Genomic DNA, 144179 nt, shown 5'->3' with positions numbered 1-144179 from the left:
AAAAAAATGTGGATTTTGTTTTTAATATTTAATATTTTTAATATATAAGCTGATTTCTATTTGAATATATTGTAAAATGTAATATATTCGTTTGATCAAAGCTGAATTTTCGGCATGATTACTCCAGTCTTCAGGGTCACACGATCCTTCAGAAATCATTCTAATATGATGATTTGCTGCTCAAGAAAAAAAAAATCTTATTAAACCGCAATACATTAAATTCTTTGATGAATAGGACGTTTAAAAGAACAGCATTTTTTCTTGTAAAATTATCAATTCTTTACTGTTTTTTTTTTTTTTAATCAATTTAAGGATAAAATAATTGAAAAAACATAGTAAAAGATGGGGAAAACATGCTTCTAATTTTACTTGATACATTACAAATGCTGCTTTATCAGTAACATTTCTTCGAATGGCTTTTCCTAGCAGGCGCAGAAAGCATTATTATCAACAGACAAAAAAAGGATCCTTTCAAATATGGCATTTAAAAAAAAATCAGACCACAGATTAAAGCATTTAGAGCATAAGAACAGACACTTTTTTGTGTCAAGCCACCATGTGCCAAAGGTTGTTCTTCCTATAGAGCAGCCCTGAATCATGTGACAGGAGCAAACAAAGGGCGAATTCAATCGGATGCCTGTCAGACAATCCCAGTCCATGATGTAATAGAGTGAAAACTGTCTACTTTTTCAATAGCCTTGGCTCCATATGTGTTTTCCCATTCATTTTCTCCATGGGAATAACAACAAATGCTTAAAAAAACCTAATATATATGCAGACTGAGGAGCTTTATGGGAGTGGACAATTACTGCTACTCTATGCTCTTTTGCCAAAACACAAGCCACAAGTTTCATTACTCCAACAAAAGAATACTGCCCATTTCCAAATATGCATTCTTAAACAGTCTTGTTACATCATCATCAACCGACAACGTTCAATTCCAATCATCAAACAGAGGATGCATGAAATTACCCAGATGTGTTCTTGATACTGAGGAATAAGGATGCATTGGATGCTGTGTCCGAAATCTCTCCCTGTCCCCTACATACAGTGTACTAGGCTATAGGGTGTTGGCAATTTTGTAATGGTGTCCGAATTGTGACTGAACAACTTTGTGCCCTAAAATTGTTCATTCATACATACTTGCTGAAGCACTCGGAAATATTGTATATATGAGTTAAATGCACATGAACGCCAGCACAAAGTCTCAGGCCTAACTCTTTCCCTGCCAGCGTTTTTTATTTATTTATTTTTTTAGCTACACTGTGTCATTTTTTAAGTTGATTCTTAGCAAAAAACACTTTGTTCTTTCAAAATGATATGTGCTCATTAATGTGTAATTACTTCTACCAACTAATCAAGTATTCTCGTAAGCGTAGAATCTGCCATTTATAATACATACGAGCGAGTCGTTCGAATGGCGGCAGCCATGTTGCGCCTCCATCTTGAAAATACATTAGCCAAAGAGGGACATACCTGGAAATTCAAGCTTCGCCTTTCGCGTTTTTACACTCAGTGGCACCGTGACGAATGCGAGCGGGAGATTACTCGCGACTGCCGGCAGATTTGAAATAATACGGCCACTGTAGGAGTTAAAACGCCCTCGGAATGGGAGGGGCTCGAAAGTAATATTCAGTTGGTAGTCATAAACAATTTCACGGCTAGATGGGAGAAAATCCTACACAGTGGAGCTTTAAAGTCGCCAGCCACCACCAGCATTTTTGAATTTTCACAAAAATGTAATGGCCGCCAGAATATTTTATTGTAGGCTATGAATATCTGAACATGCAATAGCCTAAAAGATAGAACAGAGCCTCTGCTTTAAAAGAAAAGTTTTATTCAAACTTTGTGCATTTTTTTTTAATCAGCACTTGACTGTGGGTAAGTTTATTAAAAAAAGCAACATTCTGAACAAAAATCTGAGAAAATTGCGCTACAATGTGCATCAGCAATGCTTTTATCGCTTGTTTCTGCTCTCTTTTTGTGCCTGCCTTCTGATCTAGAGATTCAGAAGATAACAGCGCCCCCCCATATAACAGTAAAAACATGGAAAGCATGAAAATTCCATCAATGGAAGCCAGGGAAAGACTTAATTGGGACTAGGAAAATCTGGATTTTCTTTGAGCTTAGGTGTGTGTCAGTGAGAAACATGGCGGAATACCACAATACTTACAGGTATTTAGCAGTGACATTGTCAGGCTGTTTTATTTCAAACAAAATAAGATAATAGCCTGCACAAAAAAAAAAACATGATAGCATTGTAATATGACAATTTAATATGTAGCCTAACGATTAAGTTTGTAGTGGCTTCATAAATGATTTTTTTTATTAAAAAAAAGCAAAACACACCTGATGATGTAGCCTGGGTTTCCCCATGCTGCCTTGCACGCAGCGTGATTTTATTTACGCTGCTAGGCAGCCCGGACACCATGGACCAGATTTTCCCCTCAAAAAGGGAACCAATCACAGAACGGGGAGGGAGCAGCAAGACGATGACGACGTCTATGCGACACACCGAAGCAGTTTGTTTATATCTATGGATCCAACATGGCATCAGACGTGAAGTTACCTTTCGATGCAGCCTTAGATAGTGTTCTAAGTAGTTTAGAACGCAAGTTTATTTCGTCTTTTTCCTCGTCGAATTTCAGTCGTTCTACATACGTCATCTGGTATAATTGAAACGATTGGCTATGAGCTATGTACAGGCGCATTTGATAGACATTCGTAGCGCCCGATAAACGGCTCTGAGCATTCGTAAACCACGCCTCAAATACGAGAAAATGAACATGTGGTTCCCAGACCACGGCTGAGTCCCAATTCGCCTACTTATACTACGACCTAAAAGTATGTACTTTTTCTGTGAGGAAAAAGAACATACTTTTGAGTGTGTAGCAAGAGTATGCACGTTCTGGGACATACTTCGATGACGTCATGCAACGTGAACGAGAACGTGGTTGCCTAGTTACGCACACCGCGACTGTTAACAAAACATTTTACATTTCATTCATTCTTACATGTCCAATATAATTTTATTTACTATTCCCATCTTTTTTTCCTCATTGTTTTTTCCACAATACATTTACAATGTGTTCTACCAAATTGAGGAGTGAAGCAGGGCGTCGTCGTAGATCAACCAAACGCAGGTCGTTTGTGAGGCGGCTGGTTCTGACGTTCAGGTGCAATGTGTGTAACGAAAGCTACTTATTTTCTGAGTTAAAATATTTAAAGTTTATAGTATAACTATTGTTTAACGTATTTTATACTTATGTATAATACTCAAAAATACCCAGATGAAAATGAACCGTGCTTTTACTATAGTAAAAGTGTAGTAACCATGTTTCTTTGGTTGGACTAATAAAGTTAACATTTGTACAGCCACAGTATTACTACAAATAAGTCAGTGTGGTTAAACTATGGTTAGTGTAGTAAAAGGTGTTTATTTTCATAAGAGTTTATAGTAAGGTATAATGCCGCATTCCAGGCAACCTGTAACCCGTGTTTTTCCAACTCGTAACTGGGAGTACATCGATCTAGTACAAGTTCACGGGTAGGAAGTTACGGGTTTTACTGCCGTTCCAATGCACTTTCACGGGTATAAGGTTGGAAAAACACGGGTTACAGGTTGCCTAGAACGATGTACTCCCAGTTACGAGTTGGAAAAACACGGGTTACAGGTTGCCTGGAACGCAGCATGACATCACCACCATCACCACAAAGCTCCTCCCTCCCGCACGCAATGGGTTGTGGGCAATATTAGCCGTTAGAGTGTGCATTGATCTGCACTTCGAATTCTAACCGGAAATAGTAGGCCATCCGGGTATCTTTGGAATACTCATTTCAACATACTACGATTTGGGACATACTAATTCTAGTTTCGCATACTATTTAGGACGGATAGTATGCGAATTGGGACTCAGCCGACGAGGTCTGACGTTAGCCAGGCTACTGATGATGCGCATTCTTTGTTCTTCATATTCTAGAAGTTTCGGGAGGCTAGCCTAGCAATAGCGAGCTAGCTTTGAAAGCATGAGATACCACCCTCCCTTCAGAACGTCTCTAAAGCCACGCCTCCTTCAAAACACAAGAGACGGCGTTAATCTACCTCATGTCTCAAAGCACATACCATTACAATATATTATATATATATATATAATATATATATATATATATACATAATAAACATAAAGAACTTAAAGAGCACTGACCTGTACCACCTGACAGCTACAGATTCATTTCAGCGTTGAGTGTTGCCATTGAAACGCATAAATTCGAGTCATTAACCGCTCCGAGTATAACGTCACGGTTTTCCATCTCTTCCAAATGACGGTAGTTATGGTGTGAACAGCATGAGCTGGTTGTTTTGGCTCAGGAGGAACTGTAAAAGGCGGCTGCTGTAAAAGTGACTCTGTGACTGCACGTCTGTCTAACTCTGTACAGCATGAAAATATTTCATTTATAAATGCAGGATTTTTGAAAAACCCTCCATCCTTTCCTCATTTTATTAATTAATTTAAAGGTTTTGCTGCTTCTCTTTGTACCCTTTCAAATGAAAAACGAGCTAAGCTCCTTACCCCTTGCAATAACTTTCTATAAATGTTGTTCTTTCAATTTTTTTTTATATTATTATTATTGAATTAATTAACTAATTTTTATTTTTGTATTCCTTGCCCTTTATGATTGTATATTTGATTTGAGGATCGCCGTTACTTAATTTGCAACTATAAGAATTGTAAATAGTTAATATCGTTTGTTCAATGCCTATTATGTTTGTAAATTTGTTTATTTTTCAATAAAATAAATAAATAAAAAACATGCTGAAGACGGGTGATCCGGACCAAATGCAATGATTGGAAGAACATTGTGTGGTCATATGCCTTCCCCAGACGATATAGGCTACATATAAATACATTTAGGCCTAGACCACTTAAGTTAGTGATTGCTATCAGGATGTGACGAGCGTTTCAACCAGCATAACAAAAAAATATATATATATTTATATAATTTATATATTATATTAGCTATATAAAAAATCAGCTACCCTTCCTTAAAAACAAACAAACAAATAAAAAAGAAAGTGATTTGACCGTAACTGACTCGTAATTGCGACTTCCCAACTCGTAAATACGAACTTCCCTTCTCATTATACTTCCTTATATTAGTTAAAATATAAACCACTTGAAGGAGTTGATGAAAACCAGTGAGTGAATTTGGACAGTGACTTTTATGCCTGTAATACCGTGATCTACAAATATTTACTACTCATATTTTTGTTGATTGGTCATGTTCAATTTAAATAATTAAATCACAAATAAATGTATTATAAGAGGACTATCTATGCATATTCGATGCAATTAATTTTTATAGAGGACACATTAATTAGCCTATTCATTTTAATTTGATATATTTTGATAATATAATCTTTAAAAGAGTATATTCTGTGAACAGTTCTTAAAGTTACCTCTTTCATTTTATTTGTTACATGACATGTATTTCACACGTGTTTCCATTAATAAACAGGCCACGGTAGGCTTTATTTTCTGTTTATTCCAATAAATGACACTAGGGGGAGTAGTACGATCCCGAGACTCCTGGATTCATCTCATTATATGACTCTTCACAGAAACTATTTATTCCTTAATGAGTAAAACTTTAACACCAAAACTACTGAATGCACCTTTAATGCACAAATAAATGCAGAGTTTGCATTTGTACTCTGCATCAAATAGTAATCAACATTTGAAGTGGATCAAAACCTTTCATCAAAGTTATACATGAATTTTGAACAATACTGTTCTTGTCTTAGGACAACTTTGATTAACTTTTTTGATCCACTTCAAATGTTGACATATACATATATATATAGAGAGGGAGAGAGATGGTCTCAGAGATAGTCCTCTTATAATACATTCATTTGTGATCAATTATTTAAATTTATCATGACCAATCAACATATATGAGTATTAAATATGCTAAGATCATATATGGTATTATATCAGCAAACTTGTATACAACCTATTTCACAAAAGAAAAAAAGCTGCAGTCTTTGTTGAATGCCATTCTTTATTGCAGTATCAACATCAGTAAACTGGCTTTCTCAATATCGCACACACAGGTTCAACACTGCATGAGAGGTGAGCACTTTCCATGAAAAGGGCACAAAAACAGGCGTAAAGTTTCCTTTTCAGCAAAGATTTATCAGACGAAGCGCTAAACCTTCAGAAAAACCTCAAGATGTCAAACTGTATACATTATTTAAACTATAGAATAATTATAATTCTTTTTTAAATCACAATTTCAAGGGTGCTGTCGAGATATTCAGTGGGATTAAAGGTACTCGAGTGGTGATTTCATGGCAGTTAACAATTTATATAAAATATAATTTCCCACTCCAACATGACTTCTGCCCTTACTGCTATACAAAAATTAACAGGATCCCAATTTGCACCCTATTCGTGGAAAATTCTGATTAGTGTTCACAAACCTTTGCCCATGATTTTTTTTTTTTTACAGTATAAAATTAATATAATGTTCACAGTTACAACACCCAAATCTTTTAAATGTGCACGTGCCACACAATGTAAAGTAAAAAACTGAGTTAAGATGATTTTAAGTGATACCAGGTTTTCTGAAATAATAATAATAATAATAATAATAAATCTTTATTTTCTGAAATAAAAATCAAATGATGACAAAAACGTAGTAGAAAACAAGTAAAATGTAACTTAATTTGATCTTCATGCACTGTTTTAGCCTAGGGCTTGATTTCCTAGAGTGCTTGATTTCCATTTGTCAAGTTTCAGCAGAACACTAGATAATGACCATGTCGAATATACAGATTCTTGGAGTTCATGATCGTCCACATAAAATCCCCCACACTCATCAATCAGCTGGTTTGATAAGATGGCCAATATTGTATTGAAATTCAGCGTGTCAAGATCAGTTTCAAGTCATACTCGGCTTCTGGAAAGTTTCTGTAATGTATGAATCATTCTAAGGTTTTTATATATATATAAACCCCGACAGGACAGCCCATCATACGATATTATGCTAAGTAATCACAAGTCTTTTTTTCCTCTGATCATAAAGTCAGTAAATTAAACACCCAGTTTTATGAGTGAACAGCCGTTCTGTCTTAAACATTGGCCTAAATGTAAAATAATAAACCCATCTACAGCTACATTTCACTGAAATGAAACTGATTAAACATTATCCCTGGACCCAAACACCTACTAATAATCTACAAGTTTCCACCGGACTGATATTAGAGGAATGTTCAGCTGAAATCAACATCACAGAACATGCTCTGCCCATATACATCAATATCAATATTTGAGCCTATACTGTACATAATAACATCTCTCTTCCGACCAGTCAGGTACAGCTCTCTAGTTTTCCATTACTCTTGTTTTGCCATATTCTGTGATGACCTAATTGAATACAAGCCATACAGAATGCATTATGTGAAACTAGAAGTAATGAATATTAACTTTGTTTTTTTAATTTCAATCATGAATGGTATACCTGATTGATCTATTTAAATTCTACTTGACTATTGTAATACTTTAAACGTAGTGTTTGATCAGTATTCTGGCCATTTGATCTTACAGGTCAGATCGGTAAGTGCACCCTTGGTGTGGAGAAACAACACCTGGTGTTAGCTCTGGCAGGCACTGGTGAATGCTGTGTTTCAATGCAAGCTGTCTCTCGAGTGTCCAGACTCACGGCTCAGTGAGCACGCTCAGGCTGGCCGACGTCCACGGTGACGTTGATGAAGAGTGGGGCTCGCTCGATAGACAGGACCTTGTAAGAACAGGAATTCAAACCATCCTTCTTCCACATCTGGGGAGTACGGCGTAACAGCTGCATCCTGTGATGGGCGAAGCGAAAGCAAAGCGTTAAATGCCACACTGAATCTGCATCTCTTCAGTAGCTGTTTACATCCAAAGTTGCAAACTTGTGTGAAAAATTGGAATATGGCATCAAATATTTGCGATTCCATGTGTTCAAGAGAAGAAAAAGTGTCACTTCCTGTGAAATTGGCACAAAATATCTGTAATAAAAATGGAAGTTGCTGCAATAGAGCACTGTGGCTCTTTCCTCCTCCATCATAAATGACTCAGAGCGCGCAGACGAAACGCAATAAACGCTGTCATGTTGTCTTGCGTTCGGATGCCTGGTGTTTGAGAACGCAATCATGAGAGGCCGTTCTGGGAGGGAATTAAATCAAATTATTCTGCTGACAGACTTTGGCTCAGGCATTTCAGAATGACCAAACCAACATTTGAGATGCTCTGCGGTTTAATCCAGTTATCCAATCAATCACATCCTCTGTTGAGGTAAAGTCACATGAGTTTTCTGTTGCGCATTGAGTTTATTCGGTAAATGTTTCCATCATAGTTTATGCGCATGTCTTCTTATCAGATAAAAGCCCAATGTCCTATAGTTATGATAAGCAAATACATTGATATCAGGGTTTGAAATACACCCACTATCCCACCAAATGTGGGTGAAACCCAACGGTGGCAGGTAAATATCAACTCACAAGCCAATTTGGTGGGCTAAGATTGATAAACTCACTTGCGATATCATGGCTACCCGCTTGCCTCCAACATTTGCTAAACAAAGCATAACAGTACACTTGCACGGAGACAAGAGGCCGATTTTCAACCTGTTCTTGATACCTAGGCATCTGAGAACAGGGTATCCGCGGGTTTTTAAAATCTAATTTAAGGCTTTTAGGGTGTGTTCACACTTTCGGGCTGGTTCGTTTGGTCTAGACCAAAAAAACGCACTCCTGGTCCGCTTAGCGTTCACATTGGCATTTTAACACCGAACCTAAAAGCATAGGGATATGTTCACAACCTGATTGGTCGGCTTTTATGACATATTGCCTATTTTGACACGGAATTTACCGAACATCCAAACAATGCTGTGTTGTGGGATAAATGCGCTCGTATGTGCGTAGCTACATATGATATTATTTTGACCAGCTGAGAACTCGTGTTTTGGCTAGTAGAACTTCTGGATGACTGGTATCTTAAATTCAGTCGCCACATCTGCTGATGAGTGAAAAAGTTAACTTAGCAACACACAACTCAGTGCTCAAACAGGTGTCACAGATTTCCTTTAGGCGGTTTTCACATTTTTAGCATTTAAAAATATTTTTTTTCGTGGACAGGAAATATAATTGAACTGCTGTAATAGCTTATAACTTGTACAGTACATATTTTATCTAAACCATAATGTTTTAGTATGATGATTATGTAAGACAATCTCATTTCCTTGTTGTAATGTAACAAATGAAAGCTCTCAAAAAGGTTCCTTACTTTAGCTGTGGTCTCTTGTGAGACCAGAGTAACACTAATATTGCAACATTTATTTCTCATTCACACTTGGCCTGACCTGTCTTTATTGACTTGATTGCCGCTGTCTCTCTTGTGAAAGACCATGGTGTAGCGCGCCACTTCACGAGACGGCCGCAGTATCTTCATTTTCTGAAGTTCCACCCTGAAAAACATGGTTCTATTAAAATCATCAACAATGAGAAGTATACAGCAATGTTCAGAGATCGTATCACCGGCAATGAACTTTTCCCTTTACTCAACTCTCAAGTACAAATTGGCTTTGCATTTTTCATGTCTTTTTTAGGGGGTTTTGATTTTGATGATTAAAAAACATATTTTTTCTGCACGCTCTTTGGCCAAACGAGAGATGAGAAATGAGAGAACACACTTCAAAACTGCTACATGCATCTATATTTTAGATTCTTTTCAAAATGTTAACCTGATGTCAACCTGAACTGAAAAGCAACATTTTGTCTACATTGGAAGAAAATAAATAGTAGTCAGTGGGTTTTAATCAGCGTGTAGTACTTGTGCACATCCTAAACGGTGTCCTTCTAAGTTCATCTTACCTTATCCTCAGGTCATCGTCCTCTCCACCCCAGCCCCAGTAGGTGTTTGGGAAGCCATTCACCATGTGGAACTGCTCCGTCGTCATGGCCGAAACCCCCCCAAAGTAACCTTTGTATCGGAGTCTGGGAAGTCAGTGGCAAAAAGTGATGAATGTCTTTTAAATTTTAAACAAGAACTATAGCATGTTATTTCACAAAATAACTCAGTGATAAAGAAATGATTTGGGGTACATTATATTTGATGTAGCTGAATACTAATGGAGAACAGAGAATATCAAGCGTTTAACAACCATATTTAGAAAAACAGGGGAAAGCATCTCTGAGATGCTTAATACAATACAACCTACCTCAATCTCCTATAAAACTGAGTGAGCTGGAGAAATAAATGAATGAGAAATAAATGACCTGAGGCCGGTTGGATAAACTGCTAAGACTAGTCTTACAAGTTAGTCAACATTTTTTTTCTTTAAGACTGTTCATAACTTTTTTTTGTTAATTGATTGCTAGGTTAAAAACAAATGCCAATCCCTCCAAGATTTAGTGATTTTTGACATCGCAGAATTTAATGCAAAAATCAAGGAAGCGACGCAATTTTTCCGCAAAGAATGTTAACCTAAGTGGAGGACAAGCAATATTAGCTTATCAAAATTCATAATTCTGAACCCAAACAAATGAATGTGTTCAACTGTCCTGCCTCTGATTTACAGAACATTTTATCTATTAAAGCAAGCAGATTTAAGTGCCTTAAAGGAAAGAAAAATTCCATCATTTTGGGTTTCAAAAATCCGTAAAAATCACAATGAAATCACTGAAATCCAGGTGGCAACACACGCCAAAGACTTTTGCACAGACCTTTAGACAAAATCTGTATAATGTGTACAGAACTAAACTGAACAAATACTGTTGATGCAAAGATGTCACACTTTCGGACACTGACGGCTCATCACAAAAACAGATGTATGTGTCTTGACCCATTCAGAAATGTTGACACTGGTCTGTCTCTCCGTGTAGTTTTTTTCCCACCAGCCCTGTGGTCCGTAATCTATATCTATAAAAATGTTGTTAAACTAGTATTGTTACAACTTGTCACTTCTGTTGCTTTAACTGATTACAGTGTTGTATTTCTAACCCAAATGTTGTAGGGTCAAAGCCCAGAATGGTCTGTAATGTGTTTGTTAAATGAAGACAATAATACTCACTTGTAGCCAGTGGAATTCCTCCCCACTACTAAGTGCTTAGGCTGTTCCCCACACATGTATAAGTTATGATCATTCTCAGGAACCAGATCAACATCGTGGAAGATGAAACAGTCCCAGCTCAGGTCTTTCAGGGCCTCGAGGTAGCCAACATTTAATAACTTTGCCCTGTTAAATGTAGCATCTCCAGCCTATAGGACAAACAGACACATTTACACACACACACACACACAGTTTTTAGACGTGGGGCAAATCTTGTGTTGTGACTTCCTTTATATTCCTCTGTTAAAGAGAATCACGCTCAGACTTGGTTTTCTCACACTCACACTAAAGTATAATAAAGGCTTAACACAAGGAACTTTTTAACATTTGGAAAATTACCAAAATGTTTTGTTTGGAATGTGGAATGACAGGAGATGAACTGCTTGCTCCATTTTTAGTGAAATGACAGAAGGAAGAATATATGCGTAAAAACTATTATCACATATACACAAACTAATGCAAAATGGGTTTGTCCGCAGTGCATCATATGAGAAAATGGATATTTTAGGTGAGTGTTTGATTATTACCTCCAGTGTTTAATATTACAAAAAGGTGATGCAGTGTTTTGTCACACTGGCAAGTAATCTTGTTTTGAACAACTGAACTACTTATCATTACTGAAAAATGTAGTTCAACTAGTGGTGTTACTACTTTTAGGGCCTCAATACTTTAGTATGCAAGTATATACTTCAGCATTTTAGAGAGACAGAACTGTAAAATGGGTTTGATCAGATGGCCTTAAAAAGGGTTACATGACAGTGATCAATTTAAATACATTACTGATGCAAAATAGTATAATACTGACAATGATTATAATAATATATTACTGTTATATAGTTTTAAAAAACACCAGTGAGAATGGAAAGCGGACAAAGTAAGACAAATGTTTCAACATTAGTAAATACTGTGTTACAGTACGGAAATTATTATTTATGTGATTCTACCCCCGTGAAATGTTTACCAAGGACGATAACTTTAAAGGGTAACTAAACCAACTTTTTTTAGTGAATGATCTGTAAGAATGGGGCTTTATTAGTGCTGTTCATTGAATCAAGTAATTTTTTTGACATTTGTGTTTAAAGTATTTTAATTTTACTAAATATGGTGTAAAAACGTCTGAGTGCTGCCCTCTTCAGGTTGAACAGTGGCTACTGCAGTTGAATTTTCCTATTGGAAGTTGTGGTACACTCTGATGTCAGAGGGTACCAGATAACCACGCCCTTGCCTGCAGAGAGATACGTCTCAGATGCACGCCCCCTCTCCACTGGGCTCTGCCTACTTTTCCAGCATTTTTCAAATATTGCCAGTGGGTGGAGTCAGGCTCTGACCAGGGGTTTAGTTACTCTTTAACAATATAGTTCTAAAAATCGTTCTAAAATATAAAAGGAATAGCAGAGTCCAAACCACAACTATAACGATAACAGCACAGACGAAACAATATAGTTGGAATCACTTTCAGAACAATTGTTTTCCAGCTGGTGAACGATAAAAACAATGATGAAATCATGCTTTAAAGAGCTCAAGTATTTAAGTAGTTATATAAGTAGTTACAGTTGTTGTTCTTGGAGTGAATGGGCCTTTAAAGAGTTGTTATTTTTAAGCAAGAATAGAATTATTGTTGTAAGAGCTTAACAGAATTACTGACAGAGCTTTTGGCAAAAAAAAAAAGAAGAATGACATGAGGATGTGTGTCTTTCAAAAGACCTTGAGCTTCAGCGTCTAGCATTTTTACTTCACCTAACCTTACATTTCCTCAATGAAAATTGTACAATGCAATATATTTGTTTTTACCAGCATCAGCTGGTGGTACGTTTCTCTGCTGTTGTTAAAGGGATACTCCGCTTTAAAATGAAAATTCTGTCATCATATACTCACCCTCATGTTGTTTCAATCCTTTATGAATTTCTTTCTTCTGCTGAACAGAAAGGAAGATATTTAGAAGAATATCAGTAACCAGACAGTTTCTGGTCTCATTGACTTCCATAGTATATTTTTTTCCTACTATGGAAGTCAATGAGACCAGAAACTGTCTGGTTACTGATATTCTTCTAAATATCTTCCTTTCTGTTCAGCAGAAGAAATTCATACAGGTTTGAAACACCATGAGGGTGAGTATATGATGACAGAATTTTCATTTTAAAGCGGAGTATCCCTTTAAAAGTGTCATATCAAGATGTGGAAAGTTGATTTTAATACGAAAACATTTCAGAACTCAAAACTCCCTCTTCAGTCCAAAAGACCATATGTTGACATTAAGCTGCAAAAACAGACGGTTATAAAATGTGTGACTATCAGACTTAACACATTATCACATAACTGCCCACATTTACAAGTCAAAAATGGTAATTCAATAGCTAGAAACTTGGCTTCCTCAGTCCCAGTGTAATAATGCGGAGAAGACAACAATACCATCATTCCAGTTTTTGTATAACTAAAGAACACAAAGAGTATCATCCAAATGGACTTTTATTCTTAAACAGTTAGTGTGTTTGGTGAATGTGTGTAACAAACGACTTTGCAAACAGACTTATTTAAGGATGGGCCAGTGCAAACTATAATGGACCACAGCAAAGCCATTAGTAAACACTGTTACACATTTCACATATGAAGAGGGCGTTTATGGTAACCCTATTTAAAGCAAATAAATGGTTCCGTTTAAAGTCAGAGAGAAGGTAGGAAATGGTCATAAAAAACTAAATTATGTTTTTTGGTCCAAGAAACCTTTACTAGCACCTGAACCCATTAAAAATGGCACCAAGAAAGTCATTCTGGAAGCTTCATTGGCAATATGACTACAAAAACTCTCAACTTCCGCCAGAGCTAATGGGAGTTTCGCCTACCTGGTGAATGACATAGATGGCGTAGTGAAGCTGCTGTCTCTGTAAGAAAGGGTGAAGGTGGTAGAGGAGGTAGAGCAGGTGCTTCTCCCGGTTTCGGTGAGGGATGAGGATGGCCACGCTCTGTCTGGCCGTACAGTCAGAGGGGTTATATTGACCCTCCACGACCTCCCCGTTTTCACTCTCTACCTGCTCCATCGTCAGCGAGGGCTCAAATGACAGCTTTAAAGAACCTCCTGTGGAGCAGAAAATAAATAAACCGCAAGTAAGTGAAAGGCCCACAACCCAGGTGCAGTCTTTAAATACAGCACCAGCTGGGGCCCACATTAATTACAGGGCCCCATCTTTGGAAACAAGCCCAAATTAGCAAGCAGCTGCGGAACGAAAAAGAAAACAACTAAAAAAAAACAGTAATGTGTAAACATTGACATTCACATAGAGGTGGTTGTGAGATTCTCACACATTTCTCTCAGAGTTGCAGTTTCATGGTTTCTCATCTTTACTCAGTATTATCAGCTCATTTTGCACAGACCTAAGATTTCCAAATGTTTAGAAGATATGTTAAAAAATATATATATATCCACATGTAACTCCACTTCGGTATAATTTATTTTTTCCATGAAACACAAAATGAGATGCAATGGACTGCAACAAACGCGCTTCTACTTCGTTACTGTACGTCCGCAAGTAAAAAATTTCAAGCATCTTTACTTTATCAGAGATTTTCATTTTGGGAAACTTTTACTTTTACTTTACCACAGTCCAAAGAGTAATATCATACTTCATAAAAACACTTTCTTATTATATAAAACTGAAGAAAGTGACACCATTGAAATTGACACTTTTCAATGAAACTGTTGAATCGGTTCGCGAATCGCACTGAATGATTCATTGGTGAATTGGACTGGTCCGACTGCAGCTGTTCTCGCTCCAGTCAAAGAGAGTAAACAATTCGCCAAATTGTTCATCCCATAATCCTCAGAGCTGGAGTGTGTGCGCGACAGATGGTGTGAAAAATAACTTACTAAAGCCAAATCACTGTAAATGGAAATCATATTTAGGTCTTGACTATCAGTTCTTTGTAAACTAAATCTGCTGCAAAATGATGAGCTGTTTAAGCCCGCTGTATAAAACGCTTGAATGTGGACATTGCATCCACTGAACTGTGATGGGCAACATCGCCAATATGACGAGAAAAAAACAGGTCCTTTATAGGGTCACGTCTTGTGACATCACGTCCTGTTTTTGGTTCGTTTAGATGTCGTTGGTCAATGTTGTGTTCTTTTTAAAGGGTGTGTTCACACTTGGCATGTTTGGTTGGATTAAAACGAACCCTGGAGCGATTGCTCGGTTGGTGCGGTTCATCTGAATAAGTGTGAACGCTGCCATCTGAACCCTGGTGCCCCAAATAAGTGGACCGAGACACTGAAAAGATGAGTCTTGCTCCACTTCCAAACGAACTCTGGTGCGGTTCGAATGAAAAATGAACACAACACGGACCAAAGACATGTAAGCGAACCAAAAATAGGACATGATGTCTCAAGATGCGACCCTATAAAAGGACAGAATGCTCAAGCATGCCTGTTTTTTCTCATCATAATGGCGATGTTGCTCATCGCAGATCTGTGTGTGTGTGTGTGTGACGGAGGGATTCCTGCCGCTGTTTTGACTCCTTTACACATTTTATGATCTCTTCACGAGTTCTCAGCTGCTCAAAACACCATCATAGTTTCGGCTATGCACACACAACGAGCGCATTTACCCCAGAGCACAGCATTGTTTGGATTTTTGGTCCGGACCAAACTAACCAAGCGAACAGAACTACAAGTGTGAACACACCCTCAGTCAAGATTAACCCACAAAAACGTATTAAAGATAAAATGAGAGCACACTCACGGAGTAAGGGCGAATGCTCTGGACAGCTCTGTTTGGAAGACTGCTCCTCTAAACGCTCCTCTGCAGGCTCCTCCACACGGTCCTCTACAGGCTCCTCCGCACGCTCCACCACACGCTCCTCTACGCTCTGCATCATCTCTGACTCCAGCTCCAGCTGACGAAAGCCCCCGACAATCTTAACGTCGCCAGGTTGATTTGATCCGTCCTGGGCAGTTTTAACTGCGTCATCATTTGAGAATGCTGCTATCCATGCTACAACGCAAAGGCACAACAGTACAAGAAACAGAATCTTCCCCTTCCTCATGATCTTGGACATGGAGGGAAAGATTCCCATGACTGAAGTTTAGTTTGGGGTGAAATCCAGAGAACGGCAAACAAGAGACATCTGAGCATCTGCTCGAAGTTCAACAATCACTCTTAAAGTTGACAAGAGTTCCTCCAAAAGTCTCTTTCATCTGTTTTTTTGTTCATTTTTTCATCTGAGGAGGACAGGTTTCAACTGTTGTGACAGGTCTGTAAAAAAAACAATTGTATTAGAATGGTTGATATGACTTTTTCTTGACCATGTATTAACCAATGCCCGGTTTACACCTGGTATTAACACGCGTTTTGGTCGATCGGATCACAAGTAGCCGAGGGAGACACATTCCCGTTTACACCTGGTGTTTTAATCCGTCTCTTTTGTCCACTTTCAACCACTTCTGTCCTGATTTCTTCGAGGTGAGGGTCTATGGGCGGTAAATCTATGTTTTGTTTTGTTTTTCAGATCTTTCGATCTAATGGACAAAATAAGCTCACGCAATTTACATATGAACACGACCAGAGAAAACAGAAAAACATACGGAGAGCATCAGTTTTCGTTTCGGCTCTGACAGCCACAAGATCACGCCGAACACCGTGAGTGTGTGTTAGAAATCAGGAATGCTGAGAGAACACTGTGATTGGTACGTTTTTCGTCTTTAAACCAAACTTGGGTCTCCAGTTGAGAAAGTCAGTAGGTGGACAGTAGACGGTCTTCTGTGGCTGTTTGAACACATTGGACCACATGACCAATGTGGTTTACACTATGAAAGCAATCCGGTCGAATGCGTTTTCGACTACATCTGGAAGCTGTCGAAAGTGGACAAGCTCAAAACGTCAACATCGTCAACTTGTGATCCGATTGACGAAAATGCATCTTAATGCCATGTGTAAACAGGGCCTGAGAGAATACATGAATTACTGATACTTTTATAAATGCATGTCATCACACAGCAGTAATATTAAAGTGAGCCGCAAAAAAGCCAAACAGTTGTTCAAAACAGTGAGAATGAACAAAATGTAATCTTAGCACATAGACTAGTCATAGCACTGTGAAGAATATTACAAATGTAGTGAGCAAACTGTAAAATAAATCAAACTATCTTTAGATTTTATCATACTTACTTTGTCTAGATTACAGCTCTGCACAATACTTCTATTCACTCAACCAACTTCAGGCGCACCTGGGATGCTTGGTAACAAGAATACAGGCCATATGTTAGAATATTAAAAATGCATTTACACACAAAATCAAATTAACTCACTGGCAAGTGTTACCGGTTAGTCTGTCTCAGGTTTATCCACCCTGAATAATACTGTTCGGTTTCCTTATCACACAGCTTCTGTCACCTCCACCCTCCTCTCTCTATACTTCTCATGTTTCGTGTTGACATACTTCAGTGGTTTAGGTCTGCTGTGTGCATTTCGTCATCTGTTTCTCCTGTAACAGGACCTTGTCTTGTCCTTGCCACGTCAAACAATTCATAAAGTGTATTGTGTATGAATGTATTGTCCTCTATTCTAAATATGTTCAATCTGTTTGTTTTACATTTTGACTTAGTCGAAAGAAATAACATTGAATATCATTGCTGGGTGGGGGTCTAACTGCACTATAAGATTATCAATGTGGTATTACTGGGATAACTATATATTATGCCTTATCGACTTAAATAATTTGACGTCGGTTCATCATTCCTTAAAATTAGCAAGTGACAGTTGACATTAGAAACATCTGTAACGTTATATTTCAAGTGAACAGAAATTTGGGAAAAGGGATTTATGGCTAACCGAAATGGAGTTACTTTTTATTTATTTGACATATATTCGCTTCTGAAACACGTTCACAAAGACGACCGTATTTTTTTTTTTTATTAGTAATGTTACAGCTTGTTATGGGACAACGTTATTTGACAGCGTGATTTGGGATGGTCGCACATTCGACAAAACAAAATAGCGATTCGCATGCTAGTTTGCTATCTAGGTTAGCACAACTATTTTTAGACTAGGGCACAAACATATAGGAAAAGTAGAAACTACATAAAGGTTTAAAATACTTACGAAGCAGCAGCACCCTCAGCTCAAGACCATCTGTACTGAAGTATTTCCGCAAATACAGCCTCTGAAGGGACGTCATTGGCTGGAGTCACACTGACACACATAGAGAGGCTGTTTAACATCGCAACACCTGCTGGAAGATGCCGAAACTACAACCAAACACTTCAGGGACTGTCTGTCTATATATAATATCATTATATTCTGCAGGCAAACAGCTATAGCTAGAGGAAGAGAAACACATGGCTTATTGTTGCAAGCAACATATAGGGTAGGATGTTTGCTTTCCCATCTTTAATTTCCCTCTTGACCATAGAAGTCGATAAATATCATTTCATTAAACGTGACTTTTCACCGGAACCTCAGCATTTGTGAGATTCATTCCATCTGAAGCGATTTTAAATTAAATGGGAAAAATCCAGTTGATACAAGGAGGCTACATAGGCTAGACTTATATTAATTAATATTAATTTTATATAATTTTTCTGTTACTGTTTAATCTTGTTATGTGCTGTGTTTGTCTTCTCAAGTTAAAGTCACCATGAAATCAAAATTATTTCATTTGACAGTTATTATTTTTTATGGAATATTGCAGTATTTATTATAAATTATTTATCCATGCACATTGTTATTTAAAAAAAACAATGTATGTGCCCTCCTAATCATTAATCAAAATTCCGTCCCCTCCCTCTTTTCTTCTGCTTGAGGGCGAGGCAACCTGTCACTCACATGAGATCAATAGCAAACCACAATCATACAAACATCCACTTAATTCCCCGTGGGCAAAATCAAGTCCCGCCCTACATTTTTCTTGTTTGAGAAGCTGTTTTTTTTTTTTTTTTTTACAGTCTATGGTTTCACTCGGATAGCCTACATGAAAATTGGGGAGAAAATACTATTGCAACTTCTGTTTCATGCCGGCTTTAATAACAAGTAGCCTATGTAGATAATGGGTGGTCTCAAGGTTTTTCTATTCACGGGATGATGTTGTTGAGTAGTAGGCTAATTTTACATTGCTTGTGCTTCGGTAAAAATGAATTTGAGAAAGTATCGAGAAAGTTATCTGCTCATTTAACCATCACTTCGTTTCCTCCAGGCTTGCAACAAAACTAGCCCAACGGCCAATCAAAAAGAGCCCAAAGACCACATCCCAAATACCAAAACTCAAAACTCAAAAAATGCAATTCCCATACCTAAAATACATATTTTACACTGTTATGCATATTGAAAACCACTATATCGTAGTGATTTTTAACAAAACTCAAAGGCTCCCTAACAGTGGCCCTCCTTCACAAAACAACATCTAGCACAGTTTTAATATTGATAGAATATATAACATTTCAATAAAAGCATATCAAATATAATTTATGCAATATGTCACAGTCAAACCTTTAACCCACGAAAAAGGAAAAGAAAAATCAACCCACGCACGGCAACCGTTTAAAAGTAGCCCAATTTCGTTGGAAAACCCCGGACCTGGGAACCCTGGTTTCCTCATTCCTCTGCCTCCTGGGCTCAAAGAAGAATTTGGTAACACATTATTGACATAGTTAAATTACTTACCATAGCCTAGTAGTAACAGTAAATTATGCATAAATACAAATAACTAAGTCTATACCAAACCCTAACCCCATAGTAACTACATGTAGTTAATTAATATTACTCAGCACTTATTTGTGTAATTATACGATAACATCACCTTAAAATAAAGCATAACCAAGATGCTACTAGTATTTGGATATCAATCAAGACCAACATTATGACGACAGTCCCTTAAGGCTGAATCATCTCTCAATATGTTACAATTTAATAACAATGAACTGTTACTAAATTGTACTGTATAAACTCTATTTGTTTGTTGTCATTTGGGATGTAAATGTACCTTGAAAAAAGGCACATGTTTTGTTAAAAATCTATTAAAATCAATAATTGAGCGAAAATATAGAAAAAGTCAGTGTTCAAAAATCTCTCCTTGCCTTAATGATTTAGTTTGAGCTGTCGAGTCTGATTTTATGGGAAATGTCATGTGGTTGCATCACGTCAGCAACCGGTGAGAAGTTCCAGCTATGCAGCGTGTGTGTTGTGCAGTGGGAGATGTGTTAGTTCAGCTTATAGCCATAACTAATAATGAGTAACATTATCAAAACAATCATTCAAAAAGGCAACTATCTGAGGTGTCAACAAGGAAACCTCATTCTGAGAAAAGCTTACAAGCAAAAAAGGAATGTGTAGAGACGATAAACCAACAGGTACGTTACCTGTCGAGCTTGAAAAAGGCCATCACTTGCCAGTTTTAAATGCTTTGAAGTCAAATTCTCTGAAAAGCATTTCTGAAAAGCAGTCAGATGTACATACTGTAGATATGAGCTGTATTACAGGATCTGTTACTTTCCCATTTTGCCTCTAAGCTCTTCTAAGAATAAGGTTTCCTTGTATTAAAAACCGGTGAAGCATGATGGCATGCCTTTTTGAATGATCCATTGTGGTTTAAGAACACACACTTGAGCTGATCAACTCCCAATTTACAATTCTCTCCCATCCCCATCTCGTCTCTCTCTCATGCTGAGATCACCTGAAATTCACCCAAAAATCTATATGGTTTAATTGGTCACTTCAGGTCTTACATTGCTATGAATAATTTATAAAACATCTGTATGCACAAACAAAGCTTCCTAAATGCATCCCTTTTTAAATAAATCCCTGTTCATCTTAAATTCAAGCACAATCAACTTCACCTACAGAATGGCAACAAATATCTCTTAATGGTTCAGAAGTCGTCATCAATGGGCAAGCAAATCCAGTGTGTGTGCAGCATGTGCATATGAGCACCAAAAATTGTTCATATGTTCTTCAGATAGCATACGCATAAGAACATTTTCATGTCAGTTTCTACCTTTATAAATCCAGATTTGTTTCTCACTTTTGACGTAGGATCAAATCTATGGAATTTAGTATCAAATCCGATCCTATGTGCATTGTATAAATGAGGCCCCTGGTTCATGCACATTTATATAACTTTAAACTATCTGTAAAAATAGTGCACTTCTAAATAGGATGAAACCTTCAGGACAAAGATTTCGATTAGCATATTAATGTACACAGGAGACATAGTACAACTATTATCAAGGGACTAGAAAATCACATTAGACATAAATCAGGTGTTTTTGTTTTATTTATCTGCTTCTGTGTTACATTTAAGACATATATCAGATGCCTTAAAAAGAGTGACGTAAAAAGTGCCAATGAAAGACTGTGGCTGTGGTCAACAAATGGCTTGCACGAAAATGAGTCTTTTGTGTCAGTGAGTTCTGGCAGGTCTAAGCAATGTTGACAGAGATTAGCCTGTGCCTGAAGACTGGGAGGTGTTCTGGCTGTTTTCACAGTTAGTGGAGGTTGACTCTAGAAAAGGACTTTGGAGAAAGGGACATTTGGAGACTGATACGACTGTTGATTACCATATTCTTTATCCAAAAGTTCTTGTTAATCACTTTACAGAGTTCTTTCTAGCTTCTTCAAAGCTAAAGGAGAGACTGACTGTTCCACTTCCAAAGCTCACCCTTGGTTTCTGACTGTGTCTGCGTGTAGAGGGGGACTCTGTTTCGTTCCCATTGGTCTTCATGCTGATCGATGAAGAGGGCGAGGAGGCAGAGGAGCCACCCACACTGCCTGATCGCTTTCTGGAGGCAGAGCTGTGTCGTAGTGTTGCCCTCGCTGCTGCTTTGAAAGAATGAGCTGCTGTGCTACAGCGAACCTCCTCAGTTGTGTTCCTGGATGGTTTTAAGAGAATGATGTACACCTTGTTGAAAAAGATACAGGCTAGCAAACTGAAGCTGGAAGCCAGAATGGCAATGACCTCAACCGCTGAGACGAACTTGCCGTACGTGCTGAAGTACGCAGGGATGAAGGAGATCCAAACGATGAAAAAAATGAGCATACTAAATGTGATGAACTTGGCCTCCGTGAAGTTTTCGGGAAGTTTCCGAGACTTGAACGCAAAGAAGAAACAGATGGCAGCCAGCAGGCATGTATAGCCAATGAGGAATCCCAACGCCATCATGGAGCCCTCATTACAGGTGATGAAGATGATTTCATCAATGTCATAGTTTTTGTAACTCCCTGGTGGAGCATTGTACAACCAAACCACGCAGATCATCACTTGGACAAATGTGAACAGGAACACTAGTAAGAACTGCAGGTTCAGTCCCCACCATTTACGGTGGAGACTGGTGGGGATTTTGGCTTCAAACACTAGTAGGACACGATTGGTTTTAACAAGAATGCAAGAGATGCATAACACAAAGCTGATTCCAAAGGCTGGTTGACGTACACGGCATGTCCAGTCCTGTGGTTCGCCTATGAATATAAGAGAGCTAGAGAAACAACAGATAAGCGAGAAAAGCAAAAGAAATGAGAGCTCTCGGTTGGATGCTTTCACAACTGGAGTATCACGGAATTGCACAAAAACACCCAACACAAAAGCTGTTAACAGAACCCCAAGCACCGCAAATAAGGTCAAAGCGATCCCAAAAGGTTCGGTCCAGGACAGAAACTCAATCTCCTTCAGGAAGCAAGAAGTGTGATTGCCGTTAGACCAGGAGTTGTTTGGGCATTTAGAGCAAACGCTGGCATCTGTGGAGAAAATAAAATACAAAAAGACTGTAAAAAAAATACAATATTCCGATAATTACGTTAACACTTTACAATAAGGTCTCAATTCTGAACATTAGTTAATGCTTCAGTTAACAATTAAGAATACAGCCTTTACATTTAATAATCTTTGTTAATGCTGGTTAATAAAATGCAGCTTGTTCATGTCAGTTCAAAGTGCATACAACTTTTGATATTAAAAATGTTAGTCAAATATTTGACTTAACTATAACTACGATTAATAAATGCTGTAGAACAGGGGTAGCCAACTCTGCCCCTGGAGAGCTACCATCCTGCAGACGTTGGTCCCAGCCCTGCTCCAACATGCCTGTCATTTTCAAGTAAATCTGAACACCTTGATTAGCTGGTTCAGGTGTGTTTGATTAGGGTTGGGACTGAACTCTGCAGGATGGTAACCCTCCAGTGCTAGAAACACTTATCGAGTGCACTCATTCAATCCCACAATGCACCGCAGTAATGAGTGAACAACCGATGTACGCTCAATGGCTAGAGAATACCCATAATGCACTGTGACGTGACAGTCACGCCAAATTAATTCCCACGTCTCGCCAGAAGATTTCGCCCGCAGCTGAATCATCCATCCATCCATTTTCCAAACCGCTGGTCCAATGTGGCTACAGCGTAATATCATACAGGAATAAATTCCTTTTTACTTGATTATTAAATTGCTTAATTAAGGTTTATACATGCAGAGTACAAGATAAATCTTTTCATCTTACTACTGGAGCAGCCAGTTTGCCAAGTTCAAATGATTATTAAACAGCATGCACAAACTATGCCAAAGTGGCAGCCCTTCCGGCACAAATCGAAGTACAACGCAATCTCATTGTATTCCACCGAATGAGCCATTGAGCATGTCCAGATGACTTATTGAATCAAAGATCCAATTCAAAATGAACGAACCCTCAGAAAACGTTGACAGAACCGACTTGTTTGCTTCTTTTTGAGTAGGTTATTTTTGATTTGTTAATTTCAAACTGGTTCTTTGGGTCAATAAACTTTCTGGACAAGCTCATTGGCTCATTTGGTGCTTACGTCATCAACCCTGAACTAAAGTTTGATTCAGTCCAATTCTGTGAACTGACTCGACCGGTTTCGACTTGGATCACGTGTGCCTTATTAACCAATTACATTAAAGGCCTTGACAGCATTGAACTGCAGTCAAATTTGTATGACAGGATACCATATTAATGAATAAGAAGCTGATGCTAAATCATATCCGTCACAAAATTCACTATTCCCTACATTAGTCCACTAATATAGTCCACTTGAAAGAATGAATGTAGACAGGAGAGTGAATTCGGACACTAGTGTCCGAATTCACTCTCCTGTCTGCATTCACTCTTTCAAGTGGACTATATTAGTGGACTAAAGTAGGGAATAGTGAATGAAGGTATATGGGGTGATTTCGAACACAGTCGAGAAGTTTAGCTCCAACTCACCTGCCAGAACATTTTTAGTAGTGATGTTCATTTCTGAATTAATTAATCATTCTTTAAGCCCGTAACCGGTCGAGTCAGTTCCCAGAATTGGACTGAATCAAACTTTAGTTCTGGGTTGATGACATAAGCACAGAATGAGCCAATGAGCTTGTCTAGACAGTTTATTGAACCAAAGAACCAGTTTGAAATTAACAAATCAAAAATAACCTACTCAAAAAGAAGTCGGTTCTAACGGTCAAAGTTTTCTGAGAGTTCGTTCATTTTGAATTGGATCTTTGATTCAGTAAGTCATCTGGACATGCTCATTGGCTCATTCGGTGGAATACAATGAGATTGCGTTGTACTTCGATATGTGCTTGAGTCATCAACCCAGAACTAAAGTTCAATTCCGTTCGGTTCAGTGAACTGACTCGACCAGTTACCAGCTTAAAAGAACAATTCATTTAAGAATCAAACATCACTAGTTTCTAGAGATCCTAAATCGGATGCTGTCTCGTTTAGAAGGCTGCGCTTTCTGGAGGCCTCGTTCGTCATTTAGGCTGCTTCATTTCACTAAATTTTTTCTGAAATGAGACAAGCTTGATGACGTATGTGGCTGACTAATGTGACCTCTGGAAGGCACAACCTTCAAGATGAGACACAGTTAAAAACTCTCATATATGGAAAGATATCAACCTTTGTGGCTCTACCATTGGAGACAGCGTAACTGTCAACTTGGATCACGTGTGCCTTATTAACCAATTTAGGCAATTGGCCAAAATAAAGCCATTTCTTTCAAGGCAGCACTTTGAGACAGTAATCCACACCTTTGTCACCACTAGGTTGGATTACTGTAATGCTCTGTATGTGGGGATCAGTGGGTCCTCTATTGCTCGTCTCCAGTTGGTGCAAAACGCTGCTGCACGTCTTTTAACTGGAACACGTAAATACGAGCACATTTCCCCCATTTTATCCTCACTCCATTGGCTGCCTATATATCAAAGGATCCATTTTAAGATTATTTTATTTGCTTTTAAATGCCAAAATGGTCTTGCCCCTCCCTACATCCCTGAGCTGCTACACCCCTATAGACCCACCCGTTCTCTCAGGTCAGCCGATCAACTGCTCCTAAGTGTGCCAAAAACAAAGCGCAAGCAAAAAGGGGACCGCGCTTTTGCTGTAGCAGCTCCTAAATTGTGGAACGATTTACCTCTGCACATTAGACAGGCATCTTCATTGTCTGTTTTTAAGTCTCTTCTTAAAACCCACCTCTATTCTTTGGCCTTTGATAACTGAAATTTACAATTCATGTTTGGTTATTGATGGTATTGGTTCAATGTATGGTTTGTTATTGTTTTTATGGGTTGTGTGAGCTTTGTATTTAGGGCTTTTATGTATTAATTTATTGTTTTACTGTACAGCACTTTGTGTCCACTTTGGATTTTAAAGTGCTCTATAAATAAATTTTGATTGATTGATTGATTGAACCAATTACATTAAAGGCCTTGACAGCATTGAACTGCAGTCAAATTTGTATGACAGGATACCATATAAATGAATACGAAGCTGATGCTGAATCATACCTGTCACAAAATTCTCTTATAAAACAGCAAAAAATTGCAAATCAATAATAAATTTATGTTTTATGGAAAATATGTTGAACTAGATTAGCAGACAGGCTGTCAATTCATTAAGTGATGGGCTGTTTTCTCATAAAAACAGTTTATTCAGCATACTGAAGCCTCACCTCCATTGACATCAATTTAAAAAACCTCCTCCAGTGTCCTTTTTTTTTGGCTAACCCTCAAGGCTCTGTGATTTGGAGGGGCTCTGTCTGAAGACCTTGATTAGCTGGTTTAGGTGTTTAATTAATTAAGGGCTAGAAGTCCTTCAAGAGCAGGATTGAACACCCCTGCTTTAAGTCTTGACTCATGTTTGTATACTTTGATACGGTCTCTTTCCACCATTGCTGCTTCCACCAGCAAAAGAAAATGACTGTTCTAATAGATATTAAGTTGCTGAATTATTCATTTGCTAACCTTTATGATCACTGTACTCCCCATCTGAGCACTCTGTACACTCGAAGCAGCATGTGGGTTTGCCATCAATAATTCCTTTTCTGGTTCCAGGTTCACACTCGTCGCTACAGTTGGAAAATGGTACCTGGCAGAGAAAAGAGAAACACTGAATTGGCTCATGTAATAAAACAAGTCTCATTTGCTGCTGTAAATGCCTGGACAAGGATCCTTTGGGTTCGCCATTTGGTAAAGGGTTAGTTCACCCAAAAATTCACATAAACATTGATCAGCTAACATAAATGAAGCACATCAAACATGGTAAACGGAAGCTCAACCGTACTTGCTTGACATGTGAGAACAAACCTCATTGTTTCTTGAGGAAGCTCAAATGTGTTGGCGTGACACAAGAATGTAAAGCTTGAGCTTCCGTTTATTAAATTTGAGTGATCTACAACAGTCAACATTTGAAGTGGATCAAAACCTTTTATCAAAGTTATACATGAATTTTGAACAATTCCCGTTCTTGTCTTAGGACAACTTTGATGAACTTTTTTGATCCACTTCAAATGTTGACTACTGTATGTGCTCTGCTAGTTAAATCTGTTCATCATATAGAGCGATTGTTGAAGACTTTAAATTAAACTACTCGATACATATGGATTTCTTTAATTATCTCTTTATGAACATTGAGGCATCAGAGTTTCCTGTGAATAGACTTTCAGTGGACGGTCATATTTAATTTACATTAGCTCCATTTGTGTTTTTTTTAAGATGACCGGAAGTCTAATGGGTTTGAAACGACATAGTAGTGAGTGAGTAATTGATAACAAACAAGGCTGTGTTGTTCCAAAGTGCCGGACGAGCAGAAAATGACAATATAATGGAGACATGTTTGTAAACCGACGGAGACGACATCACGGAAAAAAGCTGTGCATACAAGCCTATGGTTTACAATTACATTCATTCATTTAGCAGATGCTTTTATCCAAAGCGACTTACAAATGAGAACAATAGAAGCAGTTAAAATAACAATATGTAAGTGCTATGACCCTTCCCAGTTGAATCTAACGCAGTGTACTTATTTTATTTTATAAATAGATATAGAATAGAATAGAGGAGAAAGTGTTAGTAATTAATGGATCAAGTGTTGCCGAAAAAGATGCGTCTTCAGTTGTTCAACAGTCAAGGTAAAGGTCCGAGAAAGAGATTTTGTGCCTCTTTGAGATGGCACCACAAGACGGCGTTCACTTGCAGAGCGCAAGTTTCTAGATGGCACGTAAGTCTGAAGTCACGAGTTTAGGTAAAAGGGAGCAGAGCCAGATCTGGTTCTGAAGACAGTAGACTAGCGAGGCGGCTACACATTGTCATGATGTAAAATTTAAATAAGACAACATCTCTATTGCAAACCCCTCCATGTTGCGGTTGTTGTTGTATTTGGCGTATTCCTACCAACTTCCTTCTTGCCATAGAAACCAATGCAGATATTCTGGAAAACGAAAGAGCTGCGTGGACACACAAATCGGATCTGAACAGTTGCGACACACAGTGTGGACATCAATAATTTTAGATAAATTCCAATCGGATACACAAATAATCGGATTTGGACTGACAGTGTGACCTAAGTGCCAAGAAATTCGGGAACTGTTGCTTACCTCAGTAAGATGGCCGTTCCACAGTATTTTTGTCTTGTCAATGGAAAGTTTGGCCCCGTTCTTGTTATGTATGCTGTAATAACCAACTTCCTTAAATACAACAGACCCATCCTCAGGTGATCGATGCCAGTTTATGATGGTATAATTTGCTGAGAGCTCACTGCCGTTGTCGAAACGCACCCGCTCCCCCATGCTGTTTATGAAGTTGAGGTGTCTCAGCTGTTTCAGAACCTTTTAGAATAAAGAAAAAAGAGAGGCATATGAATATCATTACATTTGTATGAAACTTTCCTAGAATTGAGAAGAGGGGAACCTATGTTGTATGGTAAGTAACTCGCCTGCCAAGCTTCAACTTTCCTAATGTCTGCACAAGAGCCATTAGCAAACAATCCTTTTCCAGGTGTGCAGGTGAGTATGTCCTGAAGTGCCTGTGCTATGGCATAAACAGCCACGTACACATTGTAAGAAATCCTTAGGTGCGTGTAGTCCAGGTACGGAGTCTCAACACTTGCAATGTCCTCTTCACCAGTGCACAGAGGTCTGAAACTTGTACTGCCATTTTCACTGTCCTCATTCCTTGGACTATCTTCTAGGTAACAGTTAAAAGTCTCCTCCCAAAATTCCCTCACAAATTCATTATGGCTGGACTTCTTTGGATGGACTTGCTGTAAGAACTCTTTAAAGCCGGGTATGTGCCCAGCCCTCAGTGCAAAGCCAATCGTTCCTCCCATGACATCTATGTACTCTGGCTTGGCAACCAGGCTAGAGCTGGCCCATGCCTCGCTCGCCAACCAGACCCGGTCTGTGACGTTTCGCCTCACCATCTCTTTAATAAGTGGCTCGACATCTGGTCCGCTAGCAAACACAGCAATGACCTTGGCGGTTGAGTTTTCGATGCGGTCTGCCAGACGGCGAATCTCAGCTTCATCAATGTATTGTGAAATTAAAACATTGAGATCGATGCAGATGTCCCTATGAAACATTTCATTCTCAAACTTTTCAATCCCCGGACGGCCATATTCATCATCAGAGGCGATAGCAATCACCCAGTTCCACTGGAAGTGGTCAATGATGGCAGCCATAGCAATAGCCTGATACTCATCTGTGGGGATAGTTCTCATGAAGGATTTGTACTGATTCTTGTTGCTCAAAAGGCGACTGGATGAAGCATAGCTGATCTGAAAGACAGTAGAGGAGAGGGACAGTTTAAAAAAAAAATATATATATATATTTTTTTTTTTTCAGTGTAATATTTTATGCAGCTTTTTCATAAAATGACAATTAATAGTGACCATATTTGTCAAGCTCCAAAAAGGACAAAAAAAAAAAAAAGTATGGATGTGTCATGCTATATTCCAAGTCCTCCAAAGCCATAGGTTGTTTTGTTTTTCATTTTTTACAAGCATTGAGGAAACGACTTAAATAAAAAATTTTACCCTTACCCTCTTCTTTAGCTTTCAATTGAAATATGGCACTTTCTGAAGCTTAATGTGAGGTTTGATATGACAGTGTCAAGAGACGGGTGAGCAACAATGAGGTTTGATGTCATTGATGTTCATTTAACACATAAGGTGCATCAGTTATCGTTATGGGTTATAATAATTTCAGTCTGTTCATCACACTCGGCTATTGGCTTCAGAATACTTATGCCTTCTATGGTGCACGAGTTGCATGGACTACTTTAACATCTCAGACATTCGCAGCCACTATACAGGTACTTTCTTCTCCCTTTGAGTTCCACATAAAAAACGGATATAGATTTGGAATTACATAATAGTGAGTAAATGACAGAATTTTTATTTTTAAGTGAACTACTCCTTTAAAGCAAGACACTACAGACAAAACCTTTGTTTTTTCATGAATTGTTCAATTTTGAGATTGAGCTTATTTTCTTCCATAACAAGTAGAAAGAAAAAAAGCATCCAAAGTACACATTTAAGTGCTTATTTTCTTACACTTTATCCATTTGCATTGTTAAATTTTCTCAAAATTAGCCAGAAATCTCCACTTTAGCAGCACTTACATACTCTTTCCATACAACTTTACTGTTTTACTCCTATCTATATTCTGAAAGTTTTTACTGAGGGGGTTCGGTCATATATCATTCACCTGATTTATAAAACAATTTATTCCTAAACACATTGTGAAAAAGGTTTTTTTTTTTTTTTTTCTGGCTGTTGACATTTTTTTCTGATTTATGAAATGATAAAAAAGAGATATCCAAAATGTGTCAATAAAATGAAAAAATAATTTTGAACCCGGCTTTATCCAATGTTCAGAAAAGTATGCAAATTAGTGTGTATTTAATGACGCATCATTGACACATAACATTCCATAGAACTTGTAATACAAAACAATTGTCCCTAATACAGCGATTAATCAACTAAGGAAGAACTAGTGATATCTATTAGTTAAACGTTTTACCCAATTCACCTGTGGTGTCTTGCCTTAAACAAGCATTTCTTTAAGGTAATCCAGTAATGCAACTGTTGTCTTTAAAATCTTCTTCCAAAATTAGCTGATTCATAATACATTTACCAAGCTCATTTCTTACTTTTAATTTCCCACAGAAACTACTCTAATTGATGTTAAAATGCAAAAGAACCTGAGGGATGTAGAAGAGGCCCACTAGGTCAGCCACTGCTGTAGACACTGCAGATCCAGACGCCCCAACCACTGCAATGGTTGATGGGATGTTCCCTGTGCAGTTACAGAACTCATCCAAGTTGAGTGAATCAATCTTATTCTGTGCAACAAAGCTTAGCGACGCCTCCAGAGCCTTCGAGACAGTGTTGCATGTGTCAAATATACGATAGCCAAGCGTGATGTTTGGGAGAAGAGTAGAGCTGTTGTTGATCTCCTCTATAGCAAAGATCATAGACTGCAGCCAGCGGAATCCACGAAAGTTATACCTGGAAAAAGAAAGTGTAGTTTGGGTCATATTTGTCATTTACAGTAGTCAAGTTAAACAATAAGGAATGGATCTAGAATTGACTAAACATGTTTAATTTGACACAAAAGAAAGACATAAAATATGTTCATTAGATTGTACTGATGTGTATACTTGGTATATTTAAGCTAACAAACACTAGCTAAGTAGCTAACTAAGTTAGTCTTACAGCCGTGTTTTCATTTACCTCATACTAAACATGGCTTTCTATGCTGATTATAGTTCTTAAAAGGATAGTTCACCCAAAAATTACAATTCTGTCATTAATTACTTACCCTCATGTTGTTCCAAACCGGTAAGACTTTTATTCATCTTAAGAACACAAATGAAGATCTTTTTGATGAAATCTGAGAGTTTTCTCTCTCTGATGAACAAATTTAATTTAGGATTTTATTCACACTTAAACATTGATCAGCGAACATAAACAGAAGCTCAACTGAACCTGCTTGACGCGCGAGACCTCTTGCTGAAGCTCAAACGTGATGCGTAACACGAGAATGAACATCATTGGTTCTCACACGTCAAGCAAAACATGCTTGAGCTTCCGTTTACCACAACTGATGTGTGAGTTGATGAATGTTTATATGTGAATAAAAGCCTAAATTAAATCTGTTCATCATATAAAGCGATCGAGTCTCTTTAGAAAATTTGGACTAAACCGCTCAATTCATATGGATTAGTTTAGGTAGAGGTCAATGGAGGGACAGAAAGCTCTCAGATTTCATCAAAAAGATCTTCATTTGTGTTCTGAAAATTAACGAAAGTCTTACTGGTTTGGAACGACATGAGGGTGAGTAATTAATGACAGAATTTTCATTTTTGAGTGAACTATCCCTTTAAGAGTGGCATTTGCTATGGCTGGAAATATTATTTTTTTCCCAAATACATAAAATGCAAAAATTGTGTGAAGGGTAAAAGTATTGTGTTAATTACTAAAGGTCAGTTAAAAGACCTTGAAAACCACTTTAAAAAAATAACCACATTTGAAAAGTTTAGCATGTTGTGTTTCTACCTGACACACTCAGTTGACTCTGGCCGTGCTGCAAGGTCCTGGTCTTTGGAGGCCACCCCAAAGTGTATCGGGAAAAGCCCCCCCAGCAGTATGTCCCCTGTCTTCTGGGCCCTCTGATATGGGCCATAGGTAGAAATTACACAGCTGAAGCCCAATAGAACCAGGTAATGCAAGTAATACTTCAGTTGAAACCTCATTGCTTCAGTTGGTTTCTAATACGGCCTTCATGGAGCAAGGTAGATGTTGGCAGGGCAGCAAGTCTTGGAATTTACTCTAGTTTCTTCAATTCCTTCTTCAACCAGAATTTTTTATTTTATTTAAATGCAATTCCTTTAGTTGATGGAATCAACAGATATGCAAAGTGTCAGATGCACCAACACATTCTTGAGTGGTGAAGGAGCTGGGGAGTCTACCCACATTGCTGATCATGTACGGGTTTATTCGCGGATCTGTTGATCCTTTCATTCCTTCCACCAGTAAATTCCTCTCCTGTTCATTGTGTGATGGATTGAGAAAACCACGGCCCATGAAAGGAATTTACAGTAGTTTGATTTTTGATTGGTTGAATGCTGAATATTCCTAAAGAAAACATAAAAGGGATACTTAGTTAATTGAACAAAACAGCAAAAACAATGTTTATACTGATACAACAGTTCTTGAATTTGATTGGCCAAGCAGCAACAGTGCCGTCCACTTTTTCAGCTGCCTTTGGTGCGATTCTCTGATTGGTGGAGAATCCTATTGCAGAATCATAGATAATTTGAATACAATAATTTTTTTTTTTTTTACCTCATCAAAAGCATATACCATCAATTAAAGGTGCTGTAAGTAGATTTTCTACCAAAACAAATCCTTTTTTTATTGCCTGTGTGTGAAGGGGTTGTAATCTCACATTAAAATTATCCACTTTGCGGGTTTTGCTATTACCTCTGAAAGCAAGTATTCTTATTTTTATGTGAAGGTCCCGGGTCGGATTTACCGCCAGTGACGTCACCTGCATGCGCGCTCCCGAGCCTCTCGCCTCGTCTAGCTTACTGACTTTGCACTCAACAGCGACGACACTGCTTATGACTTATGACATGGACTTATGACTTATGCAACTTATGACATGTCTGATAACACTAAGAAACGACCTGCGCCCAGCAAAACACAGACTCCAACACAAACTCCACATATTGATAAAAACAAAAAAATAAAAAAAATAATTCTGCTGAAGCTTGTAAGGCCAGACGTGATTCGGATGAACTTCGGGTAAAAAACACGGATCAACATCGGCAGGGCATTTGAATTATGGAGAAACCTTATCTACAAACCTAGAATCTACATTTCCTGAAGAAAATGTGAAGTGGTGCTTGCAGTGGCAAAATTCGGCACGGTTGATAGGGTTCCATACTTATCATGGTACGAGCATGGAGCATTAGTTCAACGTCAAGCTGATAAAAGTAGCCTATTATATTAACGTTGCAGTGGGAGTTTACCTGAGTTTCCAGCATGTTGTGGGATGCTTTGTGTGTTGCGTCCATATGTTGCGTCTCAGTCTGGCCGGTACCCACAGTGCTCGCTCATAAATTCGAGCACGCGTAAGAGCACGCGCTTGTAAACTTATTGGTTGCAATCTGAAACATCACCGCTAGAGGCCGCTAAAAACTACATACAGCACCTTTAAAGGTGCTCTAAGCGATGTTGGGTGACGTCACTTCTTGTTGACGTTCGAAGTATTGTCAAACAAAACGGAGGCTAGCTCGACCCTCCCCCCTCCTCATCCCATCCCCTCCTCCTCCATTCCGTGCTTCCTGAAACAGGCTTTTCCGATGTAAATTCGGGACTTAGCAAAGAAGAGGAAAAAGGAGAAGGAACGCGCTATTTGTTCATCGGAACTTCGTCTTTTTGGTCGTGTGTCGGTCATATCAAAATTCAAGAGAATATAATTCTAACGTTAGTCGTTGTCTAGGACATCTCTCCTCTAGCTAACTTTCCTCTTCATGCTTCTCTCTCCTCCACTCCCCACACCCCCCTTAATATGCACGCGCACTAACCCCCAAATCATTCTTGACGATTATTGGCTGGAACACTGTTTGTTATGTTTCGTGGTCCAGGCTGGGCCAGTTTGTTTCTGTTGCCGCTTGTGGAGCCTGTGGTGTCTACAGAGACCGCGTTTTTTTACAGTGTGTTCAGGGGACAGGCATCTAGCGGATAGTGAGGAGATGTTTGCTGACAAAAAAATTTTTCGGCCTAAAAAACATGTGACATCGCTTAGAGCACCTTTAACATCCTCTTAACTGACAGTAGGCCTGTCTTTAAAGGTTTGTAAGGTATTGTTCAAAATCTTTTTGCTCATTCCACACAGGCAGTCAGTCAACAGTGGTGGGGATTTTTCAGAGACTCTTTCTGCAAACTTGCCTGTGTGATATTATCCTCCGAGGAGGCAAGGGAGGCAGTGCCTCCTTAAAAAAAATTGGAAGAGTAAATAACGAAAAAAAAACAAAAAAGAAAAAAAAAACAGGCCTCTGAGCCCATCGAGTTTTAACGGACCCCCTAAAATGTGCCGTGGGTTTGGTGGGGGTGATTGAGAAGGAATGGGCAAAAGTCATATGAGACTGTAGAAGGAAGACTAAGGAGGTGGGAAGACTAATTAAAAATAAAATAACATGAAAGCTTGTAAGACAAGGCAACTCTCTGAGAAAACAAAGGAAATTAACATTTAAACTCTCTCGTGAAGTTAGCATCACCATTCGAGACGCAAGTCTCACCTCAGTATCATCCTAATCTACATCTCTTTCCCTCTTCCTTCTCTCTCTCATGCTGAGATCAACAAAATTCACCCAAAAATCGATATGGTTTAATGTGAATAATTATCACACAATATTACACATGTTTGGTATCATTTGAAATGTCTCAGTGCGACTGGTACAAAGGTCTCATTCTCCACAGAAGTAAAACAAAAAAGGTAATAACGTTTTTAAGAGTTTAGAGATAACTCGCACACAGAGGAAGGTTTGTCTTCCAGGCAAATGGCATCCGGCCCTCAAAAGGTGTAAACTCTGAATGCAAATTCCCATTGATAGCAAATGTTTCCACGTGAAAGAAGTTTCTGTCTCGGTCTGAGCACTTAAAGAAAGAGCACAAGAGGCTCAGGGCGATTTGTAATAAGATCGACCCATAATGTTGAGTGTCTTTCAGACACTCAGCATCATGTATTTCTTGAGTCGGGTACATCTTTAACTCTTTATCTCTGAGCATTTGATGTTATTGTATTGATTATCTTTGAACTGATTACCTGACATAATAAATTGTTACGTTTGAATTAGTGCCAAATATTAGCCAGAACGCTAAAATCGCAGTTGGCGTGCCCTCAAAACTGGAATCTAGTCTGTTAGTAATCTGACGCAGATTTGCGGTAACAACGAATACAACGTAATCTACTAAAGTAAATAATTTCATGATCTGTTCGTTTTATCAGTAATCAGTTAAAGGCACATCTCAGTGTCTGTGGCATTGAGAGAGCTTTGATGACTGATGATCCAAAATTAAGTTCAGTATTAAAAGAACAGCTGAACATCCGTTAAATACAATAAACATGAAATTTGTTACAGTGTTCTTAGTTAATATTTAGGAATAAATGTATAAAAGCTATAAATAAATAAAAACTAATTTGATGAGAAATGTTGTAATAAATAGAACATTGAATTGTGTAGTGCCCTTTATAGCATGATGTATGAGCTCAACTTGACCTTCCATGGTGAACGAAATAGAAGTAATGTCACTGAACTAACTACAATTTGTAATATTTAATATTTAACTTGTTTGGACTGTCAAGAGTTAATACATTTTTACACAACATTGGTCTAATAATGCAATAGAGCCATTTTATTTCAGAGATGTTAACACCACTTGCTGAATTAAAATATGAAAGGATGAGCTTGTTTTGTTTTGTAAACCTCAATGACAGTTTCTCCATGTTGGTGGGTATCACAATTTTGTTCATATCTGAAAATATCCGCATGGTTTCTTTTAGGTTGAGAGTTCCACATGACTAACCTTCCCACTGCTGGATCTCTGTGTGATACTATGGCCAGTTTAGAGTCACTTCCCAGGTGTAACGGTTTAGGATCCAGCTCATTAACTCTGGAAATATGCTCCAGCAGGATTTGGCTATTCCACAAAAAAACTGGTCAAGTCCCTGGAAAAAAGGTTAAGGGTGGTTTAACATTTAGAGAATGGGGTGCATCTGCAAATTCAGAGTGTTGATGAATAAAAGTTTAAGTTTGAGGACAAATATTACGTACTCATAATCTAGATTTTTTGTACACTCTCTTAGGATGTAATCAAGTACTAAAAAAAATGCAATTAGCCTCATTCATGAAGGATTGCACAAATGTCTCTGTAAATCATTCGACATCCATTTGTCTACAAATTGTTGTAATAATTTTAAGAATAGTTTTACGAACTTCTAGTCTCATGAATGAGGCCCAATGACAAATCTGCTCAAAACTCTTTAAATACATGCAAAACATGCCAGCCTTTACGGTGTAGTGAACCCACACACAATGGAGATTATACCCAATTTAAAACAAAAAAGTTCTCTCTGAAAAGTAGCTAGATAAATTATTAATATTATTGTATTTTCCTTACACAAAAGGCAAGCATCACAACTGAAAATATTTTTAAAAAGCTTTATATAAATCACATCGCATTATATACCCGCTAAGTATTAAAAACAGTGCAAAACAAAGACACTTACCTTAGCAACAAAAGCATCAAGTCACGAATTCCGTACAAAAAGAAAAAAGCAAGATCACTTTACACAACACCTAGTGAATATTAAGACAAACAATTAACAACGGAAACAACCAACTGTTGGTAGTGCTGAACCATAATTTTGTGAATCATTATTTGCCTCTACTTTGAATGTTAGATCATTTTTTTGAGTTCCTCCATTAATGCTGAGTGCTGTGACTGTGTGTGCTGTTCCTATGAGAAGGGTTAAACATTAACCTGAGACATCAGTCCATTTCCTCTGGCTGGTTTTGGTCATCCTGTGGTCACTCCTATTTCAGTCACCTCCAACAACATGGCTGAAATATTAAAATGGTCACCACACTTCAAACCCAAAAGAATAAAAGGCGTTTCATAATGCAGATTTGCACACAAAAAAAACAGAAGTGAGCCTAAAGCTGAATGTCTTAGCAGAAATATCTAATTTCTTATGATGAAACAAAGTCCAAAATAATGATTTTAAAAAACCTGTACCCAAAAGTAGCTACTAGTTTCAACTTTAAAAGTGCTAATTTTTAGGCAGCGGCGTTTTACACTAAGTGAAAACAGCACATTTTCTTGCAATAGATGATATTTACACTAAGTGAATATAGTGATATATTCTATTTACACTATGTAGCAGAAAGTGCAAATAGTTGTTAGATGCTATTTCTGGCAGATACTACTTGCACCTCAGTATTGTTGTACATTAACAGGATGCAGTAATAGTGTAAATTACTAAATTATTAAAAACACCTTCCCCTAACCGATATTAAACAGTCGTTAGGCACTTTATTTCCACTTTTCCATGTTTTCTTTATTTTTATTGACTTTCCAAAACTGATATGTGATCGGAAAAGGGAGAAAAGAGAGTTCGGGGGGGGGGGGGGGGGGTTATCTTGTGTGGCCCAACCAGACTTTGGTGGGCGGAGTTAGTGTAAATTGCCTTTGCCAACAAGACAGGCAAAGACACACACCGTAACTGGCAGGATCATGACAAGCAAGCACTCAAACACACGCAAGCTTTGTTTTGAGGATTTAATATAATTCAACAAATGGTTACTATTTTTAAACCATGCCTTTCTGTACCAACCCAGGTTCGTTAGTCACTAAAGCCATTTCACCAGCACAGTTAAGTGCTGAGAAATGCGCTTAATCAAAATACTACTGTATTTTAATTAACATGCTCAGAGCCTTAAGATTAAGACTCAAATTCCTTTAAACAAAGAAATGTTCTGGACAGAAACTTAAAAGATTGGGAACAACTTATAATAAGGTTTCATTAGTTAACAATAGTTAACTACTTTAACAAACTAAGAATGAACAATACTACTACAGCATTTATTAATCCTAGTTAGTTCATTTCAACATTTAACAAATAGATTTTAATAATGTATTAGTGACATTAATAAACTAACATGAACAATTTTTTTATTAACTAACATTAAAAAAAAGATTAATACATACTTAAATGTATTGCTCATAGTTAGTTAGTACATTAATGTTAACAAATGAGACCTTATTATAAACCGTTAATAAAAGATTAGCCTCTACACTCCAGGTAACTAATCAAATAAGCAACTTTGCGACACTGATGATGAGCATGTTTACATGGACACCAATTGACTGATCCATCCATCCATCCCTTGTTTCCATCCATCCCTTGTTTCCATCCATCCTTTCCATCCATCTATCCATCCATCCCTTGTTTCCATCCATCCATCCATCCATCCCTTGTTTCCATCCAGCCATCCATCCATCCCATCCCTTGTTTCCATCCATCCATCCCTTGTGTCCATCCATCCATCCCTTGTTTCCATCCATCCATCCATCCCTTGTTTCCATCCAGCCATCCCTTGTGTCCATCCATCCATCCCTTGTGTCCATCCATCCATCCCTTGTTTCCATCCATCCCTTGTGTCCATCCAGCCATCCCTTGTGTCCATCCATCCATCCCTTGTTTCCATCCATCCATCCATCCCTTGTTTCCATCCATCCATCATCCCTTGTTTCCATCCATCCCTTGTTTCCATCCATCCATCCATCCCTTGTTTCCATCCATCCATCCATCCCTTGTTTCCATCCATCCATCCATCCATCCCTTGTTTCCATCCAGCCATCCCTCGTTTCCATCCATCCATCCCTCGTTTCCATCCATCCATCCCTCGTTTCCATCCATCCATCCCTCGTTTCCATCCATCCATCCATCGTTTCCATCCATCCATCGTTTCCATCCATCCATCCATCCATCCATCCATCGTTTCCATCCATCCATCCATCCATCGTTTCCATCCATCCAGCCATCGTTTCCATCCATCCATCCATCGTTTCCATCCATCCATCCATCGTTTCCATCCATCCATCCATCCATCCATCCATCCATCCATCCATCCATCCGCATATTTTTAAGACTTGTTTTAACTTAAAGGATAGCCAAAGCATTTTCTTTGCACACAAGCATACAGCCATAGAAACATTTGCAAAAGTAGATCAAGTTTTAATTTTCAAAAAAATAAGGTCTTAGCATTTTACAGCCTTTCACCACCACAAAAAAAAAAGTACAACTAAAACAATTACAGAGTCTTGCGTATTATCAATGTGAATTTAAACGCCACAAGTTACAGCCCCACAAAGTAACAAAAAACATCTGAATACAAGAATACTAATCGTATACCAATATAAACATCCAGGCCCCTGCAACAGTATCAAACTAAAGCCCACTTTTAAACAACAAACATGTTTTTGGTTATGGAGTTGCTCTTGGTTGCAGTGTCTGCATGGGCTTGATATCCAATGACCAGTTTCTGCGGGAGTCCAAGACTTTCTTTATACTTTTGACTGAAAGGGAAGCAATATGAGAGAAGTGAACAACTCGTAGAGCAGACAAGTCTTCTTGGGAACCTATATTTAAAAAAAAGAAAGGTTCTTTATTGGCAACTATGGTTCCATGAAAAACATTAAACATCCATGGAACCTTTTCATTGCACAAAAGTTTCTTTATAGTGAAAAGGGGTTCTTTAGATTTTAAAAATGACCTTCAAACTAAGAAGAAAAAAAATAATCTTTTAAAACCGGTTCTTTAAGAAACCAAAATGGCGTCGGTGAGATCGCGGACCTTTTGGAAAATGCAAAAAATGGTTTTTTTTTGTTTGTTTTTTTAAGTAAAGGGATCTGGAATGTCACCAAAACCCCTGAGTGTTTCTGTTCAACATCACACTAAATACTACCAAGCCACGCCTCCTTTTTCTCACTCCACTGGCCCACATCAGGTTCATGTACTGATGCTTTGGTGGAGAAGAACCAACAGATCTGCACTCTTCTAATCGACAGTGGCAAATGTTTACTCCTGATTTCTGTGGTCTGCAAGTGAAGAGTGCTGTGCAAGGCAAGTACTAGGGCTCAATTTGATCTACTCTTAAATCCCAAGAATTTATCTTTTAGTCCGTGCTGTAAAGCTGCACGATTGATCGCAATCTCAATTCAAACACCTACACCATCTTAATCCTAAATGACAACGATTGACCGGTGTCTATTAAACCTCAAATCTGCGTTGGTGCTGCAGCTGAGCCAGAGAAAGCAGTTATGTTTAGGTATGAAACGACTTCACAAACAGTCTTTTCAGTGTGGTTAAGTGCTACAAAGAGTCAAATTAAATCACAGAAGTACTGGAATAAAAGTTTATAGTTCAGATATAAACACTGATGTCTATGGAGGCTATCAAAATAGAGCAGATCACCTTTTGGAAAAAAAACTTGACGCTTCAAATGAAGATAGTATCAATTACGTTGTTACACCAGTAGGTGGCGACAAGTGACTTTAAATGAATCCCTTGAATGAGTGATTCAATGACAAATACATTTAACAAAGGCTTATTCATCCAGTATTGAAACAAATTAAGTCTTCATGTGTGAGTCATTGAATCCTTCATTAAAAAAAATAAAAATTACACTTTTTCAACTCATCAGGAGAATTGTGATCTCTATTTGAAACAAGAAAAACTCAAATCTCAATTTATCCAGAATTGTACAGCTCTACTATGCTGTTTTCAGTTGATGAAAGAACAAAACTTTGTGGCGTGCCACAAATTTGCCATGTACTGTACCTGAGACATTCCCAAATTAATCAACATTGAATCGCGAGCTTGTGAATCAAAATCGAATCATGAAATGCGTCAATGCCCAACCCTAGCAAGTGTGCCTTAAACAATGATAAACCCAAATCTGCTCTGACTTTAGTAGAAAATGCTTTAGATCAAATACTGTTTACACTTTAGATTCAGAGCATTGGGAATCTCGCAGCTGTACAGTATATCCTAGCAGCCGAGGACTGCAGGCTGTTCCCCATCCGTCTGATATGATGGATAATTAGCTTCATTAGGTTGCTAGGCACAAATTCCTTTCTCATGATCATTAATGTTTACAGCACCATGAGTGGTCAAATGCTTACATCTGGCTCTGCCTGACATCATTCAAAAGATGTCCAAATCTATGAAATCAAAAAACTCAAACGCATATCATATCATATGTCAGATGTAAGCCCTCATTCATATGGAAGCTTGTTTCTGCCACAGAATAAAAATAAATAAGGTAATTGCAATTTTTAATCCCACAATTCTGACTTTTTAAAATCGCACAACTCAAGACTTTAAAACTCGTATTTCCAAGTTTATATATCAATTCTAAATCTGAAAAATCTGAATTGGGAGTAATAAATTCCAAAGTGCAAAAAAAGCCAAAATCACATGTTTATATTTCATAATTATGACTTTTTTCTTTATCAAAATGCCGAGATATTAACTCACAATTGTGTGTTAAAAAAATAATAAAAAACGTTGGGAGATAAAAAGGTTGCAATTACCTTAGTTTTTTTAGTTTTTTTATTTGGGGAAACAAGCTTCCATACATGAATTCATATTGTCTGATAAATAAAGCAGAAGTGTTGGCCATAAAAAGCAGGATTTAACAGCTAATGCTTATGTTTATACAACAGAACTAAAAGCATGCTTACCCTATGTATGTAACGGTCTCACAGTTCTCAGCATTGGAGGTCCAGATGGCAATTTTGTCCCCTTTGGCTCGGATATTGATTACACTTCCACAGATATCCCGACTGAAGGAGCCAAAGCCCTCTCCAATAAGACACAACATCTGCCACAAGAACAAACGTATATTCAGCATACATTTAGCTGTAGCTCAGGCTTCAACAAAAGCAGCTTTCTGAACATAAAGTAATAAATATTTTCATACAAACAATGATAAGTTCTGATAATTTATAACTTTTTCCAACAGACAAACAATTAAATCCCAAAGGTTAAATAAAGCAAGGAAATATATTGTTTCTGACCGTTTCCAGCCAGAACCGGTCAAGTTCAGTGTGTCTGTGCTGCTTGGCTAGAGTAATCAGCCAGCGGCCACCGCATTTATTACTTCTGTCTTCCCACATGGGCTCTATGCCATCCTGTAAAGAAACAAAGAAAATGCTTTACAAAGAGTCACTGCAGAAGTGTAATAGGAATACATTTCTTGAGAGTAAACACAATTACATTAACAGAACTAAATGTAGACAGCCATGTTTTGAACTGTAAACAATGCTTCAGACATTAACGGGACAGATATGCACAATGTTAAATAAACTGAAGAAAAGTAGTAAGTTACACCAGACTCACCTTGAACATCGAGTAGTCACAGCCAGAGGACAGTTTGCTTGGCAGCTGTATGTTGTTGTATAATCTGAAACAGAAAAACATTTTGCAGATGAATTTGACAAACACCTTAATATTCAGAGGATAATTCAAATGTCTATCAAGTGTAGAGGTTGAGGCCTTCCGGTGAAGAACCACCTAGGCTCTAGGGCCAGTTGTTCAAAGGTAAGCTGACCGGATTTTGGTTATCGGATTGGATCAAATCTTGAAAATGGGTTGTTCAAAAGGGAAAGAAGGAATCTGAAATCAGATTAGATCACGGAATCCAATCCTAGTTTTAATCTGGATCAAACCTTCAGTTTGTGTTGTTCAAAAACTTGTCAGTAGGATTTGGATAACTTTGATCCAAAAAAAACAGGATTATCCTGATCCCAACAGGGGGGTAGGATTTCAAGGTGGATGCCAGGAAGAAAATGTAGTAAAACTTGGTAAAAAATACAACATTTGCATCATGTAATATACACACACACTCATTTTTATTTTGCTTTTGATTAGCTTAACTGTTAAAGTAATACATTAGAAGTAGACATTAGGCTACATATTAAGCCTTTCAGTAGCCTACTGTAAAGTAAAAATGAGATTTTGGCGCTATTAAATAATCCCCAAACAGCTGTAAAAATCAAACAGAAATATTATATTTAATTCAAAGTGTTTTATCACTGTTTCTAAACTACATTGGCACAATCATAAGAGATGAACCAGTCAAAAGATCTTTGCAAGCGAACACAAAGTTGTTTTGGTGAACGCTATACGAAACTTTTCTGAGAGAACGCAAAAGCATTGAAATATTATTTTTTTCCCCCATCTCATATTTTTTACATGACCATGTCCCTTTGGGGGTTCCGTAGAGCACCAGTAATCCAGATTTGGTAATCGAAAAAAATTTACATCCAGATCAGGCTGATCCAATCCAATTTTGCTTTGAAAAACCGGCACAAAAGTAAGATGGATTACCTGATCCTGGATAGCAAAACATGGGATTTCCAAATCCAGATCATTCTGATCCAGATTAAACTTTCTGAACAACTGGCCCCTCATGATTACAACCACAGCAATTTTTTTTTATTTTTTTCAAGAGCTCCAGGTTTGCTGTGGGTGTTTGAAAGGTTGCTTAATTTGGCCAAAAGGTAATTTTGCAATTATTGTCATATAATGTGATTTGAACTGCGTTACATGATAAACATCCCATAATGCTGCTGCTTCGACACCCAGGAAGATTAAAGGGTAACTTTCGCCAAATTGCAACCTAGGCTATTTTTGTTAATCTATCCGAATCAAACATTCGTGTAAAAGCATTAATTAGAAACGCCACTTTTAAGATTGACCGTATTCTCGTTTTCGGTCAAAATGCCTTTTGAATGGGAGTGAATGGGGCACTTCAGTGATAGCATCAAAAACGCTATTTTTAAAACACTAAGGAGGCTCGACACAACATATAAAACTGTGCTTGAAGTATCACCAGGGGCTCTACACATGAACTCCAGCATTGACTACATTGTGTACACAGAGTTTACTAAAAAGAAAGGTTTTGTACGATTCGCTTTATCAGTTAGTGTTTTCCGGTGGCTGGAATTTTGTCAGTCAAAAGTAGTCGATCTCCATCTTTACTCTCCTCATGTTACGTTGCATTCGGAGATCGACTACTTTTGACTGACAAAATTCCAGCCACCGGAAACACTAACTGATAAAGTGAGTCGTACAAAACCTCCATTCTCCATTCCCAAAATGATGCTTTTACACGAATGACTCGGGTAGATGAACAAAAATAGCGTAGGTTGCAATTTTTGGCGAGAGTTACCCTTTAAAAAAGACAAAGTACACAATCTGCTAACAATAGAAATGTTAGATGAACTCTTTTTTTTGGTAAAATCCTAAGCCTTTTAAATGGCTTAAAGTGCATACATAATGTGGCAATAATGCTCAGATAAAAAATATATATGTTTTGATAACAAATAGTCTACATCTTATGATATTATTGCACAACGCTGGTAAAATTAATAACGTAAATTGTAATAGTATTGGGTGCCCGTTGAGCCATTTTATATTGCATAAAAAATATGCATCAGCAAAAAAAATGTAAAAAGTAATTCTAAATTGTAATGGTTAACCTGCAGAGGGTGCCAAAAGCCTGAGGATTGTAACCTTATACCGCACGCTTTTGAAATCAAATCCTTGAATAACTATATTTAATTCAAAAGTTCCTATCACCCAGTCTTCAATATTTGAACAGCGACTGTTTCATTAACATTTAATTAAACATATGAACATGAAAACATGGAAAATCAAAGCAGGGGACAGAACGGTTATTTTGAAATTGTCATTAACAACATGTTGACGAATTCACAGGTTTAACTTTACATAACAGTGGAGAGAATTTTCATTAATGTCTGCTTTTCATTCGGTTTCATTCACTCTGGGTGTTTAAGTGGAGGACAACTCTAATTAATGCAAGGCTGTCGTGATTTTCATAGCTGTGCTAAAAACGGAGGTACGGGTTAAATTGTAAGAATCATTATCCGTGAGGGAAAATAAAATGCCAGGATGGTACATAAGCAGTGAACGCTATTCCTTAGCCTATAATGACCTTCGTATGCGGAGTCTGTGAAACTTGGGTCCAAAACCCTCATCTGTGAAATGCATGACTTCTGGTATTTTGTCAATTATTTGAAGTGTGTAAATTGTAACTGAGCATTTGCAACTATAACTTTTAAAGGAGTACTTCACGGCTGGCAAAATGGGCTTTTGAAATCAGTGCTACCCGACTAGAGAAAATTAAGAAAAAAGGCTGTTGACTTTTGTCAAATAGGTAAGAAAACTTTAAAGAGTTAGTTCACCCAAAAATGAAAATTATGTCATTAAAGGTGGTATCAGCGATTTCAGGCCCAAACATAAATGATCACATTCATCTAATATTTCGCTAGCTGCACGCCCCATAAGCATGCTGTCAAAAAACCGTGTCTCTCTAGGTAGCCTAGGCTCTGAGATCTGCACACAAAAACAGTTGGTATCAACATCACTCAAAACCAAAATAAATAGTGTTCCAACCAATCACCGACAGGGGCGGGTGTTGTGAGGTTTTGCGCTCGTGCACGGCTGCCTATGACGGCTGCACGCGAAAATCTCACAACACCCGCCCCTGTCGGTGATTGGTTGGAACACTATCTGTTTGGGTTTTGATTGTTTGGCCAAACAGACTGAAAACAGCTGTTTTTGTGTGCAGATCTCAGAGCCTAGGCTACCTAGAGAGACGCGGTTTTTTGACAGCATGCTTATGGGGCGTGCAGCTAGCGAAATATTAGATGAATGTGATCATTTATGTTTGGGCCTGAAATCGCTGATACCACCTTTAATGACTCCCCCTCATGTCGTTCCAAGCCCGCAAGACCTCCGTTCATCTTCGGAACACAGTTTAAGATATTTTAGATTTAGTACGAGAGCTTTCTGTCCCTCCATTGAAAATGTATGTGCGGTAGGGCTGCACGATATTGGAAAAAAATTACATTGCGATATTTTTTTTCCCAACGATATATATCGCGATATTGCGAGCCATCAATCCAGGCTAAAGTCAATCATTACCATTCCATGTTATTAATAATTTCACTAATAAGCAAGCTTCATTACAAGTAAAAAAAGGGCCACTTAATATTTTATTCCAGAAACATATTTCTCTCAGAATTCGGTGAACGTTCTTCACAGGACCTAACGTTCTTCAGGTTCTAGGACCCGAAAAATTATGTTTTCTGTGCTGATTCAGTGACGTGTTCATGTAAACGGCACCTATAACCAGCAAAAGTAATGATTAATAATAATATGTAAAATATTGTGATGTGACATTTTAATTGTTTATTAATAAACAAGTGTTTTCTGTAAAGATTAAGTTGACAATACTGACTCGCGATCTTCGCAGCAGTGATCGGGAGAAATGCACTTTTCATACAGATAAGGCTATTATTATTATTTTTTTAATGGTTCTGTTTAAAAGTAGAGATTTCTGTAGATAATAGTAATATTTCTATTTTATTATTATTATTATTATTATTATTATTATTAGGTGTGTGAGGCGAGTAGGCTACCTTTTATTCTGAGTTGCGGTTCATGGATGATAGTTTATAATCTCCAGTTCAGGCGCTGGCTGCTATAGGCTATTTAATATTTATTTATTAAATCCAGGAAATTGGATAATGAAATACTGATTAAAATTAAGATACAATTAATACGAAACGAAATTCGTTTTAAAGAAAGGTTTTGTGCTTTCTGTTTGAGGTATCTGTGAAAGTTTTAAAGCAGTCTTTTACTGCCGCTTTCATAACGGTCGCGTCCTTAATAACATTGTTTTTTCCTCATAAATACGAACACGAAAAATAAACGACTTTAAAAAAAAAAAAACATCCACAACTTTATAACACTCCAGCAAAGTAGCCTACCTCTTTTTGGTCAACATCCTCCTTTTTGTAGACGAAATAGGCTAGTCCCAAATAGCTGATTTTGACTTTTTTTGCGGCGGATCCTCTTCGTAGCGCATTTTTAGCTATAGGATTGCCAGTGAATGTTGGCTGTGAGCGGTGAGCTGCGGCACAGCGAACCAATCACTGTGCAGGCACGCGGAACGCGTATGTCACCCCAGCAAAAAGCCATACAACAATCTCGTGTTTACTGTGTGCTACTAACGTTACCCTTCACATCGCATGTTCCGGCGATGTGACTATCGCTCATTCGCACATTGCGATGTCGATGTTAAAACAGAATATCGTTCAGCCCTAATGTGCGGTATACTGTCCATGTCCAGAAAGGTAATAAAGACATCAAAGTAGTCCATGTGACTACAGTGGCTCAATCTTAAGTTTATCAAGCGACGAGAATACGCTCTCTGGGCCTCGAGTTAGTTCACGTAGTGTAATAGCGCAGCGCTTCTGTGTTGTACGTCACATGTAGGCTCACTATTGGCCGACGCTGGTCATGTGTGTGATGTACAACACAGAAGCGCTGCGCTATTACACTACGTGAACTCACTCGAGGCCCAGAGAGAAGGAAATGAATAGTGGAATAAAGTAATTATTTTTGTTTACTTTTTGCGCACAAAAAGTATTCTCGTCGCTTGATAAACTTAAGATTGAGCCACAGTAGTCACATGGACTACTTTGATGATGTCTTTATTACCTTTCTGGACATGGACAGTATACCGTCCATACATTTTCAATGGAGGGACAGAAAGCTCTCGGACTAAATCTAAAATATCTTAAACTGTGTTCAGGTCTTACGGGCTTGGAACGACATGAGGGTGAGTCATTATTGACATAATTTTCATTTTTGGGTGAACTAACCCTTTAACACCCATAAACACACTGTGCATGTTAACTAGCGTCAAATACTGCCTTGCTATAGTAGGAAATACTTCTTAGCAAACTTTTAGTCATAAAGGTTATTTAACTCAAACAGTAAACGTTTGGCGGGAGTGAGTTATTTCCAGTTTCCAGTGATGGAGACCAAAGGGCTGCAGAGAATCGTAAATATGGAGAGCGCACTGCGACGGAAAATCTGAAAAACCTCTGTTTGTAATCAACATTTCAAACTGGATGACCATGAACACAGAGGGAAACTGAAAGAAATTGCCGGTCCGTCAGCAAAACGCAGTCATGTACAGGTAAGAAAGCGGTTTACAGTGCTCATTATTGCCATAATGCGGTTCAAAGAGTAGATAAAGTATGATAACATTCAGTGATAAACCTTCCCTTACAATAACTGTTCTGTTAATAACCCTGTCAATCCGTTTATTACTCTCACCCTCATTAACTTTGGGTTTAATCACGGTTATAAATACGAGGGGGTCCTTGGAAAATTTGCAAAAAAGACTCCAAGAAGTTTGAAAACCCTTGTTCTCTAAGCAAATGGACAACTGGGTTTGTTTTTTGTCTGATTGCAAACACGTGACCGTGAACTTACGCCCAAAAGTCCTCAACTGTGTCGAACCTGGTGATGAGCCTTAGATTGTCTTGCCACATTTTGCTCTTGTCGTGCTTGTAGAACCAAAGACCCCATCTACACACAGTACAACATGACAAAAGGAACAAGAAAAGAGCAAGTTAATCAGACATGGCAGAGAGAGGATGTCTCAACACATTTTCAAACGTAATCAGCCTGAACACACCTGTTTTGTAAAGGATGCTTTATACAAGGGTCCTTCAAAATGTTCGTTTCAAATTTATTTTTCTCCCCCTTCCTCCTCGTCACTTTGTCAATCTGGTAAAATGTAAAAAAAAAAATAAAAAAAAAATGATTGTAGGGGCACAACCACATCATTACGGTTGACGCCGTTGACCTTGCGGCGTGAAATCGCTTCAGTAAATGAACAAAGGCATTTAAAGGTTATTTCAACTAGAACAACACAAACGTTATTCGATTATAAAGCGCGTACACGGTTAAATGAGTACTTCAGTTACATTTCAGAGACTTTATGCTCACCAGCTGTACAGCGCAAGACGCCATGATGTCAATCGTGTAACGTTAGCGCGAGACTGATTGAGTTTAGGCCCAACGCGCTCGCATTTATAACTTCAGAAATGTTAAGATAATTATTTTGAAAGGAGAACAATTTTGACATTGTGAATTATTGCAAACTCAACTACCACACTTTCAAAACAATATAAAAATAACTGATTTTTATCATTTCTATCATTTAATAACACCTTTTGGCCATATTACAGTAGCCTAACTTTACATGAAATCTCTTATTTGGTAAAAGGAGCCTTTATTTTAAACGTTAATTGTTACTTTTCTAACAACTAAATGGCAGGTGAAGTTGTGGGACATATTTTGTCTAATATATTATCTCACGGTGAAATGGGCTTGTGACATCCAGTGCAGTGCGTTCATCTCACCACCAGAGGTCTCTGTCAAACGCTTATTGAAATGGGCTCTAAAATGCAACACAACTCAATATTCACACAATTTAATATTTATTCAAAATCCCTTTTTGTGAACTTTTGTTGTTGCAGTTCTGAGCACCAAAATCTGTGTTAATAGTATTAGGTTTTTTTTTTTTTTTTTTTTTTTTAAAGAAGGCCTGATACCAATAGGCTACGTTTAAATTTATCTACATTATGATAGCTAGAATAATATATTAAAAAAATATTTTAAACATTACATAAAATGTGTTTCAATATAATTTTAATATGCTATATTTGTAAAATATAATAAGATAATATATTAAAAAATATATATAAATTGTATTGCACAAATACATAAAATCGAATTGAATTTTTTTATTTATTTTTTGTAGTAACGAGTTAAACATTTAGCCTATAACAATATAATATAATATAATATAATATAATATAATATAATATAATATAATATAATATAATATAATAAACAGACTGTCGGTTTTTTTTTTTTTTTTTTTTTTTTTTTTTTTCATCAATGCAATTTAGTAGTAGGCCAATACAATATAGTATACAGAATTTACATATTAATACATCAAAAACAAACCATTGATTAATTAATAAAAATAATCATAATAATAAATGATATTCATTAAAGATATATGACAAGTCTTTCTTGCTTTCTTATTGACAATGTTCTCCTGACTGGTGCAAAACAGACTGTCAGTTTTTGAGAAGGGTATTCCCATATAGACAGTATATAAACGGGTATTCCTGCACAACCGGAAGCTGCAGTTTCAGGACCCCAGTTCTAGGACCCTTGTTCCAGGACCCTATTTTTTTTGTGACAGCGCCACCTGACCTACCGAACTGGAAACACTAATTTAAGATGGACGACATGGACACCAATCAGACTGTGAGTACCGATATTCAATTAAGTTTTATTTTATAACGTTTAAACGAAGCAAAGTTTATATAGCCAAAGTGAGAGCTGCTAACAATGAATTAATAATTAATTAAGTCCAAGCTGGTCATTAGCTGGTCATTAGCTGGTCCAAGCTGGTCATTAGCTGGTCCAAGCTGGTCATTAGCTGGTCCAAGCTGGTCATTAGCTGGTCCAAGCTGGTCATTAGCTGGTCCATGCTGGTCATTAGCTGGTCCAAGCTGGTCATTAGCTGGTCCATGCTGGTCATTAGCTGGTCCATGCTGGTCATTAGCTGGTCCAAGCTGGTCATTAGCTGGTCCAAGCTGGTGGGGACCTAGATGAGCTGGTGGACCAGCTTGGACCAGCTGGTGGGGACCTGGATGAGCTGGTGGACCAGCTTGGACCAGCTGGTGGGGACCTAGATGAGCTGGTGGACCAGCTTGGACCAGCTGGTGGGGACCTAGATGAGCTGGTGGACCAGCTTGGACCAGCTGGTGGGGACCTGGATGAGCTGGTGGACCAGCTTGGACCAGCTGGTGGGGACCATATGAGCTGGTGGACCAGTTTGGCTAAGCTGGTGGGGACCGGGATGAGCTGGTGGGCCAGCTTGGACCAGCTGGTGGGGACCATATGAGCTGGTGGACCAGTTTGGCTAAGCTGGTGGGGACCTGGATGAGCTGGTGGAACCATTTCTGATAGCACACGTACATCTCTGTGATGTCTATTTGATGTGCGTGTTACATCTGGGAGTATTTTTTAGTTAGTGTTTGCTCATCTGCAATACGTCTATGAATTGTGAGTATTTGCAGTGTGTTGTCAAACTGATGAAGAAGTTTTCTTAATTTGCTGGTGTTTTTCTAATTTGCATGTGTTTTCTTCAGTTGCAGCGCGTTGAGCTCTCGCCACCTTACATTTAATGTAAAATATGCTTTGAGTAATTTGTGAAATTGCTATATTAAAGACAATTAAACAGTTGAATGATGAAAAATGATCATACTTCATACACAAGTAAGATGAAAATAAATACAGATCAAATGCCTAGTGAATATGCAATTTTTAATACTAAGTTAAATATGTAAACAGATATTAAAAAATTTAACATAAAATGAATCAAAATAATTACAATTCATACTAGGTAAGAATACAAAGCAAAGCAATACAGCGTAAATATGCCATTTTAAATATTAAGTTAAATAGGCAAACAGATCTTCAAAAAATATAATTCATACATAGTTAAAACAAAAAATACAGAGTATATATGCACCTTTAAATGCTAAATACCATAAAATGCAATAAAATACTGTACTTGAAATAAAATGCTAACATACTATAATTATTTAAAATAATTGTTTTTGCACCTAGCTACTGTTTAGTAAAGTTTTACTGTTTAAAAAATATCATAACACATGTGACACATTATCATATGTGTAAGCTAACTTTTTACAGTAATTTTGTGGTGCTGTTATAGAGCGTCTTATTTATATTTTCAATTAGATTAAATGTCCCTTTCAATAGTGTTAGGAAACATGCAGATGTATTTTTCGTTGGTGAAGTTAATGTGCAAGCAATTTGTTCACTATTTCGGTTGGTGAAACTGCCCGTAACTGACCAAAATTAGAAGAGCATACTAAAATGTGAGGAAGAAAAACCCTTGATCTTCCATTCTGCAAAAGGGCCGCATCAACAGGACATATTTCTTTTATCAGCACAATGCATCTCTCTGACTCTTCAATTCTCAATGTTAAGATCTTGCTGACAATGGCAAATGTTCCATCCTTCAAGACCACTACATTGTCATTTGACCTGACTGGTTTTAGGTAATCTGTGGAGTGAATGACCTCAGTGTTCACTATTAGTCGGCAGTAAACGTTACACTCTATACCGTACCGATAGGCATGTTTTGAACAATTTGCCTCACAGCAACTTCCTCCTCAAAACTGAGTGTCAAAACTGCAGCAGAGCCAATAAACAGACATCACCAACTGAGTCAGAATGCTTAAGTCTGTTTGTTTCAGTCACATCTTTACAAAACTCGAGTACGCTCTCGCTGATTGTGTCTGTGCTAGCTAAGAGTTTTACTCATTATAAACTTGTTAACAATTTGAAGTGGTGCGCCCCTGGCATTTTTAACAAGTCTTACAAGCTTTCCATTGCCATTTTCAAAATTAAAGGCTGAATGCGCCCAAAGAGGTCCCCAATTTTTCACACTCGCTGACAAATGATGTAGTAAGTGGACATTAAATGTCATAGACTTTTCTCCATACAGCATCTGACAGCGAAATGCAAACTCAAGGAGTAGTAGGTCTGCTGCATTTACATCATCTTTTGAAATGCTGTCACTCAGAAGCAGGTATACAGCTCTAATAGCGCAAAATGGCAAAGATATTTTGATGGGAGAATATCTTTCAAGCAAGGCAATGCATAAAAAAAGAAGCTAAGCTCTCCACTCAGCAGCCTTCCAGTACTTTCTTTCACTGAGATCCCTGGGGAGTCTGCGAATATACTGAGGGGTGTTTTATTTTAGACAAGCGTCCATTTATAACACGTTGATTGTCCGGAGAGCCAATGTAGAACTCGCTACCGTATTCCTCCAGCCACAACTTTGACAATTGTTTAGTCACACCAAGTAAAACACAATGCATATAATCTGGCACAAATCCATGAACCACATCAAAATATGGTAAATTGACCAATGGTGATAGGCCCTTAACCCCTCTGATAGGATGTCCACCTCTAACAGCCTCCTCCATGTCATGGATCATTTCTGATGCATTTCTGTCAGCATGTTGCTCTTCACTAACAGGGTACCTGACTGCTCCGCAGATATATTTTGCTGGATGGTAACAGAACCCACAACCATACTGTAGCCATTAAACTGAGTGAGGTTTTGCATCAAGGGTCTAGCAACAGAGTCCACACAACAGCATAACCCTACCAGTTTACTTTTTATCCATGAATTTGTGATTTTGTTCCACCACATTACCCCATCTACAACCAATTTTTTTGCGTGCTCTACAAATTTGTCAAGAAATATATCCATCCTTGGTTCCCCTTTCCCATGCCACAAACCAGCAAGTATCATGTTTTTTCTACGTTCGGCAGGTGGAATTTCATTAAAGGTGCATTAAGGTGCATTTTAACATGCTTTTCATGTTAAACATACCCGTTTTTCTAACCCATACATGCTTAAACAATTGCCTGATGGGCTGAATGAGCCCTTCTATGATCACTGCGATTGCCTCTATAATCCTGTACAGTAAAATAAAGAAGAGGGATTCGGGACGGAATCGACTGGGCGTGACGTCATGCGCGTTCACGCTCACCTGGCTATGTCTGGCAGGTTTGTGTATTCGCCGCCATTATCCGCATCAGCGAAGACAACTCAAGCGACTTTTGCAAAAGTAGAAGATGGATTCAAAGAGACCGGCTTCTAGTTCATCCCAAACCCCAACGCAAACTCCACGTAACCGCGTGCACAACTCTGGTTGCAGTTTCGCGTGTCGCCAGAAGGGGGCATAGTTCTGCAAAAACTCAGAGACTTGCGCAATGCACCTTTAATAGCCAGCTGTATTGGCCAGATTGATGTACCTGAGGCTTTGTACAAGGGACTTCCGTCTGAATTGAACACATATGAAAGGTTATCCTTATTGTGCAGAATTCCACCTGGGCGCGAGAGCTCTTTGTACATATCGCCATCATAAATGTCCCTGAGTACGTTCTCTGATGTTGCTCTTGTAAATCTCAAATTGAGCGAATTTCTGAAGTTGTCATTTTCAAGGAATGACTTAACCTGTAAATCAACTGGTAAAGTTACAAAGTAACTCTGGCTTTTCAGATCTTGGGTACTGTTTGTCTTGTTACAGTGTGAACCACACATAGTGTTTCCTCGGATTATTGTTTTTATGACTTGCAAGATATGACTGACAGAATGTACAAAGGAAATGAAGTTCTGTTCTCTGACTGAAGTGTGTGAACACCTAAGCATGTGCTTACTGGCTGGCAGTACTGTTTTAGAGAAAACAAAATTAATCAGTTTCAAAAGGTCAAGCAGTGCAGCAAATGATAAATTGTGCCTTAGTGTGAATGTTATGAGCAGCAGGAGGAGTTCAGCCTTTGTAATTGAGAGAAATCTGCATACTGGGACATTTAGATTTTCATCAAATTTTGGACCAGTATCATGTGCAAATGACTGGCTTTCTTCTCTATCATGTTCCTCAACATCACTGCCTTCATCACTTTCATCGGCTTCAGTGACTTCCCCATCACTTGCCGTTTCACTGTCACCATCTACACAGTTTCCTTCCTCCAATTCCATTGCTTCTCCGTCGCTTGCTTCGTTTGTCTCACTTTCTTCCTCATTATGTACTTCAGTGCCATTTACACTATTTCTGTCCTCTAGTTCAGGGTGCTCATTGTTAGATGGTCCAGGTGCGTCATTGTTTGATCTAAATTTTGTTGTCCTTGGCAACAGATAAGTAGTATCTGGCTCCAGGTACTGCTTATACCTCTTCATTTTAGTCCCTCTGTTGTTGTCTGGTTCTTAAACTCTGTTAAACAATGTAACGTTAAAGGGGTGGTTTGGGATTTTTGACATCGGACCTCATTTTTAAGTCAGCCTGGTTGTTATTCATCAGTGGAGACATTTTTTTTTTTTTAAATTATCCAGTCCTTATATTTGGATAGTTAGCCGATGCTAGGCTAGCGCGAGTCAATGGTATATGTTAGCCAGCCATTAAAAACCGTTTTACCCACTCCACAGTGCACCAAACGCAAATCAATTATAACACTAGACTATCGATGTATATGTCCGTTGAGAGAATAATGTTAGAAATCAAACTTACCTTTCATCTCAATGATCCCAAAGGAACTAGTTTCTCAGCAGCTGCGGAATTTTACTTTGCTCCGGTTAGTAATGCGGCAAAAAGTAAACACAGAACAGAAGCTCACTCGGTTGCCTAGGTAATCAATATCACTCCGCTGCTGCTGTAGACAAGGCTTATGATTACAGGGAACAAATTATAACTAATGCAATGTGATGAAAGGTAAGTTTGATTTCTAACATTATTCTCTCAACGGACATATACATCGATAGTCTAGTGTTATAATTGATTTGCGTTTGGTGCACTGTGGAGTGGGTAAAACGGTTTTTAATGGCTGGCTAACATATACCATTGACTCGCGCTAGCCTAGCATCGGCTAACTATCCAAATATAAGGACTGGATCATTTAAAAAAAAAAATGTCTCCACTGATGAATAACAACCAGGCTGACTTAAAAATGAGGTCCGATGTCAAAAATCCCGAACCACCCCTTTAAGGTTGCAACGAGACATACATAGGCCTACCGTATTTGTGCTGAACAAATTGTTATTTTTATTTATTTGATATCCTACAATATTAAACAGAATAGCTAGTAGACTTTTCACTCACCACCAGTCTCTGTAAATAGTGAGAATCATAGCCTTTGTGTGGACCTCTAGTATCTGTCAGAAATAGCTGCGCCCCATCTAACGGTCAACTAAATTTGTCAAAAAATATTAATTAATAAAAGTTAATTGAATACAATTAGAAAAATTTGGGAGGAATATAAGAGTAACAGACTGTTTTTGTCACTTACATTGGTGGAGCTTTAATTCACTTGAAAAAAAAACCCTGAATGTGTGTATCCATGCGCAACTACTGTGCGAGCCACAAAGTGGCGGGAGCCACAAAGTGTTGCGCGCATATGCACGTCACGTATTTAACGGTAACTGTTCGAATCGGCTTCTATCAGACACGGAGAAGGCTTCAGATATCTGCGTTTTTAATACAAAATGTTCGCATATGTACATTATTTAGACGATGGAGTTAAAGACGTTGTTAATGTTACAGACATTAAACACTTTGACCCAAAAAATACGACGGATTTCTCGTCTCACACTTACTGGATCCTGCAGAAAGGACGCTTCATAAAAGGACAGATTCTGTTGATGAAAGGTAGGCCTGAATCTTTCAATTTACAGTACTATGTCTATAAATATGCTTAATAAACAGCTTACAAAACTGAGGACGTTTTTGTGACATCTGTGAACCAGATAACTTCATGAAAAGCGCTGCTATTAATAACATAAGGTTAACCTGTAGCTGCTAGTTATTACCTAGCTCATTGTATCTTAATAACCTAATGTATTCATTTTTTAAGATCCTAATTGTTTAAACAATATGATTTGATATCAAATTAGTTAATTGAAATGCTTTTTCAATTTTATTTTCTGCCAGTATAATACCAGGTGACCACTCCAGTAAGTTAGATATTAAAGTAAAAGAAAAAAAGGTCATTTTAATTTATGAATCAAACTAAATCTAGAGTAAAAATGGATGTTTTCATTAGTGTAATTCTAGACTGAAAATAAACAAGTACTTAGTAAGAAGAAAGCTATTCCCATTTTCCAGAAACTTGTGAGGAAATTGAAAATGCGCCGGCAACTGGGAAAAGGATTCGAGTGCCAAAGCTGCTTGATAAAAGTCCACCAGAGAACAAAACGTCAGAAAGGAAGGAAGCTAAGGATAATGCTGTAAGTAACATGAAAAGACTGCACGATGAACTCAATTCATTGAATAATTTAAATACCTCTTACTTGTGTTAGTTGTATTTTCAGGCAGCCCAAAAGGCAAGCATTGAGGAAGGAAAGCAGACATTTCTGATGGACATTTTAAAAAAGAGACAAGCCTTGAAAAGGAAGCAACCACTATTTCCTCCTCATTCTACACCTAAAAGAGGAAAAAATATTGTAGATGATGAGATAACAACAAGTGAGAGTGAGGATGAACTAATTCCAAAATCAAAATTTGATGAGCTTGAGAACCGATACAAATCTCTAACTCGGAAATATCAAGAAGCTATTGCTGAAGGGAAGGAACTGAGGAAATTAAATGCTGAGCTTCAAACATGTTTAGTAGCCAAAATTCTTTCTGGTAATTATTAATATTATTATTAGTAGCATTATCTTTTTTTTTTTTTTTTACACATACATAATATTTGAGACTTTATGTTCCAGGAAGCAACACATCTCCAGCCTCCATCCCAGACCTTCCAGTGACAACTGGTAAGATTTTGTGCACCATAATAACAACAACAAAAACAACAACAATAATAATAATAATAAAGATTACATTTACAAATAACATGGTAAACTTATTTTAAAACTATTACATTTATAAAATCTAAAAATTAAAATCTAATTGTATTGCCTTCTCTAATTCCAGTGCTCTTAAAAACTTGCACTGTTTGTTATTCATAAGTTTGCAGATTTTTTGTGTATATTGAATATTGTGATGCATTTTTTTTGTTTAAAGATTACAGGGAATTACTCAATGAACTGAAAAAGGCCAATTTTATTTTGTGCAGTATGTTGAGAGATCATTTTTTTGCATTTGTGGGTACATTATATCTTTCAGGTTGCAACACCACCGCAGCCACTACAGCTCTTCCAAAGACAACTGGTAGGACTGGCTTTTAAAAACATTACCACCACACCAAGGCACTGACTGAATGCATTTGTGTCTGCTAAGGATGATTTTACACATAGGCCTATGTAATGTTTGAAAATTGCTTGTATTTTCCTAATTTGTCAAAGTCATTTTGGATAAAAGCCTCATTTACAAATAACCTGGTTAACTTATTTAAAAACTATTACATTTATAAAATCTAATTTTATTGCCTTCTCTAATTCCAGTGCTCTTAAAAACTTGCACTGTTTGTTATTCATAAGTTTGCAGATTTTTTGTGTATATTGAATATTGTGATGCATTTTTGTTTCACTCAATGCCTCAGAGAGCAGCCCCCCTTTAAAACACCCTCAAACAGCAATTGGTAAGTATTGGTGATCTTTGCAGATTTTTTTTTTCCTGTTATATCAATCATATTATTACCATTACTATTATTGTTATGTATGTTACATGATAGGGCCAGTTTAGCCATATGGATGGATTACTACCTGTATCCCCACATGGTTAATCTGGTCCCACTGTAATTGTTATGAAAACTTCACCTCCCTAAACTGCACACCCCCTCCCACAGAGATCAATTCTGCTGTTGATCAAAACTCTGAACAAACTTCAGATAACAATGAGGTATGATTTTAATTAAATAGAATATTTAGGAGAGGCTGGGGCTGCTTGTTACTTACTCCAGTGTTTATATTAGTTGGTTTAAGCTGGTTTACATTTTTGCATTAGGTACATACCTCAAAGCCTACAAAAAAAGCTACCGAGCATTTCCACCGTTATGTACCAGGAAAAAAAAAGATTATATTTAATTGAACACACAAATGTGAGGCATTTTGTCGCAATATGTGGTAAGCTGTCACAATGGAACCAGTTCAAACTTTTGGGTAAAATTTACCTTCACTGTATATTGTAGATGTTTTTCGACTGAATTAATACAAGTGTGGTTTAATTGTGTGCACTTGCAACAGCAATACAAATATTACACTAAAGTTTTAAATAAAATATTGTAATATGAGTTTTGAACTAGTTGTTTGAAACAACATACAAACAAACATATTTGTAACGTGTGTAATTCAGACTTTGAGTCAAAAACGCAGTTTGTGATTGAGACAACTTTCCATTGTGATTGCCAACCTCAGTCTCTCTTATGCAAGATGGATATGGCCCTCTACTTAACAAAACAGCAAAAAGTCAAGAGAGAAATGGTGATTACAAATTTATAAGAATGGAGACTGCAGGAGTGTTATGTTTCTTAATAAATGTTTAATTTTAAAATTTTATTTCTTATAGGTTAATATCGGTGAAGGTGTAGTTATACACCGTGACAAATGGAGGAAGATACAGCTCAATGTAAAGGACAGCTTGTTTGTGAAAGAGCTGGCAGTGTGCATTTGGGGAACAAGCACGCTGGCCAACCGAAGCCTGGAAGGAAAAAGTTGCCCCACCACAAAATCATATCCTAGGCCACCTCTGACACCTCACAAAGTCAGAACACTAAAAAGTAAGTGATGTGTCAACTTTAGAGAATTATGTTCAGGGCTCGACATATAAAGGGTTAACACTTTATAATAACTGCATGCTATTAATCATTAGTTAAGCATTAGTAAACAATTCATTCATAATTTATAAAGGATTAATAAACATTAATACACTGTTTATAAATACAGCTATAAATGCTTTATTCTTGATTTATAAGCATATCTATAATAACTTTTTTTTTGTGAGTTCATCTAAAGTGAGGACTATTTATGCCTTATAAAGCATTTAAAGGAACAGTCCACCGTTTTTTGAAATAGGGGTTATTCACCGTCTCCCCTAGATTTATTTAGGTGGGCAAAAGCATTTTTGTCTCAGTGCATGCATTAACTTAGTCTGGCAGAGCTGCCGCTAGCTTAGCTTAGCATAGTGAATGGAATCCTATGTTGCCAGATAGCATGTCGAGAATAAAAGTGAACCCCAAAAAAACAAAATAAAAAACTAATTACTTCTTGTGACCTGCGTATTCACAACGAGTACAAATAGCAATGCAGATTAAGACTAGGCAATTTCCTAGGCAGATATTGACATGGGACTATATTGGGGGGAAGCACAGGCGAAGCACTGCTACTTGGGCACAGAGATATCACGCATGCACCCAAGTAGCAGTGCTTCGCCTGTCCTAACGATCAACAGTAATAATGCTCATACTGTCAAATTTAGCCTTATTCAAGAACAGCATCTATTGATATTTGTAGTAGTCAAGGCTTAAAGGATTTCTCTTGTATATGTATTTTTTTCCTAGGTTGCTTTCAAAATTGGCTGGAGGGCAAAAATTTGGAGGAAGCAGAGCTGAAGGCCAGAACAGTGAAGCTTGGGCGCTACGTGACAGAAAAAATTCAAGACATAAACAAAAAAGTCAAAAAAGCCAAATAAGTAGATTGCTTGCTTCACTTCATAAACTACATTTATTTTTCTTTTAAGTAGTTACAATGAAATGTTTTATTGATTTAAGCTTACAAATAATTAATAATTTCATACAAATTCATACAAATAAAAACCCACACATCTTTGTATTTATTATTTCATCTTTTTATTAGGTTGTTTGATTTAATAAAGATGTTAGAATGAAATTCACATAAATGTAATTCTCCTCTTGAATGTGTATATTTGTGTCTGTGTGCTCCATTCCTTAAGCATAGGTTTGGTTTTATCATAAGCTAGGTGTTGTAACTAGCAGCTAAATTAAAGGTATAGTGGAGGATCTTTCCGAATTTTAGATAAGACCCGCCCTCTCCACTTTTTGAATAAGTTTGATTGATTTACCAGAATGATTGACAATTAGGAGGACCAATTGTATAGGTGATCCACCCGTTAAGTAAAAAATCCTCCACTATACCTTTAAATGAGTGACCAGCAACATAAAACAGCTTCAAACCCTAGCTGGTTACAATTCTCAGCAAAAGAAAATCCCCAAAAAACGCTACCAGCATAAGCTGGTATTAGGTGGTTTAACCAGCATAAGCTGGTATTGGGTGGTCTAACCAGCATAAGCTGGTATTGGGTGCTAACCAGCTACCATGTTCCAAAACACAACCAGCTTGAACTGGTCTAGCTGGTTTTTTCCACAAGGGACTGCATGGTTGCACACTACAATATGTTATTAGCCTGTCGTTTTGGCGTTGGTTTGCAATCATGAATGAGACGTTTGGCAGTTTTAATAGTTAGTTGCGATCTGGCCTAATCTGCAGGCCTACGCCACACACAGTCCATGGTTATCATGTGTACGTTTCTGTGATGTTCTGCATGGCCAATATGAAGTGATTTTATGGATTTGGTTCGGATTATTGTAGGGCAGATGATGAAAAAATGCACTAGGGATATTTTCATTGAGATGATCTCAAAATATTCTAACAATAAGGCTCTCTCTTTTTCAAGATGCATTATATAACAGTCCAAAAGGGAAGATCCTTGCCCGAATTGGAGAGATGCACCACATGCTGCAACTACTTTCACTGCCCGTTCTGTAGTTCAGCTCTGTTCCAGTCAACAAAGTTGAGCAAGGTCAAAACCCATTTAGAGAGCCATTTCAGTCATGCAGTTCTCCATGAAGGTAAAGGTTTCATACATTCCCTCAGGAAATGCAATTGGAGTTAAAATGTGCATTAAAAGCAGCATGAATTTTATGATCAGTTCCATTTGAGCAATTAATCAAAACAACTGTCTCTCTGATTTGTTTCTGGAAACCATACACCTAATTCAGATTTTGGGTAAACATAATTCAGTTTTTCCTTTCTGCCACATTGTTACGTCAGTAGGTGGCGACAAGTCATATGAGTGAATCATTGACTCCTTAATTCAGCTGATTCGTTCAGCCATTGATTCATTCACTCATGTCGCATCTGTGTGTGCAGTGTTGTTTTGGCTTTGTGTAGTGCAGGGCTGCCCAATCCTGTTCCTGGAGATCTACTGGCCAGCAGAGTTCAGATCCAACACACATGTCTGTAATTATCAAGTGCTCCCGAAGATCTCAGTTAGCTGCTTCAGTTGTGTTTGAAAAGGGTCGGAGCGGAACTTTGCAGGAAGGTAGATCTCCAGGAACAGGATTGGTCAGCCCTGGTGTAGTGTATACGTCCTTCGTATGAGACGTTAAACCGAGGTCCTGACTCTCTGTGGTCATTAAAAATCCCAGGATGTCCTTCGGAAAAAGAGTAGGGGTTTAACCCCGGCATCCTGGCCAAATTTGTCCCTTGGCCTCTGTCCATCATGACCTCTTATGCTGATTGGTTTCATCACTGTCTCCTCTCCACCAGTAAGCTGGTGTATGCTGGGGGTTCTGGTACAATATGGCTGCCGTCGCATCATCCAGGTGGTGCTGCACATTGGTGATGGTTGAGAAGATTCCCCCTTCCATATGTAAAGCATTTTGAGTACTTAATAATTATATTAAAAAAGCACTATATAATTATACTATATTATCACTGACTATAATGGGATATACGCTTTTGAAATTTCTGACCACTAGTAAGTAGACCTAGTGATTTCTTATTAAAGAAATGTGTTTGAAGGAGCGCGATCCACAGTACCTCTGGAAAATAGTCAAACATATTAAAGAACTTTCACATTTAGTAATAGTTAATTAAATCTGTAAATTTTGTAATAAAAATTATTTTATAAATTATACAAAATTATAACATTTCTTTCTTCTACTGAAAACAAAAGAAGATATTTTGAAGAATATGAGTTGATGGGCCACATTAACTTGCATAGTGTATATAAAAAAAAGAAAAAGGTTTGGTTACTGACAATCTTAAAAATATCTTCTTTTGTGTTCAGCAGAAGAAAGAAGTTCATTCAGGTTTGGAACAACTTGAGGTTGAGCAAATTTTGACAGAATTTTCATTTTTGGGTGAACATGACCTTTTAAAAAACAATGACCACTGCATTTACAGCATTTATAAATCTTTGTTAAGGTTAGTTAATAAAAATACAACTTTTCATTGTTAGTTCATATTATCTAAGGTCCATTAAATAATATTAACAAAAACTTTTGATTTGAATTATTAGTTATGTTGAAATTAATTTTAACTATGATTAATACATTTTAATAAGTGTGTATGGAAAACCCAAGTGCATTTATTAACAAAACTTGAACAAATACAAAAATAAACTAAACTTGACCATGAACAGAAACATAAAACTTTTCAAACAGGAGTACAGGGAACATGTAATCATACACTAGAAAATGCTGGGTTGTTTTTCTGGGTCGAGTCTGTTGGGTAATTTTGTTGGGTTATTTTTATCACATTTTAAACACCGTTGGGTCGTTTTAATTTTCCAGTTGCTGGGTTAAACCTGCTGGGTCGCAATGCTGGGTTGTTTCACGAGCTTCGCGCCTTCGTGCTAGTTAAACGGGTGGTTGAATATGATTTCACTTTTCTAACTTTAGTTAGTGTGTAATGTTGCTGTTTGAGCATAAACAACATCTGCAAAGTTACAACACTCAAAGTTTGAAACAATCTGTATTGGATCTACGGTTGGAACGAACATGGTGAAATTTCTAAACCGGGCAGAGTCCACAAAAACCCATCCCTTTGTCATGGCCATGGGAAACGCCCAGCAGATATCGCAATCCTTTGTCATCATCAATGGACAAGCTTTGGAACAAATCATACCCCAAGCAGTGTGCTTCTACCTGGGAGTTCTTGCAACATGATATCTTCCAAATGGAGGGCAAGGAATCTTCTGCAATTCGGTTTCTTCGCACGTCCTTGTTTGCTTAAGAGTAACTTATAAACCAAATAAACAATTTTGCACATCTGTGAATTTCATTTTAATTTCCTAAGAATTAAATGGTATAAATTTCATTGTTCAGAACTAATTTTCTTTCTGTCTTTGGCTTTATTTAACTATACGTATGTACATTTTAGCATATTTTTTAAATGATTTTGCATTCGCTGACTTTAAAATTGAATTGTCTGTCAATTTCACTGCATATTTAAACCGTTAAACGTAATAGTTCAACATTTTTGCATTTAAATTGAATGTGCAGTTTGTTGTCATTGCTGCCAATTTTGTTTCAATTTCAGTTGACAAGCATTAAAAATTATTATTTTAACAGTCTAAACATGTTCTTCATTATTTCTTAATTCATAGTTTTACAGTAAAGCACAGGTGAAATTATAAGAATAACCCAGCAAAAATAACCCAGAATAGCACATCCATTAATGGTAAAAAAAAAAAGACTACATCTTGGGTTTTAGCCTGCTGGGTTAAATTGCCGCTTGTGAAGGGGAACTGGAACTGGATCATGACCTGGGGCCTCATTTATAACTCTGACCCAGGCGTACGCACAAAAATGGGTGAAATGAGAAATGGCGACACCGTCGGCAGATGGAAGAAACACGTGAAAGTGTGTGAAACTGTAGACCGTTGTGTAAAAGAAATGGCAATACTGCCTCTCATAAATAACATGAAGACTTCACAAAGCAAAGTGAAAAGTGAAATATGCTCTGCAATAATATTGGCATGTTATGCAATTCATCCTCATAACACATCTGTAGCTTGTAAGATGCAATTAAATGGATGGTAATAAAATGCCATGATGCCATCACAATGCGTAATGACGCACAATGGCTGATCTTGCGCTCTTAGAAGATGTGGCAAATGGAAGGATTCGAAGTGAACGCATCTTCAGACAGCAAGAAGACTTTGATGTCCGACCATTTCTTTTTTATTTCGGCCACGGTCCGAGGTTGTGAGGCTGCAGCATTAAAGGCGTCTGCAACCTTTTGCCACTCAAGTGCCTTTTTGGCATTAGTAATGCCCACACTGTGCCCTCCAAACAACATTTTACTCCTCTTTTCCACCTCGCCAACGATAATTTCTACTTCACATTGAGTGAAGTTACGTTTCTTGGTTTTCCTCTCTGTGTTTGCCATGATTTCGCAATCGATGAATATTAACTTGTGGGCGTTTCACGGACTATTTATGGGCAACTATGGGCGTGACATGAAGCCGCAAAAGCTGGGCTACATTTAGAATTGATTGTGATTTATTAAGGGAAAACTGCATAGGCTGTGCGTGCGCACGGTTTTATAAATCCGAATATTTCTGTGCATACGCACGTCCTATGTTTCATCCGTACGCCACATCTGACGCAAATCCTACGCAAAGTTTTATAAATGAGGGCCCAGGACCGTGGAGTTGTAGTAGACATGGACTATGGAGCAGTGGTGTTGTATTTCGACTGCAAAGTGGGTGCTCGCGAGGACCCTTCTGACACCTAAAATGACAAATGGGACACCCTATGTCTCGGACTTAGTAGCCATTGGAGCAGCCATCTCATGGACTTAACAGCCATTGTAAGTCCACAACACCATAAGTGCATATGAAGTTAGCCATTTGGGACAGGGCCTAAGAGGCTGCATCCGAAAACTGATAAATGCTGCCTTTGGAGGACGCATTCCAAGGTCTGAAGGCATCAGCACGTCCAAATACAATGTTAGTTTCACTTCCTGTCTCCTGAGATACCTTCATCTGATCGATTTCTGAAAGCAGCCTAGATCTATCCTTCGCTGCCTTTGATATCCCACAATCCTGTGCTTTTCAGTCTGTGACTGTTGAACTAGAAAAATAAAGATGGCGTCTGAATGTTGCGGCTGGTCGTCGGTTTGTGTGTAAATGTACATTTTTGATTAACGGTTTCCACTTATGATGTTATTTCTAGCGAGAAATTACTATTGCAGTCATTAAATATTCACTTAGTTTTCACCAAAGCTCTATTTTGCAGTAGATCATTAAACCGTTACGCGGCCTCAGTTTCATGAGGCACCTTCGTGCGCAGACGCTGGCTGCAAAGTCATTGCTTGAAAGGGCAGCTAGGCATTAAAGGGATACTTCACCTCTGGAAAGATGAATGTGTATTTAAAATGGGTCATTTATGTAGAAGAAATGTGAAATTATTTTTGAATTTGGAGCTTTCTAGACTGAGAAAAGCCAGAATTTTTTTTTTTGGCTTATGTGGATGAAAAACAACAACTCCCAGAATGCACTTGCTTCGCTGTCCTAGGAGGCCACTCCCCAGCCACACCTATCGGTAAGAGAGTACAGTTTAAAACAACAAGGCTAGGCTACTAGTGAGTCTCCATGAGTCTGCCCGGGATTTCGAGATCGCCCAAAATGTCCGGGATTCGGCTTTTGCGTTCTTCAGTCGCCATTATGTTTTCTGTGGCGAGCAGAACGAGGCTGAGGGGCGCGGGAGAACGATGAGAGGCTGGTGGCGTGATTACTGAGACGCACCGGTCTCGTATCTCTCACGGAGGAGCGGTAATTTTCTTAGCCATGTAAACACTACATTCAAATTCACCAATCGGAATGAATTCAGTTAGATTGAAACAAAAGGTGTGCATGTAAACAATGAATGGCGACTGCAGAAAGCAAAAGCCGAATCCCGGACATTTTGGACGATCTCGACGGCCGGACATGTCCGGGAAAAAGAGGATGGTAACCCCTACTACTCAGCTTTCTCCTCAGAACAAGAGCCTGCTAGCTTAGCTTCCAAAAAAAGATGTCTGACACTGTGTGTACATTCTGTGAGTGAGATCCCACCCTCTATGGGCGGGTTGAAAACATGCGGGACAGCCCCTACTACTGCCTGTAGTCTTTAGCCTCTGGCCAAAAAATCCTCCAATGATGCAAAATGACGATTTTTGCGTCATCTGAGGATTTTTTCCAGACAAAAAATACATAAATCTCTCGTCTCAGGGGGATATGTGGGTGGAAAGCACGGTAATTCGAAAATACTGCAGGTTTTCTACTAATACAAAGCTTAATGCTAAATCCTGAAGTATCCCTTTAAGTCACTGCCAATGTTTTTGAATGCAGCCAGTGTTGTTCTCATGTCCTATTCTTCTGCTGTCCAGAATGGCAGCACAGCTGAAAGATTTGTTTGAGTTGCGCCCTCTACTGTACAGACGTCAATTTGTATTTACTTAAGTCTGAGGCTTTTTCATTTCACCTTTGGTGTTCTGTTCTGTTACGGTTGCCAAAGATAGAACTTACATTTTTGTTATTAAATAAAACAAACAAGCAAGTTCAGCCCAGGTGAGAAAAGGTAATGCCTCTTATTCTTTTTGTTTATATAACTTTACTTACATAACTTCTATGTAATTTTTTACATAACTTTACACGTGAATGTTTTGGACAAGTGAGAGTTTACACCAAGACAAATGCCTTGTGTGTGTAAAAATACACTCACCTAAAGGATTATTAGGAACACCATACTAATACTGTGTTTGACCCCCTTTCGCCTTCAGAACTGCCTTAATTCTACGTGGCATTGATTCAACAAGGTGCTGAAAGCATTCTTTAGAAATGTTGACCCATATTGATAGGATAGCATCTTGCAGTTGATGGAGATTTGTGGGATGCACATCCAGGGCACGAAGCTCCGGTTCCACCACATCCCAAAGATGCTCTATTGGGTTGAGATCTGGTGACTGTGGGGGCCATTTTAGTACAGTGAACTCATTGTCATGTTCAAGAAACCAATTTGAAATGATTTGAGCTTTGTGACATGGTGCATTATCCTGCTGGAAGTAGCCATCAGAGGATGGGTACATGGTGGTCATAAAGGGATGGACATGGTCAGAAACAATGCTCAGGTAGGCCGTGGCATTTAAACGATGCCCAATTGGCACTAAGGGGCCTAAAGTGTGCCAAGAAAACATCCCCCACACCATTACACCACCACCACCAGCCTGCACAGTGGTAACAAGGCATGATGGATCCATGTTCTCATTCTGTTTACGCCAAATTCTGACTCTACCATCTGAATGTCTCAACAGAAATCGAGACTCATCAGACCAGGCAACATTTTTCCAGTCTTCAACTGTCCAATTTTGGTGAGCTCGTGCAAATTGTAGCCTCTTTTTCCTATTTGTAGTGGAGATGAGTGGTACCCGGTGGGGTCTTCTGCTGTTGTAGCCCATCCGCCTCAAGGTTGTGCGTGTTGTGGCTTCACAAATGCTTTGCTGCATACCTCGGTTGTAACGAGTGGTTATTTCAGTCAAAGTTGCTCTTCTATCAGCTTGAATCAGTCGGCCCATTCTCCTCTGACCTCTAGCATCAACAAGGCATTTTCGCCCACAGGACTGCCGCATACTGGATGTTTTTCCCTTTTCACACCATTCTTTGTAAACCCTAGAAATGGTTGTGCGTGAAAATCCCAGTAACTGAGCAGATAGTGAAATACTCAGACCGGCCCGTCTGGCACCAACAACCATACCACGCTCAAAATTGCTTAAATCACCTTTCTTTCCCATTCTGACATTCAGTTTGGAGTTCAGGAGATTGTCTTGACCAGGACCACACCCCTAAATGCATTGAAGCAACTGCCATGTGATTGGTTGATTAGATAATTGCATTAATGAGAAATTGAACAGGTGTTCCTAATAATCCTTTAGGTGAGTGTACATGGCAAATAAAGCTAATTCTGATTCTGAATCAATGCGTAATTTATTTAGTAACGTATTACTTTCCTGAAAAAAGTAAATAAGAAATGCTATTAGTTACTTTTTTAGGGAGTCACGCAATATTGTACTTTTCCCCAACACCGTGTAGCCTATAACATAAGATCATGGCCTGGTCTATGGAGTAGTGGAGGGCCAAGCTCTGTATCCGCTGGAGCTTAGTACATATGCCAACCCACAAAAAAAAAAGTACTCTTGTATGGGGATGATGTGAGGGGACTCTGGCGTGGCGACCATGATGTGAAGAGGCTCTAGCATGGAAGGTATGGGGAATTGTGGGGTTCCTCATCCACAGTTTCAATAGTAAATGAGGAACCACTCAACAGAAGTGCAAAGTCAAGTAATTCCAAGGGTGATCAAGTCCATTGCGAAAAATTCCCTTGAGGGTAACATCATTTAAGTCAACCTTATAACAAAGCTTACAAAACTCCTTGACATAGTCCTCAAGGGGATGATTCCCTTGGTGCAGACGGAGGAGACGAACTGCTGGGTTCATTGTGGAGGTCAAGCTTTTTGTAATAAGAGTTCACTGAGGCCAGCAAAGTGACAAGTGCAGATTTTATTAACAAAACGTGAACAAATACAAAAATAAACAAAGACTTGGCTTGGCTTGACTAAACTAAACTAAACTTGTCCATTAACAGAAACCACTCACCAAACAGGGGGAGCAAGTGATCATGCCTGTTTACAAAATAAAAGACATCCAAGCATGAACATGAACAAAACCCAAAACCTAACATTACATAAATGCTCAGAACTATTTTTCATTGTTAACAAATGAAGCCTTATTGTAAAGTGTTCCCAGATTAATTAATAAAAAAATAAAAAAAAAGATTAACTGGAGGATTTATTACAAACAACATGCAACAGTTAGATTAAAATTCTTATTAAATCTACACAAATATATTCAAGTGAGAAGTTTTCAATCTCGCGGCATTAAGTTAAAAAATTCTTTTTTTAATTTAATGCGTATTTAATTTAACTAAACTTTTTTATCTTTTTGTATAATTATTTTTTATTCAAACACTTTAACATTAAATTCTAAACTTAATGTTGTGGCAGCTATTTTCTATTGAACAGTATTTTCTTGCCCTCTCATGACTTTGAGGGTGGGGATCAGTTCCCATCATGCATTCCCCCATTAAAGACTTCAGGCTGCGTCCGAAATCACATACTCTCTTGACTCTCTTGTGTGTAGAATGAATATAATCCGGACGTACTACATTCATCATGCTATCATTATCATGTGACCTACCAGCTTCAGTTATGTTGCTTCACTGCGCACACTCTGGAGATAATCACGTGAAACGAAACAATACCCAATCAGAAAGCGAGCTGACGGAAGACTCACCGCTCGCGCTGTAACATGCAAAGTCCATGTTCACACCGTCTCCGTGACTTTATTAAACATTTTTCTTTTTTTTTTCTCCCAAATTTTCTGTAAAAAGCAGTCGATCGCAGCACTCCACACACTAGAGGAACAAAACGGTTAAATCTATGATTTCTTATTGTCATGTTTGTGGTCTCTCACATTTTGAAAATCTTAAAGATTTAAAAAATATTTGAGTGTGGCCCCAGCTGTCAGGAGTATGCTTTGTTTGTTCCTGTCTTGACCTAATTAGTCTGTATTTTTTTTATTCTTTTACAGAAATCGCTTTTTAAGGACTACAACCAACGGCTGGTAGGGACTACACGAGCTTCCTCCCGGGTTAGTGACATCACAAACCCTAAAATGTACATAAACCCCGCCCCCGGGAAGACACAACAAAGGGAGAGAGGCCATGATGAGAAGAGTAAGAGTTGTTGTAGTAGAGCACACTTGGGAGTCTGCTCAAGCTGTCGCATCAGCGATCAGACAATTTTAACATGCTACAAAAAGTGATCTGTGGGGTATTTTGAGCTAAAACTTCACATTCACACTCTGGGTACACCAGAGACTTATTTTACATCTTGTAAAAAGGGGCATGATACCACCCCTTTAAAAGACTGTTCTCTTTGTTAATTCGTCTTCGTGAGTATTCTTGGGAAACGTACAATGACAAAAGACAGGAGTGTTAACGGTGTTTATTTTGCGGCGTTTTCTTTTTTCTTTTTTTTTCTCCATCACCATGGACCTTCCTGCAGTCCAGTTATTGTGCCCGCTCCCTGGAAATTCACACCATGGAATTCATCGAACTGGCAAACCTAATGCACTACCCAAGCAAACCTGCTAGGGAGCGGTCCTCAAAAAGATTTCACCGCATGTGTGGAGTGGGTGCTGGTAAACAACAACTTGGCATTCACAACCAGCCTCGTGGATCCTACCAGCACTCCTCCACCTAACCCAGCACCCAGTCAGCAAACACCCGGCCAGACGAAGCTACAGCCTGATTCCACCGCAGACACAGAGGCTGTGCCTGATGAGGAGAAAGAGCCAGTCTGCTGTGGAGAAAGACTCCCGGAGCCTGTGCCCAATATAATGTCTGATCAGGTGCGCAACAATGCCCATTGCCAAGGAGGGAGTACATGTGGAACCAACACTCCTGCCACTGCGTGTAAGGTGAATATGGACTATGGGGACTTATTGGACTTTTTGGAGGAGGACTTAAATGAGGCTATAACCGAAAATTCCCCTATTTCATTGACAATATCCAGTTCATACATCCCTGTATCTCCAGTACTACCTGTATCTCCAGCGCCCCCTGAATCTCCAGTACTACTTTTATCTTTAGCGCCCCCTGTATCTCCAGTACTACCTGTATCTCCAGCACCCTCAGTATCTTCGGATTGCCCGCCCAGCCTCCCTCTCCCACCTCTATTTAACCTGCATATTTCATCAGCCATTTCTTCTCTAGTCCATGTCTGCCCCTCAGCTCATCCTGAGCTGTTTTCCTGCAGTACTGCTGATTCGCCTCGGGTCTTCCAGTCCCCAACATCACCTTGGCGTGAGGATCCCGTCTCCGCCTCCAGCCACAGAGCCCCGGACTCCACCTCGGTCCTCCGACCCATCGGCTTCGCCTTGGCTCAATACTACCTCAACTCCACCATGGCCCGTCATCCCACCAGCTTCACCAGGCTCCCTCATTCCACCTGCTCCACCAGGCTCCCTCATCCTACCTGCTTCACCAGGCTCCCTCATCCCACCTGCTTTTCCAGGCTCCCTCATCCCACCTGCTCCAACAGGCTCCCTCATCCTACCTGCTTCGCCAGGCTCCCTCATTCCACCTGCTCCACCAGGCTCCCTCATCCCACCTGCTTCGCCAGGCTCCCTCATCCCACCTGCTCCACCAGGCTCCCTCATCCTACCTGCTCTACCAGGCTCCCTCATCCCACCTGCTTCGCCAGGCTCCCTCATTCCACCTGCTTCGCCAGGCTCCCTCATTCCACCTGCTCTGCCAGGCTCCCTCATCCCAACTGCTCCACCAGGCTACCTCATCCCACCTGCTCCTCCAGGCTCCCTCATCCCACCTGCTCCACCAGGCTCCCTCATCCCACCTGCTTCACTAGGCTTCCTCATCCCACCTACTTCACCAGTTGGTCAGACATCACCCTGGTTCCACCTAGGGATTACTGGCTGCCGATTGCACTTCTGCCTTCCATCCCTCTAGCTCCACTGTTGTCTTCGGTCTCACTGACTCCACATCGGTTTTCGGGATCCCCATCTCAGCCTAGGTCCCATCAGCCGTCAGCTCCGCCATTGGCCCTCTGGACCTTCGGTGTTACCCTGGCTCTGTGTCTCCTAGGTTCCGTCTGTGTCTCCATCATGGCTGGCTCGTTGCAAGAGTTCGTACCCCTGCTTACATCTTCTGGCTCCTCCCTCCTGCAACTCCGCCCTGGAACTGCAGGCTGACTGTGGTCTGGGTTTACATCTGGCTTCTCCTGCTCCTGGCTTTCCCCTGGCTCCTCCCACCTTCCACTCCCTACTAATCCACTAATTCTTTCTATTTGGTTTTGTTTTGCCCTTCTTCTGTTCTTCGACCTCCTCCAGAACCCCCTCTCTCCTCTGTTGGACCTTGTACGACATGAGGACATGTTCACCTGCTATCAATTAATTAGCCTATTAGTCCTCATTTGGTTTAGTATTTATGGTATATAAATAGTATAGTATAGTATTAATAGTTTCCAGAGTTCAATGTACTGTCTTAACGTCATGATTGGTGAGTGTTGCTACCTGTCTCTCTGTATTCCCCTGAGTAATTTGGATTAAAAGACTGTTCTCTTTGTCAGTTCGTCTTTGTGAGTATTCTTGGGCAACATACCATGACAACAGCTTTAGCTTCACCAGATAACCGATTGATCTATGGGTTGCCAGCTGTATCATATGCATACCCATACATCACCGGTCCTGTGATCATCATCACAAAGAAAACTGACAAAAAGTTGTTTATATACATTTAGAGACAAGTTCGTTTAACTCAAAATAAATAGAAAGCTCAAAATACTCAGCAAGGTTAATTAATTTTAACTAATTTGTATGATCTAGTCTCAATACAATTAAGTTTGAACATTAGGATTTGCAGTGAAGAAAAGTTAAAATAAAAATGAACAAGAAATAACAGCAAAAGACATTTGAAGCAAATTTACATTGATTGTCAGTCAAGATCAGATTTATTTCAGATCAAAGTCACTAAACCCAGATACAGTATTTAGTATTTCAGGTGTAATTTCATGACTAGTGTACATCCCCACCAAATAAGAACATAAGATGGCTAATTAGGAAGAAAAGCCTTAGGAGATCCATCATTAAAGATTATTAAAGAAAGATTAATGATTAGTCTTGTGACTTTGCATTCTAGCTGGTATATTAGACCTTTGGTCTTTTTTCTGCTTTAGTTTTGCTTCTTTCAGCAAATAACTACATCAATCCACATGATCTCTTCCCTGAAAGTCACTCCAACTTTCTACCAACAAAATACAAAATCTTAAGCACATTTACTTAAAAGAAAAAACTCAACAGTCAAACATTTTAAGTCAGCTTCAACACACCTGTGGTTATTGGGTTGTTAAGTTGTAAATTGTAATAATCATTGTCCTTGTACCTTTGCTTTGCTGACTCTGAATAACAATATGATACACACGTACTGATTCTTAATATGTTTTTAATGTGGCACCACAGAACCACTATAGTGGCTTTAGTTCATTTTGTTGTGATAGGTTGGCGTTGCCACATTTAGTATATAGCAGAAATAGAATGAGTAGAATTAATTCTACCTTTGCTTGAAACTAAATCTTACCATGCATACTGTATATTAGGCATACTGTAGTCTTATATACTGTATATAGCCTTACCATGCCTTGCTTGGCCAATTATTGTCTAAAATGTAAGCTGCTCAGTAGTAATGACTTGTTTAGGACTAATGCATAAAAGCTTCGTAACATGACGGTAATATGCTATTCAGGATATAGCCATGGACTTCAGCCACTGATAATAAGAGTCAGCAAGAAGTAACAGATTTTGCCCCTTATCTTCCTAACTGTATCAGATTTAACAGTGCAGTGAACCTCAGTATTTCCATGATTCATCAGCCAGTCATCTTTATTTCCTGAAACATTCCCTGTTTAATTTATTTATTATACTATATACTTAGATATATGTTAGATAACAGTAGTATATTTCATATGGTTATTCCAGTATTTTAAAAAAAAATACTGTCATTGCATTTATTTCAGCCTGGAATTACTTTCTGTTATATCTTCAATGTTAAATATTTATGGGTCTTTGTCATTGTCAAGGACTGTACACTTACTTTGCAGATCGCTGTCTGGGATGTTAGAAGATGAGGTGAACATTAAACATTCGGTTGTGCCGTTTTCTCTTACGCTGTAATAAATAAGTAGAATCAACTTGGTTGTACAAGGTCATTTCAACTTTAATTATGTTAAACTGGCTTAAAAAGTAACACATTACAAGTAACCTGAATTATGTAATTAGATTACTTTTCTCAAGTAACTAAAGTAATGCATTACTTTTAAATTTACAACAAAATCTGAGTTACTTTTTCACATAACACAAGTTACTTTGTTTTCCCATTTTTTTTTTTTTTTTTTTACTGACAGCTCTCCTGTCTTCATATTGAGTGGAATCATGAGTAAGTGTAGAGGCATTGTGTGGCAGATTCAGTATTCCTCAAAATGAATAAAAACCAACGCTATCTCACGACCAATTCGTACGAATTCGTACGAATGATAAAAAGTTGGCTAATTCGTACGACCTCACTCGTACGAATTTGTACGATTTGTCTAAACCCACGTGATGGGTAGGTTTAGGGGCGGGGTCAGGGGTAGGTCATTCGTATGAATTCATACGAATTGGCCAATTCGTAAAATATATACGATTTTGCAAAAAACTTACTAATTCGTACGAGTCAGGTCGTATGAATTCGTACGAATAAGCCACCTCGTAGAATTTGTACGTTTTCCCGTGAGATCGGGCTCATAAAAACAGTGAAATGCAAACTCAGTATGCAAATCTGCAATAATTATATAGCCTATTTTATGTATTTAATCTCACTTTATTAACCAAAGTCTTTTCTGCTGACATTTGATGATCCAGTTCAACCTTTCCGATAAGCAAAAATGCTTTAGATAATCATCACATTTATGTTTCACTTTTTTATATTTATTGCTGAAGTTTCTTATCTTGCGTCCTATTCTTCTTCAATCCAGAATGGCAGCAGCGGAAAGGTTTGTTTGAGCTGCGCCCTCTACTGTACAGGCGTGAATTTGCATTTCCTTAAGCCTGAGGCTTTTACAGTTGCCAAAATAGAACTTGTTATTAATAGAATGTTATAAAAAAAAAAAAAAACAAGCCCAGCACATGTGAGATAAGGTTGTAATGTAATGTGAGATTACATAACTTTATCACATAACTATAAGGTTTGGACACGTGAGAGTTTACACCAAGACAAATTCCTAGTGTATGTAAACATACTTGGCAAATAAAGCTCATTCTGATTCTGATTCTGAACTTATTTATTTAGTACGTAATTTATTAATTAACGTTATTAAGTACTTTCCGGAAAAAAAGCAAATAAGTAACGCCATTAGTTACTTTTTTAGGGAGTAATGCAATATTGTAACTTTCCCCAACACTGTGTATAACATAAAAAAGTTTCTTAAATTATTTTGATGAGTTAAAGTAGCCATGACTTACTGATCATATTTTTTTTTTTACAGTGAGTCATTTTTACAGTGACCTTATACTGTAAATTTAATTAGCTACAGAATACAGGAAAAAGTGTATTTTGTGAATTCTACAGCAATTTAGCAGATGCATTTGCCGGTATAATACTGTAATTTCTTCTACTAAATTACTAGATTGTGTGAATTAATAGGTACACACTAAAAAATGCTGGGTTGTTTCAACCCATGTTTGGGTCAAATATGGACCAACCAAACAAATGGTTTACATTTTGAAACCCAATGGTTGGGTTTGTTTGTGTTTGACCCAAACATGGGTTGAAACTACCCAGCATTTTTTTGAGTGTGTTGCATAATATGTGCTGTTTATAAGTTTTTCTTTTTGCTGTAGATATAGTTTTTTTTTTTTTTTTTTTTTTTTTGAAGGGTAACCTTTTGGCATCACAAGTTATTTCTGAAAATACCCAGTAAGCACCTTAGTTCTTCTGAGTATACAGAAATGTAACATTCAGCAACATAATAACGGTTGTTGTTTCCGAAGGTTGTTCTTTCATAAAAATCATATCCCTATACACTCCACACTTTTAGAGTTATTTTGTTAAATACCATGTGTCAGGCACCAAGTGCAAAAATCTATTTTTCAAGTGTACATCTCCTCTTCAGAAATCACACATTTCTTCTAAATGTAACAGACTCTGTCAAAAATTACACGTGAAGGTTTTGGACACGTGAGATTGGACAGGAGGGGCTCTGATATGGACTGTGCTCAGAAACTCTGCGCTGTGAGGCAACACTCACACCTTCACGCACCGCTTGGGATCTACACATGCAGGTAAGACACTTCAATACTGATGCTGCGAATAACGTGAAGATTCAGTTAGTTCTGTTCGGATATTATTCAGTTTTATGTGCCTCACAGTCAAAGTCAAGATATTTTAAGGAGACACTTTGTGTTTTTGTTTAAGATAAGAGAGAATACAAAAACATTTGAAAGAACAAAGTTTCATAACTGGCATAATTTCAGTAACTAAAATGATTTTTGAAAAAGAGCCTTTAAAAAAAGTTAGAGAGATTTTAAGATAGACATGTTTTCTTGGTTTTACTGAGTTTACAAGTTCCCATTTTATAGGAGCACATACTGTCAATTAGTCATTTTAAGCGAACATCATAAAAGCAAGATAAGAGTATTTACCATATATAACGTGCTTATAATGGAAGGTTTGAGATAAGGAATATGACTTCTGATCATTGAAAATTAGAGAATTGTAATGTAAACTAGTATAAAAGATCAGGGGAACCAGTTTTTAGACATTAGGACCAAAAATAGTCAACCTCTTTTCAAATGAAATTATATAGGCTGTAAGCATTTGTTCCATAGCATTTGCATCCCCCCCACTTTTTGTCAATCATGGTTTTTCTTTTCTTTATGGTTTATGCTTTTTTCTAAGTGGTTTATGCTCTGACTTATAAAGTACTTTGATTTGCATTTTATGAACGATGGTATACATTTCTTTTTATTATCATTGTTATTATCTCCTGAACGGAAGCACTGTAAGTCTTCCACAAATTAATGAAATAAGAAAACCTAAGGATTGAAAATTAACTTTTACTGTCAGTGTCCAAGTAGCAGGACACTTGGCATGCTTTTTTTATAGCCTTTTTCCCTGTCACATATTTTAGTAATCATCATAAATTTGAAAGCTTAAACCCTCAAAATTCATCCAACTGGACATTGTACTTTAAAACCTTTTAGCGACTCAATTTTTGTGATATCAACTTCAAATTCAGAACACAACTTGTTTAGACATATGGCTTTGATTTTCTAGCAATTTTAGTGTCCAAATTATTTAGTGAAACATATATATTGTATAAATGTAAAACGTTTAGTTCAGTACATTTGTTTTACAGTCAATTTAAAGTTATATAACGTTTTTGCTTTCATTTATAGTACCTATAAATCTGCGTGCTTTAAATAGGCATAATGAAGAAAACTGGTCACGTTTCAACATTTAATTTGGAATAAGGAAAATTAACTGATGGAAATTGAACTAAAATGGGTTCAAAAGAATGCAAAAGATAAAATATGAACACACAGAGAGAAAATGCTTAGTATATTTTAAGTCCCCACTATTGAACTTAAATGTCCAACTTAACTAAACTAAACTTAATATTTTAAGTCAAGCAGGAACACATACTTTAAGTTGAAACAACACATTATCTCTTATTCTAATTTAGAATTTTAAGTTGTGATAAACAATCACAGCAATCATTTTTAACATGCAATCATTTATGTCTTTATATTTTCTAAGTGGTTTATGGTCTGACCAATAAGTACTTTGAGCTGCATTTTATGTGCGAATAAAATGTATTATTGTTATGTCCTGATAACAGAAGTACTGAAAGTGTTAAGTCTTAAGGCAAGGCAAATAAAACTGATGGTGATTAAACATCATTTGTAATTTTATTATTTTTAAACGGACTAAGGAAAATGAACGGGTTTAAACGAATGAATAATAGCCTAAAGAAATCTAGAAGAGTTAAAGAGCAACACAGTGCTTAATTAGAGCATGCACATCTGTTTCTCTTAAAGGGGTCATGAACTGGCTTTTTTAATTTTTAATTTTTTTTATTGTTGTCTGAGGTCAACCTATGACGTTCGCTTGGTTTTTACATTAAAAAATATCAAAATGAATAAGTAATGGGCTATTTTCTACCCTGGTTTTTATTGGCGTGCCGCATTGAAGACTTGGAAGTAAACGCCCACTGCTATGATTGGATTACAGTTTTGCTTATTATAATGAGTTTTGTGTAATGCGTGAATCGGTGGGCGGGGCTAAACAGGCAGTGTTGAAGTAGGCGTTGATCTTCTTCTGCGGAGGCGGGGTTTGATACTCTTTGACCTCATAGATCCCCACTTTGAAAAACCTGTCGTTCGCTGTGCCTGGTGTCAATAAAAGCTTTTATTGGACTAACAAGGAAGTTTTCATATTCTTATAGAATGATGACCTCTTATATGTCAAAAGCTCAAGGAAAATTTGATTTCTCAGTTCATCACCCCTTTAAATATATCCGTTATTAACATAATACTAAAGTATGCTAGACATGCAGCATATATGTGTTATTGGTCACCGTGATTTTGCCAAGTAAGACATGTTCCTGGATCAACATATTTTGTTGATCCTGAAATAACATTCCTGTCCCAAAATGTAGTCCTTACCCTATCCCTACCCCTAAACCTAACCCTACCGATAACTTTTCCCTAAAATCAGAGGGAAATGATAGGTGAATAACACTGATGTTGAAGCACCTCATCCTGGTTCTAAGCCTAAACTTGACATAAACTGTAAACTTGTCCCTCAAATCTGATTGGTTGATTGGAAAGTTGTTCCAGGATCAACAAAGATGTTCACGTTCACCATGTGTTATTACATAATCACCTATATTATTTGTCTTAGGATGTCTTGTAACAAGGTGCTGTCCTTTCTGAAGAGCCTTTCGCGGCGAAAGCCACTGGAGCCCGATGGCGAAGAGTCCAACTTTAAGCGTTGCTTAACCACACTCGACCTAGTGGCCCTTGGGGTGGGAAGTACACTAGGGGCCGGGGTCTATGTCCTTTCTGGAGAGGTTGCCAGAACAGTGTCTGGGCCCAGCATCATTGTGTCATTCTTCATTGCGGCAGTGGCGTCTGTGTTTGCGGGGTTGTGCTATGCAGAGTTTGGCGCCCGGGTTCCCAAGACCGGCTCTGCCTATCTGTACAGCTACGTCACCGTCGGAGAAGTGTGGGCCTTCATCACCGGCTGGAACTTACTGCTGTCCTACATCATAGGCAAGAACAAACATTATATGCCCAACATTCATTGACCATGGATTGTTCAAAATTCCGGGAATCATTGGTTGCAATAAAAATGTTTTTTATTGATGTGTCCTTCCGCTTTGATAAGATATGCTGTGTACACGTTTCCACTGGTGCCTTGAAACACACAACCAAACCAATCGTCTTCCGCAAGACGCATGATGTTACATAATGTAGCTTTAATATATTTTGAGTATAGTCACAAAATGTATAGACATAATATTGCAGAATCAACCAAGGCTGCATTTCCCAAAAGAATCGTAAACACAAGTAGACCGTTAACATTTATAGGGATATCAATAAATGAATCAAGACTCATTTATTTATTTCATGGCTCACTAAATAGTTATATGGCTTATAAACTTGCTTATCAAATGTCTGTAATGTATAAATGAATTGCTTGATCTGAATGACTTTATGACAGGCACATCCAGTGTTGCCAGAGCATGGAGCGGCACTTTCGATGACTTGATTGGAAATAAGATCGCCAATTATTTGAGTGCAAATATACCAATGAATTTACCTGGCCTCGCTTCGTATCCAGACTTCTTTGCTGCTGGCCTTATAATGGTTTTGGCAGGCAAGTAAGATTTACAGTACATTTATTGTAGTGTCAATAAAAGGGCTATGGTAAAACCTTTCTTTCTAACTAATCTTTCTTCCTTTCTTTCTTTCTAACTAACCTTTCTTTCTAACTAATCTTTCTTTCTTTCTAACTATTCTTTCTTTCTTTCTAACTTATTCTTTCTTTCTTTTTAAGTCATCTTTCTTTCTAACTAATCTTTTTCTTTCTTATTAATCTTTCTTTCTAACTATTCTTTCTTTCTTACTTTCTAGCTAATCTTCCTTTCTTTCTAATCTTCATTTCTTTCTAAATAATATTTATTTATTTCTAACTAATATGTCTTTCTTTCTTACTAATCTTTCTAACTAATCTTTATTTAATTGAAACTAATCTATCTATTATTTATCTATCTTTCTAACTAATCTTTCTTTTTCTTTCTAACTAATATTTTTATATTCTTTCTAACTAATATTTTTTTTAACTATTCCTTCTTTCTAACTAATCTATCTATCAAACTTTAAACTAATTTAAACTTCAAACTACTTTAATCTTCTTCAAACTCTCTGGTCCGGCTTTCTCAAGCCAACTTAAAGTTTGTCTTAACAAACTTTTGTTTCTAGTATGGTAAAACACAGTAATACAATTCAAAATGAGAATTAACATGAGTCAGATTTGTGTTATTTGTTGTCATTTCTCAGGTGTCCTTGCGTTTGGTGTGAAGGAGTCTGCCATTGTCAATAAGATCTTCACAGCTGTAAATATGGTAGTTCTGGTTTTTGTCATCATTGCTGGGTTCATCAAGGGAGACCTTGGAAATTGGCAGATAACACAGGAGGACATTTTGAACTACACAATAACCGCGTATGTTGCTTTATGAAATTTACAGAGCATTTGTGGTTATGGTAAAACTTAAAACTGCATGTTTTAGGGGCCGTTTTACTTCACACGACACCGTTTCCAACTAAAAACGGAAAACGTTTAATGTGTTTTGGCCGTTCATTTACACAACAACTGCGTTTTTGGAGCCTGAAAACAGAAACTTTTGAAAACGGGTTTCAATGTTCTCATCTCTGTGTAAACTACAAAAATGCGAATTTGTGAAAAGGCTGACGTCATGCGTATGTGTATTATGTGTTTAGTCATAGATGCGTAATGTTTCTTTACAGTGACATCGCCACCTACTGGCCTGGCAGCAGAATACAGCATTTTTAATAATTTTCGCAGATCCATGTGAACGAGGATCATTTTGACAATGGTGTCGTCTGTACGCGAAAAATACAAAGGAAAAACTTTTCCGCTTTTGGGACACCGTTGTCATGTAAACGTACCCTTAGATCTGTGACTCTGCAAAAAAAAAATTATTGAAAAATGTAGAGCCTCTTTGAGAATGTGTTTGTTTGTTTGTTTGTAATTACCACACTATCTGCTATGCTGAAATAGTTTTTAACAGTGTTTTTTTTGTTTGTTTAGAAATCTTTCAGTTTCAAATGCAACTTTATCCAGTTTTGGAGCTGGAGGATTCTTTCCCTTTGGTTTTGAGGGAACGTTTGCTGGAGCTGCGACCTGTTTCTATGCCTTTGTGGGATTTGACTGCATTGCAACCACAGGTACTTCATCAATAGAGTGCAATAGTCTGGTTCTGGAAGCAAAACCTCCATTCACTTTCTCCATAGGGAAATAGATTTTTAACAAAACCTTTAAAAATAGCCCTAATGTGAGACCTGAGGTTGTTAATCGATGCTATATGCTTTTGCTGAAGCCATCAGGTCATATTATTTCAAAATGATCGTGTTTAACAGTTGAATTTGTGGTAAAAAATGTACATTACTCATGATGCTTTACAGAAATTTGCACGAATCAGGGAGACGCGGGGAGCAAAAGAGCTCTGTCAAGCACCACAAATGACATATGAACATTGAGTTTGTCTCACTTTATATGCTCTCAAAATACTTAAATATTTGTATATATAAAATATAGATATCATTTCCTTAGATATAATCAACAACTTGCTTTATGGGATTGTAGTTCTTTCACTAAAGCCGTAAAGTACACAGTTTTGTATCAGTTGTAAAATGCGTTTTTGCTTCAAATTAAAGTTTGTAATGGTGTGATTCTCCTCATGGTAGCTGGTTGATTTGGTGGTTGAAGACTTTTTAAAAACCCTATGGGAAAAATGAGTGAAACAAATACTTCCGTAACCACCGCCGCTGAGAAAGCACTAATGCGCTCTATAGCGATATTTATAATTTATAAGAAACTGAAATTCTGTTGTACTCACCCACATGCTCCAAAACCAAATGCTGTTATTTTTTTCTGTGGAACACAAACATAATATTTTTGAATAATCTTTTCACAGTTTTTTGTAATTCCACAGTATCTTCTGATTTCATAATTTTGTAGAATCCCTAGATTAAATATTTGTATGAATAACTTATTATTGATATTTTGGTCTGTTCTTCACGCAAATCTTCAGAAGTCTTGGAATAGCATACACAATCACACACACACAAACACATATATAGCAGGAAACATAAGAAGGTCTATTTCACAAGTCTAAATTATTTTTGTACTTGTATTTTAAATCTCTGTCTCCTGTCATCTAGGCGAGGAGGTTAAAAACCCTCAGAAGTCTATCCCTATAGGAATTGTGGCTTCTCTTCTCATCTGCTTCTTGGCTTATTTCGGAGTTTCGGCTGCTCTCACCCTCATGATGCCCTACTACCAACTAAATGTTCAGAGTCCCTTACCCGCAGCCTTCACTTATGTGGGCTGGGAACCTGCAAAGTATGCCGTGGCTGTTGGGTCTTTGTGTGCTCTCTCAACAAGGTAAAGCATCAGATATGGGCTATAAAGCACTTACTACACTAGACTCATACTATTAGGACTATAAAACACAACATTGCATGATTAGTAAGAAGATACTACAGTAGATGCTCATGAACTAAAAAGGAAAGTGTGTCCATCGGTTTGGTCAAATTAGCATCATAAAGTCAAATGTAGTATGGATAATGCAGGACTCTATGACTGTCAAATACAGTTGTCAAGGATGGATGTTGATGCAGGACACATCAGAACAGAAGTTAATTATGTAATACCTGTGTTGGATATCCAGGTTCATCAGGTTCTCTATACCTTTTTAACAACTTATTTTGTTAAATGTATATATTAATAAAAGTCGTCATGAAACGGAAGGTGCCAGAGTTCACGTATACGAGTGAAACAGCTTCTTGAACAAGAAAAAATGTAGGACGGGACTTGATTTTTTCCATAGGGAATTGATTGGATGGTGGTGGGTTAATATTGGTGGATCTCATGTGAGTGACAGGTTGCTCCGCCCTCACGCCAGTAAACACGTCATCAGAGAAGAGATGGGAAAGTTATTTTGATTAAAGTTTACGAGGACACATGAATTTAAAAAATAAATTATGATGAATTCATAATGATTACTGCAATATTACATAAAAAAAACAAGAATAGTCTATTTTTATTTCATGGTGACTTTATGCCCCTTTACAAAATCTTGATTTTCTTTGTTTTTGGGGTCAACTAGAATAGGTTTTCATGGTTGAATGTTCAAAAAATACATTATTTTTCACAAACTTGACATTGTTGCAGCTCCTTTCTTTCCAGTCTGTCAGTAACACTCTGGGGTGCGTTTCCCAAAGCCGACTATGGTCGCAAGTTCCGTAATTACTAATAGAGTTCAATGGAAATTGTGATCATAGTTGGCCCAACGATGCTTTTGGGAAACGCAACCCTGTTTAGTTCCTATCACTATGAAGTGCCCACTGCTCTCACTGGTTGGCTGAACCAGTGTGTTGTGATTGTCACGCCCCTTACCAAAACCGTGAGTTTCAACCATACACTGTAAAAAAAATATGGACGTAGTGTCCGTGACGTCACCCGTAGGTTTCTGAAGAGCATTTTTGAAGCCCAAAGTGGGCGGAGCCGACCGTCGCCATCTTGGCCGCGCGTCACTCCCGAATAACCGAAAATAGGCAAAAAGGCAGGATTAGCTGAGTAGAGGTAGAGGTGACGTGACACTAGCAGACAGCAGACAAATGGCTAGTAGTGACAGCAGAGACAATCCACCTGTCACTCAAGTGGCCACGCCCTTAATTATGCAAAACTTTAAGGCTTAATATAATTTAAACTTCAGTATTGCCACTCCCCTCACAGTTGTCATGAAGGGCAACATTAGCTATATTGACCAAAATCACTTTTTGCACCAGGCTGTAAACATATTTTTTTTCTACTGTAAATTTGGGGATTTTAACATGGGGGTCTATGGGATTGACTCTCTTTTGCAGCCTGTTCTGAGTTCAGAAACAGTGTGCACCGATTTAGAGAGAATAACTCCCTTTGAAATGACTTTGTAACTTGGCAGAACTTTTTCATGCGGCAAACATTACCCACTAAAGAAAGTTGGAAATGTAACAATGCATAATAGGTCCTCTTTAAGCAAACTTGCCGCCTAACTTGACAGTCAATGATCACCATAGAGCAGCTATGAGAAAATAGCAGCTTAACACATGCATCACTCTTGTAGCTGTTATTTTCTGAAATGTACAAAATCATAAAAGAAAATACCTGGTTAAACGACTGTAACATCAGTGTAATGCACTTTTCTTTACAATTCAACAGTCTGCTGGGAGCCATGTTTCCTATGCCCCGTGTGCTATTTGCTATGGCCAGAGATGGGCTGCTCTTCAAACCACTGAGTAAGATGAGTGCCAGACAGAGCCCTGTCATCGCCACACTTGTTTCTGGAGTAGTAGCAGGTAATTCAGTTTGAGAACATAAAGTAATGCACCATGATAATAGTAACTAATCTAAGTCTCATACCATAAACATATTTAGAGCCTTGTTGCTAAAAAGGCATGAAGGGCTGTCCCAAAGATCATTGAAGTTGAATACTTAGAACAACAAAGAAATATTATTTTGTTAACTATAGTACATGCAAATTTGGTTGTCTTGAAATTCTAAGAGTGAACTATTTGTGATTTTAGCAATAATGGCCCTGGTGTTTGACCTGAAGGCTCTAGTAGACATGATGTCTATTGGAACGCTCTTTGCCTACACCCTCGTCGCCATCTGCATCTTAATTCTTCGGTAAGATACAGATAAAGATACATATAATAGAAAGAATAATCTATATCATAGATTTTACAATTGTTTTGTTTTTTTCCCCAAGTACCCAGACAGGTTTTACAAAGCACACAGAAAATACATTCACACTGGAATATGTGATGCCACCGTAACCCTATAAATCCTGACATAAAATAATAGCCAGAATTTTTTTTTTTTTTTTACTTTATTGAAACTTTAGACATAAAAAAAAATCTGCATATGTGTTTTTTGGAAACACAGACTTCTATATTTTCCTCTCATGCAGTTACAGATGCAGAATTTTCACTGTACCACTTCTACTTAGATACGCACTTCTGCACGAGATAAGAAAGAACACACATTTTTATAATTTTTGGATCATGAAAGAGTCTTAGTTTGCTAGAAAGAAAGAGTCGCAATTATAATTTTTTTTATTTATTCAGTGGCGGAAACAAGCATCTATATTAAGCTTATGACCTTACTCCGATAAAAGAAATGGGTGCTCATGAGATCTTTATAACAGTAGGCTATTGTCTGGTGGTGAGCCAACACCAAGAACACTAGAACTAGAATTCATTCTAAATCGTATAAATTCCTTCCACAAATAATGTTAATAATTACCGACAAAGTATTGGTTGTACTGACAAAGTACTGGCAGTGCTCAGTAAAAAAAAATTGCATAATATCCAGAGCGAACACAAATATTCATATTCAGACAGCAAAGTTTGATGTAAATTACTGGCAAGTGGCAACAGTTGTGCAATAAAAGTATTTTTGTCCATGCAGGTACCAACCAGAGCAATCTGAGATCAGTGACAAATCACTAGAAGTCCAGAAGTGGAATCCTTTTCGCCCCCCTAAAACTGCTACTGTTTCAAGTTCTAAAGCTGTGTCTCTACTGACCGTACTTGCCGGTGAGTTTCGGCTTTTATCTTTTCATGCTTGAATGTGTGCAGTGATGAGTAAGTATACAATTATGTTGAGTAAGTGTAGCTAAAACTTCCTTAAAATCCCCCTGGTATATTTCCTTCTCTCTTTCTCACATCTCGTCAAAGATAGAAATCATTTAGGCTTATATGCAACTAAACAAAGAGCAAAATATGCCCATTAGTGTATCATTTAGAAGTGTTATCATTCTTGTGCAATCGCAACAAAATGTTCCCAAAGTTTTTTTAATCACTTACCAGTAGTACACAAAACAAGTACAAACTAAATTGTTCTTTTTCATGATTAATATTCGCTTCTGCCATAATTCTAGGAAATTCTAGAAAAAGAACCCCTATTTTAATGAAAATAGCAAACTTAAAGAAAATCATAAATAACTAGTTTTCTGATTATTATGACTGTATAGTAGTGCTCAACTTGTAAATATAATCATTCTGACATAACTGCACCATTAAGGCCCATTCACACCAAGGATGATAACACTATAACGATAAAGATATAGTTCTAAAAATCCCATGTGACTCATATAGTCTACTCTCTAAACCAAGACTCTTCTTCTATGCCCTACAGCAAGGGAAGTCCCGGCTGCTTTACCTTCCTCCTTGTGGGATAGGTGTAACGTAGGCCAGTAAGAGCTGTGCATGTAAATCTCACTCCCCTGGCCTCAAGAGGCGCGCTAGCGACTGACGCTAGATGCTACGGTCTTTAACGTCCTTGTTAGAGCGTCCACCTCCCATGCCAGTGACCCTGGTTCGAATCCCATTCGGAGCGGGTCAAGTAGAACCGGTTGCATTTGGTGCCGTGACCCGGACGGGAGTGAGGTTTACAGGGGTGAGTTTAATGGACATAGGTCGGAAAGAGCTATGCGTGTAAACCTCACTCCCCTGATCTCAAGAGGTGTGCTGGCGCCTCCCTTCAAATTTGCCACTCATCCAGGGAGGAGCATACATCCTTAACTTCTACTCAGGAAAGGGAGGCAAATGAGAGTAGGACATAATGCAGTTTACGCAGTAACTTTCATCACCCATGCTCTAAACCCCATGGAAGCCAAAGGAGCTTAGGCCCTACTTAAAGACCCCAAAGTCTCTGTGGGAGGGCCATACACTCTGCATAACACCCGCTATAGCTAGCGCTTTGTCTTTTTCATTTAGTACTAGACAATAGTATGCAACAGAAAACAAGGTAGGATGCCCGCAGGCAAACTTTCTGTACTTATTAACATTGTCGAACCAGGACTATAGTAGAGCACACATCCAAAGGGGAGCATACATCCCTACTTCAAAACCCAACAGTAGTTGGGGAGGGAGGTAAACAAAGTGGAGGGAATCTATACTGCCCTACATAACTCTGACGTGTAACCTTTTTATACTCAAGGGCGCTCCACGTATGACGTCATGGACCGCCGTCTGCCAATGATTATATGTGACCCTGGACCACAAAACCAGTCACATGGGTCATTTTTTTGGAAATTGAGCTTTATACATCACCTGAAAGCATTGATGTATGGTTTGTTATGATAGGACAATATTTGGCCCGAGATACAACTATTTGAAAATCTGAAATCTGAGGGTGCAAAAAAATCGAAATATTGAGAAAATCTCCTGTCCATTTATGTTCGCGACTGTGCTGCATTCACTCACAAAAATAAATGTTTTATATATTTACGGTAGGAAATTTACAAAATATCTTCATGGAACACGATCTTTACTTAATATCCTTATGATTTTTGGCATAAAAGAAAAATCGATAATTTTGACCCATACACTGTAAAAAAAAATCTGTTACATTTACGGTAAAATACCGGCAGCTGTGGTTGCCAGAAATTTTCTGAAAAAAATACGGTAGCAACATTTTAGATTTTACAAACTTTACTTAAATTTACAGTAATAAACCGTATTTAATTATCTGACATAATGTTAATTTACTGACCTATTTAAGTATTTATATCTGTTTTGTACCATAGTAATACACTGACAACCACCAATCACAGTGGAGATGAAAATCACATGATGAATTAAAGCTCATCCCAAGCAGCTCTTTCACAAGATAGTTAATACTTATATATAGAAGCTGCACAGTGTCATTCACTCAAACACTAAACACCATCATGGTAACACACGTGAAATTTTAAAAATGCAATAAACATTAAATTAATGTTACATAAATGTAACATTAAATGTAACATAAAACCCTAATGTCATAACTGATTAGAAAAAACTAAGAAAACTATGAAGAAACATAGTTATTTCAACAAAAATACATCAAATGTGAAGTGTCACGCAGGGAATTGTGGGAATGTCAATTTACGTTTTTTCAATGTAAATTATACAATGACTTGACAATGACAAACTGTAAATTTAACGGTATTTTACAGTAAAATGACATTAAATGTACCGTTAGATCTATCACAGTTGTTTACCGTATATAGTAAGGAAACTTTCTCTTAACCAATAAACAGTTTTTCACTGTAGCGTTTTTACAGTCTTTGACCGTTAAAATCACTATATTTTTTGTACAGTGTACAATGTATTGTTGGCTATTGCCACAAATATACCCCTGTGATTTGTGACTGGTTTTGTGATCCAGGGTCACATATGTGTTTGTTTACACATGCCTCAGACACCAGTCACGGTGTTGGCGTTCCCCATAGTGTCAATACCAAGACGCAGTGTCGAAGTTCCACCTCGAAAGGGAACTGCAGCACACGCTTACAATAAACAGAACGATACCGTCCACTGGTGTGGACGCTAATATAGTTTTCATTTTAGTTTTATTTATAGTTATCGTTCTTGGTGTGAACGGGTCTTTAATAGTTGTGGTTACTCAATGGGTATTTTCAATGTTTCAACTTCTTATTTACTTTTAATGTCCTTTCTAGTTGTGCTTGCGGTTATCCTGAGTGTGATCATCACAAAAGGTCTACCAGCTGGTCTGATTGAGGAGTGGTGGATGATTCTGATAATCATTTTGGTTTTGGTGGGTTTTGTCGTGATTATCATTATTATTTGGCGGCAGCCGCAGAATAGGACCAAGGCTGCATTTATGGTAAGTTTTCACTGGGTGTAAAAGGCAAAAACATATGACTTTTTATGTAATGCATAAACAAAATGTACCTGGATGTTGTTGCAGTGGTTCTCAACTGGTTTTGCTTCGGATCTAGATTTTACATTCGACAACTATACAGTTGTCATAACAATACAGTGCCAAATTGCAGTATTTAAACTGCATTGTCACAGTTAAAATCCTCCACATCCAATTTTATTTAATTTCCTACCATTTCGGAGAGAAATCTAGTAGCATGTTGATCTGCCAGTCGTGGGTTTTTCATGCGGAGAACTCAGAGTTAGCAATTTGCATAATGATGCATTTTAAAGTTAATGACAAAACATTTCATTAAAAATTTTACAATGCTGTTGCAGATGAAATATAATGTGGATAACATTAAAAATATATATATTTTTGTCAGGTTAGATACTAATTATTAATTGCGCAAACCCCTTTATCTAAACCTCTCTACATAACCGTTGGACTGGCACATCCGCCATGTTTGTAGTTTTTAACACGTTTTATTCATGTTTGTAGTTCTAATCAAATCCTCAACCAACATGCAATGGGTTGTGGGCAATATTAGCCGTTAGCGTGGGCCAGAGGGCAATATTAGCCGTTAGCGTGTGCACGGATCTGCACTTTTGATTCTAAACTGAAAAAGTAGACCATCAGGGTATCTTTGGATTCTCATTTCATCATACTATGTTTTGAGATGCAATAATTCTAATTTCGAATACTATTTATGATGGATAGTAAGGTTCGGTTCTACCATTTGAGAAAGCATAACGGCTAACTTGGATCACATGTGCCTTGATAACCAATCAAATTACAGCCTTGACGTCATTGAATTTAGTTCAGAGTTGTGCTAGACTAGAGTCACTCACTGAATGAGTGAGTGAATGAATGAGAAGTGCCGTAAAATAAAATATACCTGTCACACAATTGCCCATGACTTGAGTTTTCACATGAGTTTTTATCAGGGTTGCACTTGCAGATATAACTATCTGTAATTATGAAATAAAAAGCCATTTAAAGAGGAATAGGCTACTTACATTACTGTTACTTAACAAGTTGACTAATAAACAAGTGTAATGTATTTGATTATAATTTTAACTGTAGCATTTTATTCAATATTACCTTAAAGTTAATATATTTTAAGTCCACTAAATTGCAACTTCATTCTTATAAATGTGTAATCACAAATATATTCAGATACAAGACATAACCCTACATGTTTCAATAGAAATGACATTAAAGTATAATTTATAATTTGACCATAAATGCTTATCAGAACAGACTTTCAAAGACAACAGAACTATGAAATTACATATAAAGATGTCCTTAAGTCCTACTAAGTGGGTCAAAAAAAGTTTAATTATAATTGCATTTAATATACATTTAAATAATAATTAATTGCATTTAACATGCATTTAAGTGTCCAAAAACATTACAACCAGTATGCACTTTTATTCTTTTTAAGTATTTTATTTATGTAATAAGTCTTTTTAAAAGTATGCTAAAGTGGACTTTTTGTCACACGGTTGACAAAATAAATTTTGAGAACTACTGTTGTTAACAGAAATTTTCTGTTTTGAATTAGTCCTCAGAAACATTTTCACATTTTTCTGTAGGTTCCACTCCTGCCACTACTTCCTATTTTCAGTGCATTCATCAATGTCTACTTAATGGTCCAGCTGGGAAATGATACATGGATTCGCTATGCAGTGTGGATGGCAGTGGGTAAGACAACATAGAGACATTCATACACTGCCAGTTAAAAGTTTGAACACAATTGGCTTATGCATAATATAATACATTGTACAATGTGCAATCTCTCTCTCTCTCTCTCTCTCTCTCTATATATATATATATACACACACATATATATACACTGTATGTGTGTGTAATGTACTCTATGCGTGTTTACAAATCTCCTAAAACTGCAAATATAGTATAAAATGATGTGGATGTGTATACTTTTGAAGTATAATTGTCTTTCCTAATGAAACATAGGCTTGCTCATCTACTTCTGTTATGGAATGCACTTCAGTGAACAGAAGAAACGAAATAACAGAAATCAGAAGTCTCCCAAACATCCCATCCATGTTGACACAATTGATGCTAAACTGGAGGACAAGGAAAGAAATGGATCCATTATATCGAACCAAACCAAGTTTTAAAGCCAACATTAGTCTCGTGCTTTGCACCTGGGACAGGGAAATTGTATATTAAATTTTTTTGTACTGAAATTTTTATTAGTATGAGGATGAATTTGTATCACAAATTATAAAACAAAATGTTGTACACAGATGATGATTGAGACTGAGTACACTCTCTTTGTGATAAAAGTCTGAACCTATATTATGTATTCGTATTAGTACCTCTGAGGGTACTGCCCCAGTGTCTTTAGTTATTATTACAATATATATTTATTGTTATTGTTACTAATCTTAAAGCCTATAGATAACAGAAAATCTGGAAGCACTATGCATCAACCCATGACATTTCTCTTTCTTTGTCACCGCTGTTACGTTCAATATTTGGCTTTTGAAGATCAATTCAAAAATGTACATAAATGCCATTAGCTAAGAAATATCATTGCACCGTCCACACCACGTTATTATAGTTTATTGTTATTGTGCTTTGTGACAAGAGCAATACATTTTCTTGTAAAAAATTATTACTATGATTTGTTTTAGTGTGTTCTTCCTGTTGAACTATTGAGCTTAAAGTTGTGTAAGTGTAAACACAATGAAATACTGAAAAAAAGACTGTAAGAGAGATGTCTTTATGTGGCTCTGCTGTGGTTGTGACCTTCCCTATGAAGCAATAAAACCTTTTTCCAGACCTCTGTTATGACTGGACTTTTTTTTTCATCTGAGTGAACTTCTAACCATTGAATAGCACATTGAATTTTTTTTTTTAAAATAAACACTTTTCAAAATGCTATCCAATGTTAAAGGGATAGTTCACCCAAAAATGTAATTTCTGTCATTAATCACTCAAGTCGTTCCAAAATCGCAAGACTTTCGTTCATCTTCGAAACTCCAATTAAGATCTTTTTGATGAAATCTGAGAGCTTTCTGTCCCTCCGTCGACACTCTGACACTTCAAAAAGTTAAGTTATAAAATGTTATGATCAGCGAACATAAACGTGCTGCGTAACACAAGAATTTATATGTGAATAAAAGCCTAAATTAAATCTGTTCATTATATAAATCAATTGTCACTTCAGAAAATTTGTACTAAACTGCTCAATTCATATGGATTAGTTTTACAATCTCTTTATGAACTTTGAAGCGTCAAAGTGGTAGTTGTGTAGCTGTCAATGGAGAGACAGAAAGCTCTCAGATTTCCTCAAAAAGATCTTCATTTGTGTTCTGAAGATGAACGAAAGTCTTACGAGTTTGGAACGACATGAGGGTGAGTAAATACCCAGCAAACATTTGGACGTTTAATGACCGTTGAAAAGACGTCCGTCCGAGACGTCCCGTCATGGTTGAAAAATAGTTCCAAAATGGAAGTTGAACCGACGTCATTTCTGGCCGTGAATTCCACGTCTTTTCTGGCCGTGAATTCCACGTCTCTTCTGCGCGTCCCTGGACGTCTAAATGCGTCGTCATATGTGTTTAAATGTGTTGCTGCATAATTTAAGTGTATATATAAGCCTGCATATAAAATAATCACACACCTATTGTGTAACATCGTGAAAGACAATCAAGTCTTGAGGTTTAGCCTACACATCTTGACAAAGGTTCTAAAACGGTCCAAAATTGGTCCAGTCAGACCTGAACGTCAATAAAACGTTTTAATCACGTGTACATCAAAAACAATAACACATTATTTGTGGACATAAGCAAAAAAGAAGCATGTTCTGATTAAGCACAACATTTTATTGATATTGAACAGCCAAAATTTCTCTTTATTTTTTTCAATGTTTAACATTTTGTGAGCTTAGAATTTTAAGGTTCTATCTCCACTTTTGGTTGAAATTGAGTTTTTGACAATCTGATCCATTAGGTGTTTATTAATGCCTGTGTGGTGTTATTTTTGTAAAAAAAAAAAAAATTGTTAGTAGTTATTAATAAAATAAAAGGTTCCATCTCACAAAACATAAACCGAGTTTAAAAACTTTGATGCTCAATAAACTACAATAAACGGAGATAGAACCTTATAATTCTAAGCTCTCGATTTGTTAACCAAACTAAAATACCAATTGCAAAATACTGAATTATTATATAAAGATAGTTCACCCAAAAATGAAAATTATGTAATTTACTCACCAAATTCCAAACCTGTATGAGTTTCTTTCTTCTGCTGAACACAAAAGAAGATATTTTGAAGAATGTTTGTAACCAAGCAAATAGAGCATCCACTGACTACCATTGTTGGAGAAAAAATGATTATTAATGGGAAGCGACATCTGCTTGGTTACAAACATTCTTCTAAACATCTTTGTGTTTAGCATAGAAAGGTATACAGGTTTGAAACATGAGGTTGAGTAAATGATGACAATTTCATTTTGGGGTGAACTATCCCTTAAACACATTGTTTGGCTCATTTTTTGTATCCACCACCCCCAGCTCTTCCTGGAGCGTGTTTCAGGTGTTCTGCCATTGCTGCATCAATTTCAGTGTCTGTAGCATGTGGGCTCCACCTCTTCACAGCATCTAAGGGAAGAGAATATATTTCTTTTTAAAATAAATGAAAATTAAAAATTTGAGGTAAATGACATGCACTTATTTTCAAAATATTTGTATGGTCTTCAGCTAAATTCAAAACAGCATTTGTCCCCTGCCTCTTCAATACCACTGTGGTGCCCTTGAGAAAGACCCTTAACTAGGTGTGTAACAGTGAGAAAGTGAACAGGACATTTCTGATGAAGACAGGTGGGCTGTGATGTCCCCTGAATAGACATGTTTAGCAATTCTAAAATTACAAAAATTTTAAAGCAGTTACTGAAAACATACATGTTCAAATCCAGCTAAACATTTCATTCTACTTCAGATAATTTACTTTCTGAAAGAAACTCTCAAAAGGCTACATTAATAATTTACAGTAATAACTTTGACTGTATCATTAAACATACTTTATACTATGGTATACCGTTGTATAAGTTCAAAACAACTTTTAGCCTACTAGCTAATTTTAGCCAAACTCAGTTAACGTTAGCCAATTTCAGTTGACAATGTGGGCATCATTTCTTTCGGTTCATTCATGTCAAACAAGTAAAACTCTAGCACGTGAATCTAATAATACAAAATGTACGTACCCAACAGTAGATTTTTAATAATATGGGCCTCAATTCCTCCTCTCTTCGTGGTTGTTCAAACTTCAGTGTTCCGGAGTGAGTCTATGGGGAAAACGCGTTAACATCTCGTGAGATAATCTAACCTATCGCGGGATTAGGTAATGTCGGGAGATCTTTTGTTACATCTTGGCAGCACAGTTTTGGCAATTACATCCAACTCAGACATAAATGGTGACCAGATATATTTCTGTTTTACATGCATACATTCCATAAAAAAAAAAAAAAAAACACACAACGTATCAGGTAGGCTACAGGTTGAAATAATGACTAAAATGCAGAGGCTTTGCATTCACTTAACCACACTGGGAACTGTGTGATTATAATTTATTTAAACAAGATAAAGTAAATATATTTACTTTGTATACAATTCGTGTATTTCATAAAGATAATTCCTGGGGGTTTTTTTTCTGTCTTGCTTGACTAGATGTGTAAAGGACGTCAGTGGACGTGTATTCACAGCCTTGACGTGTAAAGGACGTCAGTGGACGTCTTCACAACCTCTTAAAAACTACTTGGGCAATTAAATTAATTTTTGCAGTATTAACCATGCAAGGATTAAGCACAGCTTTTGCATATTTCACAAGGATTCCATGATGGAGGGTCATGATGGACTATAAATGCACGTGTAAAAGACGTCGCCAGGTGACGTCCTCTCACCCGATACTATAGACGTGTAAAGGACGTCAGTGGACGTATTCACACAACTTATTAAAACTTTAATTTAATTAAAATTTTAATTAATTATTGCAGTATTAACCACGCAAGGATTAAGCACAGCTTTATCACAATTGATTTCATAGAGGGTCATGATGGACTATAAATGCACGTGTAAAAGACGTCGCCATGGTGACGTCCTCTCTCACCCTAAACACAACATGGTATATATTGAACTACACGTAGCTAAAAGTCAAAATAACAATTATACATGCAACCTCAGATAACTGTAGACATGCACACATGTATCTGAATGCATTTTTAGGAAATGTTCTGTGTTACATATTTTTACCGATTTATGCCGTCATACCGCGACTATTTTTGGCCAGGCACACGACGTTGCCGTCGGACCAATGTTTGCTGGGTAATGACAGAATCATTTTTAGGTGTACTAACCCTTTAATCTCAATGAGACTTTTTTCAGTAAAATAAAGGTTACATAATACACAATATATACTGTATATATATATATATTATAATTATTTGATCAAAATTATTGCTAGAGACAATTCAGTAGTTGCTGAATTTGGATAGGAACATGTCCTTGCATGATGCACCTGTGTATCTCAAACTCATGCTCCCTCTGTCCTCTTTGCACGAGGAAGCATCAGTTGTACTGATGGGGTACTGAGAAGCACCCCCTATATTGATATCGATAGTAAAACACCTTTTGGTTCCATGGCGCCTTTATTTCAAGAAGCAAATAGTGTAAAAGCAACACTACTAGGTGAAATAAAGGTGAAAAATGGTTTTAAAATAAAGCTTAACTTACATCGTGTTTTGGTGACTTGTGCCCATATATCTTTGTTTTGCAGTGTGCACGCGCTTCTTGCTTCAGAGCGATAGGTGGCGCTATGTGTACCATTTGCGTGAATTGCGACCAACACATTTCAGAAGAAGAAATCCAGGGATCCTATCAGTATTTACAAATTGAACAAGGAGCGCTTCCTTGACGGACATTTTGGTAATTATTAAAACTATTTGTTTTCTTTTCTCGTGTAAGAGCAATTCCAGAATGTCCTGTTATGGTCGGTTAATTAGTTATAGCTGTTGAAAAAACCCAACAGTGCCAAAGTTAACCAAGCCATTTCGCGAAGTTACCACCGGTAACGTTAGTTATTTATCAGCGTACGACACCTTTAATGCTCGTGTTTACATCTAAAAGAGAATTCCTGACAAATGTTATCATGTTGTGAAGATGCTCTTTTAGTTTCTGTGAAGAAGCTTTTGGCAAACTTCATGTTTAGCTTTGGGTTAGCTATGGGGCTAACTGTTGTCAGGAGGAGGGGTGGGTACGGTCATGTTTTGATTTTTTTTTGTCATGTAAAAAAACTACATTGAAACATAAGACATAAGATATGTTGAGTCAGCTAGAACTGTTAAATTAAACCGTGATTGTGTCTACATTGACTTATAACCGTTGAATAGTAGTTAACATAACATAAGCATTGTCTCGATCTTGTGTCAGTTTCTTAACCACCATCATGCGAATCGTTTATAATAGAAGGTAATTTGGTTTCAAATATTTGTGTGAATGTGTAAATATTGTATGTTAGCATATGTGTACAGTGCTATAATTTAAAGGGTAAGTTCACTCAAAAATGAAAATGATCTCATAATTTACTTACCCTCAGGCCATCCTAGATGTATAGCCTATGACTTTCTTCTTTCAGCCAAACACAATTGGAGTTATATTAAAACAAAAGGCTTTATAATGGCTTTCAGGCTTTATAATGGGAGTCAATGGTACCTTCTTTTTTTTTTTGAAGCCCCAAAAAAGCGCATCCATTCATCATAAAAGTAGTCCATAGGACTCCAGTGGGTTAACAAAGGCCTTCTGAAGCAAAGCGGTGGGATTTTGTAAGAAAAATATTCATAATTATAACTATTTAAACTATAATCACCGGCTTCCAGAAACGGCTGTACACGAGTCGAGTTCTGGCGGAAGAGTGACCTCATACATTTAGACATTTAAAAATATATTTAAGTGTGAACTAATTGTCACATTTTCAGACACTTAACTGCATGTTAATTGCAATTAAAAGTAATTGTATTATAGTTTAAATTTATATTAAATGCAGTTAGCTTAACTTTAGATAGTTTTTTTTTTTTGACCCACTCAAGTACATCTTTATATGTAATCATAATAATTACTTCTATTGTCTTTGCAATATAGTTGCTATAAGTGTACTGACAAGAATTTATGGTAAACTGAAGTATACTTCAAAGTTATTTTTATTTAAACTTGAATGCCATGTATTTAAATATATTTGTAATTACACATGTGTAATGATTAAGTTGCAATTTAGTACATTCAAATGTATTTTAAAGTACTTTACATGTGCTTTAGTCAACAGATCAAAATAAGTGTACTTTAAAGCACGACAACAGATTATTAAAACAATTATTTAAAATGTGCTTTAAAATAAAACTTTTTTTTAAGTTGTACGCTCAAGATTTTGAGTACGCTTCAAGTGCAGATTGAATAAAACTAAGTGCACTTCTTTTTCACATGTGGACCCTCTTGATTGCATGTCAAGGTCAGTATGGTTATAATACCAAGTTTAGGCTGTAAAACGTATCATCCTAATTGTACCAATAGAAAAGTAATATTGTCCAATACTGAGTTGATCTCCAACACTTGCCTTCGAGTTTCTTAATTGTCCATTATTTGTTTAAAATCTGCTGCAAGTTATTTCGCCATGTTGTTAAGAATAATCTCAATGTTATATAATAATAATATCAGCCATGTCATGTATTAGTTGAAGTATAATGATTTTTTAGCTATTATTGTGTCAAAAAAGCAGATAAAAAAAAATCTCTGGTTCCATTTCATTCATATCATTTGCTCAGTTTTTGAAAACAGTTGTTTATTACCACATCCATAATCAAACTTCATTAATTTCCCTTTTCATTTCTGACTGTGAATTCTCAGATGACTGCTTGACTCCCTCTGCTGTCTGTAACTGCTTGACTCCCTCTGCTGTCTGTAACGGCTTGACGATGGATGTGTTAGATGGTGGTGCCAGTGAAAACACAAGTGGAGCCGAGCCTGTGGGCGCGTCGAGCCTGTACGCGGCACTCGGCCTGTCATCAGAAGATGTGGATGCGCTTGCTCAGATTCCAGAGAGTGAAATCAGCGTTGAGACCCTCCCTTATCTGATTATGCAGCTCAAAGCGAAAAGAGCCCATAAAACATCATCTACCACAGACACTGACCACAGAGGCAAGTCACAGGACAAGCTGAATACACCCGAGAGATGCAGCAGTGACCGACGCAAAAGCCCCTTGTCTTCCATCTCAGCGAGGCGCTCTGGGAGCCACGGGAGCCATGAGCATGAGCATCACGGCAAAGGGGAGGGTCATAGGAAGGTCGAGAGGTACGCGGGAGGAAGAAAGGAGGACACAGGAAGATACAGGAAGTCATCCCGAGAAAGTCAAAGTGGGGATCACGTGGCTGCCGAGACAGAGTTCGGCGACACCCCAACGGTTTTCCCACACAACTGCTCTCTTTGCAATTGTAAGCTGAATTCCATAAAGGTAAGTCGCAAAAGTGATGTGCTCATTAACGTATGTGAGTGCCACGATGAAGCAAAATAAATAAAAACATCAAAAACACACAGAATAGATTAGAAAATATTGTAAAAACACTCTACATGGTGTCCTCCATTTAGATTCACCCCACCTGTTTCCCACAATTAGATCTTACTCCTCTCATCTTTCTGTTTAATTGTGGAATCCTGCCAGTTTGACATCTTTTCCAAGGACAGTCAGCCCTTTCCCAGAGGCAAGATGCCTCCAAGAGACATGCATTTCACACCTCTTAATAATGGTTTGATTTCTTCTTTGGCCTTTCACAGCCATCTGTTGTTTGATGGAAATCCCCTGACTTTACAGTCACTGCTCAGTGCGCCACAAGACTTTCTCAGACGCGTCTCACAGCTTCATAATACTGCTGCTACTGTTGTTTATTATATATATTGAATAAAAATACTCTGACATTAATATATTGGGAAGTGGAGGAATGTGAAAATACTGAAAGTGTCCCAGACAAGACGAGACAAGAATGAAGCTATTAAGGCACAACATAAAGTGGCGTTTATTTACTGTGCCCTCATAGAATTATTAAATATCCATACAGATTTTCATACTACACTCCATACTAATTTGCATGGGGATATTGTATCGATATTTTCAGGGAGTGAATTTCTGCTCGTGATTGCGAGTATCGTAGCGAAAAATAACTCTATAACGCCGTCTAGTGACCAAGTTATATGATGTTAAAGGGGTGATAAAATGCCCATTTCACAAGATGTAAAATATATCTATGATGTCCCCAGAGTGTGTGTGTGAAGTTTTAGCGCAAAATACCCCACAGATATTTTTATATAGCAAGTTAAAGTTGTCACTTTTTGAGGGTTTGCAAAAACGCACTGTTTTGTGCCTGGCCCTTTAAATGCAAATGAGCTGCTGCAGAGGGCGGGGTTTCAAGAGCTTGTGTGTGTTAGCAGCTGCGATTACCTCACGCAGACACACTAAAATGACAGAAACTGTTCTGCCTTTAATGTTAAAACGGAGTCAGACAAAGATGGAGAGACTCAAGAAGAAGTGACAACATGTAGAATGCAACAGGACGTCTCTAAATGGTGTTAACTATCTTCAATTAGGATATTCTGTCATGATAAATCTATAAATCAGTCGTATAGGAACTGTTGTGAGATGCACACAGAGTGACTTTCTATTGCAGCATGTGAAAAGATGGATGCTAAAGTTTGAGCTGACTCACAAATGTACTGTTATACAACAACTTTTCCTCTTCTCAACATGGACTGCGTGTTCCCGGGGGCGGGGTTTATGTAAATTCTAGGGTTAGTGATGTCACTAACCCGGGAGGAATGTCGTGTAGTCCCTGCCAGCCGTTTGTTGTAGTCCTTTTCTTTAAAAGCAAATATCTTCCTTTGCTTTGAACTTTGAGTATTGTAACTTTGCAGATGTTGTTTATGCTCAAACAGCAACATTACACACTAACTAAAGTTAGAAAAGTGAAATCATACTCAACCAGGAAGGACAATATTGACACAGGAAGATTGATATGAAGGTGTGAAATGAACAAGACTTTCATTTCACAGACATTTGCAGTTGAAAAGTTATACATTTCATTTCACTATATCATAATATGTTATCACAATACTCAGCATATTGCAAAATGCTTAAAATCTCAATAATATTGTATTGGGGACCTCTGCCGATTTACACCCCTGAGATTTATTGTTTATGGCTATTTTAAGGCTTCAGATGTGACTTATCTATTCAGAATTTCAAGAAAGTTTTATTTTTTAGCTCCAACTTTGAGTTTGCATCCAACAAGTTCAAATAAGAGAAAATAATCAAAAGACATCAATCTTATTGTACTAAAGTAATTGATTAGTAATTGAAATATGCAAAATGGGCATTACCAGATGGATAAATATACTCTTATGTACAATTTTGGTCATTCTGTTCACCTCTTGCAAAGTCTACCATAATAATATAAGCTTGTATGTGATTTGATATTTGCATTTATTTTTTGACAACAATGTGTTTTACAACTGATTTGAAATGATCATAATCTGTCATATCATAATCATTTCAAGTGCTCTTGTTTTTTTGTTTTTTTTTACTTTCAGACATGGAATGAACATCTATTAGGATTCCGCCACAAATCGCATGAATCGCAGTCCTCTCCACGAAGTTCCCGCTCATTTCCCTCTAAAAGACCCTACAGCACTGACCCTGTCATGTGTAAGTGTTGTGTCTATATTTGATAATGTTGCTTCCACAAAGAAAAATAATGTTTTTTTTGTGTGTGTGTCAATTATTGTCATGTTTAAAATAATTAATAAGTGAATTAGTAATTGTTACATCTAGTGCTGTCAACATTAAAGGAGAACTCCGGTCAATTTTAACATTGAGCTCATTTTTTTGTACATTTGGAGTGCTGTCAGTACAGAGAACAACGACAAAAATCGGTGTTGCCTACACCGTGTTATCCTCTTTTTAAAATTTGCACCCTGTTGACTTCAATGGGGCAAGTTTTAAACCTGCTTTTAGCCACTTAACATCCTTGATGTGTCATTACAAGTGCACAGGTCATGTGAGTGATTCCTTCGGAGTGAACGCGGGTGAATCTGACTGCAGTAGATGTGAAAGAAATATATAAAAAATGATGTTTATTCAGCCAGCGCACATACCTGTATTTACATCCTGTTTTCGGTCGAAGTCCACAGTAGTCGATTGTCGGGTTCACGCACCTAGGGTTAGTACCTATGATCACGCGCGTGAACTCGACAATCGACTACTGTGGACTTCGACCGAAAACAGGATGTAAATACAGGTATGTGCGCTGGCTGAATAAACATCATTTTTATTCATATCTTTCACATCTACTGCAGTCAGATTCACCCGCGTTCACTCAGAAGGAATCACTCACATGACCTGTGCACTTGTAATGACACATCAAGGATGTGAAGAGGCTAAAAGCAGGTTTAAAACTTGCCCCATTGAAGTCAACAGGGTGCAAATTTTAAAACGAGGATAACACGGTGTAGGCAACACCGATTTTTGTCGTTGTTCTCTCTATTGACAGCACTCCAAATGTACAAAAAAATTAGCTCAATGTTAAAATTGACCGGAGTTCTCCTTTAACACGTTAGGAGATGCGATAAATTTTTTCCAGTTTAACGCGTAAAAAATATTTAACGCAATTAACACAGCATCCGTTTTTTCTGTCATCCTTTGGATAGCGTTACATTACATGATCTCGCTCTTATTCATGCAAATGCTTTTAAACCATTCAAGCGACGAGACAAAAGAGAACACGCTGCCTGTGAATCTCCTGACACACACACACACATGTGTGCAAAGAAAGACGTGCGCCAGTATCGAGTTCTGTTTCGCGCTTGAACAAACAGTAACACACAATATGCTAAAATGCCCATTTTGTCGAGTATTCTCATAAGAGCAGCCTTAAATAAGTTAAATAAAGTCTTAAATGAGCGTGTGAGATCCACGTGATGTGCAGCAGCGGCAGATCTTAAAGTCACAGCAGCCACTAATGCTGTCTGTCATTAATGTTAATCAAAGAACAAAGGCAACAGGGAAAATTACTCACTGCTCTTGACTGAATAACCTTTGTAGCTTTAATAAGGAATAATCTAAATTTAATTTATAATTTACGCTGTGAAGACTGTTTGATAACTTTATTCAATTTCTGTATATTTCCTGCCTGTTAGACAGGTGTGGCCACAGGTAAATATGACATTTATTATGGGTTTATGTGAGGATTGTTTTAAGTTCACTTAAATTAAAAGTTGTTATATTTTTGAAGCCTAATAAATGTAAAAAAAAATGTATAGCTTTCAATTACTCTGTAATGTTGAATGGCTACAATTAATGTTTAAAATTAGGGGAAAAAATCATTTTCATCGAGACATCAGTATCTGTATTAGAATCAGTGATACTGGCTTTCATTCATAAAAAGATGACATTAAACAAGTATTTAAAATATACTGTCGTGTCTTAATGCTGTTTTTACATTAATTTGGAGATTAACTCTCCACTAATCGTGATTAATCACTGAAAAAATTATCTATTTTTTTTTTATCGATTGACAGCACTAGTTTCATCACTTAAAGTGGAAAATATTAAAGCGAATTAAAGACCCCAGAAAAGGGTTTTGTGGCTTTTACTTCACATCTGTTAAAATGCACTCATGATTGTGACATAAGCTAAAACCTATTGGCTTATTTAAAAAAAAAGCCAAGCTCTTCAGTATCTCGCTCTCCAACTTCCTGTTTCAATAGGAAATACATCATCACATGAAAGAAAACAGGCTCATCAAGCCATTTCATGGGGTCTTTAAATTTTAATGAAAGACATGTTATTCACTTTAATACTTACATAGGTACTGTATACGATTTATAATAGCAAATATGTGATGATAAATTGATTTTTCTCTTTTAGGGGATCAGTTCATGTCCACCACATCAGACCGTCTATACCCTCCTAAGGTAAATTTATTGATGTGGTACTGTTTTATGTTAATTTCCATCATTTGTGCAGTCAAATCAATATTTGTCTTGTGGCTATATTATCCTCAGCCCAATACAAGAGTGGTCGTTGCCAAGTTTTCTATGGGCGCTGTGACAGTGGAGGAGCTTTTAGTGCTTGGCAAACCATTCGGCACAATTGTGAAGCACCTAGTGTTCCCAGCAAAGGTAATAATACACCAGAAAGACATTTAGGGTGTCTTCACACCAGGAAAGTCCGATAGTTCACTTGCTTTGGTCCGGACCAAATACAATGTTGATTTTTTTTTTTTGGTTTGGTACGGTTCGCTTTCACACTGCTCTTTTTGCAAGTGAATCAAAATGTGTAAACAAAACCACATGTGGGCTAAGGTCGTCCATTCATTGGACAGGAATTCTCGAGCAGGGAAAAGCAGGAAGTGCAAAAACAGGCTCAGCATGGAGATATTTCGTAATGCAATATTTGTTCTTTTACTGATTTTGTGTTATTCTCTACAAACGTAATATGAAGAATCTAATGAGCATCATATGATACAATGTCGTCTATACGATGTTGTAATAGGATTTTTAAACTACCGTTACATTATATGATCTCCTATTCATGCAAATGCTTTTAAACCATTTAAGCGTGATAAGACAAGAGAACGCTCTGTCTGTGAATGTCCTGATGCACACACGACACTTAGAAATACGCGCAACAGTTTTAAGTTTGACCCTATTTTTGTTTTCGGTCAAATTGCCTTTTGAATGGGAGTGCTTGGGGCACTTCTATGATAGCATCAAAATCACTATTTTTAAAACACTAAGAAGGCTCGAGACAACATGAAACTTTGCTCGAAGTCTCACCAGGGGCTCTACACATGAACTCCAGCATTGACAACATTGTGTACACAGAGTTTACTAAAAAGAAAGATTTTGATCAACTCACTGTAGCTGTGTCCGCCCGCATTTTGACAGTCAAAAATAGTCGATCTCCGAATGCAAAGTAACAGGGAGGAGAGTAAAGATGGAAAGCTCCTAAAGCTTAGTTCCATATAAATTCACGGATAATTTATTGTTTTGTCGTTAGTGAAAATCAATATTGACCTTGTATTTGAAAAAGGATCCTTATATAAGAAACAATACTAAAATTCAGAGTCAGTTCATTCGCATTCGGAGATCGACTGTTTTTGACTGTCAAAATGCGGGCGGACACAGCTACAGTGAGTTGATCAAAATCTTTCTTTTTAGTAAACTCTGTGTACACAAACAATGTTATCAATACTCGAGTTCATGTGTAGAGCCCCTGGTGATACTTCGAGCAAAGTTTCATGTTGTCTCGAGCCTCCTTAGTGTTTTAAAAATAGTGATTTTGATGCTATCATAGAAGTGCCCCAAGCACTCCCATTCATAAGGCAATTTGACCGAAAACGAAAATACTGTCAATCTTAAAAGTGGCGTTTCCATTCTAATTATGCTTTTACACAAAAGTTTGCCGGTAGATTAACAAAAAGACCCTAGGTTGCATTTGGTGAGTTACGCTATAAAGGTTAGTTTATCAAAATTGTAATATTGTCATATTGTTCCAAATCTGCATGTTGTGTTCCAGAAATCAGTCACTCTCATACGCACATGTGAATACAGGTCTGCAATAATATTGTTTGCTGGTTAACAGGGTTTTTTGGAGTTTAGTTCTCACAAAGAAGCTCAGAATATGGTCAGTCACTTCAAGTTGAAACCAGCCTTCATCAAGGAGAACCGAGTCATCCTCTACTTATCACCGACAGTGGAAGGCATTCATGTGAGTAGGAAGCCCACAAATCACATCCTATATGCTTAGTTTCACAATGTTTAAAAGCCTATCCATTTATCATGGATTTCCTATACATTTTTCTGATTTGCAGTCACCACCCAAGTTTGATGAGCCTTCACAAAAACGAACAAAACGTTCGAATGCACCTTCTGTGGTTTGTTTTTCGCGTTTGCCTCCTGGCGAGGGCATTGAGGATGAAGTACTAGAGCTTGCAGGCATGTTTGGGGAGGTGTGGCAGTCAAAGTTCACAGACTGTAAGGTAAGGTTACCATCCTGAAGAACTTGTGATGATGTCAGCTGATGGATTGAAACTTAAGAGACTGACCTGTGATGAACGTTGAGATCTCTGTGTGATATATATTTGCATATAATATACTGACCCTTTACAGAGAGATTATACTCTCATATTGAGTCAAGTCATTTTCAAAAGTGTTAAAAAAACGTTTAATTAGTTTCATGTGCTCATTTTGTCAGCCTTTATAGAAACTCATCACGGTTGTTCTTTTTTGTTGTTGTGTGTTTATGTGTGTTCAGGCTTTGATAGAGATGGTTGACTGGCGTGATGCCGACATCATGGTGAAGTATTACTACAGTAACCCACTGAGGATTCAAGGCAAAAGTGTCAAAGTAGCCATGTCCCACATCACCAGCCTGCGGTAAGAGACTTCTGATATCCCGAGCCACAATTTTCTTTCCTAATTTCAAGAAGACATTACATTCCAGAAAGGAAAAATAAAGAAATATCAAATATATCAAAGTCACTGATCACCACAACAAGCTTCTAAGCACACAAAGGGAAAACCTTATCTCTGCACAGCTGCAATTTAGACAGTATCTAGACAAATCTCATGACCGGGAGAGCAAAAAAAGGACATGGTCTTCATTGTTACCTTTTGGCTTTATGTTTTTAATTTTGACAAGTGTCTCTCTCCATCCATTATGTTTTTATTTGCCTCATTAACATCAAGCGTGCTGTATTTTGAAGTGACAGGAGAGAGAGAGTTCACATTAATTTATCACTTTCTATAATTTACAGAATTATAATTTTTTTAACTACACTCTAGTTAAATGTGTTTGTGTATATAAGATACAAATAAATAAATAAATAACTAATTACAAACTCCGATGAGCATTCCGATGGGCCCTAATGTTTGCCGTACTCTGAGTCTGCACCCCCATAACGGCACCTCTGTCTGTCCTTCACAGCCTCAATTTCATCCACATCAAATTATATATAGCTTTTTATTTCACATCATGAACATAGACGGGGTAGCTGGCATGGCGTTTAACTGTAAACAAACAAACATATAGCTTTTACTCTGATTAAAGTCCATTACTTCCTACAAAGCAACTCTTCACATTTTTTTATTTAAAATAAAAATGAGCTTTTTGACCGACACTAAAATCGTGATACCTACTTGTTTAGTAGACACGTTACTTTAAATCTATAACGCATTTATAACCACAAATTTTTCCTTTAAATCAAATGTCTAAATGTAGTTGCATTAAAAATTGACATTTCAAAATTAACATACTGTCCTAAATAATTTCAGAAACAAAATACTTTTCAAATTCAACCAATGTTTTTAATAAATTAATACAATTCTTAATACAATTCTCATTCAGTTAAATAATGAAATACCTAATTAAATGAAAAAAAGAGACATTTTATGGTTGTTTTTCATTTATAAATTGTATTTATAGCATGCTAGTTATCACTCACCAAATCTTAAAATAAAAAATATATTTTGTAAAGGTAGAGTAAGCACCTAAGCATAAACCTTTAGAGTAAAAGGTTTTATATGCATTCATAAACATGCATTCAGTTTGTCTGCAAATATTTGACTGTTTAATGTTTATGTCCTGTGGGCACACTTTTAAAACTGTATTTTAACATTTAATTATGTTGCAGTGACTCATTGTAAGTACCTTACTGTAAACAAGAATTAAAAAAATTATTATTATTCATGCATGATTCATATTCATACCTAAACCTGTAAATGAGTTTCACATGAAACAAAATGTGGCGACCTAGTAGATGTATTTCAGGTGATGTATGTTGTGGAAAATTAAGGAAAATAAGTGAATCACAGAGTCTGTAGAGCTTATTTTAAAAATGTCCTTAATTGAAAACCTTTTTTTTTCTCTCTCTCTCTCTCTCTCTCTCTCTCTCTCTCTCTCTCAGAGAAAACAGTACTGAGCCTCCGTCCAGAAAGTTAGACTCAAGCAAATACAGCAGACAACGAGACGAGTCCACGTCTAGCAACAAGGACAAAAGTGACAGCTCTAACCAGGAAGCCACAGAGAAAGAAAACCAATTAATGGAAAGTGAAGACAAGGTGCTCGATAATGAGGAGGGAATTCAGCTGGAGGATGAATCTGGGCTGCTTGATGAGGGGACAGATGACACTGCGGTTAACACCGAGGAGGAGGAAAAAAAGGGAGAGGAGGAAAGGTTGGAAGAGGAGGGGGCTACTACTGCTGACGAGGAGAACAGAGAGAGAGATTCACAGCAGAATCAAGACGAACGGGTTGGTTTGACACTGTACCACATGAAATTTGCATGTTAAAATATGCTATTAAAATAGCAATAAGTATAAGCACTGTTCCCCAATGATGATCTCAGTAATGATGCTGAAAATTCAGCTTTGCAATTTGATTTAAAATGTATTCCGATCGAAAAAATGTATTAATATTTCACACTATTAGTTTTAATGTATTTGTCATCAATAAATGAAGCCTTGCCCCAAACATGAAAGGTACTGTAAAATGCATGTTTGCTCTCTTAGAGACAGATTTACTGATTACTGATGAGATTTACTGATGACACGCAAATGTAAGAACACAGACGCAGCCGGATCATTTCCATAATGACCAACACAATCCACCGAGAGCAGTGCAAATTAGCGTCTGGTTTAAGACATGCTTTTTTTGGCCGGTAAATAATGGCGAAGATACCAGTAAATTGACGAGTACAAACCTTTTAAAAACTCTCCTCCCATAAATGTTGTGTCTGAAAAGGAAACTCTTATAAATGCATTTGCAATAAGTTCAGCAGCAAAAAGATTGTTCACGCCTTTTCAGCGCTAATTTTTCACTGCGTGTCTTTAGTAAATCCTGACAGTAGTTTTTAACGCCAAAAGAGGGTTTGCGCTGGAGCGAGCTGTTAGTAAATCTGGCTGTTGAAGTTGCACAATAACAGGTTGCTATTAACAACTCAAATTAGACCTTTCAGTTGGCTTATACAAAAGCCATAAAAAAAAGGATCATAACAAAAAAATAAACACAACTTTGGCGTTAAGCGGCAGCAGTTAAGAAACTACATACAGGCCACTATGTGTCAGTATAAAGACCAAATGGGACAAAAAGTGCACAGTGCACCTTTAAAGGGTTAGTTCACCCAAAAATGAAAATTCTGTCAGTAATTACTCACCCTCATGTTGTTCCAACCCCGTAAGACCTTCGTTCATCTTCGAAACACAAATTAAGATATTTTTGATTAAATCTGATAGCTGGATCACTCCTCCATAGGCTTCTAAGGGAATGAAACTTGCTGGCCCAGAAAATGTATTAAAGAGACCGTTAATATAGTCCAAGTGACTCCAGTGGCTCAATCTTAAGTTTATCAAGCGACGAGAATACTTTTTGTGCGCAAAAACAAACTAAAATAACGACTTTATTCCACTTTTCATTTCCTTCTCTCTGGGCCTCGAGTCTTTTCACGTAGTGTTTAAGCGTAGCGCGTCTGTGTCGTACGTCACACGTAGGCTCACTATTGGCCGACGCTGGTCATGTGTGTGATACGTGGCGCACAAAAAGTATTCTCGTCGCTTTATAAACTTAAGATTGAGCCACTGTAGTCACTTGGACTATATTAACGATCTCTTTAATACATTTTCTGGGCCAGCAAGTTTCATTCCCTTAGAAGCCTATGGAGGAGTGATCCAGCTCTCAGATTTAATCAAAAATATCTTAATGTGTTCTGAAGATGAACGAAGGTCTTACGGGGTTGGAACAACATGAGGGTGAGTAATTACTGACAGAATTTTCATTTTTGGGTGAACTAACCCTTTAAGAAAATTAAAAATGTTGTGCACCTGATGAATACTGTAAATGATGACTGTAATGTGTTACTTGTGTCTTCACAAGTGTGAACAATTCTTCACCTGTGTTTTTTGGTGTAGAAGTTTTACACTGACACTTACTAAACAATTTACTTCAATTTATCTGGATTCGGTCAGATTTACTGAATAGAAAAGTGCTGTTTGTGTACCTGCATCAACCCTGACATTCCTCTCCCGCCAAATATTTCCAGTATTTTGATTGATTCATAAAAGATTGTGTTGATTAATATGTTGAAAAAGTACATTTTCACTGTATTTTTTGCTGTGGTATTTATGTGTAGCTTAAATTGGTTTGGCATGAAACTACTTGCAGCTACACCTCTGCTATGGAGAGCTGTGCTGTTCACACAGGGGATGTGAATGACGTGACTGTAACATGGGTGTCAAATCAAATGCATGTGTGGTGTGAAAGATTTTAGTAAACGTGAAAAAAACAAAATATGCTACAACATGAACATTCAAGAACAACATGAATATTCATTTTGATGCAGTGTGACTAAAAGCACTTTGTGTGCTTTTATGTGTCTTATTTCTCCAGGATGATGCAGAATTTCCAGAGAACATGGAGGATTTTGTTACATTGGATGAGCTGGACAACACTGCAGGGGGTGATTCAGCTTTAGGTAAGTACAATTCAAACAGCTCCTGTTATCTATTTAAATGACTCAAAGGTGTCAAATCATAACTTAAAATTTTAGTTTATTGCACCAAAAACAATAATTCCAATCATTTGTTTTCATGGCCATTTTCTACCCTCTCTTTGACCCTTAGAATTAAATGTGCTATTCTCAACATCACAAAAGCAGACATTTTAGAACCAACAGTTTTTGCAGCTTAGTTTCGATAAATTACTTTTTTTTTAGAGTTTTTACAGTAAAGTCGTAATGAAATGAAAGTAGCAACAGATCTTTTCTTCTGTATCGTGATGAACGTCTGAGTGAAATGGATTATTGAAAAAGAAAAGATTTGGAGCAGGGACTAATATATTGATTGTTATTTGGATGGAGGAAGATCTACTCTAAAAATTGGCCGGGTTTATGCAGACTAAATGATTGGAGAAGTCAGGAAACGTCAGCAGGGAAAAGTCTGTCATTTCACCGGAAGATCAAGTTTTAACATTTGATTAAATATTACTAGGAAATTTAAAAAAGTTAAACGTATGCATGGATGTTCACAACAAGATCACTAACATGCCTTTAGCAAATAGTGACTTCATTTCATGTCAACTTTTAATTCAAATGATCATGGAAAATTCTTCATGATATGATCTCTTTAATATTTAGAGTTCTCCCACAATGTGCTTTTTATCTATGACAGTAACACTTTTGCCCATTTATTGCAGAATCCTCTGTGTCACAGGTAAGCATCACGTCTCTCATTTTACTAACTTTACTTGTTGGATGTTTTTTAACATAAACATACTGTATAAATGTGACCCTGGATCACAAAACCGGTCCCAAGTCGCACGGGTATATTTGTGACAATAGCCATTGTAAGGGTCAAAATTATCGGTTTTCTATTATGACAAAAAATCATGAGGATATTAAGTAAAGATCATGTTCCATGAAGATATTTTGTCCATTTCTTACCGTAAATATATAAAACATTTATTTTTGTGAGTGAATGCAGCACAATCGTGAACATAAATGCACAACTTTAAAGGCGATTTTCTCAATGTTTTGATTACTTGTCCTATCCTAACAAACCATACACCAATGGAAAGCTTATTTATTCAGCTTTCAGATGATGTATAAATCTCAATTTAAAAAAAATGACCCATGTGACCAGGGTCCAGGGTCACATATTTCCAGTTCAACAGTTTTGAGCAATAGCAACGTGTATTTTTCTGCACACGCTCACAGGATGGTAAAGTAGTGGTGGTTTGGCCCGTAAAGAAAACACGTGACTTGATGAAGGATCTTTGCAGTCTGGCCGCACCCTTTGGCAGTATGGTGAAACATAATTTGTCCATGTTCAATCAAGAGGTCAGTGTTTCGTGTTTGCGTTTGGTTGAGTACAAATATTAATTTTCCTTTAAATACAATCTTTATTTGACCGGAACACTTAAGTTTTCCAGAATATTTTCAGTGGATGGTTGAAACATTTTGTATTTACAGTTAAGTATAATATTATCACAGTATATTAAATAACCATTATATGTTGAACAATACTGTTTTTCATTATTTTTAATAAGACAGTAGTACACAGGACTCTATACTTTGAAAACATAACTAAACCTAACGTTTGTGTGTGAATTTTCTTACTTGTATAACACTTTAGGAAAGGTTGAACATTTTAACATTAGTTTCCCTTTCTATGTTTATTAACCTTGATTAATTATTTTAAAAATGTTACTTTCTACATGTACTGCATTTAAAAAAAGCACTTTTTAACATTACAAGTTAAAAACAAAGGATAAGTTTGCATTAGGAAATGAGCTACAAAAAAAGCTACAAAAAATAATGAATTGCAAATGCTAACATGAAATAAAATTAAAGCCAGAGGCCTTGTGATTTGCACAACAGCTGTGGTTAGTACTCCTCAATAGTTATTGTCTATTTACCATGCTACCACATATGATTTCCGTTTTACTAATCAGTTATCACACAATTTTCAAGTTTTGCCTTTAGACGTCGTGTGTGTGTGTGTTCTTGTAGGCTATGATTGAACTGGAAACAGTTGAAAAAGCCCAAGAAATGGTGCAGTTCTACAAAGATCGCAAGGCAAGGATGTGTGGCAGACCGGTGTCTATTTCCATGTGCCGTACCATGAAAACAATAGAGGTATGGTGTTATGAAAACATACTAGATAGAAAAACATTAGTGATCACATTGTTTCAGTCAATATAGTGGTAATGTCACTGCTTCCTTTAAGACTTGGTTCACTACAATAAAAGAGAAAAAAAAATTCTGTTGTTTACTCTCCCTCACGTGCTCTAAAAATTATATGATTTATTTTCTCCATAGAGAACACAAGAATGTTAAAGTCCCCCTGTGCTGAAAATCTAGCTTTTAGTGTTGTTTATATGTCTATGTGGTGTTTTTAATGTGCTTTAAGACAAACCATGTGCAATTTCAAGTCGACACCATTGCTGAGTATTTTCTCCTTAAATCTGCAGTGAACCAAAGACAGTCTAAAAACCGCGGTTTAAAATTGCTGGTGTTTCTGACGTCACAAACTACCTTGTAACCAATCAGGTCAACGAGTGAATCTCCGAGCTGGTGTGAGAGTGTAGGCGGGGCTAATTAGCATATTCATAGAACTAAATGCATATTCACAGTATATATATTCATATACTAAATGAAGCAAGTTACATTAAAAAAATTAAGGCTTGAAGATTTTTTTTTTTCAAGGAAAAGGCGTTTAAATATGTAATTTTAAGTGATCAATGATGAGTTTTAAAGGTGAACTAAGTAACTTTTTTACCTTAACTGAACAGCTTCGGAGTCATTGGAATGGTTATATTACTTATTTCGGGTTGAATGGTGGTCGTTTCGCACCCCCCTGGTGCCCGTGAGCGGAAAATACGCACTTGCAACTTTGGGGTGACGGGCCGCCGCGTCAGGAAGTCTCGCGTGATATCAGGTCTTGCGATGTAAACAATTGCTTTACGGCCAAAAGAAATCTGCTAAAATGCCGTCATTATTGCGCTCCCTCACACTGTTCGAACCCGAATGAAGAAGACGTTTTAAAGAATGTCCCATCTGCTTTGATGTCGTTGATCTGCTAGCCTCTGGTGTCTGAGAATAGCCAACGAGTTTTTACAACAGTGTTGTCAAATATCTATTCCGAAGCTGTGGGGGGAGCTCTAGAGAGAAACCTGCGAGCAAAAAGCGAGAATACAGCGAAGAAATCCCGAAGTTACTGAGCCCCGCTTTAAGGGATACAAATTAATTATTGACTACAGGGGGACTTAAAGATTGCAGTTATACACATTCACAAGAAAAACTGAAAAATGGAGGATAACTGTAAAGTTTTGAATGTTTGGTTCAGGAAATGTGCTACCAGGATGGTGTGTCCATTAAAACACAGGGGTCCAGTACTCAGTCCATACTCATTTATTGTAACAGATCGTGAAGCAGGCCATAACGTAGGATAGGAATCTGATATAGAGTTGTATGGTTTCTATAAACAAATAAACAACAAACAGAATCTTTAACACCACAAAACTTCAATAGTAAATCATTAATCTCATAATCCAATCCTAAACAGTTCAACATCAAACTAGTAAGAACACTGAAACATAAGTAGAGTAATCACATAGAACATCTCAGAATTAGACTCAAACAGAATCTCAAGACATTATGTAACAGATCAAAAGGGCACAAACTTACATTGTCAGGAACACATCAACTCTACAAAAGGGCTCTCATCAGGAGAGAAAGGAAGGACCGTCTACCTCCATTGCATATGGCACACACAAAACACACCAAACACAAAACACACCAAACACTAGTGATTAAGTACACCTGAGGAGACTTAGCTCCTCCCCTGACTGGCTACGTCATGTGATCCATAGGAATTCTCAACAATAACAGTATGATAAATACAAAGATGTAAATAAGAACAGTCAGTGTATAGATGCAGTCCAGAACACCGTTTCTCAGAAATCGCTTGTTGCATCCAACCTGCAGCCCGCCGGTAAAACAAAGAGAAGCAAAACACGTACCAGGAGTCGCAAAAATAACTAATGTGGTCAAAATTATAAAGTTTTTTGTTGTTGTTGTTGTTGTTGTTGTTTAATGTGAAATACACTACACAGCATGTTACAGGCCGGTGGTCAGAGAAATACATTCAGAACAAGATGGCTACACAACGGATGACACTCCTTTAATCAATGAGGTGGAGAAAATAAAAGGTCACAGGTCACCAAACTTGAACTTTGGAAAGCGTGAAATGCGAAACTTCTTCGCATTTGCTTGCGTTTCTGGGCTCCGCCGTTTGTATGCGTAGGAATGGAACGAAAAGTGTAGTTTGACCGTCCCTTTAGGCTGCAACATTACAAAATGTAAAAAAGGAAGGGGTCTGAATGCACTCTATGTTGGCTGTAGGAAACTGTGGGCAGTGCTATATTCATCTGCCACATGCAGCACTGATCCAAAGTATGTGCAGAGTATACAGTAGAAAGTTTGTGTGCACAGCGGCTGAAAAGGAAGTTAACTTCCTGTGGAGAGAATATATAAACAACAGCAGATTTATTTAATTTACAACAGCCTAATTTTTTAATTTGCATCTGACAAAAGAGAACCATCATAATTTTGTTTGTTGCTTTTTTATTTAATGGCTTTACCCTTAAAATCTGATGCACGTGTATTTTTCTGTGAACTTATAGTACTTGGAATGACATGAGGGCGAGTAAATAATGACAACGTTTTCATTCATTCTGTGAACTGTTCCTTTGCTTATATTAATGACTGTAAAAAAACAGTCAGGATACAAAATAGTGCTATAGTGATGATGTTTTTTTTGTGTGTTTTTTAGCCCAACCCAGAATTTTGCATCTCTCTGGTGTCCTCGAAACCCAATAGGATTTTTTGCATTGGCTTTCCGGTTATTGCCGATAAACAGTTCTTTGACTAACAAAAGTTTATGATTCTTACACGTTTTGTCCATCATGATAATCTTTATAAACGAACACAACGTTCATGAATTTTGGAGTGTAAAGCTAAATATAGGCTATAAACAAACTACGCCACGGTCACATGACTTCAACGTCACCAGCATTTAGTTTGCAAAAGCGTGATTATAAACACAACGAGGCTGTGAAAGCGACTAGTGAAGTGAGTAGATGAGTTTATCTGTTCAGAGAGACGATGTTTAATGTCCCGACAACCTCTGGAGTCCCATTGACACTTGTTAGCAACCGCCTTTTTCAAGACACGTAAAAGCTTTAAAAAAATCACAAGAGTTTTACTGATTATGCCGTTGAATAAAATGTGAAAGTGTCTTGAGCTTGTGTTCACCACTGACCTTAATCCAGGCATTTAACCAAAAAAACATAAAATAAAAAAAACTCATTGACTTTGAGACTTGGAAATCACGTTTCCAGGTTTTGGCCAACAAAAAATGTCACCCCTGCAGCACTGAATTCAACTAAAATGATTGTTGTGGTTTCTTAATCCCTCATTCCCCTTTTAGAGCCCTAGTGGGAGATCCATTTTCATCAGCGGTCTTCCCAACCAGAGATTTCAGCATAAATACACAAAGGAATCGCTTTTAAATCTGGTTAAGCCCTTTGGAAAACTGACTGCCTACTCGCTATCCTACTCTCAAGCAACGGTACGTATACACACATTTTCCCCTCATCACAATCTATGATGATCAGCATAGAGTCGTTTTTTTTTTAAGACATTGCGCTTTATTTTTTCCTTTCTTGTTCCTTCTCAGTGTTACATGCAATTGGACAGTGTCAAGGCAGCTGAACTAATGGTTGCGCAGTACAGTCGGCGGCCATGCAAATTTTGGGGGTCTGTGCTGAAGATAGCCATGAGCAGGAAAGGAGACTCTCTGATTCGTTGGTAGGTGAATGTGTCTCAGTCATTTCAATGTAACTCTGAAATCATGTTCTCATTAACCGTCGCTGAATAAAGTGGATGCACAAATGACACAATACATTTTCATCCTTGTATTTGCAGTAGAATGGACTAGTACAGGCCTTAGCAGGAATGTACAGTTGGCCTCAATATTTGAGCACACTTTAAAATGTTATTGTTGCAATAGATATCAAAATATCAGAGCAAGTGGAATCTGCAAAGAAATCATGCTTGCTTCATAAATACCACTTTTCTATAGTTCAGCACATTACATGTCCAGATATATATCTTTTTTTTTTTTTTTACAAATTGCTTTTTTGGTACATTTAGGGGTCCTAAACATTTACAGTAAATGTTCACACCTGTAGTTCGGTTTTCTTAGTGTGGACTGAAAAACTAATAATTAAGTCCTGGTCCACTTAGCGTTCACATTGGCATTTTAACACCGAATCTAAAGGCATAGGGAGGGATATGTTCTCAACCTGCTTTTATTTTGTATATTTCGAGAGGAACTTACAGAACATCCGAAACAATGCTGTGTCCTTGGGTAAATGTGCTCGTATGTGTGTAGCCGAAACTATGATGGTATTTTGACCAGCTGAGAACTCATGAAGAGCTCATTAAATGTGAGTCAAAACAGCAGCAGGAATCCCTCCGTCAACATCGCGACTGTGACGAGAAAAAACAGGCATGCTTGAGCATCCTGTCCTTTTTAGGGTCGCATCTTGTGACATCATGTCCTGTTTTTGGTTAGTTTTTCATGTCTTTGGTCCGTGTTTGTGTTCATATTTCATTAGAACCGCACCAGAGTTGGTTTGAAAGTAGAGCAAGACTCATCTTTTCAGTATCTCGGTCCGCTTGTTTGGGGCACCAGGGTCCAGATGGCAGCGTTCACACTTTTTCAGATGAACCGCACTAACAGAGCAATCGCACCAGGGTTCGTTTTAATCCAACCAGACATGCCAAGTGTGAACACACCCTTAGTTTGAAATGTTTGCTTGTGCTGTTTTTATAAAAGGCACTGACATTAAGTGACTTACAAAGTGGCATCTGTAGTTAGACAACAGCAACAGTCAGATAAGTGGGGGGAAATATACCATGTTTCATGTAACTTGTGACAACCATTGTGAAAGTAACAGAAATAATTTTCTGTGTCTTCATTTTGTTTGCTCTATTATTACAGGAGATACACTTTAGAGCAAGAAACTGAGGAGAAAGAGTTAAAAAAGGAGGAAAAAGTAATTAAACCAAACTCTGAAAGAACAGGAAATGACCAGGAAATCAAGAGTGACGCAAAGGAGGTGAACATCACACATGTTGGACACATTTGACAATCTATTCTCATGATCTTAGAAACATTTGGAATGATTGATTGATTGATTGATTGATTGATTGATTGATTGATTGATTGTCCACCCATTTGATCATTTCCCTTTGGCTTCTCATAAAAGTTCTGATCTAAAGAGTCATGCATACATGCAGAACTAAACTTTTGATTTACATTTTCAAACGAATTGAAAGGAAAGGAAAAGCAGCCAAGTGTCAGGCTTATATGGTATCAATACTGGTTAAAAAGAGAAATTACGTGTTTGCAGAACCAGCAAAGTTCTTTACCGGATTGTGAAGGTGCTGGTGGGGATTCAGTTTGTGAAGGAAAAGGTTCGGAAGAGGTTGATCAACAGGACGAAACCCCTTTGAGCCCTGATCAACCTGACCACATTGTGGGTAAGTCCATCACACACTTGCTTGTAATAGACTTGATCAGTACCTTATTATAACCTCTGGATCTTAATTTAAAACATAGTGTATTTATAGTTTAGTCTTTCTAATGGTTTAAAATGTTTAGGCCAACGGATTGCGATTTAGTGTGTAAGCAATTGAGGGAAAACTGTAAATCCTGAACACTTCTCCGCCTTATTTCAGGTGTGGACTACGTCATCCCAGTGACTGGTTTCTTCTGCAAGCTGTGTAACATATTCTACACCGATGAGAGCAAAGCAAAATCCGAGCACTGCCGCAGCCTGGAGCATCACAACAACTTCAAGGTGCCTGTAATAGAGTTACAATAGAGATTATAAAACGGGCTGTGAAAGCTTTTTAGTTTTTTGTGACTCTGCTGCTCCAATGAGCATTTCTTACCAATTTTTTGTGCAATTTTTATAGTTTTGCATCCTCCTCATGGGCATTCAATAATTTTTTACTTTTCAGTGCGAGTTAAATCTCTCTTTTTGACCCATTTTACCTGTAAAAGAAAACCTGCTTAATAATTATGCACTTCTAAATTAGGGATGCACGATGATATCGGTACAACATCGGTATCAGCCGATAAAAGCTTTAAATGACCATCATCGGCATCGGCCGATATGATCATTTCTGCCGATGAGCCTTGCCGATAGGGTGGCGTGTTTCCTATGTGCACGTGACGACCGTGCATGAGGGCCAGCAACTTAACATGTGGAGGCATTTCGAGCATGGGCGTCAGTTTGGTTTGAGATGTGCTGGGGACAGAGACTCATTCGCAAGTGCGTTTTCAGAAGTGCTGGGTACAATGACGCAGGAATTTTTTTTCTCTTTCGTGCAGGTCATGTTTTGAAAGACGATGTCCAGTAGATTACTAATGTAAACTCTCCAAGCTACTATGCTCTCCACAGAGCATAAAATATTCTTTTTATTTTATTTTTCGTGTTCGCATTTATGAGGAAAAACAGTGACAGTTCTCGGTTACGGACGTGAGCGCTCTGAAAGCGGCACTAAAAGAGACTGCTTTAAAACTTCCACAGAGACCTCAAACAGAAAGCACAAAGCCTTTCTAAGTGAATTTCGTTTTGTATTAATTGTATCTTAATTTTGATCAATGTTTCATCAACCAATTGCCTGGATTTAATAAATAATAAGTAAAGCAGATAATAGATATCACGACACGGAGGCGCCCGCGATTGAACTGGAGCTAGTCTCATAAATGAAACGAAACTCAGCATAGCCTACTTGCCTCACAGACCTGAGAAATATATCTATTATCTACAGAACGCTTGAAATCATATTTTTAAACAGAACAATTCAAAACAAAAGAAAACTATGTAATCCGAAATGTGTATTTCTCTCTGGCGCGTTCACTACTGCGAAGATCGCGAGTCATCGTCAACTTCATCTTTGCAGCCGACACAGAAAACACTTGTTTATTAATAAACAATTAAAATGTCTCCTTGCTATATTTGACATATTCATAATTCATTACTTTTGCGTTGTGACAGCTTTTAGTTGCTTTATTGGCAGCGCCACCCTTACATGTTACATGAACAGGTCGCCTCTGCATCAGCACCGAAAACAGGGGAGCATTTGGTAGACCTGTTCAATTAGATGTACATTTTTTATTTGAAAATGTATTTTTATTTATTTTACTCCTAAGGACTGAAGTTTGAAGTCTGAACTTAAAAATAAAATGTGGCACTGGCATATCATTTATTCTCCAAGTGAAATAATTTGCCTATTTTTCAGGGGTGAATGTCTGTCTTGTAAAATTCTACTTTTATGGTAGAATCAAATGTTGTTTTGTTTGTCTTGTGTATTGCCTTATCTACAACACATGAGTGTAATAAGGTAAAGGTATACAGGAGAGAGACTTGGATTTCTCTTCAGTAAAATTAAAGTGTAAATATATCAGGGGGAAAATGTGTATATATATCGGTATCGGCATCGGACAAAATTAGTTTGAAAATATCGGCATATCGAATATCGGCCAAAATGCAATATCGTGCATCCCTATTCTAAATATCGACTTGACATATAATTATGCATGCATGCATGCATGTGTGTATGTATATGGGGTGTATATATATGGGGTATATACTGTAGGGCTGGGTATTGACACAAATTTCACAATTGGATTAGATTTCGATTCACAAGCTTGCAATTTGATTCGATTTCGATTCCGATTCAATATTGATTATTTTGAATATCAGGTATAATACATGGCAAATTTCAAATCTCTAAACAAATGTCTTAACTAATGCTGTAAACTATGGGTGTCAGTCGCAGCCTACTATAATATTAAAGGTAAAAATTAACTGATTTGTATAAAAACTTAAATTACACTTTTATTTATTTTTATAATAATAAAGTTATATGAAATATAAACATTTAAATGATGGCTGTCATAAAAACTTACTAGATTTATTCAAACATGCATTAAATATTGAAGAATATTAAAAATTATAATGAATATGTAATATGGTGCATATTTAGCAAAATGCTCCTCTCTAGAGTTAATTTTTCTAGCTGACTAACGAGTTTATGGTCACTGGATATGGTTTTTCAGAGGTAAATGTGACATTACATGACATTGTTTACAAGCTTACATCTTTCCACAGTTGAAACACTGATTGAGCAATTCCATGTCACATGATACGGATTTCGATAAGTTGCACTCTATCTTTTAACACACTTTCAGATGCTCATTCATGTTTATTTTGTGCTGTAACTGGTATTATTAAGGCAGAAGAGAAGATCATGTGTTGCTGCTCTTGAGCTGAGCCAGAGCGATCTCACGCCACAGCGCCAAAATGCAATTTATGTTTTGGAATTTCGTAAGAAAAGGGATGTAATTTGAAATCTGAGACTTTGTTTCATATCAATAGAAACAAAGCACAAAGATTATTGCGATTTATTGGATGGGATGCGCGCTACAATGTTCCATTCATTCATCAAATGAAAACAGGATGACTAATCGATTCTTGGGATTTAAGAATCAATATCGGTTCGTAAAAATGAGAATCTATTAAAATCGAGAAATCAATATTTTTTTACCCAGCCCTAATATACTGTATATGGGGTATATATAATAAGGGTGTACCAGTTCTCTGTAAAAAAACAAACTGCACTGTTCTCCACCCACGGTTCGGCACGCACTTGCACTGTGATTCATCTCAAAACTGACGACGCATACGCATCTATAATATGGTTTAGGGCTGCACGATATTGAAGAAAAATGCGATACGATAATGCTTTGTGTAAAAAAACTTAAATTATCTTAAAAATATATTTAAAATTATAGAACCTACATGTTTCACTTTTTTTTTTGTGACGAGAAAACATCCCTACAGCTTCTGACAGTGAACATCAGTGTTTTACTGTAGTATAAGAAGTGTTATTTTAACATTAGTGTAAACCACGGGGTTCAGGTTATTCTACATTAGGATTATTAAACAACAGAAACTGAACAATCAAATGTAAAAATAAAACGCTGCTTAGTTTTCACTGTATGAATGAAATATATCCTGATTCTTATTAAAGCTACAAAAGTTATTCACCCGAGAGCTGTGAGTGATTTTCTCTTTCTTTTGTACATGTCATGACCCCAGTTATTGCAAGCCGTTGCGATATGCATATCGCGGTATATACATTTGCGATATTTCAATAATTTCGATATATTTTGCAGCCCTAATATGGTTTGTTGAAAATAACGCGTAAAACATTCTGGCTTCCCCTAAACTTTGTTCAATGCAAGTGTCGTTTGCTTTAATATGACCAGTCGTTTACGCCGTCCTCTCCCGGGTGTTGACAGGCGAGACCTGAACAGCACACGTTGCTATCTGTGTTTTAAATTGAGTTCTCTTTCAAGTCTTGCGCTTAAACAGACAAATGCTTAAAAGCACAAAAAATAAATTGTCAATATGCGCATCTTGGTGAGTATCCTATTGCACACATAGTCGGTTATGCCTCAAGTGGAGGTAAACAGTCGAGAAAGACAAGGCATATGAACAGTATCAGTGTATTATGTCTTAAAGTGACTGCAGCCTAATATTCCGGCTGTCTGTGTTTTTAATGTTAATCAAATGACAAAAAACAGGGAAATCACTCACTTCTCTTGACTGAATAGCTTTTGTAACTTTAATAATGATAAATCTTTTAAACACTGAAGATTATATGCAATCTTGTTTTACATTTTGATCACTTTATTCAGTTTCTATACCTGAAAACTACTGTTAGATACCTGAAAAGCACTGTTTATTTTATTAGTATCTTTGCTCTATTGTAATAATTTGTGCTGTTGCTTGTAGTTTTGATTATTTGTTCTTTTATTTTCTTTATTTTTATTTGACACTCGTGTCTTTTTTTTACATAGCATATACCGAACCGTACTGAAACACGTGACCCTAAAATCGTGATTAAAAACCGAACCGTGATTAATCTGAACCATTACACCCCTAATAATATACAGTTTGCTCTACCTCGGAAATAACTTTCCCAAGTGAAAAACATTTTAATAGCCACTTTTCCTTTTTCACTCTGTAATACATCAGATTATAGTAGTAAGATGGGTTTCCAGTTGCTATACCTCTTGTGCTGGTTGTGTGGATGAACTCACATTTTCGCTTTGATTTTCAGCTCAAACATGCCGAAGCAGTGGAACCGGCAGACGGACACCCAGATGGTTGAAGAAAAGGGGTGGACGTGAAAAGACAGAGACATTGTACTTTTTGAAACATTGTTTTTTTTAATTTGTTTTCATTCCAGTGAGTTTCCACATTCTTTCTGTTCAAATGTTTTGTTTCTGAAAGCGCTTCAAGAGTGACTGTGTGTGAGAGAGAAATGCGTGTGGATAAAATTGTGAAGTCATTGTAATGATTTGGATGTGCATTAGTAAATAGAATGAAAAATGTATATCAGCTGACGTAGAGTGTTACACTAAGCTCTTGAAATAAACTCAAGTTTGTTTACCGTCAGGTATGTTTACTCTCACCTGTATCACAGTATGCAAGCTTGTGCATTTCCACCTTGATAAGAGCAGGTTACCTTTAGTTATGCAAGCCTCTCCGGTGGTCATGATCTGTAATACTGTGTGTGCATGTGTGGTCAAGTGCGTGTGTGTGTGCGCAATAACACTGATCAACATCTAAAATAGATAAACCTCACAGCATTGGCTCTGATTAATTTGTAAAGAAATTAGTCTTGACATCATTTATGAATGTGTGTACAATTTTCCATCAGTGTTACAATTGTATCTTTACCCCAAACCAATACATTATTCCTTGCAACTTTTGTCTGTGAAGGTCAAAATGAAATGAATGTGCAATGATTTGTACAAATAGTGGCACATTTGTGAATAGAGTTATTATCTTTTGTGTAAATGTATTGTAATTTGTGCCGACAACCAAAGGAAGATGTTCCGATTCAAACACAATGATCTTGCACAGACAACACATATAATACTACTAATGAACGGCAAGATACAGTTGCAACATTTTGATAGATATTTGTGCACACGTTTAAAAGTTTAGACTAATTTGCTCCTCTGTCTAGTCCTCTCTTTTCAATACAATCAAACCCTGTTGAGTCAAAATAGCTACGTTTACATGCAACCAAATGATCCGTTAGTAATCAGATTGATGGCTCAGTCGGATTGAAAAGGATTCATATAAACACCACAATTGATCCGACTGTGCTCAATCTGAAAACGTTGGTCTGTAAAAATTACTGTGGTACAGTAACTAGTTACTGTAAATTTGGTCGGATTGAAAGGAGTAATGCAGACCTGAAGTAATCTGATCAGGGGAGGAAAAAATAAGCATGTAAATGCTTGAATTTGACTATTTTCTCAATCCGATCAAAAAAATAGCTTGTCGAACGTGTGTATATTATTATATTGTTTGTTATACGTTTATGACTTCGGAACACATGTAATGCACATGTAAATTAATATGTAAATCAGATTGCAAAGTTTTAAGTTCACATAAATAACTTTTAGAAGCTGAAATCGGATTGGATTCATACGGTTAACAAAATTCGTGCATGTAAACATACCTAATGAAAAAACGACTACATTCCATTACATTTAAAACATCAACTAAAACGAATACATTTACCAAATAAATAAATAAATCATGAAAAAACGGTCAGAGGTGTGATATAAGTGTAAATTAAATTTAAGACTATTAATTTTTTCGAACAAATAAATGAAGTGGATTTAAAATCAAAGCATGAAAATAAAAAAAAGAAACTAAATAGTCAAACATCTTGAACTATTTCAATCATGACAATTGGAAAGTGTTTTGATTGTCAAAGGTTCTGTATATAGATAAAACATGACGTAAATAATGGCGTAATCAGCAATACAATCTTAGCATCATAAGCACATTTACTTTACATGCACGTTAGTTAATGCATAAAATTAACAACATTTGAAAACAGATTTCATAAACCACAATTTTTGTATCAATCTGACGTGATATCGACTCTTCAGAACACTTTTTCTTTTCTCACATCTCTGGAATGTATAGCATCAGTTCTTTACAGTGACATCAGAAAAATTATGCACAACAATAACATTTTGGGCGCGTTCTGGTAGCAGGAACAGTAACCTTTGTAGTTAGATGGTATACATCAACAATAGTGTACGTTTGACAGCAATAGCACAGCATCACCTCGACCAAATACATTTATATCTTGAGCACGGTTTATCTTGACACACACATACATATGGCTTTAAGTTAAAAATAGACTTTTCTTTTGAATGTTCCTATTGCACAGCATGCATGATTCCCAGGACACTACACCTCGAGTTGCTTTGGGTAAAAGCATCAGCCAAATATGCAATTGTAAATGGACGTTAGATCTTCAAGAGGTACCGGATTGTCGGCTTACAATTTGTAAAGGGCTACACGTTTAATAGTTGAGTATTTCATATAGTTGATACTAATATTCAATTTATTTTGCACATATTGGACTTAAAATCTGGAGCTTGCCTGAGAAACAATAACAGACGGCACTGGTGCATTGTGGGTGAAGGGACAACACTCTAATGTGTGTAATACTAGGACTGGTTTAAGCGCAACTTTAGTTCACTGTATATCTATACACATGTACACATTCCTCCTACAACTGGAGCGCTAGTTTCGGCTCCAGTCGAGATTTTAAATATCAAACGGGTTAGTGTTTAGGGATTGCTCTGATCTCCGTTGTGTCGAGGAGAGTCGTACCGCATGATTTGCCGCGGGGTGCCGTACCCTGACATGCCAGCTTGAGATGCTCCACGATTGCTTCCCATCTGCATCCCGATAAGACTCCGGCCTTGACGCAGCTGCTCTTCTGAAAACTCCCGCTTGTGGCCCTTGGTTTTCCTAAAACACAATTCAAAATATGTAAATGCAGAAAGTGTGTTCTTAGAGGACGCATGAGATGCTGTAGCTGTGTTTGATTTGATGAATCCAGACTTTTGACTACTGGCATAAAGTCTGGTCCGGTTTGCAGACAAAGACGGCTAGGAAATTACATGGAAGCATCTGTGCTTTTGTTTGTAACACTGTAAACGCAAAAGAACATTTTGAGAATGTTTCAAAATGATGAACGTCACCAGTAATTATTCCTTCTTCATAGGTGCTCATTGGCCTTTTGTAATGTCACGATTGTAAGCATTAAACCATTGTTAATGTCCCACTGCTTATTATGTAATTTAAAAGAGGTCTTTGCAATCTAATAAAATCTTCTGCTCATGAAAGACGTAATAAAAAGGCTACAGAAGCCCAATTAGCCGCAACATAATAAAAAAATATGCTTTAGTTAATCATAACTATGACATAAAACCCCTGAAATTATGAAACAATAAGTCATTATTACGTAACAGTTTACCTAATAATATTAAAGTCATTATTATGAGATAAAAAGTCGAAATGATGACCAAAAGTCAATTATGGAAAAGTCAAAAGTAGGACGTTCTAAGTCATAATTATGACATAAGTCCACACCCATCCATTAAAAAGTCACTATGAGATAAAAAGTTGATATTATGAAATAGAAATTCAATATTATGACATACTATATTATAATTATGAGATAAAAAGTGGTTTATATGTCATAGTGCTGGCCACAAGGCTATGGCTCTGTAACAAAAGCTTATTTTAACTTTAGTATATCATAAATTAGCACTTACAGTACCAATGATTATTTGAATTGAAAATAAGCCCTCCTTTCATTTTTAATACATCAGCAGTTCTTACAGACCGTCTCTCGCACTGTTTATACTCTAATTAGCTACATCACTTTATGCACGATCGATTTAAAGCCAGCCAGACAGCCTCTGCACAGACTACACCAACCATGTACAAATAAAACTATCTGACTGACTGATTCATCTGAATTTAGATTCAATTTGTTTGCACACAGTTGGCAATTCTGCAAGCTCTTAAAGGGATGGTTCGGAGTAAAATCAACCCAGGGTCCTTTGCACCATGACCTCGAGCCCTTTGGTCGAATCAGCCGGATGGCTTAGTGCAGGCGCTAATGGATCCAAGTTTGTATCTCGTAAATTACGCCACTAATAATGCTTAGTTACCCCTATTTGTACTACTGTAGAAGTTCGGTACCATTCTGGGCATTATTAGTGGGGTAATAATTTACGAGATACATCCTTGGATCCATTAGCGCCTGCACTAAGCCATCCGGCTGATATCTCTAAATAAGCTCTAACTTTAATAATGTTCGACCAAGGGGAAAAAGGCTTCTGGCTCGAGGTCATGGTGCAAAGGACCCTAGGTTGAAATTACTCCGAACCATCCCTTTAAGTGATAAATGGATAAATTCTGATTAGATCAACTTTCGGTTTGTACACTGATAAAGCTTCAACAAAAGACAGAATCAAGAAAGTGATTGGAAATACATTGGCAAATAAAGATAAATGAGAATGAAAACGTTTTACACGTAGCAGAGAAGGCTTTGCTGGCCCTGATCGTTTGCCCACTGGGGTCTCAGTCCATCCCTGGGCAGAGTGCAAATGAGTAACACCCTTTCTCTGTCCAGCTCACCTGTGAAACCAGTCTTTGTCCCCGCGGTAATGTCCATCATCCTTTGTGAGAGCTTCACTTCCCAGAGCCGTCAGTGTCCTCTGGACCGCAGCCATGTCCTTTCCTTTAAAACAGACCGAAAGGCTTATGAACACGATTTCGGTGACAACGCCTGGCAGAGGCATCTTGTAATTTCCTTTATACACCATGTTAATGACAGCAGAACCTGATTTCACGGAGTACAACATGTTCCTGGATCGACATCTTTGTTGATCCTGGACCAACTTTCCAATCAACCAATCAGATTTGAGGGACAAGTTTACAGTTTATGTCAAGTTTAGGCTTACAGCCAGGGTTATGTGCTTTTACATTAGTGTTATTCGCCATTATTTTACTCTGATCTCAAGGGTAACTTATTCCAGGATCAGCAAAATATGTTGACCCAGGAACGCGTTTAACTCGGCTAAATCCTATGCCCATTTCCAGATAACATAAATGCTTCAAAACAGTACACATCACCTAGGAGGAAATTAACAAACTTATCACTTAACAAGTTACTGTAAGTTTTTGTACCATACCTCAGAGTTAAATTTAAGTTATGTTTAATATAAAGGTTAATGTACAGTCAACTGATCATCACAAAATAAACCCTGACAGGGTGATCTTGATCCCAGTGCAAAGCTGAGGTGTTATGTAAATAATTCATGATGATATAGTGGAAAATGTATTTAAAGGGGTCATGAACTGCATTGTTTTATTATTTTTTATTACACGGCTCTGTTGAATACTTGATTCTGATTGGTCAATAGCGCTATCCAGCGGTACGTTATTCCCAGATAACAACCGCTCAAAACAGAAACACAGGCTCATCCGGGTCACTGAAGTCAGCAGCGCTACACGCCTGCTAGGAACGGTTTTTCTTCGGGGAAGTCAGTCGAATCAATATTTTGTGTACAGTTATTTAATTATGCCATCCAGTATCGTGGACTCGCTCTCTCTTGTTTCATACAAACGCAGCTGCCGCCATTTTGTGACTATTGTTTTGTACACTGTTGGGATTATGAGATACAAATAGGTATGATTTTAAAACATTTTAATCTGAAATCAATATATCTTATCCCCATAATTATTTATGTGGCGAAATGCTGTGTAATAAGTGATATTACTGTATACTGTATCTCTTAAATGTCCGTCTAGTTTGAACTTGCCGTGCTGCGACTGCTCTCTCCGAGGAACCTTTGAGTTTAAATACCTACTAAAATATTTAAACTCAGATCAATATTTTGTGTCTAATTATTTACTTTATGTGGCAAGTAGCCATGTAATAAGTGGGATAATTTACATCCAGCCGGTGTTTCTCTCAAAATAACCTCCTTCAGGCGGATCAAGACCTCCGCTTCACGTCCTCATCATCCTGTCGGGGGTAATTTTGAGAGAACCACCGCCTGGATGTAAATTATCCCTTACATAATGTTTCCTGGGGTGCACTTATGATGTTAGTATGATTTTTACTTCAAAAATTACTTCATAATTTAGAAATAAAAGGCATTTTTCCTAGCCTGATTTGAAAGCTCTGTTTGAAGGGGCGTGTCTGTGTGAGACTTCAGTGTAAACGCCCACTGCTGTGATTGGCTGTGAGACTTCAGTGTAAACGCCCACTGCTGTGATTGGCTGTGAGACTTCAGTGTAAACGCCCACTGCTGTGATCGGCTAACAGCTTTACATATGAAATAGCTAGAATTACATGTGGAACTCTCGAAAACTTTTAGAGCGTTTTTTTACAATTACAGCTCTCAGTGTTAACTACTCGTGAAAAGTGATAATTATAGCATTACAATTAGATCTATGGCATTATATTTAGATAGTGGCAGCGATCTCGTCATTGCAACTCGATTTCTGCACACTAACGAATGCTTTCATCATAACTAATAGTGCAAACACAATGTAAATAAGAGATTTGTTGATTATTCTGGACTCGCGCGATTATTTTGGCGCGAGTCCAGAACTCAGTCACTGATAAACACGCACTGTTTGAGTTCCAGCTATTGTGAACGGAGCGTTCTTTAATCGCTTTCTATACTGTATATAATTCAATCAGTTTAAATAACAGATTATTTACACCACACTAAGAGAAACAATGTGAAGTTCTGGTCTGGTCACAGATCAGGCATTAGAATGAACAGGGTTACCAAAGAATCCAGTGAAATGTACTGAATACGAATAAATAATGTTCGACTGAGACATTCACATTGTTGAAAATAAATATCCACATTCCTAGCATTAGGATCCTTTGGAGGGTAATGTTATTATTAGTCCAGTTAGTGACACTAACTCCAGTGGGCGGGGCCTAAGCTGATCTTCTTCTGCAGAGGCGGTCTTTCACTGCCTTATTACGTCATTAAAGGGTAACTAAACCCTAAACCAACTTTTTTTAGTTAATGATCTCTAAGAATGGGGCTTTATTAGTGCTGTTCATTGATTCGAGTAACTTTTTTGACATTTGGGTATAAAGTGTTTTAATTCTACAATATATGGTGTAAAAAAGTCTGAGTGCTGCCCTCTTCAGGTTGAACGGTGGCTGCTGCAGTTGAATTTTCCTATTGGATGTTTGTGGTGTTGCGTGACGTAAGCGGTACTACGTGACGTAAGCAGGTTCCAGCTCACCACGCCCTCCCCTGGTACGAGCTACCACGCATAGTATTGCATCAGTTAGGATAGCTTCAAGTTAGCGTAGATTTATCTGTATTTTAGTACAGTGGTCAGGAGGGTACGTAGGTGTAGTGTTGCTGGTTGCAACAGCACTGCTGGACTGCATAGCTTTCCAGCAGACTTGGAAATTAGGTGCCAGTGAAGCTCAAGTGTGCAACCTGAATTTTACGCGAGATTGCTTCTCCAACGCAATAGAGGTGGAAATGGGCTTCTCCACACAGCTCGCGCTGAAAAGCGACGCAGTGCCAAACGCTGCTCCTCCTGCATGGACTCCACCACCGCAGCGGCGTCTTGATGTGAGTGATCATATATATAATCATAATTTATGGTTAGGCTAAAGTTAATCCTCTGGGGTCGACAAACGCGACGGCGCATTTTGCTGGATTTTTTCCACATAGCGGCAAAATATGAATATGCCTACAGAGAGCGCGCGCTATTGACATCAACTCGATAAAACTCATCAGATGCATGTACTTTACGTCGTCTTGCGACCCTGTGAGTCACTCTCCATTTTAGAGTCTGACAGCAGCTGTCAGTTAATCATAGACAGTATAAGAAATGGACACAGCGACCCCATAGACTTCAACGGAGAAAAGTGAAGTAAATTAGAAGCACTCACTTCCTGATGGTCAAGCGTACTGTGCAGACTCAAACCAGAGAATGTCTAATAAGGCGAGAAGTTTCACTCTCAGTACACTTCCGGCTTCTGAAATGGTTGCAGTTCCACTTTGAATCCATATGAGGGCGCTCACAGGACGAGTGCAGAATGAATGGAGGTCTATGGCAGTATACCCATGAAAATCCACTTTTCTCAGGATATAATTTTTTGTCTAGTAATTTGAATATTGTATTCGAAAGGAGATGCAAAGAAATTACACATTGCTGGGTGTTAGATTTTTTAAAGTCACTTATTTGCTTTAAAAAGTATTTTAAAGTGTCAATGACGTCATACACATCGTACGACCAGAGATACTGCTTTACGGCAATCCTTCAGTCACTTTGGTGCTTTCGCGCTCTGCACTTTCTTTTCTCTCGAGGCATCGACAACACAGCTGACACAGGTAAATACACGTGCTAGACGAGTTTTTGTTTTGTTTGTTTCTGGTCCCGCTTCGGATGCCACGATGCCATCAAGCGGTATCTCTGGTCGTAATCAGTCCTTCACTGACCAATCAGCGTTCATTAGCAGAATGCTAGCGCGTTATGGGCAACAACAACTCAACCTGTAAGAAATCGAAAGGACATAAGTACTCGTTCATTCAACTTTCGACCTATAACCCATGTTGAACTTGCAAAACCTACTATCGAATCTGAGATTTCTCAACGGCAATCGGGTGAAAGAGACAAATTTAGCTGTCTAGCCCCATAGACTCCCATTCAATCTGCACTCATGGTCGATCGCCCCCAGTGGAACTCTGGTGGAACTACAACCAAAATTCGGTACAATAGGACTTAATAGGGAGTGGCCAGGCTCTCCGTAGACGGGCTCTGCTCAAACTGAGCTTGACGACGTAGATGTGACGTGAGCAACCCGTCTGTCTTCTAGTAGCTGTGCCAAGAGAAATCTGAATCATTCCCTTCCGAAACTTGCAGAGACGGAGAGTGTGAGTAGGAGGTGTCCATGAGCTAGGAGCAGGAGAAACTTTTGCTAAGTATTCTGATTAATTATTTTGTCATTTTGCCTCCACGTCCCCCCGATTGCCCGCGAGCTTCTCCTCCTGTCCATACGGTAATTTCTCTACTATGCGACAGAGAGTCGCGTAGTTATGACGCAATCGTTAGCGATGTAAAATTAGCGATGTAAAAAAGGAAAGTATAGTTAGTTGCTGACATGGTCTCCATTTCTAGTTGTATTTTTTTTTTTTACATTTAGATTTGTTTTATTTATTATTTTAATAATTGTGCCTATTTTTACAAAAACTGCTTCTACGGGGCTTTTACTGTACTTGTAAGATACAAGATAATGGAGCCTTTTATACATTTTCGTGTTTCTTTAGAAATAAATAATGGTTTAGTTACCCTTTAAGAGGCATATTCCAGGACGAGTCGTTCGCTGGGCCTGGAAACAATAAAAGCTGATTTTGGACTAACAAGGAAGTTTTCAGTTCTGAAACTTCTCAGGATATTCTTATAATATGATGACCTCTTATATGTCAAAATCTCAAGGAAAATTTTATTTCTCAGTTCATGAGCCCTTTAAATGTAAATGTTACTTTATTCTACTGACTTTCTACAGTACATTTGGGGCTGTACATTTTTAAAATGTTTTTGAAAAAGGCCTCATTCTCACAGAAGCTGCATTTATTTGATAAAAAAATATAGCAAAAACATTAATATTGTGAAATATTTTTACACTTTAAAATCTAACATATTTGAATATATTTTAAAATAAAAACTAATTGAACCATCAATAGCAATAAAAAAAACTTTATTTTAAGTGTATATTCAAACAAATTGTTGTGTGCGAGTGTGTGTGTGTGTGCGTGTGCGTGTGTGTGTGTTTGTTTTACCTTCCCAAAGATCAACAGTTTGGAATATGTCTCCCCTGTTAACACCATATTCTTCAGCAGCCTGCAGGAACTGAGAAATCTTCTCCATTTGTTTAAAGACCATTTTAGTTTCTGTAATTTTCTTAATTGGTTCCTCACCGCTGGGGTATAGACTGTTGATGAGCCGGCAGAGAATCTGGGATGGGGTTAAGAGAGGGAAGGGAGAAAGGAGGAAAATGTTTCATTTAGGTTCTGTCAGATTCTTAGTCCTAGTGATGACTAAAGCTTTGCGTCGGAGTCCTGATCACCCTGTCAGGGTTTATTCTGCGATAACAATATGCTGGATTTACTTTATACCATACGTAACAAATTTAGTTAAGCCTGGAATACATTACACGACTTTTGTAGAGATTTGCAGTCTGATTTGCAGTCTGGACGAGTCAACAGTAGTTGACGAAAGTAAGAGCCAGTCTGAAGATTTGAGTCGGAGTTGACAGATTTCACAGAAAATGGCACAGTGTATTATGGGCAGAGACGAATTCAGACTGGAATTCAGACTTCAATTCCATCCAGTCGGAGGATATCAGACATGTTTGATATTTTTAGCCGATTTTAGAACACGTATTGTTTTCATTTGTCATGTGTCTCCTATATGATTCCCCGTTTTTCTCTGTAACAATTTACAAAGTCAACAAGTGTATGATGCCTTTAGATGTTAATGCTTACATGCCAATTCAACAATAGTAAGTTGTGTGGTATCAAGACAATTTCATGGCAGCACAGTATGTTCTAATACTTGTACACTTGTCTTATTACTTATTGAAAAATGTGTATGCTTTTAGTGCAAAGTATTTGAAGTGGGATGCAACCATAAATTTAAACTAATGCCATTTACACCTGGAATTAAGATGCGTTTTGGTGGATCGGATCACAAGTAGACGAGGGAGACACATTCCCGTTTACACCTGGTGTTTTAATCCGTCTCTTTTGTCCACTTTCAACCACTTCTGTCCTGATTTCTTCGAGGTGAGTGTCTATGGGCGGGTAAATCTATGTGTTTTTTCAGATCTTTTGATCTAATGGATGAAATAAGCTCACGCAATTTACATATGAACAGAAAAGGAGAATCTGGAAGAACATACGGAGAGCATCAGCTTTGGTTTCTGCTCTGACCGACGCAAGATCACGCCGAACGCTGTGAGTGTGTGTTAGAAATCAGGAATGCTGAGAGAACATTGTGATTGGTACGTTTTTCATCTTCAAACCAAACTTGGGTCTCCAGCCGACAAAGTTTAAACCCGGTCTGGCTAGAGCTCTTCCCATAATGTTCACGCGTTAGGTCAGTAGACGGAGAGTAGACGGTCTTCTGTGGCGGTTTGAACACATTCGACCAAATGAGCATTTACACTATGAAAGTAATCCGGTCTAATGTGTTTTCCACTACCTCTGGAAGTGGTCGAAAGTGGACAAGCTCAAAACGTTTTAGACCCCGTTTACACCTGTATTTAGAGTCGTCCACTTGTGATCTGATCGACCACAACGCATCTTAATGCCAGGTGTAAACAGGGCCAAATGTGCAAAAATAATCTTGAATTTATCAACACACGACAACGCTGTAAAAAAAAAAATTTAACGTAAGGAAAAACATTATTGGAGAATGTTTATAAGAATATACAATTTCAGTCTTTCTACTTTAAAATTTTACATTCATTCAATGTGTTACTTGCCATTTCTTTGTAATTATTTGTGAGATTTACTAGAAATTTGAGTGAAAATTGTTTCTAAACCAAATTTTTCACACCTCCACAAACGTTTTGTCTGTAATCATACAGTCATAATCATAGTGAAATAATGAGGAAGTATGATAGATAATATTATTGTGCAAGATGGTTATTATTCCAGTTGAGATTCACTCTTAAAAATAAAGATTCCCAAAAGGGGGTTTTCACAGCAATGCATTAGAAGAACCATTTTGAGTTCCACAAAGAACCTTCAGCGAACAGTTCTTAAAATAACTTTTTTCTTGGTGTGAAGAACATTTTACTAATCTATTCTAAATAATCTTTTTCCACTACAGAACGTTTTGTGCTTTTAGTTGTTAAAGGTTCTTCATGGAACCATAGATGCCAATAAGGAACCTTTATTTTTAAGTGTGTATCTAATGACAAATGTTGTGTTTTTTCAGGCTCTCCTTGTTAAAAATTAATCGCTGACATTAATATAACCAAGGTTACTGGAATGTTCGATCTAGAGTTTAAGTTCCTTCCCCATTCCATTTCCAGCACATACTGTTCCACTCGTGAGCCATTTCTGGAAGTTCTGTTTGCCAGGTTCAGGTCGCTCCAAGTCGTCACCACACTGGATCAGGATCCATTCCACAAGCCGAGCCTCCAACTCCACATTATACTTCTGGTCAATCTTCTCTTGGACCTCACGGCTGAGCCCATAGCTTGGTCCCCTGTTTGCCATGGCATTAACACTGACCTGCAGTGGTGATAATCTGAAACACACACACACACACACACACACATATGTCTGAATAGACTAGATTTTATTTTCAAACACTATACGCCTATAGACTATGTAAAATAGATTAGAGCATTGGCTACTGCTTACTCTGAGACTATAACCCTATTGACAAAGATTTTTGTCCGTGTTAACTAAATGGTCTAAATTGATCAATTTGATAACGCCATACAAAAAACGGATGTTTTTTTCTTCTTTTTTTAATCTTCCATTGGTTTCCATGCAACACACGTCGAGTCACTCCGAAACGTGAACGAGCAAAATCATCATATTATTTGCGCTGTTTTAAATCGACTACAATCCCAATTTGATCGAGATATCAACAACAAACTGACCAAAACGCCAACTTGAGCCTGACGCACTCTAGTAAAAAAATGACAGTATGCAACTGCGCATCACTAAATGATTGTGTAATGCAGTCTAATTTTCCGACAATGCAGTGAGACATTGTGCATCTACTCACTATGATGGAGGCTGTTTGTTGTTTTCCTCGCCCGTGTAATGTCCGTCTGTTGGCACCATGGATGAGCACTCGAAGGGCCAGTGAAGGGGGGAGGGAGGGAGGGACTGGAACCAGCTCAGCATCCGTCAAACCAGAGCATCACGCGTGCTCGCTGATGGAGAGAGGGTTGGCTAGGAAGCTGGACAGTAAGTGTTACGTAAAACTCAAGGTTGCGCGCATCAATGGCTTGACATGTTGCAGTGTGTAAAACGCGTAAAGCAGCGAGCCAAAAAAGGCATTCGGAAGTATGGCTCAGCATCAGTGTGTGTACATGAAAAGCAGGCCATGAAGAACACGGTCTCTATATGTGCAGTCGGGCATGATGCAATAAGGGCACGCGTGAGATGATGTCATCTTTACTGTAATAAAATCTATGCTCGAATGCAGAAATGTTTTACTCTTCTGAAATGCTGAACATTGGTAATATTTCTAAAGCAAATTTCAGTGAATACAACAAAGGTGTAAAATGCACAATTTATTGTTAGTAACTGCAAAAGCACTCTGTCTTTACATTAAACTGAATATATGAATATAAAGTTGGCAAATAATACATCATGATAAACTATCACACCACATAGCTATAAGGAAGGCTAAAAGTGCCACAATTCACTTAAAATGAAGAAATCAACAACCAATTTAAAAAATAAATGTAAATAAATAAATGTTCAAATTGAAGAAAAAAAAACAGATTTATTTATTCACATATTATTTTCAAGAATTTTTTTTTATAAAATAATGAATTGCTAAATAATTTTTATTCAACTTTTTGCATTAAAATGACTTTTTTTAAATGTGTTTTCCAATGACTTTTCTTTATCTCAAAAAATATTTAATAATTACTTAATAAACCAATAATTGATTTATTTTAATTTTATTTTAAAGTGGCTCTCCTAGTCCTCCATTCTGCATACTGTATAAAAAGCCTTCCTGCAAACTAATTAATTGTAATCTCTGAGAGAGAACTCTATGCAAAAAATATTGGCTGCTGTCCTGCCCACATCCCTTAGATCAGCAAAGCAGCCTCAGCACTCTCCATTGACTTAATCAGTCAATGGGTTTGTCCAAATCAATCACTGTTGGCCCATGTGTGCATCCAGCTGTGCTCTTACATTCCTCAGCATATCCATGTAGAGCCTATTGGTCTCACTATGGAGAGAAAAAAAGGACTTTCATTTCTTTGTTGTTGTGTAGCATTGTACTTTTGTTTTCGCAGTCTTATCATTTCGAGTACTTGGGATACTCACTCAGCCAGAGAACGGTCAAATACCAGGTTTCCCATGTCCATATAGTATTGAGCATTTGTTCTCAAATCAGTCCAGTATTCATTTGCCTGCATTCCACATAGACATCATGTTCCAGAAATAATATCACTAATTACTTAATTTCATTAGAAATATTTTATTCAATCTATTGCACCATACTTTAATTTGTTTTAATCACTTTCCTTATGTCATTTTAAATACAGGCTAATATTCTGACTGCTGATGTCTTAAAGGTGCAGTGAGCGATTTCTGCTTTAGAAAAGTGGTTTGGACCGAGCAGCACAACACACTTGTAGCCAATCAGCAGTAGGGGGCGTGTCCAATCATGATAGGGGAGGAGAGATGCTGCGTCCCAATTCGCCTACTTATACTACACCCTAAAAGTATGTACTCTTTTTGTGAGGAAAAAGTACATACTTTTGAGTGTGTAGCAAAAGAGTAGGCAAGCTTTGGGACATACTACTTCATCATCTTAACAGACAGATCTGTCGCGTGCATCCTGTCACCGTAAACTGCCCTGTCAATCATCTTGTCACAGTTAAAATCCTACCATTTTGGAGAGAAATGTAGTTGCACGGTCGTGGGTCTTTCATGCGGAAACTCTCTTCTTCATGTGTTTGCAATTTGAATATAATGATGCATTTAAAAGTTAATGGCTAAACGTATCTTTACAAAAGTTCACAATGCATCTGCAGATGCAATATAATGTAGACAACATTGAATAAATACATTTTCATCAGGTTAGATACTGATACTTAATCACTCAAACCCCTTAATCTAAACCTCTCTACATAACCGCCAGACTCGCGTGTCCTCCATGTCTGTAGTTTTTTCACTCATGTTTGTAGTTCTAACCGAATCCTCGTCCAACGCGCGATGGGTTGTGGGCAATATTAGCCGTTAGAGTGTGCATCGATCTGCACTTCGGATTCTGACCGGAAATAGTAGACCATCCGGGTACCTTTGGAACACTCATTTCAGCATACTACGATTTGGGATGTACTAATCCTATTTTCGAATGCTATTTAGGACGGATAGTATGCGAATTGGGACACACCAAGAGAGTGAGCAAGACTGATAAAGAGACAAGGGTGCGTCCGAAATCGCATACTCTCTTATTTTGAATAAGTAATTACTTCACGGCCGCTAAAAAAAGAATGTTAGTTAAGTATGAATGTGTGTATGAATGCAATCTTAACTTACTACATTCGCCATACTGTTATTATCATGTGACCTCCCAGCGTCAGTTGCGTCGCCTCACTGCCATTCATAAATCCTCTCCCGTGGCATCATGGAATAGTAAAGTGTCCATCACATGCACATTCAAAATCTCGCCAGAAGTACTAGTTCATCCAGGTACTTTTTCCCTTCTCTTTTATGAGGACTGTGACATACTTCCTTTGTCACATACTGTTTTTCGCCTACTATAAAGTAGAGAAGTATGCGATTTCAGACATCCACTCTTGCATTGCATGTTAATGCAGTTTGGAGGCACAGCAATGAAGGGAGGGGTGTGTTTGTTTGGGTTGATTTAAAAAATCAACAGTGTTTCTCAGAAATCGCTTACTGCACCTTATTTAACTAAATAATGACCTCAAAATAGAACATATAGAACCGTTTTGCAGGTAAATGGTGCTATAGCTTAGAGGTTCCAAATACGAAGCAAGTGATTTGGTTCAATTTCACTTCTACATACAAACAGCTGAACAATGGCTGCAGCTTTCACTAAACAAATCAAATGTGAGGCTGTGGATAGTTCGCTATAGTGTTCACCTGCTCTTGTATGGTGTAACCCCATTGGTTCTGAGAATAACTGGGATCCCAGTAGTCAGACTGTCTCTTTACACGTAAAAATTTCGTGGCCTGCTCCCCCTTCACAAATGGAGCGGTGAACACACCTATGTGTAAAACTCCATTAGTCATTTGTTGACTTTACGAGTCAAATACAGTTCCTATTTACATGCACGAATAGCCTAGTTCTTTATACACATTAAAAAAAGGCACAATTAAAGTGCATTGATTAACTCACCACTTATGAGAGTCATCAGAATCACTATATGCTTCATGCTTTTCATCTGTGCACAAGCAGGGAAAATGTCTCTGTGCTCTCTAAATAAAAATATATAAATATAAAATATAATAAATATATCTACTCTTAAAAAAAAAAAAAAAAAAAACAACATGAGCCTAATTTGGTAAAATTTACAATAAAGTTACATTAGTTAACGTTAGTTAATGCATTAACTAACAATGAGTATTGCATTTGTTACAGTATTTAATATTTATTACCATTTGTTAATAAATGTAACTGTTCATTGTTGGTTCATATTAGCCCAGAAACATTAAATACTATTAACATATGCTATTTTTTTATTTTAATAATGTATTAGTAAATGTTGAAATTAACATTAACTAAGATTTATAAATGCTTTTGAATTATTTTAGTTCATGTTACCTAATATACAGCAGTAGCCAAAAGTGATGTCTGGCCTATAGGAAAATTATTATAAAATATTATTAAAACTATTTTGTAAGCATATTCGTAGTTGTGCTTCGAGTCAGTTTTATTTGTTATAATAATGCAATGAAACATGCCAGATTGTGCGGACATAATTCTTGGCCACAATGGCAAGGAGTCATACAATGATGAAATTATGAACACATGCAAAAACAAGAGAGAGCCAAAGAAATATTAATAACTGATTATGTAGTGAGTCTATGCTTTTTCCTGTGAGCTTTTTCCTTTTCTATGCATATTTTTTGTATAGTAAAAATAAACCTGTAGCTGCAGTTTGCCTTTTTTTTTTTTTTGCCAAATAATTTTGTCCATTTAATACCTTAACCAAGTTTAGTGTTTTGTTCTTCTCTCATATTTAAATAAAACAAATTTTAAATGGAATATTTTCCTTTGTAGGGTTATTGAAGAACGGAGATCATCTTGACCACTACGGTAGTTATAATGTTAACAAATGAAACCTTATTGTAAAGTGTTACCCCTAATTTTGTCTAAAATATTAAATTAGCTCAACACTACGCTATACTCTATACACTATTAGCTGTATATTAATAAAGTACTTTCAAACAAAGTAATTATCAAATGTAAAGTAAACATCAAATAAAAACAAAAAAAGTCTGGCAAGAACATGAGCAACTTTGGCCTCAACTATTACAAGTCGCACCTTAATGCAAAAAAAATATAAAAAAAAATAAAACCTTGTGGCTTTCAGCTGCTAAATAAATGAAAACGTCAAAAACCGACCTGTGCTGCGTTTCTCAAAAGTAAGTCGATTGTAGAGCCATTGGCACAAAGCTCACGATGCTTCTGAGAAACGCAGCCCAGATTTCTTACAGTATGTGCCTCACAAACTGTATTAAGGCAACTCAAAATGACCTATGCTATCACTTTTTACACAAGGTTTGCTGAAACTCGAGTTTAGAGTATTGCTGTGAGTTTTACCTGTACAGAAGTCTCCAGAGCGCGGATCACGAGACGCAGCTGCTAGAATTTGGAGCTGTGGTGTGAGAGGGAACAGGAGACTCTTTCACAACAGATCTGAACACACAACTCTGTGGGAACTATGACCAATGATATAACTAGACCTTGAACGGCAATAACATTCACATAAGCAAATATATCAGCTTAACACAAATACAAATAAACACTACTAAAAAGTTTGGAATAATTAACATTTTTAAAATGTTTCGGAAGTTTCCGAATGGAAGAAGTTTCTTGTGTTTGCCAATGCTGCATTTATTTGATGAAAAATACAATAATATCATGAAACATTTAAAATAACCATTTTCTGTTTGAATACGTTTTAAAATGTATAGGCTAATGTATTTATATGATGGGATTACTCCAGTCTTTAGTGTCACATGATCCTTCAGAAATCATTCTAATATGCAGATTTTCTGCTCAAATTTTACCATTTATTATTAGCACTCATGTATTAATAATGGTTCTTATATTGATCAATGCTGATCATTATTTGCTGCTTAATATTTCTGTGGAAAAAGTGGTAATTTTTTCCCAGAATTCTTTGATAAATAGAAAGTTCAAAAGAATTTGAAAATCGGTCACTTTTTCAAACTTTCCTGAATAAAAGTAGATTTTTTTTTACTCTTGTACAAAATATCAAGTCAAGTAGCATTTATAGAGAGGTAGAACACTTCTCACACAAACACACTGTCATGTACGCTCTCCATGTCCATCTTCACCAGTTCAGTTATTTAGTCAGGAACTACAGTACATTTCCCAGACAGAACATTCCCAGACATCCTGACAGAAGAACAGACCAACAACTTAATTGCGATGAACCCAATAGCATATTCACCCGTCAACCCCGCTGAACTGCTCCTCCTCCTATCACAAGATGGCCGCCCTCTAGAAGACTAGAGGAGTTCCTCAAGCTTTCCTACCTGGTATCTTGGAACGACGACACCCTGAAGACTGTCTTCTGGAGTGGTTAGAATAATCATCTTTTCCAACAGTTAACAGCAGGAACTACCACCTGTACCCTGGAATGATATCTAGAATATGTACTGTGGCTAAGTAGCTCACAGTGGATGAAGACACCATTGCCCCTCAGTCGCAGTCTTCCCAGCCCACGTAAGTCCTTCTGGTGCCGTCGGTCTTCACCTCAGAGACAGCACTCGCCTTGAAACTCCTCCCTAGTCCTTCTCCACCTTTATTCACACCCGCCACCGAGCCAGAGCCTATGACTGCCACAGACCCCGAGCCCAGACAGCCCCTTCCCCAACCCACCACAGTCACAGAGCCAAAGCCCAGCGTAGACCCAGAACCTGAGCCAGAGCCAAACACGAGTCAAGAGCCAGGGCCAAAGTTAGTGCCCTCCAAAGATCTGCTGCTAATAGAGAAGGTCACCCCGGAGCCAGAGCCAGTCATCGTGTCTGAAGAGATGCGAGAGTCAGCACCCATGGCCATCCTAGTGGGGATCTTAAGTCAAGTCAAGTCAAGTCACATTTATTTATATAGCGCTTTTTACAATACAGATTGTTTCAAAGCAGCTTTACAGAGATAACAGGAAAATAATGCAACAAAGTTTGTTTCCAGAAGAAAATGGCGTTACAGTCCAGCTTAAGTTCAGTGATGTTTCATTCTGTTGTAAAAAAGTTATTAATTTAGTTCATTTATATATATAGCCGCTCTGGAGACGACCGTGATGTCATCGTCCATTTCAGTTCAGTTCTCATATAATGGTGTCAATGCAGGCAGATCAATATTATTGTTGAATATTAAATTAAATGTGGAATTTGAAAGGTGTGGAGTTGGCTTCCATCAGTCTCCCCTTCCCTGGTGTACAGTTGCTGCCTATGAGCACGATCAGTGTTATGAACTCCCTGGTTCCCTCCTGTATCCAAGCCAAGTCTTCTCCTTTGTAGCCGCTGGTCCTGCTCAGCTCCAAGTCGTTTTTGTCGCCACTGGTCCCGCCAAAATCCAAGTCTCCTTAGTCTACACTGGCCCCGCCTAAATCCAAGTCTCCTTCGTCTCCACTGGTCCTGCCCATATCCAAGTCTCCTTAGTCTCCACTGGTCCCGCCCAAATCCAAGTCTCCTTAGTCTCCACTAGTCCCGCTCAGCTCCAAGTCTCCTTAGTCTCCACTGGTCCCACCCAAATACAAGTCTCCTTTGTCTCCACTGGTCCCGCCCAAATCCAAGTCTCCTTCGTCTCCACTGGTCCCACTCAGCTCCAAGTAATCTTAGTCTCCACTGGTCCCGCTCAGCTCCAAGTCTCCTGCGTCTCCACTGGTTCCACCCAAATCCAAGTTTCCTTTGTCTCCACTGGTCCCGCTCAGCTCCAAGTCTCCTTCGTCTCCACTGGTCCGCCTCAGCTCCACGTCTCCTTCGTCTCCACTGGCCCCCCTCAGCTCCAAGTCTCCTTCATCTCCTCTGGTCCCGCTCAGCTCCAAGTCTCCTTCGTCTCCACTGGTCCCGCTCAGCTCAAAGTTTCCTTAGTCTCCACTGGTCCCGCCCAAATCCAAGTTTCCTTTGTCTCCACTGGTCCCGCCCAAATCCAAGTTTCTTTCGTCTCCACTGGTCCCGCCCAAATCCAAGTCTCCTTGGTCTCCACTGGTCCCACCCAAAACCAAGTCTCCTTCATCTCCATTGGTCCTGCTCAGCTCCAAGTCTCCTTCGTCTCCACTGGTCCCGCCCAAATGCAAGTCTCCTTCGTCTCCACTGGTCCCGCTCAGTTCCAAGTCTCCTTCGTCTCCACTGGTCCCGCCCAAATCCAAGTCTCCTTAGTCTCCACTGGTCCCGCTCAGCTCCAAGTCTCCTTAGTCTCCACTGGTCCTACCAAAATCCAAGTTTCCTTCGTCTCCACTGGTCCCGCGCAAATCCAAGTTTCCTTGGTCTCCACTGGTCCCGCCCAAATCCAAGTCTCCTTGGTCTCCACTGGTCCCACCCAAAACCAAGTCTCCTTCATCTCCATTGGTCCTGCTCAGCTCCAAGTCTCCTTCGTCTCCACTGGTCCCGCCCAAATGCAAGTCTCCTTCGTCTCCACTGGTCCCGCTCAGTTCCAAGTCTCCTTAGTCTCCACTGGTCCCGTCCAAATCCAAGTCTCTTTAGTCTCCACTGGTCCCGCTCAGCTCCAAGTCTCCTTAGTCTCCACTGGTCCCACCAAAATCCAAGTCTCCTTCGTCTCCACTGGTCCTGCTCAGCTCCAAGTCTCCTTAGTTTCCACTGGTCCCGCTCAGCTCCAAGTCTCCTTAGTCTCCACTGGTCCCACCCAAATCCAAGTCTCTTTCGTCTCCACTGGTCCCGCTCAGCTGCAAGTCTCCTTCATCTCCACTGGTCCCGCTCAGCTCCAAGTCTCCTGCGTCATTGGTGATTCTATTACACAGAACGTTAAAATAAAGACACCAGCCACCATAGTCGCATGTTTGCCGGGAGCCAGAGCGCCTGACATCAAAGCAAATTTAAAAGTGCTGGCTAATGCTAATCGTAAATTCTCTAAGATTATTATTCACATCGGCACTAATGATGTTCGACTTCGCCAGTCGGAGATCACTCAAATTAATGTTAAAGAGGTGTGTGAACTCGCAAGTACTATGTCAGGCACTGTAATTTGCTCTGGCCCATTACCTGTTCGCCGGAGTGATGAGATACTTAGTAGATTGTCCTCACTCAATGGCTGGCTGTCTAAGTGGTGTCCGCAAAATAATATAGAATTCATAGACAATTGGAAAAGTTTTTGGGGCAGATCTGACCTGTTGAAAAGAGATGGTATTCATCCCTCCTGGGATGGTTCCGCTCTTCTCTCTAGTAATATAGCACATAGTCTTAGAGCTCAAACATGACAATCTGGGGCTCAGGTCAGGAAGCAGACAGACTGGCTAAACCGACCGTCTGCCAGCCGTCTCACGTCACCAAGGTCAGATAAATCCCATCACATAGAGACTCTTTCACCTAGATATCATCATATAGAGACTGTGTCTGTTCCCCGAATTACGAAATACAAAAAACTCCCAAACCCATTTAAGGGTAAATTTTTTATTGATGTAAAAAAAAAAAAAAAAAAAAAAAAAAAAAAGATATAATACAGATGAACAAATGATAAAGCTCGGGTTGCCGAATATTCGATCCCTTACTTCAAAAGCACTTATTGTTAATGATATGATTACAGATTATAACCTAGACATGTTGTGTCTGACAGAAACCTGGCTAAAATCAGACAATTACATTACTTTAAATGAGTCCACCCCCCAAGATTACTGTTATAAAAACAAGCCACGTCTGAAAGGTATAAGAAAATGTTGCTGTAATTTATAGTAATATCTTCAGAATTACTGAGAAGTCTAGTTTCAAATATAATTCTTTTGAAGTGTTGGTGCTTAATGTAACACTATCTAGTGTAAATGATTAATCGCGCTTGACATTTGTGCTAGCTATTGTATACAGGCCACCAGGGCACCATACAGACTTTATCAAAGAATTTGCACATTTTTTATCAGAGTTAGTACTGGTGTCACGGCTCCACCAGATCTACAGACTCCACCCACTCGTTCACTCTCCCCTGATTACTAATCACCACACCTGTACCTTGTCACCTGTTCACTATATACATTCACTTGCACCACTTTTCATTGTCTCATCTCGGCTTTCCATGGATACACAGACTCTACCTTGATCCTTACCTGCCATCCTCGTCTTCCGATCCCGTTCCACGAACCTGCTATCATCTCGAGTCCACGTGTGACTCTCATCCACGTCTGCCATCAGCCTCATTCCGTTCTCTACCTGTGAAGGACAATACTGTTATTCATCAGCTAAGTTCCATTCAACTATCTTCATTGTGTTCAACTCACCATTTACATCTGCTGGTTTCCGTGCTTCTGTTCATAATAAACTTCAGTTACTTTATGCTCACCTGTCTGCTTCATCACTCTCCGTGACAACTGGCTGCAGATAAAGTCCTAATTGTTGGTGATTTTAATATACATGTAGATAACGAAAATGACGCATTGGGATTGACATTCTGAACTCTCTATTGGAGTTAGACAACAC

The 144179-nt window shown here is 37.7% G+C and overlaps 7 protein-coding genes and 1 long non-coding RNA gene across 9 annotated transcripts; 2 read left to right on the top strand and 6 right to left on the bottom strand.

The window, feature by feature from the left end:
- Positions 1-6042: 6042 nt before the first annotated feature.
- b4galt4 (UDP-Gal:betaGlcNAc beta 1,4- galactosyltransferase, polypeptide 4) lies at positions 6043-18336 on the bottom strand. The gene is made up of 8 exons (XM_084414631.1): positions 18243-18336; positions 17310-17376; positions 15885-16397; positions 13992-14224; positions 11113-11300; positions 9914-10036; positions 9403-9507; positions 6043-7867 (listed from the first exon to the last, which is right to left on the bottom strand). The coding sequence occupies exons 3-8, from the start codon at positions 16216-16218 to the stop codon at positions 7726-7728; spliced, it is 1125 nt and encodes a 374-aa protein (XP_084270757.1). The 5' UTR covers positions 16219-16397; positions 17310-17376; positions 18243-18336; the 3' UTR covers positions 6043-7725.
- A 3384-nt stretch (positions 18337-21720) lies between these two features.
- casr (calcium-sensing receptor) lies at positions 21721-32154 on the bottom strand (the record flags this gene model as incomplete). Its single annotated transcript, XM_084415402.1, has 6 exons — positions 21721-22865; positions 26365-26488; positions 27996-28226; positions 28334-29173; positions 30601-30907; positions 31958-32154. The coding sequence occupies 6 exons, from the start codon at positions 32152-32154 to the stop codon at positions 21721-21723; spliced, it is 2844 nt and encodes a 947-aa protein (XP_084271528.1).
- A 7034-nt stretch (positions 32155-39188) lies between these two features.
- Positions 39189-49205, bottom strand: eif4e1b (eukaryotic translation initiation factor 4E family member 1B). 2 transcript variants are annotated; one of them, XM_084415401.1, is made up of 7 exons: positions 48873-49205; positions 48559-48650; positions 48354-48449; positions 42378-42441; positions 42056-42169; positions 41720-41859; positions 39189-39550 (listed from the first exon to the last, which is right to left on the bottom strand). In XM_084415401.1, the coding sequence occupies exons 1-7, from the start codon at positions 48894-48896 to the stop codon at positions 39436-39438; spliced, it is 645 nt and encodes a 214-aa protein (XP_084271527.1). In that variant the 5' UTR covers positions 48897-49205; the 3' UTR covers positions 39189-39435. The 2 variants fall into 2 exon arrangements, with proteins under 2 accessions (XP_084271527.1, XP_084271526.1); XM_084415400.1 differs by having other exon boundaries at positions 39189-39613; positions 48873-48953.
- A 26926-nt stretch (positions 49206-76131) lies between these two features.
- Positions 76132-91673, top strand: LOC311293673 (cationic amino acid transporter 2). The gene is made up of 12 exons (XM_084414110.1): positions 76132-76162; positions 78786-79156; positions 79608-79763; positions 80447-80609; positions 81219-81355; positions 82352-82574; positions 84393-84529; positions 84758-84860; positions 85644-85771; positions 88681-88847; positions 90482-90590; positions 90864-91673. The coding sequence occupies exons 2-12, from the start codon at positions 78787-78789 to the stop codon at positions 91028-91030; spliced, it is 1860 nt and encodes a 619-aa protein (XP_084270236.1). The 5' UTR covers positions 76132-76162; position 78786; the 3' UTR covers positions 91031-91673.
- Positions 91674-92722: 1049 nt separating this feature from the next.
- On the bottom strand, positions 92723-94236 carry LOC311294472. The gene is made up of 2 exons (XR_014628059.1): positions 94123-94236; positions 92723-93520 (listed from the first exon to the last, which is right to left on the bottom strand). It is a non-coding gene; the product is annotated as an uncharacterized lncRNA (long non-coding RNA).
- A 1520-nt stretch (positions 94237-95756) lies between these two features.
- Positions 95757-122112, top strand: LOC311293146 (uncharacterized protein). Its single transcript, XM_084413191.1, has 19 exons — positions 95757-95839; positions 97811-98415; positions 100542-100656; positions 102877-102923; positions 103014-103130; positions 104596-104721; positions 104825-104992; positions 105268-105389; positions 106919-107264; positions 109396-109480; positions 110200-110216; positions 110720-110842; positions 111515-111640; positions 114996-115136; positions 115245-115375; positions 116574-116691; positions 116986-117115; positions 117314-117435; positions 121775-122112. The coding sequence occupies exons 2-19, from the start codon at positions 97879-97881 to the stop codon at positions 121823-121825; spliced, it is 2622 nt and encodes an 873-aa protein (XP_084269317.1). The 5' UTR covers positions 95757-95839; positions 97811-97878; the 3' UTR covers positions 121826-122112.
- A 133-nt stretch (positions 122113-122245) lies between these two features.
- Positions 122246-134717, bottom strand: tagln3a (transgelin 3a). Its single transcript, XM_084413194.1, has 5 exons — positions 134353-134717; positions 133653-133863; positions 131385-131559; positions 126187-126289; positions 122246-124506 (listed from the first exon to the last, which is right to left on the bottom strand). Exons 2-5 carry the CDS (start codon positions 133830-133832, stop codon positions 124323-124325), a joined length of 642 nt encoding a protein of 213 aa, XP_084269320.1. The 5' UTR covers positions 133833-133863; positions 134353-134717; the 3' UTR covers positions 122246-124322.
- Positions 134718-135291: 574 nt separating this feature from the next.
- On the bottom strand, positions 135292-139202 carry LOC311293149 (uncharacterized protein C3orf85-like). Its single transcript, XM_084413195.1, has 5 exons — positions 139111-139202; positions 137683-137762; positions 137427-137551; positions 135636-135721; positions 135292-135537 (listed from the first exon to the last, which is right to left on the bottom strand). The coding sequence occupies exons 2-5, from the start codon at positions 137726-137728 to the stop codon at positions 135462-135464; spliced, it is 333 nt and encodes a 110-aa protein (XP_084269321.1). The 5' UTR covers positions 137729-137762; positions 139111-139202; the 3' UTR covers positions 135292-135461.
- Between the last annotated feature and the right edge of the window lie 4977 nt (positions 139203-144179).

Source organism: Rutilus rutilus (genome assembly GCF_951802725.1).
Source record: "Rutilus rutilus genome assembly, chromosome: 7".
NCBI lineage: Eukaryota > Metazoa > Chordata > Actinopteri > Cypriniformes > Leuciscidae > Rutilus > Rutilus rutilus.
This window is presented reverse-complemented; position numbering and strand designations above follow the sequence as displayed.

Bases quoted from the DNA above. Each gene is read 5' to 3' on its own strand.
- b4galt4 (XM_084414631.1), bottom strand. From the start codon at position 16,218: ATGGGAATCTTTCCCTCCATGTCCAAGATCATGAGGAAGGGGAAGATT. The intron at 11,301-13,991 runs GTAGGCGAAACT...TTTGTCCTATAG, and splicing joins CCATCTATGTCATTCACCAG to GCTGGAGATGCTACATTTAA. The intron at 9,508-9,913 runs GTAAGATGAACT...CATGTTTTTCAG, and splicing joins GACGATGACCTGAGGATAAG to GGTGGAACTTCAGAAAATGA.
- tagln3a (XM_084413194.1), bottom strand. From the start codon at position 133,832: ATGGCAAACAGGGGACCAAGCTATGGGCTCAGCCGTGAGGTCCAAGAG. The intron at 126,290-131,384 runs GTAAAACAAACA...TCTGTTTTAAAG, and splicing joins AACTGTTGATCTTTGGGAAG to GAAAGGACATGGCTGCGGTC. The intron at 124,507-126,186 runs GTGAGCTGGACA...ATTGTGTTTTAG, and splicing joins GACAAAGACTGGTTTCACAG to GAAAACCAAGGGCCACAAGC.
- LOC311293673 (XM_084414110.1), top strand. From the start codon at position 78,787: ATGTCTTGTAACAAGGTGCTGTCCTTTCTGAAGAGCCTTTCGCGGCGA. The intron at 85,772-88,680 runs GTGAGTTTCGGC...TGTCCTTTCTAG, and splicing joins TCTACTGACCGTACTTGCCG to TTGTGCTTGCGGTTATCCTG. The intron at 88,848-90,481 runs GTAAGTTTTCAC...ATTTTTCTGTAG, and splicing joins GGACCAAGGCTGCATTTATG to GTTCCACTCCTGCCACTACT.
- LOC311293149 (XM_084413195.1), bottom strand. From the start codon at position 137,728: ATGAAAAGCATGAAGCATATAGTGATTCTGATGACTCTCATAAGTG. The intron at 137,552-137,682 runs GTGAGTTAATCA...TTTTACACATAG, and splicing joins TCTGATGACTCTCATAAGTG to GTGTGTTCACCGCTCCATTT. The intron at 135,722-137,426 runs GTGAACACTATA...TGTGGAATGCAG, and splicing joins GTTACACCATACAAGAGCAG to GCAAATGAATACTGGACTGA.
- LOC311293146 (XM_084413191.1), top strand. From the start codon at position 97,879: ATGGATGTGTTAGATGGTGGTGCCAGTGAAAACACAAGTGGAGCCGAG. The intron at 98,416-100,541 runs GTAAGTCGCAAA...TTTTACTTTCAG, and splicing joins GTAAGCTGAATTCCATAAAG to ACATGGAATGAACATCTATT. The intron at 115,137-115,244 runs GTACGTATACAC...GTTCCTTCTCAG, and splicing joins TATCCTACTCTCAAGCAACG to TGTTACATGCAATTGGACAG.
- eif4e1b (XM_084415400.1), bottom strand. From the start codon at position 48,896: ATGGCGTCTTGCGCTGTACAGCTG. The intron at 42,170-42,377 runs GTGAGTCTGGTG...GTTTCTTTACAG, and splicing joins GTGACTACTCGATGTTCAAG to GATGGCATAGAGCCCATGTG. The intron at 39,614-41,719 runs GTAAGCATGCTT...TTTTAAATATAG, and splicing joins GAGACCGTTACATACATAGG to GTTCCCAAGAAGACTTGTCT.